The 137,838-nt window shown below is 52.4% G+C and overlaps 2 protein-coding genes across 5 annotated transcripts; one reads left to right on the forward strand and one right to left on the reverse strand.

Moving 5' to 3' along the window:
- The first annotated feature begins 2,028 nt into the window (after window positions 1-2,028).
- On the forward strand, window positions 2,029-12,663 carry AMN (amnion associated transmembrane protein). Its single transcript, XM_027521698.1, has 12 exons — window positions 2,029-2,114; window positions 2,830-2,948; window positions 3,049-3,093; window positions 10,397-10,484; window positions 10,580-10,797; window positions 10,930-11,067; window positions 11,250-11,358; window positions 11,479-11,561; window positions 11,741-11,918; window positions 12,014-12,200; window positions 12,285-12,378; window positions 12,450-12,663. The coding sequence occupies exons 1-12, from the start codon at window positions 2,072-2,074 to the stop codon at window positions 12,534-12,536; spliced, it is 1,389 nt and encodes a 462-aa protein (XP_027377499.1). The 5' UTR covers window positions 2,029-2,071; the 3' UTR covers window positions 12,537-12,663.
- A 1,687-nt stretch (window positions 12,664-14,350) lies between these two features.
- CDC42BPB (CDC42 binding protein kinase beta) lies at window positions 14,351-112,708 on the reverse strand. 4 transcript variants are annotated; one of them, XM_027521723.1, is made up of 37 exons: window positions 112,534-112,708; window positions 69,575-69,666; window positions 63,904-63,987; window positions 61,077-61,172; window positions 58,571-58,719; window positions 52,944-53,037; window positions 50,929-51,129; window positions 49,045-49,293; window positions 47,573-47,652; window positions 45,170-45,336; window positions 44,975-45,094; window positions 44,129-44,262; window positions 43,523-43,765; window positions 41,343-41,453; window positions 40,093-40,337; window positions 39,913-40,018; window positions 39,414-39,538; window positions 38,930-39,035; window positions 35,261-35,409; window positions 33,940-34,034; window positions 32,013-32,092; window positions 28,937-29,026; window positions 28,582-28,659; window positions 27,209-27,314; window positions 26,563-26,699; window positions 25,900-26,039; window positions 24,678-24,759; window positions 23,356-23,572; window positions 23,180-23,242; window positions 21,660-22,256; window positions 19,222-19,319; window positions 19,062-19,146; window positions 18,861-18,978; window positions 18,669-18,786; window positions 18,213-18,318; window positions 18,049-18,119; window positions 14,351-15,558 (listed from the first exon to the last, which is right to left on the reverse strand). In XM_027521723.1, exons 1-37 carry the CDS (start codon window positions 112,706-112,708, stop codon window positions 15,427-15,429), a joined length of 5,139 nt encoding a protein of 1,712 aa, XP_027377524.1. In that variant the 3' UTR covers window positions 14,351-15,426. The 4 variants fall into 4 exon arrangements, 3 of the variants coding, with proteins under 3 accessions (XP_027377524.1, XP_027377523.1, XP_027377525.1); XM_027521722.1 differs by having other exon boundaries at window positions 19,062-19,319; XR_003507509.1 differs by lacking the exon at window positions 14,351-15,558 and having other exon boundaries at window positions 18,043-18,119; window positions 21,844-22,256.
- Between the last annotated feature and the right edge of the window lie 25,130 nt (window positions 112,709-137,838).

Genomic DNA, 137,838 nt, shown 5'->3' on the forward strand with positions numbered 1-137,838 from the left:
GGACACGACTGTAGTGACTTAGCAGCAAAGCCTTTGACTGTGTGGATCACAGCAGACTATGGAGAATTCTTAAAGATATGTGAATACCAGACCACCTGACCTGTCTCTTGAAAAACCTGTATGCAGGTCAAGAAGTAACAGTTAGAACTGGACATGGAACAACAGACTGGTTCTGAATCGGGAAAGGAGTATGTCATGGCTGTATATTGTCACCCTGCTTATTTAACTTATATGCAGAGTACATCATGAGAAATGCTGGACTGGCAGAAGCACAAGCTGGAATCAAGATTTCCGGGAGAAATATCTATAACCTCAGATATGCAGATGACATCACCTTTATGGCAGAAAGTGAAGAGGAACTCAAAAGCCTCTTGATGAAAATGAAAGAGGAGAGTGAAAAAGTTGGCTTAAAGCTCAACATTCAGAAAACTAAGATCATGGCATCTGGTCCCATCACTTCGTGGCAAATAAATGGGGAAACACTGGAAGCAGTGAGAGACTTTATTTTTCTGGGCTCCAAGATCATTGCAGATGGTGACTGCAGCCATGAAATTAAAAGACGCTTGCTCCTTGGAAAGAAAGTTATGACCAACCTAGTCAGCTTATTAAAAAGCAGAGACCTTAACTTTGCCAACAAAGGCCCATCTAGTCAAAGCTATGGTTTTTCCAATAGTCATGTATGGATGTGAGAGTTGGGCCATAAAGAAAGCTGCTGCTAAGCTGCTAAGTCACTTCAGTTCAGTTCAGTCGCTCAGTCGTGTCCGACTCTTTGCAACCCCATGAATCACAGCACGCCAGGCCTCCCTGTCCATCACCAACTCCCGGAGTTCACCCAGACTCACGTCCATCGAGTCAGTGATGCCATCCAGCCATCTCATCCTCTGTCGTCCCCTTCTCCTCCTGCCCCCAATCCCTCCCAGCATCAGACTCTTTTCCAATGAGTCAACTCTTCGCATGAGGTGGCCAAAGTACTGGAGTTTCAGCTTCAGCATCATTCCTTCCAAAGAAATCCCAGGGCTCATCTCCTTCAGAATGGACTGGTTGGATCTCCTTGCAGTCCAAGGGACTCTCAAGAGTCTTCTCCAACACCATAGTTCAAAAGCATCAATTCTTCGGCGTTCAGCCTTCTTCACAGTCCAACTCTCACATCCATACATGACTACTGGAAAAACCATAGCCTTGACTAGACGAACCTTTGTTGGCAAAGTAATGTCTCTGTGTCCAACTCTGTGCGACCCCATAGACAGCAGCCCACCAGGCACCCTCGTCCCTGGGATTCTCCAGGCAAGAACACTGGAGTGGGTTGCCATTTCCTTATCCAAAAGAAACCTGAGCGCCAAAGAATTGATGCTTTTGAACACTGGTGTTGAAGAAGACTCTTGAGAGTCCCTTAGACTGCAAGGAGATCAAACCAGTCCATCCTAAAGAAAACAGTCCTGAATATTCATTGGAAGGACTGATGTTGAAGCTGAAACTCCAATACTCTGGCCACCTGATGCCAAGAACTGACTCATCCGAAAAGACCCTGATGCTGGGAAAGATTGAGGGCAGGAGGAGAAGAGGACAACAGAGGATGAGATAGTTGGATGGCATCACCAACTCAATGGACATGAGTTTGAGTAAATTCTAGGAGTTGGTGATGGACAGGGAGGCCTGTACCTTCCCACCATCCTCCACACACCAGACACCAGGTGCCACCCGTCTGCCACCATCCACAGTCCACCAGCCTAGGAGGCAGGAGGGCCTGCCTGGACCCGGCCCCTGGACAAGCCAACACACGGCCCCAAAATGCAGGCAGCTGAGTGCAGTCCGAGCTGCATCTGGGGCAGAGAGGCGCCCCGCCCGCAACGCACCGTTTCCTTGGGAAGTGGTGCCCTCAAGCTTCCTTTATGAGCGCCCAAGGTCTTCAGGTCCTGGAGCTGGGTATGTGGGAGGGGCCAAGGAGTCGCTGCGGGCGGGTCGGAGGTGAATGTGTAACCCTCCCGGCCGCCCCCACCCCCCCCGACCCCGCCCGGTCACGTGGGCCCCGCAGGGCAAAGTCTCAGGGTCCCAGACGCCGAAGTCCGGCGGGATGGGCGCACCGGGCCTGGTGCTGCTGTGGCTGCAGCTGTGCGGTAAGGGAATTTGGGGGTGCGCCGGAGGCCCGAGGCACCCGGAGACCCATGTCCCCGGGGGGCGCGCCGCGGGAGCGCGAGGGGCTGCGAAACCCGGCCAGCCGTCGGGCTCCTCCTGGCGCAGCGCCCGCGGGGCCGAGCGGGAGGCTCCCCGGAGCCCCCGGGCCAGACCGACGGCCGGCCGCGCCCGCCCTCCGCCCCTACCCCGCCCGAAGCTGGTCCCCCACCCCGCCCCCGCCCCCAACCCCCGGGCCCAGGGCGCCTCTGACCACCGCGTGGCGCCTAGGCGGGGGCGTGTGCTCGGGGCGGCCCCCTACGCCCGGGAGCTGTGAGAACTGCAGCCCTTCCCGGTTCCCCTCTCTGAGCCCTGGGCAGATCCGGTCTGCCGGCCGCCCCCCGCCCGGTCCCCCAGTTTCTTCCCCTGGGCCGAGGCCTCCCTGCCCCGATGGCCTCAGTCCTGTGGTTGCCGCCGTTCTGGCAGGGCGAACTGGGGGCCTGCGAGGAGGTGATCTTGGGGCGGGGAGACCCTGAGGAAGGCACGTTTGAACGGGCTCTGCAAATTCAGAAGAAGTTGGGGAGCCTCGGGGCCAGGCTGCCACAGGGTCTGGTCCCACGCCTGGACCCTCTAGCTCCAGGTCTCTCTGGGCGAGGTCATCCTTCCTGGGCACTGGGGGCTCTGGGCAGGAACGCCAGTGCTCAGCCGTCCTCTCCCCAGCCCTGACGCCGGCCGCCTACAAAGTCTGGGTCCCCAACACCAACTTTGACGATGCCACCAACTGGAGCCAGAACCGGCCCCCGTGTGCGGGCGCTGCTGTGGAGTTCCCCGCGGACAAGGTGCCTGACCCCACTCCTGGGGCCGTGGGGGGTCCCGGCGTGGTCCAGGCCCATGGAGCCCAGTGAGGGGGGCACTTGCTGACGTCCTTTCTGCCTGCAGACGCTGTCAGTCCTGGTACGAGAAGGTCACAGCATCTCAGACATGGTGAGCAGGGCTGGGAATGGCCCCCAAGTCAGAAGGGGGCCCACAGGTCCCGCCCTGGTCAACTCGAGGCCTCTTCCTGACTGGCCTCCACCTGGGGGGCAGACCCTTCAATCCACTGGCCCTTAGCCTGTGGAGGGGTTTCTGGAAGGGTGGGGAGCCACAGGGGAGGGGACCCCGGTCGTACAGTCGCAGCCCAGGCTGTGCCCAGCTTCGGAGCAGGTGGGGGCGCCTCCTGTCCCTCCTGCCCCTGCCTCTGGGTCCTGTCGCCCAGGAGTCCGTCCTCTCTAGGTCTGCCCCAGGGAAGTCCCCTCCCTGCCCCACCAAAGCCTTTCCCTGTCCTGTGCCTCGGAACTCCATCAGGGGGCCTTTTTCTCAAACCGCTTCACAGTGAGTTCCAGGGCGGGGTCCTCACCCAGAGGCCACTGGACTTTGTCGGTGAGGGGGGGCTGCTGGTGGCCTAGGAGGCCTGGGCACCACTCACTCGGCTGCCCAGATGCAGGGTCTGGGTACCCCTTATTTCCACCTGGAGGCAGCTCAGTTAATTGATGGTTTTCGAAAGCGGCATCAATTCTGGGAGTCTGGCCCCACAGGGGACAGGGCAGGGGGCGTTAGAGACCCCAGCCCTCACCTGCAGCCTGGGAAGGGGCCTCGGGCGGGATGTGCCAGTTCCTGTAGATCCCGGGTCCAGACGCCCTTCCCACGCGTCCAACCCAAAGACTCAGGTGTGGAGGGGGCAGTGAGGGGGACGAGGAAGTGGCAGAGCCAGGGGGGAACCGTGGCTACACTCAGGAGCCCCCACAGCCCTGGCGACCGTGGCAACCAGACAGGGGCCTGGAGAGGACAGGGGGCGCCTGGAACTGGCAGGAACCCGCGTATAGAGGAGTCAGTTGAAGATGGGGGTGCTGGGACCTGGGGGTCCCTTCTGGCCGTCTTAGTTGCCTGGACGATCTCCTTGGGGAGTTCTGTTCAGTTCAGTTCAGTCCAGTCACTCAGTCGTGTCCAACTCTTTGCGACCCCATGAATCGCAACACGCCAGGCCTCCCTGTCCATCACCAACTCCTGGAGTTCACTCAAACCCATGTACATCAAGTCGTGATGCCATCCAGCCATCTCATCCTCTGTCGTCCTCTTCTCTTCCTGCCCTCAATCTTTCCCAGCATCAGGGTCTTTTCACATGAGTCAGCTCTTCGCATCAGGTGGCCAAAGTATTGGAGTTTCAGCTTCAGCATCAGTCCTTCCAATGAATATTCAGGACTGATTTTCTTTAGGATGGACTGGTTTGATCTTGCAGTCCAAGGGACTCTCAAGAGTCTTCTTCAACACCAGAGTTCAAAAGCATCAATTCTTCGGCGCTCAGCTTTCTTTATAGTCCAGCTCTCGCATCCATACATGACCACTGGAAAAACCATAGCCTTGACTAGATGGACCTTTGTTGGCAAGGTAATGTCTCTGTCCCTTCTGGCCCTTAGTTGCCTGGATGATCTCCTTGGGGCGTGCTTGGGGATCTCAAAAGAGACAACAGTCATGCATTCATTCATTCTTCACTCCCTCTCTCTGCTCTGTCCCCGCCCTGGCCCAGCCAGCCCTCCTCTTTGTCCCGCATGTCTGTACCCCTTGCATGGTCCCTTGGGGTGCCCCCCTCACTTCCCCTGCTTATGCTCTGCCCAGAGAGGTCAGCTCCCAGAGGTCCTGGGTGGAGACAGCCCAGGGGCACAGAGACGGGGGGCCGAAAGGACCCAGTGCTGTCTGAGGGCCTTCCTCCAGCCCTACCCGTGGGGCCCCAGTGTGGTCCAGCTGCTGAGATGTCGCCTGTAACGAGGCACAGCAACTCAGTGATTTAATTTGCATTTCTCTTGGTTTGGAACGTGGGCTTCCCAGGTGGCTCCGATGGTAAAGAATCTGCCTGCAATCCAAGAGACCTGGGTTCAATCCCTGGGTCAGGATGATCCACTGGAGGAGGAAATGGCAACCCACTCCAGTATTCTTGCCTGGAGAATCCCATGGACAGAGGAGCCTGGCGGGCTACAGTCCATGGGGTCTCAAAGAGTCAGACACGACTTAGCAACTAACACTTTCACTTTTCACTTTGGTTTGGAACTTCTCTCCCTGGGATTTTTCTCTTTCTGAACACCTCCCCTCCCATTTCTGGGCAGATTGCCTAGGAATCTATTATTTTCTACCCATTAATTGTTGAGTTACTCCAAATGTCTTCTCACTATGGATTCTGCCTGTGTTTCCCTTTGCTGATAAGAAACCCCTGTTATTAATCTATCAGATGCAAGATCGGTTGCTTTAAACCTGTGTTTTCAGTGTTTTGTTTAAGCGTCTCTTCGCCTTTTCTCGGTCACAACCATAATCAGCCATATATTATGTCTCTCGGGTCATGGTTTTCCCATCAGGGGCACATGTCTGAGTCAGACGCTAACTAGGAAACCAGCTGTATTCTTCTCCTTGGATTAAGCCCAGTTTCTCATGTCCTCCTCCAGCCACCAGCCTTGCCCCTTGCTTTTCGGCACTGGGGTCACTGCTCGCCAGCTGCCCAAGGTGTGGTGGGGGTTCTCCTCGAGCTTTGCCTGTAGTTCCTTTGATCTTTCTGCCTGTTCTCCTGCCAGCACCACAGTGTCCCCACTCAGGCTCTGTGAGTTGTCTTAAAATCCACTGGGTCAATTTCCCCCGCCTCTCCCCCACTCTGAGAGGCCAACCCTCAGAGGACCCAGGTGGAAACCGGCCCCCCTGCGCCACCTTCACCCTTCTGTTTCAAGGTTGACTAGTTCTTTGTGGATCTGACTGTTGGAGAGAAATCATAGCGTAGGTTTATCAGGTAACACCAGTTCAGTTCAGTTCAGTTCAGTCGCTCAGTCGTCTCCGACTCTTTGCAACCCCATGAATCACAGCACGCCAGGCCTCCCTGTCCATCACCAACTCCCGGAGTTCACTCAAACTCACGTCCATCGAGTCAGTGATGCCATCCAGCCATCTCATCCTCTGTCGTCCCCTTCTCCTCCTGCCTCCAATCCCTCCCAGCATCAGACTCTTTTCCAATGAGTCCACTCTTCACATGAGGTGGCCAAAGTACTGGAGTTTCAGCTTCAGCATCATTCCTTCCAAAGAACACCCAGGACTGATCTCCTTTAGAATGGACTGATTGGATCTCCTTGCAGTCCAAGGGGCTCTCAAGAGTCTTCTCCAACACCACAGTTCAAAAGCATCAATTCTTCGGTGCTCAGCTTTCTTCACAGTCCAACTCTCACATTCATACATGACCACAGGAAAAACCATAGCCTTGACTAGACGGACCTTTGTTGGCAAAGTAATGTCTCTGCTGTTGAATATGCTGTCTAGGTTGGACATAACTTTCCTTCCAAGGAGTAAGCGTCTTTTAATTTCATGTCTGCAATCACCATCTGCAGTGATTTTGGCCACCCAAACCCTGGAATTTGATTGGGAATGAATGACAACTTTATATATGCAAGTCATCCACTTGAGAGCATGGATTTTCTCTTCAAATATTTCAGGTCGATGGCTATAAAACTCTTTACTAGAGTCTTAAAATGGTGCATGTAGAGGTTTTGTGTAGTAGTGGCTAATTTATAAATCCTTTATATAATTTGGTTCCTGTTGTGAATGGTGCCCTATTTTTAAGAATGATATCGTCTATGTGGTTATCTTTGTAAACAATGACCATTGTTGCTCTTCCTTTCCAGTCCAGACTCCTTTTATTTCCTTTTCTTTCCTTATATCGCTGTCCAGGATCTCTACCCCTATGTTAAACAAAAGTGACGAAAATAGGCCTTCTTGTCTTGTTCCAGCACAAAAGAGAAGACATGTCGAGGTTCTCCGCTGTGTGATGTTTGCTGTAGTATTTTGTAGATAACTTTATTTAATTGTGGAACTTCTGATCTATTTCTAGTTTGCTGGCAGCTTTTTGAAAAATCATAGATGGGTTGCTGAACTTCCCAGTTTTTTTCCCTGCATTGACTGAGATGTAACTCCCCTCCCCCGGTAGCCTGTTAATGGGGTTTTCTGAGGCGGAACCGTCCTTGTGAGCCGGACGCCTTCCTGGCACCTTCCTTCGGGTACAGGTTGAAGTGCGCCTCTTCCAGACACTTGCCTTCCCTGTCACACTGATTTTGGTGGCACAAGACTCTCCACTGCCATCTGCTGGGACACCGTTGCACACGCTGCAGAGAACTTGGGATGGGGGCCTTTCTTATCCCTTCCTTCCTGCGTTCTTGGGACGTGATACATTATTGGATCCAATCAGCTAATAGTTTATTTAGAATCTTCACATTTCTGTTTGTAAGTCAGCTGGGCCTGTAAGTTTTCTCCTTTTGTCGTTCATTTCGTTTTGGTTTATTTATTGTTGGTTGCAGTGGGTCTTTGCTCCTGAGGGGACTTTCTCTTGTTGCGGGGGGCTGCTCCTCTTTCTGGGGCATGGCTTCTTGTCGCAGTGGCTTCTCTTGCGGAGCGCAGGCTCCAGGGTGCACAGGCTTCAGTAGTTGCAGTGCATGGGCTTAGTGGCTCCGTGGCATGTGGAATCTCCCCCAACCAGGAATCGAACCTGTGTCCCCTGCATTGGCAGGTGGATTCTTACCCACTGTACCACCAGGAAGTGCCTTTATTTGGTTTTGGAATGAAGGTTACAGTGGCCTCATGAAATGGACTGGTGATTTTTCACTCTTTTTCTGTTTTCCAGAACAACTTTGGGAAGAAGAAATTAAATTTTCCTTGAAGGTTTAGCAGAGCTCACCTGTAAAACCCTTGGTTGGACTGGGAATTTGGGGAATAGGAGGTCTTTGACTGACATTTAAAATTCTTTAATGCTTACTTGTCAGTTCAAATTCCCTATTGCCTCTTGCATCAATTTTTATATTTTAAACTTTCCTAGAAATTGGTATATTTCATCTAGGTTTTTGGCAGTCTTACTGATTTCTTAACCTTTTCAGTATCTGTATTTTCCCTTGAACAAGTGAGGTCTTTACTGTATGTCCATGACCTTTTGGTCTCTCCCTCCCCCATCACATTTTAGTCCTTGATTTAAACATTTATTAAGAGACAGCAATAAGTATTTTTGTTATTTCATCACGAAAGTATGTCACAAAAGTATTTCATCACGCTGCTTCCCATATCTCTTCTTAGCTTCTGTCCTTACTTCCTCCGAGCATGTTTTCAGCGTAGGTTTGTCTGCGGCAATCCTTCTGAAGTGTTTGTCTGCGGCAATCCTTCTAAAGTCTTTCAGGCTTTCAGATCAGATCAGTTCAGTCGCTCAGTCATGTCTGACTCTTCGCGACCCCAGGAATCGCAGCACGCCAGGCCTCCCTGTCCATCACCAACTCCCGGAGTTCACTCAGACTCACGTCCATCGAGTCGGTGATGCCATCCAGCCATCTCATCCTCTGGCGTCCCCTTCTCCTCCTGCCCCCAATCCCTCCCAGCATCAGAGTCTCTTCCAATGAGTCAACTCTTCGCATGAGGTGGCCAAAGTACTGGAGTTTCAGCTTTAGCATCATTCCTTCCAAAGAAATCCCAGGGCTGATCTTCAGAATGGACTGGTTGGATCTCCTTGCAGTCCAAGGGACTCTCAAGAGTCTTCTCCAACACCACAGTTCAAAAGCATCAATTCTTCGGTGCTCAGCTCAGCCTTCTTCACAGTCCAACTCTCACATCCATACATGACCACTGGAAAAACCATAGCCTTGACTAGACTATTACTTTGTTGGCAAAATAATGTCTCTGCTTTTGAATATGCTATCTAGGTTGGACATAAGTTTCCTTCCAAGGAGTAAGCGTCTTTTAATTTCATGGCTGCAGTCACCATCTGAAGTGATTTTGGAGCCCAAAAAAATAAAGTCTGACAGTGTGGATCACAATAAACTGTGGGAAATTCTTTCAGGCTTAGAGATTGTTTTATTATCCTTTAATATATGACACACTATTCTGGAGGGCAGAGCCATGTCCAGGGCAGTGTCTGCTCTACGGACTTGGGACGTCTTCAGGCAGCCTGTTCCGCTGTCTGCGTGCATCGTTGCTGAGAAACCCAATCCCTGAATGTTTTTCCTTCCTGGGTGATTTCTTTCCCTCTGCCGCTTTTACAGCGTCCTCTTTGTCTTTGATATTCATAAACAGAGCGTTCTGTGATTTTCCTTATTTGGCATTCAATGAGACCTTTCCTTTTTAAAGTATTTTTTCTTTTTTACATACATGGTTGGTGGTGCTGTGTGGGATGTTAGTTCCTTGACCAGGGACTGTACCGGAGCCCCTACACTGGGAGCAGGTTTAACCACTGGCCTGCCAGGGAAGTCCCCAGTGAGAGCTTGCAGGCGGTTTCCCAGCTTTCCTCGGATGCGGAGAATTCCTCTTCCCGGTTTCTTCAGACGCACCCTGCCGTCGTATCCGAACGCTGGCGCTGGTGTCGAGCTCCCACCTCTCCTGGTTTCTCTCTCTCGGCCCTTTCCTACTGTCTTCCAACTATGGCATTCATCGTGTATTATTCACACTCCCCCTCTTTGGCTCGGTTGAAAACCAAGTTCTTGTTGGAGCCTCACACTGCGGACACCCACCGCCCCTCCCGATGCGCCTGCGCCCCTCGGTCCCCAGGGCTCGGCCCTGGCACCTGCAGGGGTGGGGGGCGGGGGGTCTGCCTGGCTGGCACGGGACTGCACCCCCAGCCGCGGACGAGGCTGGCCCGTGACCTTCACTCTGCCCGGTGTCAGCCTGCCGGTCAGGCCCAGTGCCTGGGGGGCTGAAGAGCAGACCCTGCGGAGCAGGCTGGAGCCTCTCCCCAGAGGTGTTAAGCGTCGGGGACCCCCACACCGAGCAGCCCCCCGGTCCCGCCCTCACTTCCGCCCCGACCCCACGGTGGGGTGGGGTCCCCCGCTCCCGGCCTTCGCGCGGCCTCTGACACCGAGGCCTGGGCGTCTGTGAAGGAGCTGCCCGCGCCCGAAGGGGGCGCGCGGCCCCGCGGCCCCACCACCCCAGTTCCCTCCTCCCCAGCCGCCCCGCTGCCCTTCCTCACGGTGAGGGCTGCTCCAGGGGCGCCGGCGGCTTGGCTTCGTGGAGCCGACGGGCCCTTGAATTGTAGTTTCTCAGGGGGCCGGCCGCCCTGACGGGAGCCACGCTGCCGCAAACTCCCCGCTCCCTCGGCCCGGCGGACCCTCAGCCCGGGCGAAGTGCCCCCCGGCCCCGACCTCAGCGGCCCAGTCGGCGGCCTAGACTCTCCCGCCCACGGGGACGGGGCTCGGGGCTGGGCGCACAGCCGGACCCTCCGGCGCCCACGCGCCGCCTCAACCCGTGCCTCCTGCAGCTCCTGCCGCTGGACGGGGAATTCGTCCTGGCCTCGGGAGCTGGATTCGGCGCCGCGGACGCCGGCTCGCGCCCGGACTGCGGCCCAGGTGAGGGGGGCGCGGGGCCAGCGGGGCGCGGCCGCGGGAAGGGCCGGCCTGGAGGGCGCGTTCCCGGCGCAGCTCAGGGTCGCGCGCCCGCCCAGGAGCCCGCGCGCGCTTCCTCGACCCCGACCGCTTCCTGTGGCTCGATCCGCGCCTGTGGCGCCCCGGGGACGCGGGGCGCGGCCTCTTCTCCGTGGACGCCGAGCGCGTGCCCTGCCGCCACGACGACGTCGTCTTCCCGGCCGACGCCTCCTTCCGCGTGGGCCTGGGCCCGGGCGCCGGCACCGTGCGCGTCCGCAGCGTCCAGGCGCTGGGCCAGGTGGGCCGGGCGCGCGCGGGGCGGGCGGGGGTCTCCCAGGAGCGCCTCCCACCCTGCTAGCCTGGTGGGTTCCGGGCGCTCAGGCGCGGTCTCTGCTCCGGCCGGCTCCCGGGCTCACCCGGCCACCTGCAGACGTTCGCGCGCGACGAGGACCTGACGGCTTTCCTGGCGTCCCGCGCGGGCCGCCTGCGCTTCCACGGGCCGGGCGCTCTAAGCGTGGACCCCGAGGCCTGCGCGGACCCGTCGGGCTGCGTCTGCGGCAACGCCGAGGTGAGGGCGGCCCGCCGCGGGGCGGCCGGAGTGGCGCGCGGCCGGGCCCGGCGCTGGGCGGGAGGTCGGGGCTCTGCCGCCGCGCCCCGCCGTCTCCCGCTCGCTCTCTCCCAGGGCGCGCGGCGCTCTCTCCCGGTCTGGCCCTCGCTCTCTCCACGCTGACCCCCGCTCCCCGTTTGCAGGCGCAGCCGTGGATCTGCGCCGCACTGCTCCAACCCCTGGGTGGCGGCTGCCCCCAGGCCGCCTGCCTGGAGCCCCTCCGGCCCGAAGGGCAGTGCTGCGACCTCTGCGGTGAGCGCCCCGCCGCGCCCCTCAGAGCTGGGGCGGCGCGGCCACCCTGGCTCGCCCCAGCCTGCTTCCCTGCTGGGCTCGGACCTACGGGGCTGACCCTTCCTTCCCTTCCTGCTGCAGGAGCTGTCGTGTCGCTGACCCACGGCCCTGCCTTTGACCTGCAGCAGTACCGGGCGCGGCTGCTGCACGCCTTCCTGGCTCTGGTACTGAGGCCGCGCCCCCAGCCCAGCCCCCACCCTTCTGCCGCCGGGGTCTGGGAGCACCCCCTCCGCCGCCTCCCTGATGCATCCGCTTTCCGCCTGCAAAGCTCTTGTCCCTGCCCCCTTTGTCCCCACAGGTCCGAGGGACGGAGTCCCCGGACCAACTCTGTTTCCCTCTCCAGCCCCAGTACCAGGGGCTGCAAGTGGCCGTGTCCAAGGTCCCGCGCCCGCCCGGGCTCCGCGAAGCCTCAGACGCGAAGGCGGACACGGAGATCCAGGTGGTGCTGGTAGAGGCCGGGCCCGAGACCGGCGGCGCGGGGCGCCTGGCCCGGGCCCTCCTGGCGGACATCGCGGAGCACGGTAACCGCGGCGCCCCTTTCCCAGTCCCCCCCCCCCCCCGCCCCGCCCCGGTCCCGCCCCGTCCCGGGATTCTGAGCCGGCGCCCTGCGTTGCAGGCGAGGCCCTCGGAATCCTCTCGGCGACCGCTCGAGAGTCGGGCGCGCCCGTCTGGGGTGGCTCGGCGGCGGGGTTGAACGCGCCGGCGCGCGCGGGGCTGGCGGGCGGCTTGGCGGCCGCGGGGCTGCTGGTGCTAACGGCGCTGCTGGCGGGGGCGCTGCTGCTGCGCCGCGAGGGGAGGCTCAGGTACGCGGGGCGCGGGGGCTCGGGGACGCGGGGCGGGGGTTCGGGGCTCGAGTGTGTCGGGCTCACACGTGTCTTCGCCTCCAGGTGGAGGAGGCGCGACGAGGCGGCCCCCGCTCGGGCCGGGGCGCCGCTGGGCTTCCACAACCCGGTGTTCTACGCGGCGGACTCCGCGGAGGCGGTGAGGGGCGCCCGGGGTCGGGGCTGCGGGACCTCCCTGCGGCCGGGCTCCCTGACTCTGCGCTCCCGCAGCTCCCGGCCCCGAAGTCGGACCAAAGGAGCTCCAGCCGCAGCTACTTCCTTAATCCGCTGTTCGGCGAAGCGGAGGCCGAGGCCTGAGCGGCCACGTGACCGGCCCGTCGCACCGCGACCCCAGCCCCATCCAGCGGGCCCCGCGGGATCCCCCACTCTCTGCTGGCCTAGGATGGGGGTGTCCTGGCCAAATAAAGCGATTTCTTGCACCTGCTGTCAGCGTGGACTCCCCGCGCCTGTCCCGCGCCCGTCTGGCCCTGCCTGGTCGGAGCTGGGAGGGCCAGGTCAAATGGTGAGGGGTGGTCCTCAGAGCCCGTGCCCGCTGACGCCTAGCCACCCAGGGCAGTCCTGGGTGCTGCCTGTCGGCTGGGGCGGCCCAAGGTTCCGGCCTGAGAAGGTGTTCCCAGAACTAGGACGGGCCTGCTGTGTCCCGGAGGAGCCCAGGAAGAAGCCCTTACTGGGGGCGTGTGGGGGGGGGGAGTCGGGAGCGGAACCGAAGAGGGTGGCAGAGCCGGCTCCCAGCTGCTCAGGCCCAGGTTGCGTGGGCTGTGCTGGGGCCAGACAGTTTGGCCTGGACTTCCAACGGGCTGGGCACTGGCCTGCCCAGCAGGCTGGCCCAGCAGCACAGTGGGTCTGTCCCCTCTGCGGGCGGGGGCAGAGCTGCCCGCTCACCGTGGTCACAGGCGTTGGTGCGCTGGTGTGTGTCCTGCTGGGTGGGGGCTCTTTGGTGTCGGAGGCCAGGCCTGGCCCGTGCCCCGCTCCTGCGGGCGGCTGTGAGGTCCGCGGTGGGTGAGAGCTGAGCCACTCTGACTTGGTAGGTAATGACAGACCGGCGTGGGATGGATGGTGGGGTGTGGGTGTGTGTGTGTGTGTGTGTGTACGGATGCGTGCCAGCTTGAACTGTCAGGGAGACACCTGTGTGACCAACATTGGGCACACCTGCCCGCCCCCCCCCCCCCACCCCGAGGGTGACCACCCGTGACCTTCTGACGGTGAATTCGCTTTAAAGCTCCCGTGGCTCTGTGCTCTGCGGCCAGTACCTTTTGAAGCTCGCCCACATTGTGGGCGGTGGTTACTTACAATAGCTAGTATTTCATTTAAAGACGGCTCACACTTGAGCACCTGTGTTTCAGGCCGATAACAGGTGCTCCTGTGGGGCAGATGTCCGGGTGGGTGGGGCGGGGTGGGGGCAATGCGCCGTGCCCTCTGACCCGGCTGCCCACCGCCTGCTGCTGTGGCCTGCACTCGCGTCTGGTTTTCCAGGTGCTGGACGTCGCCTCGGGGGCGTCTGCCTGTGCCTTGTGTGGGGACAGGGGGAGGCAGCTCGTGGTGCCTCTGCCCCAGCGGGGGCGGTGGCGGGCCCGCTGGCCGAGCTGACTGGCAGAGCTGCAGGGGGCCCGGGACGCCGCTCCCCAGGGACAGCGCACCAGCTCTCTGTGTCCTGTCCATCCTCAGCGCCCCCTGCCCGAGTGTCACCAAGAGCTGACTGCGGGTCAGAGCAAACAGTGTACCCAGCCAGCCACAGGCTCCTGGGCCCCAGACCCCCGCCCAGTGCCATGTACCCACCCCTGCCTCCCCATGAGCACCCCCTCCAGGGGGTGGTCGGCCCATCCTGTTTTCTCTCTCTGAAGCCTAGCAGGGACACTGGCCAGACAGCCCCCTTCCTCCAGCCAGAAGCCCACCCCAACCCTGCCTACACACCACGCAGGGCATCCCCGGAGGCCCCCTGGGATCTGCACAGGCGAGAGGTCCCGGCCCTGGAGGCCGGCTCCTGCCACATGGACTCCGTCCCCCGCCGCTCCAAGGCAAGAGGGTTCTTTCCAGCACAGGGTGGGCCTTCCAGTGCTGGGGTACCAGGCACCAGCTGACTGCACATGCCATTGAGACAAACCACCCAGAACTTTAAAACTGCCGTCTTCTGCTTTATTGACAGGTAAATTGTTCAAAAATGTTCTCACAATTCAATAATTACAAAGACTCAGACTTACATTAAAAAAGTAAAAACCAGAACCCCCAGCAGGTGCCAGCCCCAGCGGAAGGCCCGGGGGGCAGGCAGGCTGTGGTGCCCATGTTGCTCAGTGCCGACTCATGGAAAATGCGCGTCTTCCACAGCGTCACGAGGACGTCGGCTGGCAGAGGGCAGAGGGAAGCCTGCCGGTGGCTCCCGGCGAGCTTTCAGAGGCCGCCCCGGGCCCTGGCGCTGGGAGGGGAGGCAGAAGCGCGTGGGGTGGAGTGTGGCGGTGTCTACACCATCCAGTAGAGGGCACGAATCATGGGGCTCCATGCGGGGCGGGGCGCCCCCGGGCGCGGCCTCTCGGCCCGTGGGCACAGGGCCCAGCTACCCGCCACCCACTGGTTTCAGGGCAGGAGGCTGAGCGGTGGAAGCGAGCAGGACAGAGCACAGCTGACTTCACAGTAGTAGAGACTGGTGACACGTGTGGCTGTGACTGGGAATGGACTGACTCCAGAGGCCTCTGTCCACAGCTACAAAGTCGGCAGGAGGACTCCCGCCTCTTGACTATGTACGGGCTAAATGAACAAAAAGGCCACAACCTCACCTCCACGTTTCCTGTCTTCAAGACTCTAGTGACACTGGGAATGATACACAACTTCCTATGATGCTCCTAAGCGCCTAGGAAACAGTTTCAGGGAACGGGCCGGACGCGGCACTGAGGCTGTCCTGAGCTGCCTGCGTCCCGCGGGGGCCGCGGCTGGCCCTGGGTGGGCGGGAGAGGCCGGGGGCGTCCTTCATGTGCAAACGGAGCTGCGTTGCCTCACAGCTGCGCAGAGGGTGATCTGGTCTACCGCCAGACAGTGCAGCACGGAACTGGTCACTGTTATAATAAAGCGTTTTCTTCATCTCCATATCTACATGTCGACTCTACGTTTCCTGGGACGACACTGGAGGCTCAGCTCAGTCTTGGCGCTGGCGCTGGAGGCCGCCTGGGCCCCGGCCCTGTGGCGGGAGCCGGTGGCTTCAGGCGTCGCGGGACGGCTGCTCCAGGCTCTCGAGGGGCAGCTGGCTCCTGTGGGGGGAGTTGGGGCTCGGCGGGCCGCTGGGGTTGGAGCTGTTGGATGGAGTCGAATGTTTGGTGGAATCTGAATCAGGCTGTGAAGACAGAACGGGGCCAGCGTGAGAGCCGTCGCCTGGGCCTGAGAGTGCAGCTGCCTGGGCAGGGGCGGCCCCGCTGTCTCCTTCCGAGATACGAGGACACACCCTCTCCAGACTTTTCATGTGGCCCCTGCAGGAGAGATCACAGACCAAGGCCCACCACCACCGACAACTCGTGCAACTGTCACAAAAAGGAGCAACCTGCCGTGAGGAAACCAGGCGGTGTGGCAGCCACGTGGTCCAAGGCCACAGACGTAAGGCTCTTCCATGGTAAAAGCACAGGGGATAGAGAGGGACTTTCTCCACATGACAGAGGTGTCAGGGAGCAGCCCTCTGACTGCACGCCCTGTGGCGAGAGGCAAAGCTCCCATTCAGAGCAGGAGCGAGGCCAGGCTGCTGCCGTCATGCTGCTCAATACCGGCTACAAGGTCCAGCCACCGGGCAAGTAAAGACGGCGTCCACGAGGGACAGTAGAAGGAAAAGCATCTCTGCTCACAGCTGACCAGACTCTGTAGGGATATAAACGCTAAAGACCTTAACGAGTTCAGTAAAGCTGCAGGATGCAAGGTCAACACAAAAATCAGTTCTGCTTCTATGGAATCTGAAAAGGAAACTAAGAAAACAATTCCATTTACAATAGCATCCAAAAGGATAAAATATATCTAAGAATAAATTTAACCAGAGGTGAAAGATCTGTATACTAAGACTATAAACACTGCTGAAAACATTTTAAAAAGACCCCGTGAATAAATCAAAGGCACCCCGTGTTCTTGGATCAGAAGACTACTGTTAAGATGGCAACATTTCCCACGTGATCAACCTACAGATTCAATGCAGTCCTTACCAAAATCCTAAAGGACTTTTTGGGGGAGGCATAGAACTGGAAAAGCCAATCCTCAAATTCACATAGAATTGCAGAGGACCCAGAAAAGTCAAAAGAAAACTGCGTAAGAAAAAGCTGGAGGACTCACACTTCCCAAACTTACTACTTCAAAATGTACTATTGGTACATCCCTGGCGGTCCAGAGGCTAAGAGCTCGCCCGCCAATTCAGGGGACATGCGTTCGATGCCTGGTTGGGAAACAAAGATCTCACACGCCACGGGCCAACTAAGCCCATGCTCCACAGCAGAAGCCACCGCGATGAGAAGCCTGTGCGCGACTGGAGAGCCGCCCCCGCGCACTGTAGCTAGAGAAAGCCGGGCAGCCACCAGTAAATAAAGCTGAGCGAGAGGCTGAGCAACTCCTGAAAATGGGGGATGAACAGGTGCGTTGTGCTAGCTCTCAGGTTACAGGTGCTGCAGCAGAGGCTCCGGGAATAGAAACATGTAAACAGAAGAATTTACTAAAGGGTAACCCCACAAGACAGAGGGAAGTAAGTGGTGCCACGTGCTCTAGAGGGAAGGCGGCGCAGATCCTCACCACACACGCAAAGACACACTTACACACTCTCACTCCCTCAGACACTTTCACCACACAGGGACGAAGGAAAAGCCTGCCAAGTTCTCAGAGTAAAAGAGAATCTACCTTAATTGAAAAAGACAGACTAGACTGTATAAGAACTAAACATTTCTATGTGTTAAATTTCTACATGACAGCACCTTTACAATTAAAGACAAAATTAAGATGTCAGTGATACTGGGAAAAGTACTTGCAACAGGTAATACCCACAATCCATGAAGAATTTCTGTGAACGAGGAGGAGGACACAGTCCCTCAAGAGCAGCCAGGTGAAGGGTGCAGAGCTGGACCTGGAGGAGCGAGCGGCCGCCCCACACACCCCGAGTTCCGGGCGTGCCAGGAAGGTGAGGGACTCATGCAGCGGAGCCCTATTTCTACCGTCAGCTCAGCAGCCCTGCACCCCTGGCCTCCTGTCACGGAAGTGCCGCCGGGGCCCAGCCCTCAGGCCACCCTGCCTCCTGCTCTCCTCCCCCACCACACAGGGGGACTGAGGACACTGCCGTCTGCAGTGGGACCGCCCGACAGCACTGTGTTGACCCTCCACACTCCGATCCCACGGGGCTGTTGGAGGAGGAGAGAGAGCAAGACGCACAGGCCACCTGTGCGCCTTCTGGCGTTCCAGCCGTATGTGCAAGACCACCCAGAAAAGTCTAGACGGGAGCAGCCTCCCTGCATGCTCCAAGCACGCGGACGCCCACCCAGTCAGTGCCCGGGAGGAGAGATGGGCCCCAGCATCTCAGGGGCCCTTGGCTGCACCCTCCTCAGCTAGGCCAGGGGGCCAAGCCACGGGGCACCCGGGCCTGGAGGCGGCCTTGGTCTCCTGAGGCCACGACGAGGAGGGGAGAACTCTCATCTTTCTCCCGAAAGACTCACGGCAGCGGAGCCCGTGTCCTCCCCTCTGGGTGCAGCCTGAGCAGTCCAGAGAAGGCGGTTCTGGGGGGCTGGGGACCACGGAGGCCCGAGGTGGCCACTCCAGGGCAGACAGAGCCTCAGACCCCAGGCCTCCGCCTTCGCCAGGCGAACCTCACCTCTTTGTCAAAGTCCTGGTCAGGGTCAGACATACTCCTTAGCGGCACAGCCACTCCGGGTTCAGATCCCCCTACAAAACAAAGACGGCCATCACCCTGGGGAAACAGTTGAGAGCAGAACCGCAAGCCCAGCCCCGTTTCCAGGTCCCCCTCTGGGCCCCTACCTGACGAGGGCCACGAGACGTAGGGCTTGTTCCTGGGCGGAGGTGGGCGGGACAGGCTGGCGGGGGCAGGGCCCGGCCTCTCCTCCTGGGCGGGGGGCACGGCGCTCTGCGCAGAGAGCAGTTCGTCAGCTCGGGAGCACGCACCGGCTGCCGGAAGCGGGCAGCCAGGCCCCGGGCAGAGCGTGCAGGCCACGTGTGGAGCCTGCGGCAGCAGCAGGCGGAGGCCCTGGGCCTCCGTGGGGAAACAGGCTGGGAAAGCCCTCTGGACAGCTGCTTTGGGCCAGCTGTGGGCTAAGAACTGGCAGTGAGTGAGGGCAGTACGCCACCTGCCCTTACTGCGCTGTTCCAGCTGTCATTTCTGACAGCGATTTCCTCAGGACACCGTAAGAAGCGGTGAAGGCCGCAGACCCTTAGGGAGCCGCGGGGAGGGGTGTGGCGGGGGCGGCCGGGGCTCACCAGAGGCAGGTCCATGAGCACCTGCATGCCGTCGCCCGGGCCCATGTGGGCCACGTGGTTGAAGTTGGTGGGGTTGGAGATCATCTTGGACCGCAGCTCCGGGTCTCTCAGCATCTCTCTGCGGAGGAAGGGGCATGAGGCCCCGTCCCACCCCTACCCCCCACGGCCCCGTCCCACTCCCGCGGCTCCTACCGCCGCTGCTGCAGCCGCTCCTCCTCCGGGACCTTGAAGACGAAGCGCCTCTTGCTCCGGGTCCGCAGCATCTGCTTCCGGCTGTTGTCCGAGGTGTCGGGCACGTTGAGCACGGTTCCTGCGGGCCAGGGAAGGGTCGCACAGCTGCTGACTCCTGGGAAGCACCCCCCACCCCCTCCATCCTCTGCAAGAAGGGCTCACCCGAGGCCTTGCTCTTGAAATAGATCAGGCGGGGAGGCTCGCAGTTGAGGAGGTTGAGGCTGCCTTCCAAGTTCAGGGGCCGGATCTGTGTTGGGAACCAGATGGGTAGGTGGCTGCCCTGCGTGGGCGGCGGGCACCGTGCACGCACCCCGAGCCTTACCCTGCGCAAGCCGACCGTCTGCACCCACTCCATGGTGCGCACGTCGAAGACGTCCACGCCGTACTCGCTATACACCGTGACGTGCGTGGGGCTGCAACCTGGCGCACACGGAGCAGAGGGGTGAGCCCGGGCCGCCCGGTGCCAGAGGCCACCAACCCGCACGGGCGTGCCTTGGCCCAGGCCCCGGGGCCCCCACTGCGGAGGGAACCTCCGCTCCTGACATCTGACAGCGTTAAATACCACTGCACATTGAGCACTGACGACGACCTACTCAAAACTTCGTTTTTCATTTAGCTTGCTTATTATACAGTTCCAGCAGAAGCTTATTACTGTTCAGGCTGAATGCATCGCAAATCCAGACAGGGACCTAACGTTTTTTCCTTAAGGCAAACAACTCCTTTGAGATTCCAGGAGTCAGACTTCTGAGTAAACAGTTAAAATCTCCCCCAAACTATCGCTGTGCTCTGAGTGAGGTGCTGGCCTTCCCTGAAGCTGTCTGCAGGCCGCCCTCCTACAGTCAGTCTGAACATACACGATGACAATCACTCTCCTGCATGGGCTGGGGGCCTGCTGCTCTCCCCCTCCCGCCACAGGTCTGGACGGAAAACCCTCCTGGGGCAGGACTAGGAGACGGAGGCCTGCTGGCCCGCGGCACCTGCGGTCCATGGGGACTTTCCCACTGCTAGGACAGCGGGGCAGACGTGAGCCGGCCCAGAGAGCATCCTGGAGGGCGCAGCTGTCATGCCAAGCAGGCAGGGGGCTCGGGCTCAGCCTAGGTTCCTGTCCTCCTACGTCCCAGGGCTGAAAGTCACTCCTCGCCACATCACACTTAACTGAATTTCTAAAAAGCTTCTGCTATGTTGATATTAGATTCCAAACGGGCCGCCTGATCACACCTGTTCTTTGGAGCACAACAAAGAAAATACAACAGGGTTTAGGGAACAGAAGACGCTAAACTAGTCGCCAAACCGTCCTGGTGGTGACATTTCAGACAAACCGTGAGGCCTGCTGAGTGCCACACCTGACGAAGATGGCCAGAGGGCCCTGAGAGACCTCAGAGACCTCGCCCATGCGGGGGCTCCGGGAGCTGCTCCCCTCACACCGGAGCACGTGGGGCTCCATCTGCAGACAGTTTACTGACAGACTGATACACTCAGCTGCCCAGTTAAAAAAAAAGTAACCGGTTAAATCAGCAGGAAGGCCCCTGCTGTTGGTGGGCAGGTCACTGCCCTGTGTGGCTCCCGGAAGGATGGGGCTCCTGTGACCGGGGTGGGGTGGTGTCTGTGTGTGAGGACATGCGCGTGCTCACGTGGGGCTCGTGATGAGCAGGAAGCAGGGCTAGGTCTCCACCCTGAGAGCTCCTGAATGAGTCCTGCAGCTCTAGAACTGGCTGGCGTCTGTACTGTGCACAGATGAACCGAGCACAGAGGAGGGGAGAGGGCTGGACTCGGAAGAGAATGCAGCAACCTCACGGCCGAGATCAGAATGCGCGGCTCCCAGCGACCTGTATCCTGCTGGAGTTACCAGGTGGCCACGAGCCCATTCTTGCACTGGCCACCCACAAGGACAAGGGGCACGGCGGGGGAGACCAGGAGGGGAGATGCTGAGGCCACAGCTGCCTGCATCATGCCCGGGCCCCGGCCAAAGGCGAACAAGGCCGAGAAAGAGCCAGCTCCCCTTGGCCCCTGGCTCCTGGTCCCAGTGCCCGTGGGTGTTCTGCCAGTTTGGTGAGGCCAGCGACAAGGCAGACCCAAGAAGTACTTCTAGGGAATCAGGGAAAAACAGAACACCTCCTCCTACCCTGCCAGCTTGAAATAGACGTGTGACCCGCGGGTGACCACGCAGACCACCTGCTACGCCCTGTATTGAGTGGGTGGGATCTGAGGTCAGGCTTTTTGACACAAGAGCAGACGGCAGGCCAGCAGGGCGTGGAGCACAGACTCCAGTCGCCGGCGCCATCATCCTGGCAGAAGGACACTCGGTTGACCACCCAGAGTGGCTCCTGCCTGCAGCACGGCGTCTGTCCCGAGAGGACCCCGGCCCAGAGGTCAGGGCCGTGTACTTTCTGCCCAAGGAAACCTTTAGCTTATTGTCATGACTGTGTAAAGTTTACACGTCATCAAGAACGTCTTTTAAAAAGTGAAACAACGCAGGTCCTTCTCCCATTCGCCTTGCTTTCCCCCTGGCGAGGCCAGCCGGCTGCTTGGCTCCTCAGCTGAGGGCCCCCCGAGGGAGGGGTGGGCAAGCCCCGCTGACCGGCCAGGGAATGGCCCAGGCCCACCCTGTCCTCCGCAGCAAGCTGGGGAGTCCGCCTCTCCTGCTGCCCACCCTGAGCACTCGGCTGAGGGGCAGGAGGACAGACCAAGGCAGAGAGGACACGTGCTGACCGGCGGGGCGGCAGCGGCGACGGGGTATGGCAACAGAAAACATATACATACTACAGGCAACGGGCGCCGCAGGCCACATGAGCTCCTGAGCGCGTGACCTCCGACCTTGTGGGTCCACGTACAGTCCCATGTGGCTGAAGCAAAGCAGGTACTCCTCACTTTTGAGCTCCACAGCACAAAGGGCATCAAAAGACTGTTGTGAGAGGAACGTAAGCGAGGGGTCATTGGGATTTACCAGGTTTAGAGCCTGCCCATCTCCCTGGGTGCTCAACAGAGAGAACCCGGAAGGGTAGCCAACACAGAGCCTGTCCTTGACTGCGGCCATCCACTGCACATTGCCAGGGGCCACAAGCTCGCTGAGCTTCCTGTGCAAAGGCTTAGTTCTCTGGATCTCATAGCAAAGGACCAGCCGCTTCACTGCCACAAACAGGCAGGTGGGGCCGCTCTTCTTCAGCGTCCCAGTCGCTATGAGCTGGCAGCCTTTTGTCTCCGGAAGCTTGATGTCCATGTTGCTCTCGGCCCCATCGAAGGAGGACCACGGACAGAGGTGGACGTGGTGGTTCCGGCCGCAGAGGAGGACGGCGACTCTCTCTTTGGGGGCGAGCTCGATCTGGTACACCTTCTTGTAGTCAGCCACACGGACGATCACTGTGGACGGGGCGGGAGCATGAGGCCAGGGTTCTGCGGACGCCCCCCGGAAGGCCTCCCGGTTCACGCCCTGCTGTCTCGTCTTTCTTGTACCCCCGGCCCAGACCCCTGGCTGGGAGGTGCTGAGTGCAGGGAGGCTCTGAGGGTGCACCCTGGATTCCCCTCATCCCTGAACCCAAGACCCTGCATCTGGAAAACAAAGGGCTGTCACCAGCTTCACTGGACCCTTAGATATACTCAGAGGATGTAGCCACCTCCTCCTGGGGACCCCAGACCAACCCAGGACCCTCGACACCCTCCCTGGGTCAGGACCTCCACTGGGGTTTCAGTCAGAGCCCTGGGTCTGGATCCTGATGGGGAACAGCTCCGCAAGAGCAGCCACCACCCCAGAGCCACACATGCTCCCCACTCTTCCCTGGGGCAGGAGTGCCGACACCCCAGGCTCCCGGGGAAGGGGCCACTGCCCTCTCAGGGAAGCCCCCTGTTCACCAGGGAGATCCCTGGAGCCAGGCCCGGGCAGACTTGGGGATACTCCTGCTTTTTCTTCTGGGAGGAATGAAAAGTCAAAACGTGAAGCGAAGGAAGGAGCATTTTGTCTGATAAGGCCTCCGTGTGCCCGGGAATTAAGGACCCGTCTCCCCTCGCCCCGTTCTTCCCAGGAGGACTCTCAAGACCGCTCTCGGCATCTCACTGGACCAGGCGGGCCCTGGGGCAGGTGGACAAGCGCCAGACAGCTGTCCACCGTCGGTCTCATTTGTGGCCTATTCCTCTCCTCAGCCGCTGGCCAATCTCCTTCTCTGTGAAGCTCTCTGATGCGGAGACTGAACTCCGCCATCCAGGGAACCCACCTTAATGCCCACGCGTCCCCACCGCTGACCCCTGCCTGCGGCACAGAGCGGACGGCCCAAGTGCCACACACTCACCATCCCGGGTCACCTCTATGACGTAGAGCCCTTCCTCGAGGCCAATGGCGATCCGGTCCCCGTCTGTGAACGACGCAACGGAAGTCACGATCCTCTGTCTCCGGAGTAACTACGAGTCCCCACGCTGCCCACCCGCCCTGGCCCCCTGCGTGGGCACCGCAGCGCGGGACACGCACCCAGGATGGCGGCCGTGAGCACGGCCTTGATGAGGGGCAGCGAGCTGTCGTAGGCCTCCTGGGGCACGTGCACCGCCTGGCTCTGCAGGCGGTTCTTCTGGAGGATGGCCTGCAGGCCCTCCAAGATCCCCACCCATTTCCGCTTCTCATTTTCGTTCTCTGTCAGGATGAGCAGCGAGCTGGTCTTAGAAGGGGCACCTAAGAGAGAGGCCGTCACCTTCAGGACAGAAAACAAGACAAACGATTCATAAGACAACGGCACACGGAGCCAGTGCCAGGCAGCCTAGAGGGGCCAGCACAAGGCCACTGCCTGGAGCGCTCCCTCTGGGGGCCGCTGGGATCCGGTCCAGCCGCCCGCAGGGGCCGTGCGCAGCCTGATCTCTGAGTGCAGGGCACTCCACTCTCACCAAAACCGGCTAACTGTTCGCTCTAACTGCTCGTCACAGCCAGGAAACCCACTCTCAGAATGCGTCCAGCTAGAGTGGGAGTTCCCTGGCAGTCCAGTGGTCAGGATGCCACACTCTCACTGCCAAGGGCCCAGGTTCAACCCCAGGTCAGGAAACTGAGATCCCAAAAGCTGTACGGTGCAGCCAAAGCGAAGAAAAAAGACAAAAAGAAAGGGGAAAAACAACACAAAACAACATCCAGGGACAAGGCACTCTCACACACCCACCTCCCTGGGGGCTCCCCAAACACCAGGCACCGCGAGCGACCCTCGCTGCCACAGAATCATCCGGGCACAGTGATGGCGACTCTCTGTACCACATACAGAGGCAGGTTCTGAATAGAGACGCGATTTAACAGAAAATGACCCGTGGTCTTGGTTTTGTGGTCAACCAGATTTTACTGTAGCTGTGAAAATTCCCAGTGGAGGGGGAACTCAGTCTTCTGGAAGCTTCCTGAAGCCACAGCACCCACCACCAGCCCAGCAGGGTGCGCCCCACCTCCGCCAACAAGACTGCTGACAGCAGCATCTACCGATTTCTTTCCTGCTTTGCTCAGGTTAATGGCCAGTGAGTCCTGGGAGGGAGGCTGAAGGGCCCGTTTCCCTACAGCCAACCCGTGAGGCACTTCAGTGTCCAGTGCCCTGGACGGAGGGGCCAGGACAGACTGCAGATGAGGATGGAGCTGGAAGGCCTGGCACTGGGGGGCTTGTGGCTGGATGAGCCGAGGCCAGCAGTCTAGAGAAACAGGAGGTCCCTTCATGTGGGCCCCTTGCTACCACACTAGGAAATGCTCAGTAACGTTACCCTTTCATTTTAGCCACATGCACTTCTTTAACGATTAATGAAACACGTTGAAAAACCAGGAAGAAAACGTACCCTGAATATACATGGAATATCTCGGCGTGAGGCATGTATGACGTCTGAAGCCAGGACGGAGCTCACAGAGAACTCTTCATCTCTGTAAGAAATAACACGTTCAGAACACAGGGCCTGTCCTCCACCCATGGGACCACGATGAGAGAGGACACCTCTGGGAAAACCTCCCTGCCTCCACCCGGATATGAAACACTGATACTGACAAAGCCAGCCTACAAAGGGTGAGACTCTTACACACACTTCGGTGGTGGGGGGCGTCGGGGACTTAACCCCTCCCCAAGCCACACTGCTCTGGCCGTGCCAGGCCGCGCGGCAGGCACACACCACGTCTTTGCTGTGTCCTCTGCTTGGCCGTAAACAGGGGAATGAAGTCTGCTGTGGCAGCCGGGGAATCCCAGCCACTCTCGACCCTGGGCTGTGAGCAGCAGATGCCCGGGACGCCCAGTGCATCCTCAGCACGGCTGGGCTGGGCACATCTGTGTGTGTGTGTGTGTGTGTGTGTGTGTGTGCACGCGCGTGTGCGTGCGTGTGGGGGGGATGGGCAGGACCACCTGGGGACGTTTCCAAACCGCAGGTGCCCCCGGTCACCCCTGCCCCACGGGCCCCCAGGTACCAATGCTGCCGAGGCAGCTGCAGGGCAGGTGGCACAGCAGGTGGCTGGGGCAGGTGGCACAGGGGCAGGCTCTCCACGTGGGGGATGTGGCCGCCGTGGCAGCTGCACCCCCAAGCTCCAAGCTAAGCTTGCCCTGTTTCTTAACTGGCTTAGCCTTCCCACAGCCCCAGGCCTCAGAGTGCTGCTATTCTGCCCATTCCAGGGACTGAGGTGTTAATGGGGGCTCTGCGCTTTCCTGTGCTGATGGCAGGAGGGAGCTGACGAGGCACGAGGGGGTTACGAGAGGCGCCGCTGAGTTGGAGTGGCGGCCCCAGGGAGTCAGGGCTCCCAGAGGCAGAGCACACAGGCCGCCCCAGCTGCGCGCTGCCTGGGCTGGATTCTCTCTGTTCCGGGGTGCATAATTTTCTCATTAGATGCCTACTTGGCACATCTTTCAGGGCAAAAACATCCACAGCAGGAAGGTTTCTAGCGGGCCCCTGTTTCAGAGTGGCACAACGACTAAGGATGTGAAGGAAGGAACAAGGTTAAAGCGACCAAGCAGTGAACCCCCGCTGTAAGATGCGCAGGTCAGGCGACAGGCCCAGGACAGGGCGGGCCACACACACTGACCTGAGGTCCAGGACTTGGCTGGCCAGGACGCCGGGCTGGGCGGACTTGCCCTCGGGCAGGTCGTACAGGAAGAGCCTGCAGTCACAGACCACCGCGAAGGCTCGCTGCCACCCCTTCTTCACCCCGGTTGGTTTGGGGATCTGCAGATCAAAGTGACCGTGTTCCCCAGGGCCAGGGCGCCAGCCGCAGGCAGTGGAAAGGCAGGCCCGGGAGACTTCTTGGAGGCGGCTGCCGTGCCAGGGTCCTCCCCCGCTGCTGCTTGGCCGGCTGAGGCTGGGAGCAGAGCTGCGTCTGGGCCCAGGAAAGCTCGGGACGCTGCTGGGGAGGAGCCCCCCATCACCGAAGGGATTGCAGGAGACAAGGTGGGTGGCTCAGTGCATGGGCGTGCTCATAGCAGACGTGGCGTGCTGTGACACGTGGCATGTCATGGAGTGCTGGGCCCGGCGCAGCCCCTTCAGATGGCACTGGGCTTAAAGCCCATCAGCCCAGGAGGTGGGACAAGAGGCCTTGGATGAGTGTTTCTGCGGGGTCCGAAGGACCCAGGAGGACAGGGCACCCAGAACTGGCACGTGGGGCAAAAGGATGGATTTCCAGTGCAGCCGGGCGTGGCTATGGTCAGCAGGCTGGCCGCGCACCTGAGCATGGCCGTGGGTCACGTCCTACCTTCACGTAGCCCTTGTAGGCTGTTCCGATGCCTCTCTGCACGTCCACACCTAGAGGCCGCTTGGACTGCTCGGGGGGGATGGGGCACACTTGGGGGGCGCGGTCTCTGCAGGACACGTGGCAGGCAAACGAGCACACTGCAAAGGCACAGGGGGCGCCGTGAGACCCGCGCCCCCGAAGCGGCGGTCACAGGGGACACGTGGCACCCCCAAAAGGGACAGTTCCCACAGACACTCGGGGACACGGGTGTCAATTAACTTCTCTGCACACTCATTGGCCCTGGCACAGGGCAGGCACACGACTCGGAGGCGTGAAATGCTAGTAACGACAGACCCGGAAGAACAGGCCACACGGCGGTGCTTCTCCAGATGACTTGGTAGTGAAATATTTTAAAGCTCTTTTTACTCTGCTTTCCCTTACTTTGGAAAACAGATGTGGATGTTAATTTTACAGCAAACAAGGACGAGCAGGCACCCTGGCCACCCCGGAGCAGCGCACTGTCCGCTGCAGCAGGACTTCAGCCTTGGCTGGGCCCGGCTCAGCCAGCGGAGGAGCCTCCGGTGCCCCCTCCTGGTTGGGCCACCCCGGGCTCCAGGCCTTCACCACCCCTTCACCCCGGGCCCTCGCGGCGGGCGGGCGCACTCACCGTCGCAGGCGTAGCCCTGGCGGATCAGCCCCACCATCAGGGAGGTGCAGTGGCTGCATTGCGTGGGGCTGGAGAAGGACTTGATGCTCAGCTGGTGTGCCTTTGGCTGCAGGAAGGACGTCGAGGGTGAGACAGGGAGGTGGGGATGGGGCCACCTGCTCGTGAGCAAACGTTTCAACCTCCAGGGCGCGACCTCGAGAGGCTGAATCACGTGCTTTCACCATGAGGTACATGGCTCCCAGGGGTGCCATCCACGGAGAGGCTGACCCAGAGAACGAGCCCACATGCGCCTCCCACAGTGAGCACCCTCTCTGCCCACGCCAGTGAGACTGGTGGGCCGGGGCGCCGCAGAGACACCGCTGAAAACACACTGGCGCGAGCCCCTTGCCTGCAGGGGCTCCAGGGCTGGCCTGGGCCACATTTTGGGGTGCACAGCCCCCCCACTGCAGTTCATTCCTCCCAGGAAGAGTCTGGAAAACCCCAACACTCCTCACTGGGAACCGCGGCGCTGGTGAAGCTTAAGGCAGCAAAGAGGAGGGATCAGCGCCCTTCAGGGCACAGAAGACATGGAGCCGTTTGTCAGAATGAGGGCTCAAGCAGCGCAAAACCCAGAGCCCGGTCTGCTCTCTGCCTCCCTGAGAGCCGCAAACCCACAGCCTGGCTGTCGGCTAGACTCAAGTGAAACCAAGCCCCGTCTCTAGCAGGCACGGCTGTCTGCAGCTTCAGCCTTAAGAGAGGCCGTGCCTACGTTAAAGAAGAAAAGCACCCAGCACGTGAGGCCAGATGCCTGCTCAGCTGGGAACCTAGGGCCTCATCACACCCTCAACGTCGGGCTCAGCTCTCCAAGATACACTGACGAGCACGACAAGTTAGGAAGCGGCACGTTCAGCAGCTTTCCATTTACGTGGGGGGAATATTGCCTCCCAAAAACCACGTGGTTCTCTAGGGCTCCAAGCGCAACCAGATACATGGGAATATGTGTGAAACAGGGACTGAACGACACGTAACGGAGAGCGGCACACTACCGGGGGCGAGACGTGGTCTGGGGAGAGGGAAGAGGACCGGGGAGACCAGACTCTGAAATTTTCCAATTAAAATGCGCTCATGTGTCACTGGTTTAATTAAGAAAACACAGGGTCCTGACACTTTATGGCTCAACACGCTACTCAGAAGAAAACCTTACTCTGTAAACGGAAACATTAAGCTCAGCGTGTTCACACAAAGCCCCGCTGCCCCGGGAAGAGCGAGCAGGGTCCTGACACTTTATGGCTCAACACACTACTCAGAAGAAAACACTACTCTGTAAACGAAAACATTAGGCTCAGCGTGTTCACACAAAGCCCCGCTGCCCCGCGAAGAGCGAGCAGGCCTACCTTTGGTCCCGCCAGAGCGAGGGTCTGTGCGCTGGGCAGCGGTACAGCGGGCAGCCTCGGAGGGGCCCGGGCCACGTCCTGGGGATAAGCGGGGACAGGTGAGCAGCGTCCAGCTCAGCGCACGCCTCACTCGGCAGCACCGATGAGCAGGAACCGTTCTGCAGTCTCAATCTACTGTGCTGTCGGGACAGCCGTGGAGCCGCCCTCAGCAGGCTGAGGCCCCACCGGGAATTCTCAAACGAGGCTGCCTCAGAGGGACAAGCTGTCAGGGCAGCGCCTGTGAGGGTCTGCGAGGCGCGCAGACATGGGGAGGGGTCAGAGCCCGGCTCTCGGGGGTCGACGGGGCGATGCTCACCTCCGGCTGCTCTGCGCCCGCGGCCACAGAGACCCCTAAGGACGCCTCTGGCTTTGGAGCTTGGGTTTCTTGCTCACTAGTGGAGCTGGTCTGAAAACAAAGGCAGAGAAACACTGTGGGGATACGGGAACTCATCCTGTGGAAGTCAGAGGCTAACTGCACGTTCTTCATTTAAAAAGCACGTTTCACTCGGGACTTGGGGTCCCAGCCCAGACTCAGTCCCACCACGGACCCCACCTCACTCACAACTGTCTTGCCTTCCCGAGACCACTGCCCTCAGAGTCCTGGGGTGGGGGCGACTGTGAGGGAGGGTTACCGCTGAGGCCTCACCCTCCAACCGCAGCCTGGTCCGCCCGCCCTCTGAGCTCGCAGGCCGTGACTCACTCTACACCCGGGAGCCCTAAGCTGAAGTGGCCACATGCTCCAGAACCTCATTTCTGGGACCGAGAATAAATTCTAACATTGAAAAGGGCTGTGGACCTATGACCAGAAGGAGGAATTTCCCTTTAAGTTCCATGACACAGGGAAGCAATGCTTGGTTCTAAGAATTCAAGACTCTCAAATTACTTTTACAAGCTGAAGCTAAAGCCACATTCTAAAACCACCTACAGATAACCTCAGGAGTGCTCCCGACTTGAACACTCCCTCGTCACCAGCAACTGTGTTTTACAAACACACACAATTGACATAGCATTGTCAACAGGTGACCCAGGGTAGCTGGGCAGGTAGTTCCACACCGAACTCCCATCGAACCACATCAGAGAAACACTTTCCACTGGCTCGAACTAACCAGGCTGCTGCCTAAGGAGCCAAACTCACAGGGAAGGCAGGAGGCACACAGAGACACACGCACGACTATGTGCTGCGGTGTGTAAATCCTAAGCACACTCGTCAGGGAAAGGCCAGATCCATTAGGCACAGGTATAAGCAACCTTCCCCCATAAACGAGGTATACAAATGAGTTTTTAGATAAATGCATTTTTAGATAAACGAAGGGCAAAAGAACAGTTCGTAATTTAACTGCAGCCAAGGAACAGCCCCGCTAGTTTCATTTGGCCGGACAATTAACCGAAAGGGTGCAGACGGGATGGGGAGGGGTCCGCACTCGGAGGCGATGAGCACGGGCCCCGCGCCGGCAGTGACTGCCTTCTTCCCAAGAGGCTGGCAGAGAGGACACGCGGGAGGAGACGGAGCCCTTGCTTGTGACAGACGGGAGGAACGAAAACCAGCATTCCCACCCGATATAAACCTCCAGGAAAACCTACTGATTCAGTGCTGTGGCCAGCATTTTAGTGTAAACCACAGCTTCGCACGGGGAAGGCAGACCAGGAGCTTCTATCAGAAGATTCTCAGGTCTGCAAACCCTCCTAACACACCCGACTCTGACCAAGGAGTTTTTCATCAGTAACTGTTCTTCCTACTTAAGTCACGGGCTAGCGAGGGATGAAAATTAAACGTGAAAAACAGCAGGAGTGCTAGCTACAGGGGCCGGGGTCTCAGATCACGCACAGCCTGCCCCTCCGGCCGCCCCCTGTGACAGAAGGGACGCGCTAGAGGCCACCTGGCCCGTGGCCTGCCGCCGTCCACGAGCTCTAGAGAAAAGCCACCCCATCCTGGCCACAACCCGAGTCTCAGCCTCTCGGGAGTCTGTGTCTGGCCCTGCAGTGCTGGGAGGAGGCACGGGGCTGACCAGCAGCCTGTGTCTGGAAGAGCCGCCAGCGTGAACAGTTACATGTATTTGCTTCTTAAAAACTGAGGACTTAAGGGAAGGCAGCATCACACACTCGATAAAAACCCCTCTTGACAGGTGCATGTAAATAGGTGGGTGCCCAGAACACTGAGAGCAACACAGATCTGCTGTGGTTTTGTAACAACTGGTCTAGGCTAGGATCACGGTGGTCCGCTAACCTGCAGATGACCACTGGTGCCTCCTGAGTCCCTCTGGGGCAGGTCCGCAGACACCACCTCCACCTGAGGGCCAAGAAGCTTAGCATCCCCAGTGCTGAGCCAAGTGGCCTCCACTCGCAGGAAGAACACACCATCTCCGGTATAGAGTTCACGTCAAAACTTCCAACCCATGTCTAATCGAGAGGAAAAGTGGAGGACAATCTACAAGACAACCGGTTTGGACACTACAAAAATATCAGGTTATAAAGAGGGGGTGGGGGGCGCGACTCCAGGTGGAAGGACACCAGAGAGGCGCTGGCTCCTGGGCAGAGGGGGCGGCCTGTGCTCAGTGACCTCAGCAAAGAAGCACCGGGCACTTTGGTGTCTGGGGGTCCCGAAGCTCGTGCTCAAAAAGCTCCGTGTGTACAGAGAGAGGGAGAAAGCAAGGGGCAGATCGCCAGGCGGGAGGCACGTGTGTGTTCACCGTGCTGCCTTCAGCCTTCCTGCAGGTGTACAGTGTTCTGGTAAAAAGGAAACAAAAGCAACGACAAACACATCGGGGGCCCGTTAGTGAGACCTGCCGTCACGATGTTCACCGGCTTGTCTCAGGGGTGGCCAGGAGGGGTCCACCCTGCAGTTTGGAGGAAGGAGGACCAACTGCCCCGCCTCCAAGGGGTGCCGTGAAGAGCCTCAGCGGCCGAGAAGGACCGGCCCAGCCGCTCCCAGGAGCTGCTTCCCGCGTCACGGGGGCTCTGGCTGCCTCCGGTGCGGTCACCCCGAGCGGAGGCGCTGAGCTGCACCACCAGGACCCCAACAGGGGGCCCAGAGCCGGGCTGTTCTTCCATACCACCCACCCCACCCATCGGCGAGTCTGCACAGAAGCCCCTGAAGGGGTAACGTGACCAGCTGCAGGGGGAGAATGTGTGTTTTAAAAACTGTCTGAAACACTCACTGCCCAGGCGGAGGCTGGCGGGGGTCTCTTTCCTGAAGGTGCCAAGCACTTCCTTCACCCCATGTGATTTGAGGAAGTGGGAACGCTTCTCTGGGTGCACTTCACGTACCTTAACTGTCTCAAACTGTCACATGTTAACTTACTGGTATGTTTGTGGTCACAGGTAGCCAAACCAAATTAAACTATTAATATTTCTAATTTATCATAAATTCATTTGTCACTTAAAAAAATACTTACTCTAAATGTCAGATCATGTGCAAGAGGTGCAGTGTTGAAATACTCAAAAATAGAATCCTGAAAATCTGGAAGTTTGAGTCCTGTAAGAATAAAACGAGACTTGTCAAGGTACAAAATTTAAGACTGTTTCTTAAGCTTTATGGGAAGAATCAGTATCATCAAAATAGCAATGCTCTGTAAGTGAACTGACAAATCTGATGCGATTACAGTAAAAATACCATTAAACTTGCCCCAGAGCTGGACATCTGGAATAACCAAGGAAGACTACCTGGCAAAAAGGTGGTAGGAAGACTACCTACCACCCCTCTAAAAATTAGGGGGTGGTAGGGGAGGAGACCTACCAAATACTGACGCAGATTCACTGAAGCACATGTTCTAATTAGAAGCATGGGTCCTGCCCGTGGACAATGAACAAGGTAGAAACCCAGAAACAGCCCTCAGCCCCCATGGCAACTCATCTCATCTACGGTGAGACTGACATCTGAAGTCAGCATCGAGAGGAACTTTTTAATGACTGGCATCAGACAGCTAACAAGCCTCAGAAAAAAAGACAGAATGGGTCCTCCTCAAACTGTATGTCACAGTAACTTCCCAATGGGTCAGTAATCTAAATTTTAAAAATGAAGTCACAGAAGTATCTGAAGAAAACATGGGTGAATTACTTGAACAACTGGGGATTTGGGGAATATTTCCCTATGACTTAAAATAGGGAAAAAAACTAACAAATCTGACACATAAAAATTAAAATAGCAAAACAAAATGAAAACGATAACAAAAAAACACCTAATGCTTGGCAAAAAAAAAAAAAAATCGGGCTTCCCTGGTGGCTCAGTGGTAAACAATCTGCCTGCAGACGCAAGACGCACGGGTGTGATCCCTGATCCAGGAAGATCCCACTGGCCGAGGGGCAGTTAAGTCTGTGCGCCACGACTACTGAGCTCTGTGCTCTAGAGCCCAAGGACCGCAGCAAGGGAAGGCCACACGCCCCAGAACCCGCGCTCTGCCGTGAGAGAGGCCACAGCGACGAGAAGCCCACCGCAGGGGCTCCTGCAGCAACGAAGACCCAGCACAGCCAAGGATAGATAAAATAAAAAAAAAAATAAGCCAAGGAAAAAGACAAAAAGACAAACTAAGATTATTTGCAACTTTTGTCAAACAAAAGACTCTAGCCCTCAACATATAAACAGCTTCTAAGAATTAAGAAAAAGCCACAGTCTGAACTTTTACAAATGAGTAGAAAATACCAATCTATAAACCACAGAGTGAGGTACAAACTGCCCTCAAACACATGAAAAGATGCTCAACCTTGCTCGTAAGAAATGTGAATGTGGTGCCACTTCTCACCCGCTCCAAGCGAGGTCACCCCTGGTGGGTGAGGCTGCAGGGCAGGGACCCCCGCCTGCCCTGTGCCGGGGACATAAACCCACAGCCCAGGAGCAGAACCCAGAGCCGGCACGGCTGAGCCTGATTGTGCGCACGCTCCCCCTCCACCAGCAGCCCTGCAGCAAATGTCGCACGCACGCGGCACGCCCCGCCGCAGGGGACTGGAGCAGCAGGACTCCCAGCGGGTACTGTGCCGAGCCGGCTGCACGAAGACCCGGGCCGCCAGCCAAGGGTCGTGGCCTCGCCCGAGCACAGGTCAGGGCAGGCCAGGCCTCTGTGAGGCCTAATGATACAGACACAGGCACCTGCTTTATATTTTCAAGATGGAACAAAGGGAAGAATACACCGAAAACTGTGGCTGCCTTTTTGGGAAGGCATCTTTGGACATACCCTATTTCAAAATTTGGGCTTTGGGATTAGGGTAAGCGCTTTCCTTATAGAACTAAAAACCATTAAAATTAAAAGAAATTAAATCTAAAATAAAACCATTTCATTAAAAAAGGTTTATATGTAAACAATTCAGAAGCTTATGATACTAATTTACCAGTATCTGCTCTAAACTTTTCTTCCATCTTCTTCTTCAAAATTTCCATTTCTTCTAGTAGTTCTCTATTTTTGGCTTCAGAATCCTTTAGTTTGCTAAAATACAAAATAAAAGGCTTTAAGTGCCCTGAGCTCAGGTCATCTCTGTGCTGGTTCAGAGTGTCAAAGTAGGCAGGTTGGTAGGAAGGGGGTGTGTGTGTGTGTTGGGGGGGTTGCTTCTCCCAGGCGTCTGGGAAAGCACCCAGACCCAATGGACAGACACTCAAGCCCACTCTCAGCATCAGCTGCTGCTCACTGCGTCATGGATCATACACGAGCTTCACTTAAAAAGTCACAGTTTACAAAGTGTATCTCATGAGGCCCTAATGGAGTCCCCAACGGCCCCACCTCTGAGGACGCACGGCTCAGCTGTCCTCAGTCACTCAGCTGTCAGGCCCCAGGCGTCTTCCCTGGAATGAGCGCAACAGTGGGCCGCACAGAAGAGCCGCACCACTGCATGCACAGTGGGGCCTCTGCTCCCAGCGGGGCGAGGACGGGCCAGCACCGGGCCCAGCGGACCCTGGCGGGGAGGCAGGCAGCAAGCCTCGCTCAGAGCCCTGTGGTGATCATGGTGACGCCAGGGGAACCGGTCACCGCCCGCCCCTCACCCCGCTCTGTGAGGCCTCACAGGGATGCTGGAAGGGTCATGTGTTTTCACAGTAACGGTCTCACAGCAGCCCCAAGCAGAGGCAGTATATTTAAACAGCAGCTGTTACCACCATCAGTTTTTCAGCCCCAAACTGACACGATTTCCTGTCAGTGACACCATCACTTCCAGGTCCCCCCCATGAAGACGTGTCAGGGCTTGGCCAACCACGTGGACAGGTCCACCGCAGGCAGGTCGGCCCAGCTTTCTTAAGGCTGCAGCTCATTACAGACCCTGAGGGAACAGAACAGAACCCACAGACGGCAGGCTCTCATCAAACGTCTGCTGAACTCACTGCCTTGTCAAACAGTGTTTTCTATGACTGCTTGAAGGTGGGGAAAAATTCTGAATATTTTAGTGTGTTGATTTTAGCTTTTAAAGAAAAAAACGCTAAGCTGAAGAGGTGGACAGGAAGGCCAGAGAGGTGTCCATGGATATGTGGGTCCTGTCACCCAGCTCAGGGCGGCAAGCACCCTGTTCACACTCAGAAAGAGACACAGACACTTCAAAACTGCAGACTCACACACGCTCATTCTGTCCTGAAAACCCTGCACATGCTCATCCATGCCCCAGGCCTGAGCACCGAGCGCCAGGAACAGCACTCTGCTCGTCCCAACAGCCCCGGGTTGGCAGGCACCTTTCAAAGGAGAGGTTCACGTCCTTGACCTTCCTCAGCTCCTCCTGCACAAGCTGCTTGGCCCGGATCTCCGCTTCCAGGGCCGACTGCAGTTCCAGCCGTGCAGACATGTCCAGCTTCTGACTGCGGCGAACTTTCCAGAGCGGGTCCTGCAGAGGTGGTTTCAGATGTTAAAACACATTCTGAACCAACTCACTCCTTTAACAACATTAACGCTAACAGGCAATTTATCTTCTTTGAATCTTAAGACTTTATTATATTTAAATATTAACTCTCGGATGTTATTAAATTCCATGGGACCCAATTTTAGTTTTGGTATTTTGTAAGTGCTTTCTTAGAGATCTTCTAAAGAATAAAATTTACTTTCTTAAAAATAAAACTGAGCTGATAGGGTAATTTCTCTACATGGTCCCAGTACACTCTTTTACCAATTTAAGCTATATTCTAGGATCAGAGTTATTCTTATTTTTCTACCTCTTGAAACATCGTGCCCTGTTATCATCTTAGTAATTACATCATTAAAAGACTAAAATAATAAGAGAAAGGAAGCGCGATGGGATGAACTGAAGGATGAAGCTACAGGGAAATAAACCAGTTGAGGACAGCTTCTTTCTTATTGAGACTCCAGATGTATTCCACTGACTTTCAAGAGTATAAGAGAAATCTGGAGAGACTGTCTTGGTAGGCTTTTATTTACGTTTTCACTGAAAACAGTTAAGAATTTTTCATTTTTCCTCCGTAGGAGTAAAGAGGAGACGGGGGTGTGGGGAGCACGTGGGGCGCCACCTACTGGCAACAAAGGGACCAGCCACAGGGAGGCTCAGGTGAGCAGACCCAGGAGGAAGCAGGTAACACTTCCAAGGATGGAGCATCGAGCTGCGCGGCGCTGGAGCGGCGAGCGGCCGAGAGGAGATACCCCACGTCCAAGGTCACAGAAACCCCAGTAATATGGTAGGGCGCTAAGAGGGCATCAGAGGGCAGATAGAAACCACAATCACAGAGAACTAACCAATCTGATCACATGGACCACAGCCTTGTCTAACTCAATGAAACTATGAGCCATGCCATGTAGGGCCACCCAAGAAGGATGGGTCATGGTGGAGAGATCTGACAGACTGTGGTCCACCAGAGAAGGGAACGGCAAACCACTTCAGTATTCTTGCCTTGAGAACCCCATGAACAGTATGAAAAGGCAAAAAGATAGGACACTGAAAGATGAACTCCCCAGGTCAGCAGGTGCCCAAATGCTACTGGAGATCAGTGGAGAAATAACTCCAGTAAAAATGAAAAGACGGAGCCAAAGCAAAAACAACACCCAGTTGTGGATGTGACTGGTGACGGAAGCAAGGTCTGATGCTGTAAAGAGCAATATTGCATAGGAACCTGGAATGTCAGGTCCATGAATCCAGGCAAATTGGAAGTGGTCAAACAGGAGACAACAAGAGTGAATGTCGACATTTTAGGAAGCAGCGAAATAAAATGGACTGGAATGGGTGACTTTTACTCAGAAGACCATCATATCTACTACTGCGGGCAGGAATCCCTCAGAATAAATGGAGTAGGCATCATAGTCAACAAGAGAGTCCGAAATGCAGTACTTGGATGTAATCTCAAAAACAACACCACCCTTATGGCAGAAAGCAAAGAACTAAAGAGCCTCTTGATGAAAGTGAAAGAGGAGAGTGAAAAAGTTGACTTAAAGCTCAACAGTCGGAAAACTAAGATCATGGCATCTGGTCCCATCACTTCATGTGAAATAGATGGGGAAACAGTGATAACAGTGTCAGACTTTATTTTTTGGGGCTCCAAAATCACTGCAGATGGTGACTGCAGCCATGAAATTAAAAGATGCTTACTCCTTGGAAGGAGAGTTATGACCAACCTAGACAGCATATTAAAAAGCAGAAACATTACTTTGCCAACAAAGGTCAGTCTAGTCAAGGCTATGGTTTTTCCAATAGTCATGTATGGATGTGAGAGTTGGACTATAAAGAAAGCTGAGTGTCGAAGAATTGATGCTTTTGAACTGTGGTGTTGGAGACGACTCTTGAGAGTCTCTTGGACTGCAAGGAGATCCAACCAGTCCATCCTAAAGGAGATCAGCCCTGGGATTTCTTTGGAAGGAATGATGCTAAAGCTGAAACTCCAGTACTTTGGCCACCTCATGCAAAGAGTTGACTCATTGGAAAAGACCCTGATGCTGGGAGGGATTGGGGGCAGGAGGAGAAGGGGACGAGTGGATGAGATGGCTGGATGGCATCACCGACTCGATGGACATGAGTTTGGGTGAACTCCGGGAGTTGGTGATGGACAGGGAGGCCTGGTGTGCTGCGATTCATGGGGTCGCAAAGAGTTGGACACGACTGAGCGACTGAACTGAACTGAATTTGTAAACATGATGGCAAGAAAAAAGTAGAAATGAGGAACATAAACTGCTTATTCTAATCGGTGTTTATAAATGTAAATACGAAAATGCTTCCAATCACAAAGAACACAGCTGTTTTTTTCCTTCAATAAGATCATGAACCGTCAATGTTTTCCAAAGTATTGTGTTTTGATGATGGAAGCGTGAGAAGAGTGAGAGGTGAGGATGCGCTGGAACCCGTCTGGGAGGGACTCCCAAGGTTCTGGGTCTACAGGCCGGGTGTGCTGCGGGTTCTGTGTGCTGGGACAGGCAGCTCGGTCTCCCTGGCCCCCGCCTCAAACCAGAACATGGAATAAACCTGTGGGTCCACAAAGTTTAATTCTAGCTGGAATTCTAATGAGGTTGTTCCTCTTTCCCTGCACTCTTACTCTGCGATTCTCACACGCGCATGTTTAACAAGGGGGACAGAGGAGAGGGACCAGCACCAGCAGCCTGGCGCTGGTCACACTCTGGGCTCACAGAGTCACATGGGCCACCGGACACCGGATCATCACACTGACGAAGCACCCGATACAAGGGCGCTGCTGCTGCTGAGTCGCTTCAGTCGTGTCCGACTCTGTGCGACCCCATAGACAGCAGCCCACCAGGCTCCCCCGTCCCTGGGATTCTCCAGGCAAGAACACTGGAGTGGGTTGCCATTTCCTTCTCCAATGTATGAAAGTGAAAAGTGAAAGTGAAGTCGCTCAGTCGTGTCCGACTCTTAGCGACCCCATGGACTGCAGCCCACCAGGCTCTGTCCATGGGATTTGCCAGGCAAAATACTGGAGTGGGGTGCCATTGCCTTCTCCATACAAGGGCAAAGTCCCATGCTAACTTAAGCCTGCTAACTCAACAGGGATTTGCTAGACAAATGGATGGTGGGGAAGCAATCTGTGATCCCCTGACAACTGACAAGGTGCTGGCTGCAGGCAGTAACGAATCCGCCTGCCAACGCAGGGGACATGGCTTTGACCCCCGGTCTGGGAAGACCCCACCTGCCGCAGAGCAGCTACGCCTGTGCACCACCACTACTGAAGCCTGTGTGCTCGCAGCCCGTGCTCCACAGGAGACCTGCCCAGCGAGAGGCCACGCACCGCAACTAGAGAGCAGCCCGTGCCGCCACTAAGACCCCACACAGCCATCGATTCCTAAATTAGAAAAGACGCAGGCCTCACAGGAGCCTCTGATGTCACTGAACTCACACTAAGGTGGAGCCACTGACAGCCACAAAGCAACACAGACGCGGCTTCCAGACCCAGACCTACCAGCGTCCTCGATCCCAGACTGGAGCTCCGCAGCGTCTCGAGCTCTTCGGTCATCTTAGAGGCCAGGGCCTGGAGGTAACCCCGGGCGTCCTTCTCGTCGCTGACCCTAGAGGGGAAAGGGCCGTCCTGTGAGCGAGCACTGCCTGCTGTCCCTCCTCAAGACATGGAGGCTCAGCACCTCACCACCCAGGCACCGTGACCGCTGACCCCTGGTCAGGACAGTCCCAGCTCACTCTCTGGGCTCCTGGAAGCTCTGCTCCATCGCCACATGTGGGGCCAGCCCGACCCACACCGTGGGCCACGTGGGGTGCTGCCTCCCACTTGCAGTCCCACGTCACGGTCACAGGACTGAACTCCTGCCCCCGGATGTTACCGATTTGGGGGAGACGAGGTGAACTGGGTACCGAGCCCGCAGAGGAGCAGCGTGAGGTGTGGAGGCGGGGGAGGTGGCTGGGGAACCGTGACCAGGCCCGCGGGCACGTACCACTGGATGATTTCTGCAATCTGGGCCTCCCAGTGGGCGACCGACTCCTTCTTGGCTGCCAGATCCTGCAGCTCATCCTCCAGCTGCCTATTCTGAGCCGTGAGCTTGTCCACAAAGGAGCAGAGCTGGCGGGAAACGGTCAGGACACACGATTCATTACTCGTTTACACATGACGTCAGCACCGCAAAACTGCAGGCTCTTTTGAAAGGTCTTCACATTTTCATTCACCATTATGAGGGTTTGCCAACCTAACTTCGAATGTGGGGTTCCTGGCCATATGTAACTTAAGCCCTGCTTCAACAGAAATGTGAGTGTCAAAGTGATCAGAGCTAGTGGTTACAGATAATCAGCAGCTTGTAACTAAATGAAGACATCCCACTTTGAAGACTAAACATATTCCATCATTTAGAAATTAAGTTACTTAAAACCCCAACTTCTAAGACTCAAGAGTGAAAAGAATGGCAGCTTCCACAGAGCGACACTCAGCCCTTCGATCACCTTCTCGTTCTCGGCAGTCAGCTTCTTGTTCTCCTCGAACAGCATCGCCCTCTCCCGCTCGTACTTATCCCTGATGGTGCCCACGGCCTCCTCCATCTCGCTGTGCCTGAGGACGCAGGACAGGCGTCAGGGCCCCCGGCCGCGGCGCGCCCCCGGCCCTGCCCCCACACGCGCACTCACCGCTCTCGCCGGGACTTCTCCAGCTTGTCCTTCAGCACCATCACCTCTTTCTGCAGGGCCAGCTGCTGGCTTTCGGAGTCGTGCACCTCCTTCTTCACGTTCTTCACCTCCAGCACGTGGGAGGCCTCGCGTCTCACCAGCTCCTCTTCATAAAACAGGACTTTCTTCTCGAGCTCAGATTTTATCTTGGAAATCTCCTGCTGATGTTCTAGGGCGGCACCTGGCCCACGGCCCCCCTGCTTCATCTGAGGACAAAGGTTGGGACAGATCAGAAATCTCTGCATCCTCCTCGAGGGCCCCGCCTCACCCCGCCCACAGCAGACACAGTAAGGGCTCCCGACGGCACGCACTGATCCTTCCCACGGCTGCAGGGCAGGCTTTGAGGGGGTGGGGGGTTCTGCCCTGGAAAGGTTGAGTCCAGATTTGCCTGGGACCCCAAGGCCCTGCTCACACTCTGATGTGAGTGGCCCTCAAGGTCTCCTCATGTGGTCTGTTCATTCACACCAGAGGATTCTCTGGAGGGCCCTGAGTCAGGCACCTCCTGCTGACAGGGTCACACAGGGTTTCTGCTGTCATGGGTGGTGACGTGGGCACTGAGCTGTCAGGCTAGGAGGGTCGTAGGGGTGAGGGGGTGAGGAGAGCGGGGTGGGGGGCGAGCTGCACGAGGCTGGACAACAGGAGGGCGTCGGGGAGGCTGGAAGGTGGGGTCGGGGTTATTCGAGAGCGCAGGAAGCCATCAGCGGCCAGTAGAGGCGTGACGGGCTCTGACTCTGGAGTGACACGCTGCCTGGAGAGGACAGACTACAGAGGTGAAGAGAGGGACCGGGAGACGCAGTCACGGCACCAAGTCTAGGCGAAGGGCCAGCTATGAGAGGGAGGAGACTGCTGTCTCCATCGCACAGATGAGGAGAAAGGCTCAGAAAGTGGAGGCCCGTATCTGAGGTCTCTCAGCTAACAGGGAGCTCCTACAGCCCCACCCCACCTCAGCCCCCTGCGGACAACCAGCAGGACATGGGCTGTGAGGAGCCCTTCCAGAATGACCTGCACTGAATTCACAGACCAAGACACAGAGAAAGCAAGAGGTGTCAGTGTACGAGGGCTGGTTCTAGGAGGTCAAGTGAAGGATCTGGTTCTGAAAAGCGAAAAGCTCCCACGAGCTTCCACGTCGGGATCCCGGGACTCCCACCCACTGGCTGCCAAGGACCACGGCCTGCCCCGCTCCCTCGGTGAGGAGAGACTCGCAGCGCTACCTTGAGGGCCTCGAGCTCGCTCTCCACTTGCTTGGAAAAGTTCTCACTGTGCTCCCGCAGCTTTCGCTCCTTGGAGGCCTCGGCCACCGCATCCTCGAGCTGCACCTCCAGCTGAGGAGGGAGAGAGCGCTGCTTACCGCAACCCGCCAGGCCCACCGTGGCTGGAGCCCTCCTGGGGAGGCAGTCCCAGGGAACCGAGTCTCCAGAAAGCTTCCTGATTCTTCACGCTCCCTCAGATTCCATCACAAGTTAATGGCTGAGAAATACACGTTGGGACTTAACTAGAATGGCTGGTTAGCTTAAATTCTAATTTAAACGGATACACTGAAACTGAATTTCAAGAAAAGATACAAGTTTGTGAAAACAAGGATTTCTGATGCCTGCAGAACACAGATTCATTGTCCAAAGGGGAGATTCCAAACACACACCAGCGTGGAGAGGGTAAGGAGGTCTGTGTACCATGACCCTGCCTCAAGCTGAGCACCCCGGGCCCAGCTGCTTTGGCTGCAGGGCTACCCCCAGAACCAGAAGGGCTGTGCCCAACCAGGGGTTCACTGAAGAGAGCTGTGGTTGGCTGTAATTATTAACACAAGTGTCCTGGGGTTCCACAACCAACTGTCTAAGAAGAAAGCACAGCCATCTTGAGGCCAAAGGACAAAGAGCCCTGAACATGAATGGAACAGAACAGGTATTTCCAGGCCCTCCTGGCAGTGTACTGAGGGAACCCCAACAAATTTATAGGTAGGGCTGCAGGAAATATGCTGCCTGTTAAGAGCAGAACATATCGAACCTTCTAGGATAGCAGTTTTCAAAGTGGGGTCCTGAGGCCCTTGAGGACCTGCAAGGCCTTCCTCCTCTAATTCCCTATCTTAGGAGCTAGGTTTTCTTCATGTAAATTATACAGCAAAGGTTATCACTACAGACAACACAGAAACACAAATGAGAATCTGGGTGCTTTCTACTAAATCAGACATTAAAGAAATGCACAAAAATGATCATGGCATCCAGTCCCATCACTTCATGGCAAATAGATGGGGAAACAATGGAAACAGTGAGAGACTTTTATTTTCTTGGGCTCCAAAAATCACTGCAGATGATGACTGCAGCCATGAAGTTAAAAGATGCTTGCTCCTTGGGAAAAAAGCTATTAAGAACCTAGACAGCATATTAAAAAGCAGAGACATTCTTTTGTCGACAAAGGTCTGTCTAGTCAAAGCTGTGGTTTTTCCAGTGGTCGTGTATGGATGTGAGCTGGACCATAAAGAAAGCTGAGCACTGAAGAATTGATGCTTTTGTGGTGTTGGAGACTATCGAGAGTCCCATGGACTGCAAGGAGATCCAACCAGTCAGTCCTAAAGATCAGTCCTGAACATTCACTGCAAAGACTGATGCTGAAGCTGAAACTCCAATACTTTGGCCACCTGATGCGAAGTACTGACTTCTTGGAAAAGACCCTGATGCTGGGAAAGATTAAAGGCAGGAGGAGAAGGAGATAACAGAGGATGAGATGGTTGAATGGTATCACCGATGGACATGAGTTTAAGCAAGTTCCTGGAGTTAGTGATGGACAGGGAAGTCTGGTGTGCTGCAGTCCATGGGGTTGCAAAGAGTCAGATACGACTGAGCGACTGAAATGAACTGAACTGAATCCGTCTGTGGTTATGTGAACATTTTTCAGTTTTAACTTCTAAGTTGTTAAACATTAAGGCCTGTAACCAAATACACATAAGCTCCCTGGGGCCTTGGTGACCTTCTGAGTGTCGAGGGTCCCAGAGTCAGTCTCGGTCCCTGGGCTGAGATGGGCCCTCCACCCGCTTCTAGCCTTCAGTTCATGGAAGCCATGCCACATCACGTCACGGCATGTTTCTATGGTACTTCTGGGGCACAAAGCCCTCTACTTTAAAACTTTACTACTACAGAGACCTGTTTTAATAATTTCACAAATGTATGTATGTATCTTGTACTACAGAGACCAGTTTTAATAATTTCACAAATGTATGTATGTATCTTGTACTACTACAAGATAAACACTTGGCAGAGAAACTTACTTGGCTTCACATGAAATTTAAGATCCATTTTACTTCCCAGTGATTTACGGGATGCAGCCCGAGCTCTCAAAGCCACCTTACCGGGACCCTCCAGACACCCCATCAACACAGCCCGACGCCGCGAGACGCTACCTCCTTCCGGCCCTTGTCGGCCCTGCGGACCTCCTGCCGCAGTGCGTCGATCTTCTGCATGGCCGCCTCCACCTCCTCCTCTCGGTCCCGCAGCTGCCGTGACACCTTCTGCTTCTGGGAGCGCAGCTCAGCCATGCGTTCGTTGAGCTCCGAGAACTCCTGCAGGGCCAGCTTCCGCTGCTGGTGGGCATCTTTCAGCTCTCGGGCCTGGGACTTTAACCGCTCGGAAGCCTCGATCAATTGCTGAACACAAGGAGTTACAGGCTGTTTACATTTGCCTAACAAAGACCGGAAGGTGAGAAGCATCACCTGTTGCTGTGTCAAGGGTTTGAAGTGACAGCAAATGCTGGTGAAAAGCTGCAGCCTCAGCCTCGAAAACTGAGCTCCCCGGGAAGGCCCTCTGTCGGCCCCAGCACAGCCTGAAGGCCACCAGGGCCCAGGGAGCCCACGAGGTGCCCAAGCTTGCCTGGCTCAGGAATCCCGACCTCTCCCGTGTCATCACACCATCACAGAGGTGGATGAAGGCCTGCAAGTCTCCGACGTTTCCATGAACGCAACTGCACACTCCGCGAAGCCATGCACTTTCCCACAGACGGGCCCGCCTACCTTGTGGAGGTCCTCCTTCTCCTGCCGCACCACGCGGTACTGCTTCTCCAGGCCCTTCAGCCGCTGCGCGGAATCCTCGTGCTCCTGGCGGAGAGTCACCGTGTCCTCGAGCTGCCGTTCCAGCCGACTGGAGTCTGAGCGAAACAGGAAACAAGCCGGGATCCCTTACACGCGCGTGGCCGCCAGCACATCTGACAGACCCCCCAGACTTGGCTCTGACGTGTGTCCACACCCTCTCCCTGGGGACGTGAGCCCCGGGGCGCCTGCGGCCCGTCTGGCCCTCGCTCCCGTGTAACAGACAAGCACAGCTGGGCAGTGTGGGAGGGTCTCGGTGAGTAAGGCACTCAATGGCAGCCTTTTCTCGGATCAGGAAGGTGGGTCCCAGAAGGAAGCAGAGAGACGGCCACTGACTCGGGGTTGATTTGAGATGAGTCAGGTGTAGCGCCGACCCACATGTCAGGCTAAGGGCTGGGACTTAACGGTGCCTTGAGTCTTCAGGAAGCTCTGATAACTGGGAGCCACAAAACATGACTCTGGTGACACCAGATCTAGCACTTTAACATTGAAGAGGAAGCCCAGCTGTGGGAGAGAGCTCCAGAAAGAGAGAGTTATGGCTGTTCTGTCTCATATATATAAAGCATTAATTCTAACAGCTCAAATCATTTCCTATAGTGTTAAGGTTAGGCACGTTAAAGAAATCATTTAAAATAAACTGACAAAACTTTGCTAAACTTTAACTTTTTTTCCCTGCTTTTCCATCCAATGGAAAGGACTCCGAGAATGTTCTTTGCAGAAAGGAAGATCTGAGAACAGAGAGTCTAAGCAGGGTGACCTTAGAACACTCACCTGCTATCTTATTCTTCAAACGTTCGATCTCTTCGTTCAGCCGTTTGATCTCTTTGTCCCGGGCTGCACCGCCCAGGGTCCGGGCTGAGCCATGGAGGGACTGGACGGTCTGTGTGGACTCTGGGGAGGAGACGCATGTGAGCACGGGCCGTGGGGGGCAGAGGGCGGTCCCCGAGCAGAGGCCCCACCCCTCACCCTGCAGCTTCCGGCTCAGCTCCAGCCTCTCCTGCTCCAGCCTCCGGATGCGTCTCTCGTAGGCCTCCACCTGCAGGCTGGCCTCCAGATCGCGCTGCACGCCCTCATCTCTGGTCAGTGTGCTGGACTGCAGGATGCTCTTCAGAGAGCCCCGGTCAGAGAAGCAGCTGCAGATAAAGCAACAGCGTGTTCTCACCCACGGAGACTTTACAGGGACTTCATTAATGTTTAGAAACTTCCTGGGGTAAAAGATAAGCCTTTTCAAACTGGCAAACAAAATCACCTGTGAAAAGACTATTGTTTATGGAGCCAAAACCAGACAAGAGTCTTCCTTGCCCCAAACCACTGGGTGGCAATGGGTAGTGAGAGGGCTGGTTAGACAGAGCACCTCTGCAGGGCTGGGAAGTATAATTCTCTTTCTTTCTTTTATTGAAGTACAGTTGATTCTGGAGAAAGCAATAGCAACCCACTCCAGTATTCTTGCCTGGGAAATCCCACGGAGAGAGGAGGCTGGTGAGCTATAGCCCGTGGGGTTGCAGGAGTTGGGCGTGACTTAGTCACTGAACAGACGATGTGGATTCACTTCACTGTGATGGCGCCGAGTGTAATCTCTAAGTCACCATGCACACCTAACCATGAACTGAGGGAGAAGGCCTCCTGCACGAGGGCCTGGGCTGGCAGGGCCTGGGGGGCTGTGGGCAGAGGCGCCCTGATGCTCAGTGGCGGCTGCAGCATGATGAGGGGCGAGGGCACGCTGGCTCTGCCCTCACCGGGACCGTCCCCTCAGCCTCTGGGGCTTGTCGTCTCCCGCATACTGTTAGCACCCTGCACGGCTCCTTCCAGTCCAGCCCCTGGACCAGCACAGCCCAGGTCCTCACCAACCAGCAGCGACTCACGACGCGCCTCTGCACGAGCGCACTCTGATACACAGATTCGGGCTGAGGAAGGTTCTCTCCGTCAGAGCTGAACTTGGGGACAAGCCACTTAGCTCCTCTTGCTTTTAACGTGATGACAATGTCAGGGGCGTTTCTGAGTTCTACACAGTGAGGGAGTGTGCACATACACATACACAGAAGGACAGTCAGGGACGCTTTTCTGAGTTCTACAGTGACTGTGCGTGCACGCGCACACACACACACACACTCTCCCTCACAGAAGGGCGTAGCTGGTGTTTCTCAAAGGTGGTCTGTTTCAGGAAGAGGTCCCTGGGTTAACCTGCCAAACCTGGAGCCTCCCTGGGGGCCAAAGGTCCGCAGGTGTGACAGGCACCCAGTGAGCTGAACGAGGTGGAAGGGCCTAGAGCCTCTGCAGAGGGGCTAACAAGTCAACACGTCCAGCACACCCAGAATGCCGCCACTGGGCTGGAAGGCATCTGCCGTCACTCTGGTCTAAGCACTACTAACTCCAGCATCACACCTGAAGAGAGCTTTCACAAGCTAGGGCAGAAGTAGGCCGCTTCCGCGGAGAAGGCAATGGCAACCCACTCCAGTACTCTTGCCTGGAAAATCCCATGGATGGAGGAGCCTGGTAGGCTGCAGTCCATGGGGTCGCTAAGAGTCGGACACGACTGAGCGACTTCACTTTCACTTTTCACTTTCATGCATTGGAGAAGGAAATGGCAACCCGCTCCAGTGTTCTTGCCTGGAGAATCCCAGGGACAGCGGGGCCTGGTGAGCTGCCGTCTATGGAGTTGCACAGAGTCGGTCACAACTGAAGCGACTTAGCAGCAGCAGCAGGCCACTTCCGTAGAAATTTATACCAATTTAGGCACCCGCGGCTGGAGGCAGCCAGGAACCAAGCTCAGTGACCTCGCTCCAGGCGCCGAGGCAGCCCCATTTGTCTTATTTTACTGCCTTTCTTCCTCAGCCCCCTTTGCTTGGCCCAGTGTCCTTTTAAAATCGAGTTAGAGCACCATGAGCGCCACAACTCTGCGGAAGCCCCTGGAGACAGGCCACACACACGACCCCCAGCCAGGGCTCCCGCGGGTGTGCTCACAGGCGGGGTTCAGCTCTCATCTACAGCCCCTCCCCGTGCCCCCGGGAACCCCAGGGCTGCAGCAAAAACCCCCACGAAAGCCAGCAGAGCCCAGATGAAGGGGACGCTTAGCAGGGGTGACCAGACAACCTGCTGCCGGCCAGGGCCCCCGGTGTCCCACCTGCGCAAACCCCGTTTGGCTGAGTGGCCAGCAGAGGTCGTGGCCAGCAAACTAGGGCCTGCAGGCTGAACCCCCTCAAGTCTGAGGTAAAAACGGCTTTTCCACTTTTAATGGGTTGTTAAAAGAGAAGCTCCCTCAAGCACAGAACACGTCCAAGTCCCTGGCTCTGACGGGGCTCTGCCCCACATGGAGGCTCCTCCACCCCACGGGAAGACCCCCACCTTCGGGGAAGGCAGACGAAGACGCACCTTTCCGTGGTGAACGTGAACCCGATGAACGGCAAGTGCAATCCAGAGAAGCCCGTGTGAGAACCAGGAGGTAACACTTCCTGCAGGAGAACACAGCCGACGTGAACAAAACCATGTTCAAACCAACAGAGAACAGGAGGGGAGAGCGTTCCAGGGGAGTCACGGTGCAGCGGGGAGCCCCACAGGGCCTCCCAGAACGCTGCCCACTCGGGGCTGGGTGCCAGCCGGTTCCCGCTTCATTCCCAGCTTGAGCCAAAGCACGAGGCTGTGAAGGGGATAAACACACTGCTTCTGAGACAGCGATGCTCAGGCTGAAGTGGGATCAGGTAACTGCAAACCTTGTAAAGCGGCAGGAGCCGCTGCTCACCGTGACCCTGAGCAGGGGGGACACGGGGCGGAGGCAGGGGTGCTGGGTTCCTGCCCTGAAACAGGCCAGAAGCGGGGTCTGGAACCCAAGGGGAGACTGTTTTACATGGGTTTACTGCTATTTTTCAGTTTGAGGATCCTTCTCTATTAAAAATAAAAGCAAAGTTATTTACCTGGGAAATTTCAGTGTGGAAATACGTTTATCTGAAGTTCAGGAAAAATCCTTTCAAAAATAATATTAATACTTTCCTCGGTCTTTTCTCACATCATCTAAAGTTCCACTCTTATTTTACTAAGAAAGAGCCTCTAAAGCCTCTAATCAAACACAGTTTTCTTTTCCCTGGTTAAACCTCAGTTTCTCTATCCCCAACACTCATGTTAAAGGGCTTAAAGTAACACATACTGAATGTTGAGTCTGATGAGACCAAAATAATTTCACAACACGTGAGCAAAACTCTCCGGGCCCAAAAAGTACAATGAAGAGCTCCTCAGCGGCCCTGTGAGACCAGGTCAGATACCAGGTGGGCCCCACGGCCAGCACCCAACGTGGAGAACCACAATCTGAGACATACACTAGGTGGGCCCCACGGCCAGCACCCAATGTGGAGAACCCAGGACCTGAGACATCAGCGCCTCAAAATCGGCCTCTCATCCCTGTTGCTCCCGACCTCCGGCCATGCAAGCAAACAGTCACGCACATGCTGAACACACATGTCGGCAGAAGAGCGGACATGTCCTCGAGCACAGGGACAGTGAGGAGGAGCGGAGACCCAGAGACCCATGCCACCGTGGGGCCACGGGCAGGCCCCTGGCAGGGGGACAAGGCAGAAGGGACACTCTGATGCAACAGAGAACATGACACTGTTCACAAAGGCACAAAAGCATCAAATAATTCTGATGAATCCTAAAACAGAACAGCTATTTAAAACTGAGTAAGCCATCTCTTTAAGGACCAAGCTGAAGGCTAGAATGAGAGGTGCATTCCTTGAGGCAACCGCCACAGTTTCGGAAGTTGGCACAGTTCTCAGATTCGCCACCTTGATGAGCAAGCCGTGTGCACGCAGACCTGAGACACGGCATGGAGGGCAGGGTGCCGCCACACTTACGATGTTCCGAAGCACGTCGTCGTCCACGTCGAAGTTGGACGTGTCGGAAGGACTGCTCACATCCGGGATGTAGGGCGCCTCCAGGTTCCGGATGTTCTCCCAGTTCAGCCCTTGGAAGAAGGCATGCTTCTTGAAGTCCTCCACCCCGTTCTGCCCCAGCCGGCGCTCCCGGCTGCAGATCAGCCTCTGGATGAGGTCTCTGGCCTCCTCGGACACGTCTGTGACGTGGGACGGGAACTGAAACCGCTCCTGGGGGGGCAGGGGGGCAGTCAGGGGACTCGAGGCACGCAGGCATCACGGGGAACAGAGCAGAGGCGCAGCTGCAGCGCTACAGTCCCTTTCTGCGTCCCAGTGGCCAAGCGCAGCCGAAGCTGATGGAGCTTCATTCCAGAAAACCCTCAGTCTCGCTGGTTAGTCACGGTGGACTTGTCATCACCCTGCACGTGAACTAAAACGGTGATAAATGCCCACCTATCAAGGTAGCAAAGAACACCAACAGCAGGTTGCAGGTGGGCGAGAAACGGGCACACCTTCAGTACGAGTTTTGCCCACAGCATCAATGAGAACACACGACATGCTCGTGACGCCATTCTGCTCTGACCAAGGAAATTGAAAAGTACCTCAAAGCTCATCACAGAGGGACTTGCTAAAACGAGATACACTGCACACATACACACGGTAAGTAAGGTCTGCCTCTGAGCACTGAGGAGAAAGACGAGCGGAACCCTGGCCACATGTGACCGAGATCCCATTTATTTAAACAGTCCCCACCTCCCACATGCTAGGAGGTTCACAAGGCCACACACGCACCAGGGCACCATGGGCCTGTGTGCTGAGCCACCCCTGCGGTTCAGGCCTCACCTGTAATCTCTAGAAGGGACGGCAGCGCTGCCTCACGGGGCTGCAGCGGAGACGGAATAAATGATCAGAGACCACCGGGGTGGGGGTGGGGGTGCCCACAGGCGGCAGGCGCTCAGGGAGACAGCAGGCCTTAGAATGCAAGCAAGTCCCACTTATTCCCTTCACCACGCTTACCACCAGAAGTTCACAGGGTGCCTTTCATCAACTTACTGCATGCACTTCGGCATGTCTGAAGTTTTTAATAGTATATATTAATTTATAAATAAAAATACATTCCTACTTTGAAAACAAATTTTTTAAGGAATAACTTTTCTTGAGTTAAGAGAAAGATGCTTTAGGACTTTAATGTTAATCTGCTCCTTATCTGAGCAAATACTGGGAGACCAGGCTGGGAGGAGAGAGCAGACAAGTGAGCACCTGTCTGGGTGAGTGACTGAGCAGGTGGGGAAGGGTGCTGTGAGCCAACCGGCAGAGAGGCTGACCCTGGAGTCAGAAGGACGTGGGGAAAGGTGTAAAAAGAAAAAACACAGATGACAAAAATCTTAGAAGGAAGAAGAAATAATAAACAGAAAATGAAGGAAATAGAAGTGAAAAATGAGTACCTGGGAAAAGGGGGGAAAGCAGGAGGAAAAGAAACAGGCTCAAGAAAGGACTAAGAGCACTACTGTGCTGAGACGTGTGATCCACTCCTGACGACTTCGGGGCAAACAGGCTGGAGGGGCAGAGCTGACGCCTAAGGAAGGGCGGGCACACAGGCGGCAGGGGCCCGAGAGCCCCCTTGGGCAGTTCCCGCCCACCTGGCCCCGCACGGACCTGTGTCTAGCTCCCGAAGCCCACATCTCCTGCAGGGGTTCTGGCCCAACGGACCCACCACCCTCCACCAGGGAACGGGAGCGTCCCCCTCCGCTCTCGTCTCCCGGGTCAGCAGCCCACTCGGACACCCGTCTGGCCGCCCAGCCTGCTCCACCCATCCCTCTTCCCCAGGGACTCGAACACACACGGGGTGGAAGTGCGACAGCTTACTTCATGGTTCATGATCTTCCCGTAGGTCTCCACGAGGGACTCGGCGTAGAACGGGGTCTCTCCATACAGCATCTCGTACATGCAGACGCCCAGAGACCACCAGTCGCACTCGGGGCCGTACTTGCCCATGCCGTCCTCCATCGCCTGCAGGATCTCTGGGGAGATGTAGTCCGGGGTGCCCACGGCCACGGAGGACTGCACCTTAGGGGAGAGGGCGGGCAAGGTGAAGGGAAACCTGAGGACGTCTCTAGGAGACAGTGGATGAAGAAACAATCACAGGATAAACCTGGCACATGGTCATGATTTAAAAACCTCATAATGAAAAATTCAATGCAAATAAATGTTCCTATAGCACTAAACCAGGGCTTCCCGCGTAGCTCTGTCAGTAAAGCATCTGCCTGCAATGTGGGAGACCTGAGTTCAATTCCTGGATCGGGAAGTTCCCCTGGAGAAGGAAATGGCAGCCCACTCCAGTACTCTTGCCTGAAGAATTCCATGGACAGAGGAGCCTGGTGGGCTACAGTTCATGGGATCGCAAGAGTCAGAGACAACTTAGAGCTATTTTTACAGCATTAAACATCGGACAGTTTCCAGAATGCACCAGACTCTCCTGCCCGCCGGGTTTTTCAATCCCTAGATGCCCACCCAGCCCCACACAGCACTGGAGCCCCACATTCCCCATCGCGGCTCAAAGTGCAGTCCAGGCACCCCGTGCGTCCAGGCCAGGCCGCCTCAGACTTGTACGTGCATGGACACCACACGCTTGCGAGAGAGATTCTAAGATCCTGCCTTTCTGACATGCTCCCAGGGGAAGCTCGGGCTGATCACCCACACCCTACCCTCGAGCTCCAAACTGGAACATCTGGAAGTAGGTCCAGGGACCCGCTGGGTGCTGGACACGCCCTCCGTGGGGAGCTGCAACCATCATGGAGACAACGTGGGGGCTGGGTGTGCTGAGAGGCCACAGACCGGCCTCAGAGCATGTGGAGTCCAAAGGACTGGGGTCAGCAAGACGCGACGACACAGCCAAGAAGGCCTGTCCTCGAAAAGACCAGCCTCTCCCTGGTCACAGCCCAGGGCCCGGTGGCAGGACTCAGCGGGGAGTCCTCAGGAGTCGGACAGGGCAGCAGGGGACAGCTACCGGGAGGTGAGGTGGGTGAGCCCCCGGGGAAAGGTGCCCAGCACGCGGGCTCAGACCAAGGCCAGAGCTCCCTCGTTAGAAGACTGGCTTTGGGGACAGCACCAATAGACCCATCACATTAGAAATAAGAGACTGGCTTTGTGGAGAGAGTTAACCGACTCGCTCTTTTTAAAACACTGTCACGTGCTGCCAGCTTTATGTTCTTTTACTGCTGCTTGAAAACCTACAGCAAGGGGTGGTGCTCTCTCTGGAGAAGCAGTTACAGTAGACTTTATGACTCGTGTGGGTTTTTAAAAGACTCCCAAAACACCTAAAACCCAAACTTCGACGGGGGCCACCGGGAAGGATGCAGACGAGTCCCTGACGCAGTGGAGCTGCGTGCTGGAGCCAGCCGAGGGAGGCGGGGGGCCCACCGAGGCCACCTGGCCATCGGGCTCGGGATGGCCACTCCGGGGGTGTCCTCCCGCTCTGCAGAGGGAGCGTCCGCTGGCCCTTGGGAGGGGGGTACCCCCATTCAGGAAGTCCTGCCCCAGACAGAAACGAGAAGGCACCAACACCCAGCTCAGGTCTGCCCACTGGCCGGCTGCCCCTCTCTCACCGTGGGGTTGGCGCCCGGGAGTGGCCCCGGGGATCTGAGGACACCTGAACTCCTCTCTGCAGAAGGCACACAGATCACTTTCTCGAACACAGGAAGCAATCAAGATGTTTTAACCGTAAATAGAAAATTTCAACTGTTTTCTAAATGGACTTGTCTTAATTTACGTTAATAAACTTGGTTTCTTAATTGTATCTCAAATTGAAAATGCAAACAAGCCCCTTCTAACTGCAAGCAAAACACAAAACCAAATGGAAAAGTTTCAACAAAAATACCTACAGTTCCATCGTCATTCATCTTCAAACAGGATCCAAAGTCGGCCAGGCGGATATGACCATTTACATCCAGAAGGACATTGTCAGGTTTAATGTCTCTGTTAGTAAAATAAATACACAGGTGAACTGTTTCCATGCAACACTCAGGTAGGTCACAGCCCTTCACTAGTAGAGAATCACCACAGGAAGCGCTAGTTCGTCACGACAGGACCTAGGAGAGCACCCCTGGGGCGGTGTGGTTGGCGTGCAGCAGTTAATGGTGAACCCCCATTAACCGCTGGGACTGGTCACGGACCCCCCCCTGCCCCCCCGCCAGCCCAGGCCTCCCGCATGCTGGGCGCTGCTCTCGACCGGGCCCACAGCAGGGGCTGGACAGCACTTCCTGCCTTCAGGAAGCCTCCCTCCGGCCAGGATGTCAAGACATGAACACGCCAGGCACAGCCGCACAGGGCCTCGGCATCACAAGGCACAAGCCGTGTGGCAACTGCTACGAAGAGACACAAGCGAACAGAGGAGGCAGAGGGACAGCGTGCAAAGGGGGCCAAGTGGCCGAGGCCACCGAGGAGACGCCTGGGCGGGACCTGATGCATATCGGGTCGCATGAGGAGCCGGGGCAGGACGGTGTCGCACGTGTATCCCGGAGCACCACGGGCCCCTCCCCAAGTGTATGTTATAGACGATGACAGGTAAGCTCAGAGCGCAGCAGTCTGCCAGTCACCCCGCACAGGAAAGGGAAGTCTCTCACTCAAGCCGTCATCCTACCGACCGTCCTGTGTACTGGCCAACACCGGGCGGGGAGTGGGGGGCGGTGCGGTGGACTTCAAGGGACTAGTCCTCCTTCCTGGCAGAATAAGTCTGTGTGACCAGACAGCATGACAAGGAACACAAACTTTACAAGGAAGGTGTTCACCAAGAAGACCGCAAGGATGCTCCCAGCAGCACAGCTGGTAACAGCCGCCAAGAGGGGCTGTGACAAGGCCCACCTTCTGCAAGGGGGCTTGAGCATGGACCACCTCAAGTCCCCCTGCAGAAGGGACACAGAAGCCGGGCCACTCTGGCCTGACACAATGCTACACCCTGATGCAAACACACAAAAGCCCCTGCTACTCCCACAACACAGAAAGTCTCACAAACACATGTGAGCAAAAGATGATTAATCCAAAAAAAGTAAAGCAAAAAAAAACAAACCCAAAATCCCTCTAGCCAAGCACTCCAGACTGAAATAAATCTTAAATAAATACTCAGGAGTACGAAAGAGAAAACAACCATTTGTAAAAAAACATTCCAGATAATTCCGTAGTTCTGAAGCAGCAGTCTAATCCCTTTCTCACTTTTGGAAGGTACATTTCAGCTTAATGCATATTGCCTTCTCCAGAGAGAAAGAGAAAAGGCTTGGGCCTGCCTTACTGAGAGCCTAGCAGTCCAGAGAAAGGCTCCATTTGGGGAAACCTCATTGCCCTGTAAAAAGTACCTGCCAAACCAGAAAGATGATTACAGGAGGAGTTAGCCAAAAAAAAAAAAAAGTGCTGTTCAGGTTTTCAGCTTTACAGTATCTCTGGACAACCTTTTCTTTCTTTTTTCATCAGAAGCGACCAAACAATTAAGATGGTGAAACCTCTGAGACCAAATCCTTGTCCCAGCTCTACCCTGTTCCCAACTGCTCACAGAATGGATCATGTGCCCCTTATGCTGAAGTGGCCACTTATTTGCTCTCCTGCCTCCTTGAAAGAAAGGAAAGAAAATTATGTTTTGCCACTGATTTAGCCATATGAAACTCATCTCATCACCCTTTTCTGGGTCTGAAGCTGCTGTCTCTAAAAGTGCCATCTCATTGTGCTTTGTATCGGTTAGTGCTGGAGAAATCTTGAAAAGCATATGTACAAAACTTTTAAATTTTATATTATTTTGGAACTTTGCTTCTTTGGGGTTGAGGCACACTGGTCACCCCTCTGCCTGTAAGAGCTCTCTACAGTCTGTGGGCTAGCAGTGTGCTGATCTTTTAAAGTTTCTTTCCCTACCCAATCCCCCTTTTTTGATGAGGTTTCAGTGAGGTCTGTTAGGTGTGCATCCTGCAGCTTAATTGGCTTAAAATGTTCTCTCCTTTGGTGTCTCTTTGGGGACCAACTGGGAGAAAAAAAAAACCAATAGTGTAACCGTTTTGATACTGAAAATTGATAAATGTCTTTTTGAAATAAAGAACCAGTTCCTCCAAAAAAAAAAAAAAAGAATCCCTTGATGACTCAGAAAAATAAAAACTACTTTCCTGTTCTAGTGGTTAAAACTGAGCTTCCACTGCAGGGGGCAAAGGTTTGATGCCCAGTCAGGGAACTAAGATCCCACCTGTGACAAGTCATGGCAAAACCGAAGAACAGAACTAGACAAAAATAAGGAGAAGAGAAAAGAGATTTGATTTAACCCAGGGGAGAAATAGAAGAAAAAGATGATCTTAACAGAAATGAAAACTAAAGTGTAAGATGCCACAGAAGAATCAATGTAAATAAAAATCTAGGGCTGCTCTGGCGGCTCAGTGGTAAAGAATCCTCCCACCAATGCAGAAGACACAGGTTCAATCCCTGATGTGGGAAGAGCCCATGTGCCTCAGAGCAACGCAGCCCGTGTGCACGCCACAGCTCCTGAAGCCCCGCGCCCTAGAGCCCGCGCTCCGTGGCGAGAGAAGATAGCCTGATGAGGTCCACCCGCGCGCTCTGCAACCAGAGAAAAGCCTGTGCAGCAACCAAAACCCAGCATAGCCAAAAATAAACAAAAAATTTAAAAAAAAATCAAATGAAAGGCAGTGAAGAAACAGAGGAAAGGATCTGAAAAAGTAAAAATGGGACAAATAATTAAAAAGGGTCAGGGACAAAGCAGCTGGAGACTGAAATGGAAGACAGGTAAAGAAGGCACAACATATTCATAACAAGAGTCCCTGAAGAATCAAAACAATAAAACATCATATCTGAACCTGAAACCCAAGACAACTTTCCAGACATTAAAAAAAAAAAAAAAAAAAAAGACCTGAATCTACAGACTGAAAGGCTCATCAAATTTAAAAATAAGTAAGTGTCCTGCTTTTTTTGGAGCCAGACCAGTTGATATTGAAAGCTGATATGGAACAACCAACATGTAAGAACAGCTAGGAAAACACTGAAAAGAAAGAGGTGTGATGGGAGACTTGGGCCCATGGAATTTCAAGCCTCCAAGATGTGGTCCCAGAGCAGAGACAGAAAGACAATGGAACAGAATAACATATCCAGAAGAGACCAAACTCAGAGAAACTGAGCGTATCATGGAGATGCTGCTTCAGATCAGTGGGCAAAGACATCTAAGTTCATGCTGGGACAACCGAAGAGCCTTTTAATTAGAGATAAAATCAGATCCATTCTTTATATAAGAATAAACTCCAAATGGAGTTTATGTAAAAAATAAAACCATTAGAAGAAAACAACCAATAAATTTAATACATTACAAAACCTGCCTGTGGGACTTCCCTGGAGTGGCTGAGACTCTGGGCCCCCAGTGCAGGGGGCCTGAGGTCAATCCCTGATCAGGGAACTAGATCCCTCGTGTCACAAGTAAGACCCGGCACAGCCAAATAAACAATTTTTTTTTAAAACAAAGAGTTGAATGGAAATGTTAAAATTAAAAACAAAACCCTGCCAGGCTGCAATCCCTGGGAGCCTGTGCCTCTTGGGTCTCTGCTCTGCTGGTTTCTGAGGCTGACCTCCTAGGAACGGTGGTGCCCACTGGCGTGCTCGGCCAGGTCGGAGGTCACTGCTGCTTCCTGCAGTGAGCCTCGAAGGGGTCCAGCTGCCAAAGGCGGGGCGCAGCCGCTCTGTCTGCAGGAGCCCGGCTCGGGGGCAGTGGGCACTGCCCTAAGAAGTCGCCATGGCCCACATCCTCCCATGAGAAAGGGGCCCAAAGCTATGGTCTGAACCCGCCGTTATGAACCTCCCGTCATTCTGATGGGAGTCACTCACCTCCGGCCCCACCACAGGCAGCCTTAACTTACTCAGGCACACCCCTGAGACAGGGGTAGGACTGACTTCCTGTTCTATCTAACTCTGCGAACTGTGTTGTTAGACTAGGTCATTCAAGCACTTGGTCTGAATACTGCGTTGACTTTAAGAATGTCAAATTATGCATTTTAATGTTTCCTACTATGCCCTGAAGTTAAAAGATAGAGCAAAGTTTCTACACAACCAATTAAGAAAATCAACAGAAAGCCTTCTACTTAGGGAAAAACAGGAAAGAATAAACTGTTCAAAAGGCAGTCAAATTAATTTCCCTGGAGATCTGTGACAACTACAAAGACATTCATCTCTCCGTAGTGAATTAAGCAAAATTCCATCAAGAAGAGTATAAAATCTGATGTTGAAAACAGAAACAGTGACTGTTATAAAAGCAAGCATAGTGACATTACAGGACACAGGAGAGGGAAGAGCACCTCTGGCCCAGACCTCGGTGCCCTGAAAGCACCACCCGCTAGGGGGCAGTACCCCGGGCTCCCCGTGGCACAGAGACCAGTGCCCAGGCAGGACCGCGTGGCCCCTGGAAAGCTGCCCCCTCCCAGGGCAACACGGTCACACTCATGGCAGGGCTTGAAGGGCTGTTCCTTTGACACTGGGCACCATCGCCACCCTAGAAGCACGAGCTGCATCTGGTTAGGAAAATCCCTGAGAGGCTCAGAGGCGTGGAAAGTACTTAGTGAAAGAAGCCGGTGTAGAATCTGCGACCCGTGCAGTTCACACTCAGTTCACACTCACGGTGTTCGAGGGGGAACCGCATGACACTAACTGGGCCCAGGCGGGAAGGAGGGATGAGAGAGATGTACCTACTTATGTAAAAGAGTCAAACCTCCACTTAAACAGATGTGCTCTGAGACCCCCGCCCTCACCCCACAAAATGCAGCAGCAATAGAAACACATTTCTGTTAGTTGGAAATATGCAGGCAAATACCAGAAGAAACAACTATAAATTGACGATAGTTACCTATGGCAGGGGCGTCAGGGTGGAGCAGGACTGAACACTCATTTTTGTTATAAGCCCTGTACAACTATTTGAATTTCTAAAACTACCGCCATGAAACATTTTGATGAAAAGAAGTAAAACAGAACCAACAACCCCTGCCCCTACCACCACCCAACCCCGCAGGACTGAATCCCTGTCTTAAACAGCAGACTGAGACGGACACAGAGGTGCAGGCTGGGCAACGACTAAGGCCGCGGTCCTGGCGGCGGGGGCCGTGCGGCGAGCAGCAGGGGGCCTGTCCCACGCTGCCACCCCCGTCTGCCACGCAGGAGCAGTTACACTCGTTCGAGTCCTTTATACTGCTGTGATGGGAGCCCCCTCAACTCAACCCCCCTAATGTTCTGTGCGTGATCGGGAACGAGCTCTGGGGGGGCGGGCAGGGCAGAGCACGAGCCAATGGCAGGCAGACACCAAAGGACAAGGTGACCTTAGCTGACAGCAGCTGCCACAGAGCAGTGACCCGGGAAGGCACCCCACATCGTGGCAGCCAAAGGGAGGACCCCAACCTCCCAAATTCTCCGCAGAGCCTGGCGATGGGGCTCTAAAAGGAATGCTTCAACACGTTAATGGTGGTTTCCATAAAACACCTAACAAGGTGATTACCTGTGTACGTAATGAAGCTGATGGATGGAATCGATCGCCAACACCATTTCACCAATGTAGAATCTTGCCATATCTTCCGGAAGCTTGTCCTCAAATTTACTGAGCAGGGTCAGTAAATCGCCACCCACGTAGTAATCCATGACCAAGTACTGCAAATAAGCAGGGAAGACAGCATCCATCACCACCAGACCTCGTGATCAGAGGCCACGCTCCTGCCGCAGAGCTTCTGGACCCGCGGAGTCTGGAGGGAGGCACCCAAGTGGCTCCTGTTGCCCAGGACGCGCCCCCGGAATGTGGACCTTGAGGCACTCTGGGTGTGAAGTGACGCATCCACCAGGGAACAGAGCTCAGTAAATATCTATTCTTGTCAATAAAATTTCTGCCTGCACAACATAACCAGATGGTATCAATACAGAAACCACACTCAATTTACAAATTGATCAGAGGACTGTTGATTTAACCCTAACCCTGGACCCAGAAACTGTTCATACAATGGTGAAAAACCATGGATGCCTAACTCGCCCAGCCACTGGGAAGACTGACTGATAACCAACAGGCTGTGCCCAATAAACCCCAGCTGTCCCCCCTCAAAACAAACATGTATTTTTTCAAATCTAAACAGTCTAACACACCATGTTACCTAGTCCTGGCCTACTGAATCTAATGGATTTCTCTGAGGTCTGAAAGAGATTATTTTAAGATAAATGCAAGAAATTCTACATGACTCCACTTCCTGGAAGCACATGGAGTCCACCGCTCACAGTGAATTCACATGTCACCTGAGGCCCTGCCCTGCAAGTCCCGTGCGGCCACGGCTGGGGAAACGTGCCGGCCGCTCCCCAGGCGGAGGAGCTGGGCTAAGACCAGTTTCCCCGAGGTCCGTGCAGACTCCGTCCACTCAGAGCTCCATGGCGTGGACATTTCCAGGTTCAGGCAAACCTGGCAAGTCCTTCTCAGAGTTAAAAGTCCTAACAAAGCCATCATGAGTCATTCGGGGCCCAAGCCAAAGGTCTGATTTACCTTTCACTCCAAACTGGTTGTCCTGCACCTGTTCGCTTTTTTAATTAATTTATTATAATTGGAGGCTAATTACTTTACAATGTTGTGGTGGTTTTTCCCATATATCGACATGAATCAGCCACAGGCGTACGTGTGCCCCCTATCTCAAACCCCCTCCCCACCTCCCTCCCCATCCCCTCCCTCTGGGTGGTTCCAGTGCACCGGCTGTGAGTGCCGTGTTTCCATCAAACCTGAACTGGTCATCTATTTCACATATGGTAATATGCATGTTTCAGTGCCATTCTCTCAAATCATCCCACCTTGCCTTCTCCCACAGAGTCCAAAAGTCTGTTCTTTATATCTATGTCTCTCTTGGTATCTCACATATAGGATTGTCGTTATCATCTTTCTAAATTCCACATACACGTTAATATACTGTATTGGTGTTTTTCTTTCTGACTTACTTCACTCTATATAATAGGCTCCAGTTTCATTCATCTCATTAGTACTGATTCAAATGTGTTCTTTTTAATGGCTGAATAATACTCCCTTGTGTATACGTACCACAGCTTTCTTATCCATTCGTCTGCCGATGGGCATCTAGGGTGCTTCCACGTCCTAGCTATTGTAAACAGTGCTGCGATGAACACTGGGGTACACGTGTCTCTTTCAATTCTGGTTTCCTCAGTGTGTATGCCTAGCAGTGGGATTGCTGGATCATACGGCAGTTCTATTTCCAGTTTTTTAAGGAATCTCCACACTGTTCTCCATAGTGGCTGTACTAGTTTGCATTCCCACCAAGAGTGTAAGAGGTTCCCTTTTCTCTGCACCCTCTCCAGCGTTTACTGTTTGTAGACTTATTGATAGCAGCTGTTGTGAGCGGTGTGAGACGGTATATCGTTGTGGTTTTGATTTGCATTTCTCTGATAACGAATGATGCTGAGCATCTTTTCACGTGTCTGTTAGTCATCTGTGTGTCTTCTGCACCTGTTCTCTTACACGTCCAAGCTCATGCTACCCACACGCACGAGTCACAAAGTGATGAGCTGACACTGCAAGTAAGCCCCAGCTCCAGTCGGAACAAACAGCTGACAAGAACACGGGGACCAAGAGTCACCCCCAAACCTATGTCAGCAGCCCCAGTGGGCAGGGCTGCAAACCAGCATTTGTTGTTCGACGCGCCCGCCAGGGAAACTCGATGGAAAAGCCACTCAGGTCAAGGCGCCAACGTTCTGAATTCCCAGTTTCTTACTCTTACATATAATTCAAGACAGAAAACCCCCATTTCATAATAAACCAAGTGAAGAAAATAAGCACGCTATCTAATGATCAGAGGGAAGAAGTTCACCTGCATGATCACACTGCAACCAACCCTCGGTTTTATCGTCAGATGCACGTTTGGGCAGTGACAGTCCCAGAGAGCCTTGCTCATTCTCAGTGCTGGCACACAAGAGTCAGAACCCCTGGCATGACGTCACGGGCCGGGGCCCTCGGGGCCCACACTTACCAGGTAGTTCTCGTCCTGGAAGGCGTAGTGCAGTGTGGTGATCCACTGACAGTCCCCGTTCACCAGCACGTCTCGCTCTTCCCGGAAACAGGCCGTCTGTGAAGTGGGGAGAAAGCCAGGCTGTGTCCACTGGGATGGCGCCTGCAGGGCGCAGCCCCGAGCAAACGCAGGCTCCGAGGCCACGGCCCCCGCCCTGCAGTGGACAGAGGCTCTGAGCAGATGCAGGCTCTAAGTGGACAGAGGCTCTGAGCAGACGCAGGCTCTGAGGCCACGGCCTCCACCCTCCAGGCCTGCAGTGGACGGAGGCTCTGAGTGGACGCTGGCTCCGAGGCCACAGCCCCCGCCCTGCAGTGGACGGAGGCTCTGAGCGGATGCAGGCTGAGTGGACAGAGGCTCTGAGCAGACGCAGGCTCTGAGGCCACGGCCCCCGCCCTCCAGGCCTGCAGTGGACGGAGGCTCTGGGCAGATGCTGGCTCCGAGGCTATGGCCCCTGCCCTCCACGCCTGCAGTGGACGGAGGCTTTGAGTGGACGCTGGCTCTGAGGCCACGGCCCCCGCCCTCCAGGCCTGCAGTGGACGGAGGCTCTGAGTGGACGCTGGCTCCGAGACCACGGCCCCACCCCCGCCCCCCAGGACGCAGGGACCAGGCGCATGGCGTCTCCCCGTGAGGGCTCCCACAGCAGCAGCGGGATCTCTGCTCTCTCCTGCCCCCGTGGCCCCACCCCGAGCGTGTTGGGGCTGCTGAGAAGTCACCTCCCCGCAGGGGGCTCGCACCCACCCCTCCACACGCCCCTTCCAGGGCCAACACGTGAGATTCAGCCCAGCTCACACTTGGACTTGGTGCACAGCATGCCAATTACAGGTTCTGTGTAACCAGGTTTAAATTTAGAAAGCAACATTCAACTCTTTAAATGTGCTCACGCACCATGACTAGTGTGATAAGGTGAGTCATCTACGCCTAAAGCTTTTATAATTTTTAATGTTTACCTTACACATACGTCACTAGAGATTAACGTAACAAGTTACATTACATGTGGCCCAACTAGCTTCTTTCATAAGTCAATCCCTTCCGTAAAAATTTAAACTTCAATAGAATTTGCTACTAGTATTTCTTTCCCCGAGTACTTTATTCAGTCCCCAAACTTTCATGTAACAGTATCTTTTCCCCTGAGAAATGCTCCAGTGACTTTCCTGTGTTCACTGACCTGCCAGCGATGACAGGAAGAAGGGCTGCTGGGGCCGTTGGTGATGGATAAAGACGGAGAGGGGAGACACGCAGTGGACGGGGCGGGGCTGGGGGAAGGACGTGGAGTGGACGGGGCGGGGCCGGGAGGGGAGGGGGGGACGAGGAGTGGACAGGGTAGGGCCAGGGAGTGGGGGGGGGACGAGGAGTGGACGGGGTGGGGCCGGGGCGGGGGGGACGTGGAGCGGACAGGGTGGGGCCGGGGGGGAGGACGCAGAGTGGACAGGGTGGGGCCAGGGAGGGGGGGGACGCAGAGTGGACAGGGTGGGGCCAGGGAGGGGGGGGACGCAGAGTGGACAGGGTGGGGCCAGGGAGGGGGGGGACGAAGAGTGGACAGGGTGGGGCCAGGGAGGGGGGGGACGCAGAGTGGACAGGGTGGGGCTGGGGGGGGACGCAGAGCGGACAGGGTGGGGCCGGGGGGGGGGACGAGGAGTGGACAGGGTGGGGCCGGGGGCGGGGGACACGGAGTGGACAGGGTGGGGCCGGGGGGGGGACGAGGAGTGGACAGGGTGGGGCCGGGGGCGGGGGACACGGAGTGGACAGGGTGGGGCCAAGAAGGGGACAGAGAAGGCCGAGTCACGGGACGCCTGCATTTCGAGTCGGGTGACCCTGACACTGGTGACAACACACGTTTGAACAATGACACGTGTAAGGCCGTGTGACGGGTCCAGCTGCAGATGGAAAGAGGACACGAGTGTGGACAGGGGAGGGGAGAAGCAGCATGTGGTTTAAAAGGACAGAGCTGGGTGGCCAGCAGGGAGCTGAGGCGGGAGCACTGGTGAGGGAGGAGGGACGGCCTGCGCTCAGGAGAGCCTCGTGTGTACTGTCCACACGGCGTGGCCACTAGCATCAGCAGGTAAACATCCATGAAAACAGCAAAGGGGCCACCTGGAGTTACCAGGAGGCGTCAGAGTGACGGGATGAGAAGGAATTTCCAGAGGAGGAGGGGGTGGTTCTGGAGGGGAGTGCCCGGGGCAGACAAAGGGCAGCAGCGGCCTGGGGGGGAATGGGGGCGGGGCGGGGAGAGCGAGGCCAGGGGCATGAAACAGCCGCCACCCAGGTGGACAAGGAAAAGAAACAGGCTGCCCTGCAGTGGTCACCTACTTTTATTTATAACCTTCCCTCCTCTAGAGGAGGGAGGGCAAAACATTCCCAGATTCAAGAATCCTTCTGCACCGGTAGCAGAACTGAGATAAGATGCCTGAGGGTTTTTTCCTGGCTGCATCAGGCCCGTGACATCTCAGCTCCCTGACAGGGGCTGAACCCACGCTCCGTGCAGTGGAAGCTTGGGAGTCCTAACCACTGGACCGCTGCCCCCGCAGACACACCCAAGGGGGCTCTCAAGAGAGAGGCACCTGGCCGGAGCCGACACCGAGAGGGATGGGTGGGAGAGGCTGAGGGCCTGCTGACAGAAAGCAGCAGCTCTTGTCAAGAAGGGAAGGACGGACAGACAGAAGGAAGGACAGACAGAAGGAAGGAAGGTCCAGATGTGCAAGGACTGTGGTTCTCACCAGCTGGGCTCCGTGAGACCTTTCCTGACATAGAAACTGCCTGTTTATGGATTTATTTAAGGCGCCTCACTTACCTCTGCTCTTTTCAGCATTTCCCACTTGTTAAGGATTTTCATGGCGTATATTCGTTCAGTGTTCTTCATTTTGACAACAGCAACCTGTCATACAAATGTGAGTTCAACAAAAATTCAGTTAACGAAGCACAAAAGGTCAGCAGCACATTTCATTAATTACAGAGAAAACTTAACTGCCTGGAAACCCTGGAAAATGAGCTGTTAAGGAAAGTAAAATTTTCTATTTAGGTAAAGATTTGCCCTTTTAAGCATCAAAACTCGATTCTAGGACTTCCCTGGTGACACAACGGGTAAGACCCCACCTGCCAACGCCGGGGACAATCCCCAGCCTGGGAAGGCTGCATGTGCCTCGGGGCAACTAAAGCCCGATGCGAAACCCCAGAGCCCACGCCCCGTGCTCGGCCACAGGGGAGGCCACCGCAGAAGTCTGAGCACCACACCCAAGACAGCCCCTGTTCTCTCGCAGCTAGAGAAAGCCCGAGCAGCAAAAAAGGTCCAGTGTAAACAAAAATAAATTGATTAAAAAGAAAGTCGGTTCTAGCCACATGCGGCCTGAATGACCTCCGTCGCCGGCTCAGCCCCCATCACTTCGGAGCTGAAGCACCAGAGCACGCGGTCTGCTAGCCTCTCTCTGGGGTCTGCACATTTACACAGCGATGGCTTTGCATTCTGTCAGGGGCTCCCAAGCTCCCCTCCTGCATTCTGGGGCTTCATCTCCCGGCACACCCACCCCCCTCCACCTCTCAGTCCTATGGCCAGCCCTGCACGTGCCAGGACTTGCCTCTGGGATTTTTTCTTCACAAGAGCAGTGAGTAACTGGGGTAGGGGATGTCTTCCTATATCTCACTGTTCACTGAACCCAGTGTGGGCAAGACGCACTGGGCAGAGCAGCTGGTGCTCTCTCTGGGCTGGTGCAGCAGCCCTACCGCAGACCATCATGTAGCTCCAAGGGCTTTTCAGGTGGAGCTTATACACGTTTACAGAACAAAAGTGGCCCATGGGGTATGTCGAGACACGCACGTGCGGTGCTGTATGTGGTCTCAGCTGTTACATAACCATGTATTTACAAAACGAGGGTGAGAGGCTGTGGGACAAGATAGCCTGAGCACCACCGTCTCGGCTAATTTGCTCTTTCCCTACAGGGAGCTCCAAAGTGTAAGCTGGGCAGATTCACTTCTTTGTGCCTCAGTTTCTACAACTAGGAAATGGACAACAGCAGGACTGTCCTAAGCCTGCCGTGTGAATCAAGACTCGACACGCTCAACACGGCTCAGGGTGGTTTAGGAACATAGGTATTAGCCCTCAACATGCTGGCTGTCAGCCATATTCGTCAAGGTACAACTCAAATGCCACCTCGTCCAGGAAGTCCTCTTGGACTGCTGCTGCTGCTGCTGCTGCTAAGTCGCTTCAGTCATGTCCGACTCTGTGCGACCCCAGAGACGGCAGCCCACCAGGCTCCCCCGTCCCTGGGATTCTCCAGGCAAGAACACTGGAGTGGGTTGCCATTTCCTTCTCCAACACATGAAAGTGAAAAGTGAAAGTGAAGTCGCTCAGTCATGTCCGACTCCTAGCGACCCCATGGACCGCAGTCCACCATGCTCCTCCGTCCATGGGATTTTCCAGGCAAGAGTACTGGAGTGGGGTGCCAGTGCCTTCTCCTGGTCCCCATCAAATCTAAAATGAATTCTTCCATTGCTGCACATGAGATGTGATGTCTGCACCATCGTATGGCACCTCCTACCCTATATAAATAAATCACTCACTCGTTGCCCTAAGTCCCCATCACAAAACTGACCCAGGCACCTGGGCTCTGCTGCCAAGGACTGCCACACACAGGGATAGGACAGAGAGTTACAAAAGCGAACCACTTATTCCCCTGCTTTCTAATCACCACCACACAGCAACATCATCGCAGCGGCCACAGGGGTGACATGCACAGAACACCGCCTGTGCCTGGGCTGTGCGGAGCAGCAGACCCTCTCCCTCAGCTCGCCCTCTCCAGTCCTAGATGGTGGCTCCTTCTAATACCGTCACAGGTGTGCCATCTGAGGTGCAGAGCCTCATTCCCACAGGTGAGTGCTGGGAAGGACTGTCTTAGCACAATGGTCACAATTAGATATAATCCTCCCAGAGCCTGCAGAGGGTCGGAGGTACGTGCCCTGCACGGCTGGGCTCCCAGCCAGGGTCCCCTCCGCATGAGTGCCCACGACCACCCTCTGGCCCTCACCCCCCTTCACCTCGTCACCGCCACTCCAAGGGCCGCTCCCCTCACACCACACCTAAGCGGCTGTCTGTCCGCTGCCGATTCAGAAATCACTGACCAAACTCACTACAATTCTGAATAAATTAAGAACAACAACAAATGAACATTTAGTGGGCTCTCCAACACGTCTAAGGACAGGAACTCTGAGCACACGCTGTCATCATCTGAGGAGTGTCTATTTCTTCCTGGGAATCAGCTATAATCTGGGTGGGTAAGATATTAAGTGGAGGAAAAAAACCTGCTAGTACTTAGTACAGAAACGGTCTAACCTGGTAAGCAAGGCAGAGCTGCTGACCTTTGAGAAAAAGAACGCGATTCTGAAAACGACAAGCATCAGTGACGACCCAGACCTTACCGGGAACGACACGCAGACCACAAGAGAGCTCGGCTCTCGAGAGGAGCCCTGCCGGGGCACAGAAAGCTTTCAGAGAGCACCCAGGACGGTTCTGATAAAGTACACGCGCACAGAGGCAGGGGAGGAGGGGGAGGGAGCGCAGGCGAGAGCAGCACAGCTATGCCACGATCAAGAAAATGAGATGAAACGCCAACAAAACGGTATCTGAGTAAAGGGCTGGACCGGTCTCTGAACCGCTCTATGCACACAGCTGTTCTCTTAATTTGAACCTGTTTCTAAACAAAGCTTTCACAGCTCTGCTTCTTTAAGTCATCCTAAGAACAAGGGGCAGCAGCGCAGGGTGGCTGGACATGCGGGCTTTGCGTCAGGCACAGGGGTCAGCGCTGCCCCCCACCGCCCACCTGCGGCCAGGCCCCCGCTCTGCGACTCAGCCTCGCACCTTCTTCATGTCCATGAAAGCATGTGAGGCCTGTGGTGCCCAGCACACGGTCACCCTCAGGGACCTGCCGTCACGTCCAAAGCCACGGCCCTGGGCACCGCACCGCGGAAGCCGGGGAGTAAGCCCCCACTGCAGTACAGGGTCGGAAGAACCTCCCGGGCCACTTCTCCACACTGAGGGGAGGACAGAGACTTGTTCAAAGCTCAGCAACAAGCCAACACCCTGAGACTCCAAGCCCTGGCTGAATAATAACCTAGAAATTTCACTGAGCTCTGCTACAATTTTGAGATAAGAGGGACATACTCCACTCCAAGCGGACTCTCCAAGTTCTTTCTACAGGCAGGGCTCTTGAACAGTGCCGTCATAGTGTCAGAGGCACAGGTGCACACACCTGTCTACGCACGGTACACACACCTGTGTACAGCTGCACACACAAGGCGGATCTGCACACAGACTCTCCCCCATCCCTGGCTTGTCACGAGGAAGCAATCATTCAATTAGAACCACGTGTGAAGAACACTCAGGACACAACAATGATTAGGGTATTCCCATTCCCACTATCCGCTGGGTGCTCTGGAGACAGAGGAGCTGAAACGGGGCCACATTTCAGGCACGTGATGACAAGACCACTCCTGGGAGGAACGTCGGTGATGGGAAGGGGAGCCGCAGAGCCCAGAACTCCAGCTGCGCTGGTGAGGGCGGCGCCCGTGTGCAGGCGGGCCAACCGACACAGGACGCCTGGCCGGGGGAGCTGGGTGAGGAGGGCTGGTGTGGGGGCCCAGGCCACAGAGCCCAGGAGGGCTGACGATGTACCTCTCACAGAGAAGCTGCTAAACCTGGAGAGGGAGCCAAGGCTGGACTCCAAGGATGCATCTCTCTTGATCCGGGAGGAACTGAAAAGTGATCAACGTTATCTTCTATGAAAATCGGAAACTGACTTTTGCATTAAGTTCTTTGGCAAAAAAGAGCACTGAAGATAACTGTCAAGTCTTCTGGCACAACAACGTCCCCCCTGGTGCTTTTGTTTTCTCCTCCCGAAGGCCATCCCTGTCCTGCCCTGGGGTCTCCTCCTGCCCCCCACCCTGACACCCTACAGGGCTTGCTGTCAGTGTGGAGCTCTGCGTGGCCAGCGCTGTGCCCAGCAGACCACCCCGCTCCTGGCACAGGGGAGACAGTCGGTGGAAGGGTATACTGAACTGAGCTGGGTTTCAGTTTGAAGAGAGATCTGCTGTTTCTCCGTGTAGCTCTCTTTTTCCCTGCTGGGGGAGGGCAGGGCTCCCAGGAGGTGGGGGCTCCGGGGAGAAAGGGGAAGGACTTCTCCAGGAACAGGATGCTCCATACTGACTGGGGAGCTGATTGCAGAGGAGCAGATGACTGTCGTAACTAGAACCGTTCACCCAGATCTATGCATCTCATGGGGAGGTACACCTCAGTATCTGAAAGCAACAGCCAACGTCCCCGTCCCGCCCCAGCCTATAGCCGGTCTGGGGTCGCCCCGGGTCAGAGCTGCCCTCAGTGGCAGGCCTCCCCCTCCCTCTGCAGCCTGGAGAGATCTGCTCTCAGGTCTTCGGGGGGAGAGGAAGGTATGAGGACGACAGGTCCCCCACAGAGCGTGGGCCGGGGCCTGACGTGAGGCCAGGGGTTTCCACGGAAGAAAAAGAGCGCGACACACAGCCACCCACGTGTATGCCAGCAGGCCAGGCTTTCTCACGCAGGTACTCTGAAGGCGTTTTCATCGCAGCTGTCTCCTTCTGTGTATTCTACTCAAGCCCTGCAGATACAGCAGGGCTGTCCTCAGGTGCTGGCAGCGCAAGAATCGTCAAAAATGCTGAGATGTTTTCTAAAACAGATGCCAGTCCGCAGCAGTCATGAGAAGCTCCAGGGCAAAGAAGCCATCTCATTAAACCCTGCTCTGCTTCCTTCCGCGTGTAGTGTGAAGTGTACGCCGTGCACGCAGAGTCACTGGCGAGCAGAGCACACGCGTGGCTGGGACGTGACAGGGCGCTTGGCTCACCAACACACACAGCTCCCGGCCCAGGAGCACTGAAGCAAATCTGAAGGAGCGGCATTACTGCCGTTCAGTGAAGGGCCCCCTGCGAACGCACCGGATCCCGGCCCGCTGCTGGGCGCTGAGACAGGAGGTCAGCGGCTCTGGCCCGGGTGCACAGGCTGCTCCCATCTGTACCCACCCCCACACACACAGGCCTGGACTCAACCCCACAAGGACAGACGGGCGGCGGGCAGGCTACCAACAGTGAGCACCGCCGAGACGATCGTTCCTTTTTTCTAAAATGGCTGCCAAGACTTTTTTCAGCTGACAAATGGATAATTTTAAAAACTTACTCTGTCAGAAAGAACTATTCTGGTCCAGACAATATTTAGGGTAATTCACCAGTCACCACCTTTTGTTTTTTTTTTTTCTCCTTTTTGTTTTTTTTTTTCTCCTTAATTCTATCTTTCAGATTTTATCCACCAAGAACTCTCCAGATGATACCAATAAATTACCTCATCTCAAAAATCAACGTACAGGACCCTAGAAACGCTAGATAACAGTTGATAGGCAAAACTGAAGGATGGGAGGGAAGGGAAGAGGGAGGGAAGAAGTCTACCTTACCTCACCAAAAGCACCTCTTCCAATCACTTTAATGATCTCAAAGTCTTCTCGATGAAGCTGCATTTCCTTCACCAGTTGTGTAAACGGTTTTGCTACAAACGAAAAGAAGTCAAATTAACAATTTACTCTAATAAGTTGATAACAGATAAAAATTTTATAATTGGGGCATTCTAAGAAGTTATATTTTACTTAGAAGCAGTTTACTTTGTAAATGAATACTTTTTAAAACATGTAATATATCTGTAAGGATTCCCTTGGCAACTCAGTGGTAAAGAATCCACCTGCCAACGTAGGAGAAGTGGGCTCAATCCCTAAAGAAGGAAATGGCAGCCCACTCCAGTATGCTTGCCTGGGAAATGCCATGGACAGCCTGTGGGGTTGCAAAGAGTCAGACACAACGTGGTGCCTAACACCAACACTTGAGAAGTCATGGACAGCCGGAAAGTCGGCGTGTACACCAGACTAAGGTGGGCATCCGTACTGGACACGCACTTCAGCATGTGTCATAACAAACACCATCACAACAACGGCCCCCTGGGAAACTCGGGGCAGTGGGGCTCTCCCCCCGAGCAAGCTGTGGACGCTCAACTCTCCCACAGGGCAGCACAGGCCATCGGACCAGGTCCGTGACCTCTGGGTGCCAAGAATCAGCCTGCGGGACTCCCGGTAACCGCCTTGAGTTGCTGGAGCCCCTGGCGGTGCCGGGGGCAGGCTGGGAGCACTGCACCCCGACACGGGCCGCACGCCATTCTCAAGGTTCACTGTGTGATCACCCACGCTTCAGGGAGAAGAAAACGGAGCCAGGTTTCTGTGCAACGTGGACTGGGTCAGATAGTGTCTCCCCAACAACCTGTGGATGTGATCTGACTTGGAAGTGCGGTCTCTGCAGATGTCATCAAGCTAAGAGAAGGTCCCAAACAGGAACGGGGTGGGCCCTAAACCCAGCATGACTGGCGCATACAAAAAACCTAAACCAGAGAGATGATGAGGGGAGTCACGTGAAGATGGAGGCACAGAGCCCAGGGGTTCAGCGACAAGCAAGGGGCGCCCCCAACTGCTGCTGCTGCCAGTCGTTGGGAGAGGGAGGGACAGGCTTTCCCCAAGGGCCTGCAGAAGGAGCACGGCCCTGCTGACCCCGACTTGGGACTTCTGGCCCCAGAGCTGTGGGAGAACAGGAACTCTCTTGCTCCTCTGGGGCCCCCAGCTGGTGGTGAGCTGTCAGAGCAGCCCCAGGGCCGGGAGCCCACCGACGCAGGACGCAGCGTGACCGCCGTCCGCCCCGCCCTCGCCTGGCCTGTCACAGTGCTCACACCCTCAGGCCTACAGCCCTGTGTCCGGCCGACCTGGACTTGTTCTCCACAGCTCTCTTTCAGGTCCTCCACGATGACAGCTTCACGAGCACTGCCCTGGGGGGACATGGGCACACGTATGAAGGTTCTCTCTGGGTTGTCTATTGTAACTGCATGTGCACCTACATTATCTACCCCCAAATCCTGCAAATCTCATCTCTTCTGGACTTCCAATTGAGCTCCACATTCTTAATCTAACTCAATTATTTTCTCCTTAAGTAGCTGCTTAGTCCACCAAGGTTTGACAAGCAAGGTTTGCTGATCCAAGGAACAAAGAGCAGCAGAAGGTTCTTGGCTCCTGCTGGTAGTAAATTACCACCGCCGCCACTGTAAACACCCATCAGCACTGAGATTAGGGAACAGAACACACCAGGTCTGAATTACGTAGGGCAAAAAGCAAGGCTAAAGAAAACCCCTGAGCTAGAGCTTAAAAGGTCCCCATGGCGCCTCATGATTTATTTCAAACATCACCCAAAACATCCATTCCCAGGAATCCTCATGGAAATGCAGACTTTCAACAGCCACTGAAGACCATCACCTCTCTCGGCATCTTCTGGGGGAACCACATGGTACCTTCGTTTTACCGTGAAGAAGACACTCCCGGCAAAGCTGACGTGCCCAGCACGTCCTCCCCCAGCAGGAGAGCAAGCCTGGGAAGGCGATGCTGCGGCGCTCCTGGGAAGGAGCTGAGCCTCGCGCATGCGGCGTGTGCCCGGCAGACACTCCTCCTGGCAGGGCGCGCGGCACTCTGCTGCAAAAACCCCGAAGACTCACGCAGCCTGCTGGCCGCTGTCATAAACGCGCAGGTCCAAAGGCAGTGTTCATGGAGGTCAAAGGCAACTCCACCCCTCACTGTGCTGCAAATCCTTGTAACTTCCCGTTCCCATTCCCGCCCTGATTGTAGACACAGTAAGTGTTCATATAGCTATTTTTCATATTTTGCCTTCAATTTCTCACATTTTTCATGTTTCTAAACCACTCAACTATCATTTTAACAGTTGCATAACATTTTAGTAAGCTGACACACCCACAACTTAAAATTGTGTCTACTTAATGCAGAGGTTAAAGGTTTAATTCTTTAAAATTATTTCCTTATGATGAATAAATTTGCAATAAACTTTTCATACACACAGATTTTTCTTTCTTTTTTTTTTTTTTTAACTATTTTAAGTTAATTTTTAGGATGAAATTCCAGGACTCTCCTCTGGGTGCTAACATTTTATCCGGTTCCTAACCTGCCTTTCACCCCACAATGATGCCTCGTCTCCCTTTGAAATTAAGATTCTTTGACGCCTGGTGAGGTAATGTTCTCCCATATCTGGCTGTATGCCCTGGGATGTTAACTATCCATTTATGACATCTGCTCATTGATCTCATGACATCTGCTTCACCCTTTTGAATCAACTGTACTCCAGCACTCTACTTTGGCTTTGTCAGATGTACAACCGTAAACGCCAGGCCTCCACTCTGCTGCCTCTTTTCATCTGAATTGTGCTATTTTTATTTTATAGCAATTATTACTTTTAATAAAACCAACTTCACGTTCCCTGTAATCCTATTATTAGGGCTTAGAAAGTTGTAACTCTTTAATAAAGATCTGATAGTCAACCCTACTTTTGGCTAGACGGTTTCTTACAACAGTCAACCCACCATTCATCTGCCGTTCAGAGCACTCCGGAACCTGGTGTGAAGTGTCTGTCTTGATTGCCAGGGGTGACTATCTATAAGCACGTAAACGGTCCAGGGAAACATCCCGAGTTCTGGGAAACATCACTCCTCCCGAATGGGCAGGAGGTGGCCACGCGGCTGCAGGGACCAGGGAAAGTCCTGGTTTCCTTCCATTCAGGGGAGTCAAGTTCAAAGTGGGACACTGGTAGCCCTGCTACCTTAGAAAAGGCATCTGCTCCTCTGACTAAATTTTCCATAAAACAGGCAAAAAGCCCCTCCTCCTCAGGGACCCATCCGCAGCGAGGGCTGAGGCAGGGGCGCAGGAGGCCCTTGTGGCAGAGGAGCCCCGGCTGGCTTTCTCGGCGTCTCTTCTTTCCGCATCAGCGGTCCTACCTGATGTTCCCCAAGGTGTCCTCTTACTCTCTTGATGGAACCATTTTACTGCTTATGCATTCTACACAGCTCTGAACAACTTCCCTGAGATGCATGAACACGGACTTACAAGGTCCAGCCTGATAAACAGGGGAAGAAACACGGAAACACCCCAAATGAAAGCTTGAAAAGAAAAAGGAAGTAAAACTCAAGCAATAGGAAATTAACTAGGTAAAAAATCTAATTTTTAAAATAAAGAGCACTAAAAAGAATCCAAAAGAAAAGTGTCATCTCTGAAGAATCCTAAATATTTTCAAACAGTTCTGAAGACACAGTAAAAATATTACAGTGCTAGGTTAAAAAAACAACCATTGAGACTGCATTAGCTGGAGCCTGAACAGAGAATCACACCAGAGCAGCAGACCCCTGAAACCACAGCAGCACTGAGGCCAGAAACTGCTCTGGCGGGACAGGACCGAGGAAGACAAGGAAAGGGGAAAGAGCCACCTTTCCAACAGGGCGCCAGTGTCAGCGGAGAGACCAGGGGACCCTGCCGTCCGGACCGGGCAGCGTCTAGGGACAGAGCCCACGGGGGTGTTTGAGGAAAACGTAACAGACAAGGCTGGTGGCTAGGTAACCAAAAAGACGGAAGCGCATGGGATTATCATGAAACAGCAGGAGCAGGAAGCAGCCGATACACCCGGGGACCAGGAGACCCACGGGGAGAAGCAGGACTGGTGAGGCCGGGCACAGGGCTCCACACTCGGGACTCGGAGGGTGGGCGGCGGCTGGGGCTGGCTGCCAGCGTCTCTGAGCACAAAGGCAGGTTGTAGGGGCTGGAGGCCCGCAAGCTGAGAGGGACACTGGCCAGCTGCTGCTGAGGTCTCTGCAAGCGTGGGAAAACACCCAAACCGGGGCCGCGGCCCACGACCGGAAGACACTTCCTGCCAGGAGGAAGTTGGGGGCCAGGTGTCCCCTGCAGAGGTGAGCCCAGATTCAACTCTGAAACTCGGGAAGGAGTCTCAGCTGTGCGGAGCATTCTGCCCAGGGTTCACAAATGCCCCTGGAAGGAAGAGGAGCCGGCAGGAAGCTGCCAGGCCATTCTCCCTCCTCCAGCCCTCTCTGTCTCCCTCCGGTGCGCCCTGGGCAGAGCCCAACAAGGAGCAGGTTTAGAGCCCAAACTGGGTGATACTGGGGTGAGGAAGACATCCGTGCGGGGGACATGGTAACAGCAGGGACAGGGGGCTTGTTACACACGGAAAGCCTCATGCCCTCAGTGACCAGCCCCAGGACAATGGGAGCCAGGGTCACGACTGTCAGAAAAGGGAGAACAAAGGCCCTGCAGTACTGGATTAGCAGTGGAGGCAGCACGGAGAACTCATGGCTTTCAATGTGTGGACGTAATGGCTGTACACACACACCCACCCCCACCCCCCCCACACACCCCCCCCACCCCCCCCCCACACACACCCCCCCGCTCTGTCTCCATGGAGGGCCAGGAGGCAGCATCACCTCAACAAGAAGCATCATTAGGGAAAGATCTTGGTTTCTAAACACCATTCTCCAGCTAAGGAACCTCCAGCTAAGGGCTCCTCCGTCGATTCCAGAGCTGGGTCAGGCAAGCACAGGTGAGCCTGGAGCCCCCTGTTGTGCCCAAAAGTAAGCAAGCACTCGAATGAGAGTGAGTGGAAACAGTCACAGATCATCCCGCCCATTAAATAAAACAAGGTTAGGAATACACACGGATAATAAATTCATCAAGAAGTTTTAAAATCTGATGAGAAATGGGATATTTACAGTTTTAAAGTACATCCAAAAAAAATAAATAAATAAAATAAAGTACATCCAAACGGATACTAATGGATCAAACAGAGAAACAGTGACCTCACAGTGCAGCCTGGCCGACACGCCGCTGACCCGGGGATCGGAGTGAGACTGCGCCACCCAGGGGACACAACGAGAATCACCGAGTTCTGTACCCTGAATTCAATCGCGAGGACACAGGACGGAAGCCTAAGCTGTGGAGACAGTCCAGGAAATGACTGGCTTACAGAGGGCTCAGCTGTGACAGTTAGGCGAGGCCAGGCACATCCCCAGCGACGGAGGGACAGGACGGAAGCGCAGGGCTGGGATCTCAGCCCCTCTGCTGCGGGAGAAGGCGGGACGGCGGGCCTGGGGGAGTGCAGTGCTACAGTCCTGATCTGGGGGTGCAGACTATGGGGTCCAGGGAACACACACTCAACTCAACCTTCGGGGGGGGTTATGTAAGCAACTCACCCTCAAGTTGTTGAGGGAATTCTTTATACCGCTATCTGCAGCTTTTCTGTAAGTTTGAGACTGTTTCCAAAAAATTTAACCTCTTTTTAAAGATCATCAGCTGGTATCTGGAAAGCGGGTGCGGCTGTGGGGCAGGCGGGGGTGGGGGGGCCGCCTCCCACCAGACGGAGCACAGTTGAGGCTGACGATGCTGCACCGAGTCATGCTGCACCGGGTCACGCTCTGGAAGAGCACTGCCTGCGACGTGGGCGGAGCAGGGGAGACTCCAGGGCGAGTGGGGGGGGGGGCAGTGATGGACTCTGCTGCAGAGTCGGAGACAGAGACGAGACCAAACGCACTGTTCTCACAAGAGTCTACTGCTGTTTCATGTTTTCAAACAAGAGTCTCACTTCAGAGCAGCCAGCTGACCCCAGGGTGGCTTCCTATTGGGAGGAAACTGGAGCTCACTGGGAGGGAGCCGGGCAGCAGCATTTTGAAGGCTGCTCCACTGACTGACTACACCTAGAGCTCCGCTGCTCCTCAGAATACAAGACCAGGATTCTATGAGCTGTGCCCAATGGGGAGCAAGCAGCTTGTCATGACACTCTTAAAACAGACAGGTTGCAAAGCAAAATCACAGCAACCAAAACACCATTAGGGATTCATTTTAAACATAATTTATATTAAGATTCTCTCCAAAGTCAGATATTATGGGTAGCTTGAAGAAAACAGATTCATTATAATGCTTAAGATAACATTTGCTTTTTCACAGTAATAATGAACCCGTAGATTCTGAAGTAAAACAACACAAATACTCCAAACCTTAGAAAGAGTAAGGTGACCTCTCCTCTCATGCCAGCAACCGGCAAACACAGGAGGGCCCCTGCACTGAGGCAGTGCCGCGGGCACAGGCTGCCCGGCCCGTGGGGACCCTCGCTCAGCGACTGCTGGGGTGGGCACCACTCGGAGCCCCACCCCACACGCATGGTGACCTGCAGCTGCGGCCTGAGACGCCCCCAAGAGCCCACCCCATCAGGCAGTGACAAAGCCACCACCCCGCCCTCCGGTGCTGGCCTGCATGCACCCTCCAGCCCCCAGCACCATCTTCTCCCAAACCAGCACCGTCCCAGCACTTCCCTGCTGCAGACTCTTGAACATCCGTCAACAGAGCTTGCCGCCGCCCCTCCCCCACAACACCCCGCGCGCCCCTCCCCCTCAGTTCCACGACACCCACCTTTCAGTGCCTCGGGCCTGAATGTGGTGTTCCGAAGCAGGGCCCTGTGAGGGGTACCCCGCCCCCCACAAGTGGAACACAAGGGAACCAGCAAACACAGCTGCCTCAGCAACCAGTCTTCAGGAAAGGTGACCATCTCCACTGGGAGCGCCTTTATTTTTTTTCTAAGAATACATTCAACAACTTGGGATATTTTCCAGCAAAAAAGACAGAATAAAGCTTAGCCCTTAGACAGCTAAACCTTGATTAGGAAAAAAATTTTCCTATTCTCTTCATTCTACAATCTAAGACTCTTTCACAGAACTTCTCATGATTCTAAAGGGCAATGAATCAATCAACCAAGCAACGACAACCACTGGCAAATGTGAGGTCCCAACTGCAAGGGAAAACGGGGATTCCCGTGTTCCCTCTAAACAGAGACTGGCTTTACCAGGAAGGACTGGGGCAGAGGGAGACACTTTAGCTGAAATTGACTCAAAATGTGAAATGAGAAACTGATGCCCCACCCTCTGGTTTGTTTATCTAGAGAGGAAAGAGCAGACCAACTGGAAGGGGTGCCTGGAGGGGCGGCCTGGTGCCGCAGGGTGGGGCATGCTGGGCCCCACCCCCGGGCCCGGCCTGAGCCCCGTGGCACTCACACCCGGGGAACTGGCAAGGGCCTCTCAGATCACCCAGTCCAAACAGTACACGTACTGGGGAGGAAACACGAGCCCAAGGGCCAGGAGACACGCAGAGGATGCAAGGGGCAGCTCTGCTTCCTTTGCGAACAGTCAGCCCCAATCCTGGGGAGGTCCGTTGGCTCCGGGGAGCTCATGCTTCCCAGACGGAGTGAAGTCTGTCCCCACAGCACAGATCCGACACCCCAATGGGAGTCACACCTGTCCCAGAGTTTGTGGAAAATGTGCTTACGTTACATTAAATGGACTTTACTTGTTGTAGCAACGATGATCTTTTGTTAAATGACAGAATACTATACTTCATAAGAAGCTGAGAAAGTGGAAGCTTCCAAGAAACCCTGTTAACTCCCAAATAAAAGTTCTCCAACCATGAACTCTTCAGATAAGCTGATAATCAGGGACTACAATACTGTGAAGTGAACACACATTAATTTTAACCTAAAGCAGTGTAAGATTTTAGAGGACTGAGAAGGAAGTCCTTTAATGCTCTGACTCAGAAGACAAGTAAGGTTCAGACTGAGTCAGTGAAAATCTGAGAAGCAGGGGTGGGGAAGGGGTGGGGAGGCCACAGTGAGTCAACAGAAAACCAGGAAAAATCTCATTCCAACTGCCTGCTGTCATGTGAAGGCGGCGAGCCTTCCCAGACTGACCCTGGGGTCAGTCACGTGACCCTGCATCCTTGCCTCCACTCCAGAGTTGATGGACTGCTTTCCTCAATTCCTCTTCATGTGGTCCCTCTTGCTTTGACATCACTGCAATAAAATCCTGCTGCCTCACTGACAGGCATCACTCAGAACTGCCTGCCTTCCTGCTTGCAGCTCCCAGTCAAGGAGGCCGTGACTCTGAGACTACCAAGTCTTCCCCGCGAGCGGCCATGGCCCTGTCCTTTAGGGTTCCTTTGTCAAAGCAAAGACCTGTGTAAAGTGAGTGACCTTCACAACACACATCTCTTTTCTAAAGCCAGATCCCTTGAGGATGTGAATACAAATATATGTTTTGTTAAAAAAAAAAAAAAAAAATCCCAGTGTACAATGCCACGTTATGAAAAAGCCAACTGTCATACACAGGTTCCCCCCTACCCAAAAGAGAGTGCTCCCAGGAAATCTTCCCTGGGGCTTCCCCGATGGCTCAGATGGTAAAGAATTTGCCTGCCATGCAGGACACTGGGCTCAATCCCTGGGTGGGGAAGATCCCCTTGGAGAAGGGAATGGAAATCTTTCCTAAGCTGAGATGCCATCGCCTCAGGACACGTCTGCTAAGTGATCCACAGAGACGATGCAGAGACACTCACAGACACTGCAGAGCTGGGGGGCTCCTGAGGAGGGAGCCTGGCGGGGCCCCCTCACTGCTGGGGGTGCTGCCTCAATAAACGGTGCTCTGCAACATAAACACTTCAGTATTTTCACTTTCTGACTTTTTTTCCTAAGCATGAAAACTGTCCTAGAATTTCTCTTCGTTACCAAGAACAGGTACTAATGTAGGTCCTGCACAAAAACCTAATTTTTGACGAGCAGGGAACACTTGTGCACATGTTGCAAAAATGTGACCTAAGAACAAGAGACGACTGCACGATGCTTCGATGGGTGGACCATGCAGACTGTGCACGTCCAGGCCCTTCCATCTGAGCCATAGTCATCCTGGCCACCTACCTGCTAAATTTAAGAAAAAGAAAATTCAGGACTACAGAATGAATAGTGGGTAACCAGCTGGTGGGGGAGGGGGAAGCTCGCTGAAGATCACTCTCCCGTCACTCAGTGGAATGCACACCCATGTGGCCAGGCCAACTCCAACCACTGTGGGTCCAGGGGCGAAGCCCCAACAGCACAGGCCGCTGCAGGAGCCTGGCAGACTCACAAGGCATCCCCGAGCTTGTCTCCTCCCCTGCAGACCGAGAGTAAGAGTGCGCACCCAAGGAGTTACAGGAGCGTGAGACCCGATCCACCCACAAAGCTGGCAGCACCGGGCCAGCACACGGCGCATTCTCACTGCTCGGGAGCTCTGCCATTACTACTGGGTGACACGTCTCTTTTTGTTTTTGTTTATATGTCATATTTACCAACAGGTCCCCTGGACTGCAAGGGGATCAAACCAGCCAATCCTAAAGGAAATCAATCCTGAATATTCAACTGGAAGAACTGATGCTGAAGCTCCAATACTTTGGCCGCCCAATGCAAAGAGCCGACTCATTGGAAAAGACCCTGATGCTGGGAAAGACTGAAGGCACAAGGAGAAGAGGGCAACAGAGGATGAGATGGTTGGATGGTAACACCGACTCGATGGACATGAGTTTGAGCAAGCTCTGGGAGACACTGAGGACAGAGGAGCCTGGCGTGCTGCAGTCCATGGGGTCATACAGAGCTGGACATGGCTTAGTAACTGAACAACTACAACCAGCAAATCAACAAATGATGCCATCGCCTACATTATCCTAGAATCCAGCTATATTACCAACCAAGAAGGTACACGCATTATGAACAAGCTCTACCAGGCAGGTTACATGTAGAAGACTCCTGGGTAGCACTCAGTAACTGCCACTGAGCAGCCCTGCAAACCAAGTACTCCAAGAGGGCCCTACACAGCCCTGGAGGATGGTCTCCAGGAGAAGGGTGTGATGCGACTCACAGGCACGCCTTACCCAGCAGTGCTGCCATGGAGCGGAGCTGCCACGTTAGTGGAGGGAGGGCAACTTCACCCGCAAGGTCCAGACCACCGACAGCGCCCTTCTGCCTCCCCCACCCCCAGGGAACTAGCGTCGCTGACCCCCCACTTTAATCAGCTTTTCTATTGCCCGCCCTGGTCACAGCACAGCAGCTCTGACTCGTGGGAGGCGTGGCAGAACCTTCTGACTGTAATGACCTTCACATCTCCACACACGTGACTTACTTTCCTTCAGTTTAAGAATCTATTTCTAAACCTAAAACACAAAGGGTCACTAAAGTAAAACTTCTGCCTGAGGCAGAGACCGATAGGCCCCTGGGTCAGGGCTTTCAGCCGCTGTCAGCTTCCCAGACCTGCTCAAAGGCTCAGCATTAATCACAGTATGGTGACCAGCAAAACGCAGGTGCTGCAGACAGGCCTGAAGGAGCACAGCGGGTACGTCGCCCTTCTGCTTTATGGGGAAAATGGGACAAAAACCTTTCAAGAGATTTGTATTTTTTTCTGCAGTAAATAGAATTTCTGATATAAAAGTTTTAGCTCTCTTTCTGTTCTGTTTGACCTCATTTTGGTAAGACAGGTAGAGGGCAGAGAAGAGGGCGAAGTCTACAGGAAGCGTCACTGTGAAACAGGACCCCACCAACTCAGACTTTCCTAGCATGTCCTCGGCTGAGCCAGCGGCCAAATGGCCACTGAACGGCAGCCCTGAGTGGGCGCCAGACCTGGGCAGGTACGGGCTGAGCCCCACGCCCGCCGCCCCACAAGCCTGGCAGCCTCACCGCGTCCTATGAGCGAGAGGAGTGTGGATCTGCACCCTCACCCGAGAGCTTCTCGAAGCCAAAGCCGGCGCAGTGCCTCAGGCCTGGGTCTTCTCAGGGCCCTGCGGTCAGGTTTCCAGGGCTGGCGGGAGCGCTGTCTCGCCCTTCTGTGTCGTAGATAATCCAGCGGAAGAAAAACGAGGCGCCAGCTAGAAGCTTAGGAGGTGCTAGGGCCGAATCAGGAGGGTCAGTTCTAGTAATCTTCCCCAAGAGACCACCCAAGCTACCTTCTGGCTTTGGGGGATACACTGGAAAAACAGATATAAATGGAGAAAAGCTTTAGGTTTTGTTACCCTTTAATGTACCCCATTCCAGAATTTAACTCAAAAAGTTTTCACAATTTAACAGAATCAGGGAAACAGAGAATAGACTGTGGTTGCCAAGGGGGAAGGGGCTGGGAGAGGGCTGGCCTGGGAGCTTGGGATCAACAAATGCAAACTATTCCGTACAGGATGGACAGACAGTGAGGTCCTCCTGTACAGCACAGGGAACTAGACTCACCATCCTGGGACAAGCCGTAACGGAAAAGAAGGTGGGTGATTAATAAATATCTATTTAATGGACTCTGATTTTTCGACGTGTAAACAAAGCCCTTTGGGTTCTTACTGGTTAGGTGGTAGCCACTGTATCACCAGAGCAGGGACAACAGCCTTTACACAGGACTGCGCCCACTACTTGCAGAGAACGACACTAAGTGGCGTGAATACACCTGTGAACAAAAATCCCTAACGTCATCAAGCTTACATTTTAGTGGAATAAGACAGAAAAGAAAAAACACATATAAGGAACAAGTAGATGATACAGAAAATAGTAAACCCTTTGGATTTAAAAAAAAAAAAAAAGGCAGGGAAAATGGGAGTGTGGTGGGGCAGGGAGATTCACATACAGCTCGCAGGGTGACAGTGGTCTCAACAGTCGGATCCTGGTTGTATTCTGAAGGTAGACCCGACAGGATTTCCTGCTGGACTAGATGTCCGGGAGAATTATCCAAGGCGTGGCCTAAGCAAGCGGGAGGAGGGAGCTGCCTCGGATGAGGCGGGGCCGACCGGCGCTCAAACCACGGGGTGAGCTGCTGTGTCCAGCGGGCGCTCCGAGGTGGCCGCTGCAAGTGTGGATTCTGGAGAGACCAGGCTGGGGGTGGGAACTGGGGTCTTGGGACCCAACTGCATCAGGGTCAGGAGCCTGGACGAGGCCCCGGGGAGTCAGTGGGGCAAAGGAGGAGAGCAAGGACGGAGCCCAGGGAGCTCTGGGAGGAGGAGGACAGGCCAAGAGAAGGAAGCAGCGGGAGCCTGGGGGAGCGGCCAGCATGGGCGCAGGAAGCCAGGACTCCAACCTGAGGCTGAGAACTAAGGGCCACCGGCGGCCCTGACTAAGGTCTGAGGGGGCAGCAGTCTGATTAAACTGAGGCTGCGAATGGGGAAGCGGGAGTGAAGATACAGAACAGACAACTCCACAGAGCTTGCTGTTTTAAAGAAAAAAAACAGGGGGAGGGGAGCCTAGTTTAAATGTCTGACTTCATTTTCACCAAATGTTTTGTTAAGGAACGAGGGGAGCTCCCTGTGGTCCAGTGGTTAGGACTCTGTGCTCTCACTGCCAAGGCCAGGGGTCCAGTTCCTGGTGGGGATCCTAAGATCCCTCAGGCCATATCCCCACTCATCTTGGAGTGGGGGGAAAGTCCGTCTACTCCAAACCCGTGCTGGCATCACAATGACCACCTAGCCCACCAGCATGGGGCTGGGGTGAGTATTACTGACGTATGAGAGGTTGTAAACAAAAAGTTCATTTTCACTGGCTTGGCATGACTCTAGGTTACAAAGATCAATGTCTCAAGCTCCCACCATAGCAACCCACAGAACACAGCGATTTCTTTAAAACGAACTCAACGGCCCAGGATGCGTCTCTGGCTAGCGCCAGAGCCTGGCAGTGCCCTTCCCGGATAGGCCTGCTAGCCTGCATCAGGCTCCTGCCCAGGCACCCTCCCGAGCGCCTTGGGGGAGAAACGAGTGATTTTACAAATTGTTTTTCTTCAGTTTTTCCTGTTCGATCTCCGGGTCGGGAAGATCCCCTAGAGAAGGAAATGGCAACCCACTCCAGTATTCTTGCCTGGAAAAATCCCATGGACAGAGAAGTCTGGGCTACAGTCCACGGGGTCACAGAGTCGTGTGGGAACCACGACTGAGCTATTACCACCACCCACGGAGACAGAAGGCAGCACCCAGTGCACCCTGTGGTGACAGATGACGCCCTGCAGGTCACCTGGTCAGGAGGCGGAACACGCCCAGGATGAGACGCCCTCCAAGGGCGAGGCCGTCACCAGGAAGAGGGATCAGGAAATGAGCTGAGTGCTGTGCGGAGCAGGAAGAGAAATCCCTGATTCCTCACCCTTTCCCAGCACAAAGCCAGACCCGCCGCCCTCCCACGCACTGACAACTGGGCGGCGACCCGCGGGCAGGAAGAAGGCGTGAGCAGGACAAGGAGGGGGGTGTCTGCAGCTCTTCCTCCCAGGATGCGTCGGATTCACAAAGCCCGCCAGACAGAGACAGGAGGACACAGGAGCTCAAAGCTCCCACCCCCAGAACCCTGTACCAGAGCGAGTCCTCATTCGCTCTTCCTGGCCCCCAACTCCCAGCCTTGCTGGCACATTCCTAGAAGACACTGCTCTTTAACAAAGGACATTGATAAAAATACTATCTGGGAAAAAAAGGGCAACTAAGAAGGAGTGGGAAGAGTGAAATAATAAGTTTGCAAATCACCAGCAAATTGATACACTGAAAAGAAGGCAACTTATTTTCAGTAATCAGTCATTTGGGGGAACTTTTAGCAACCAAAAATATCCACTGGCATTCCGTTATGATTATATCAAACTTACGGCATGGTTCAATTTAAGAAACCTAAGAACATAAAATCTTGACTTAATACTTTAAATTTGTCTTTCACTCTCTCTTGCACCCCAAATAGTTTATAAAATCATCACCATTTTCTGAACATCTACATACGTTTCAAGAATTTCATAAAATAGTCTCTAAAACCTGCAGGACAGATACCATCTGCTTCTGATTAAAAAAAAAAAAACTGAAAACACAAAGCCCAAGTTCATATAAATATACAGCATTTTTATCCCCTTGTTATTTATCTTTATTTCCCACATAAGTGACTCTTCATGTTTCATAAACATTAAAAATTTTCAATTTTAAAAATCAAAGGAAAAAATTAACTCCACTATTTTTGCTGTTCTTAACTTAATCATTGAGTAGGTAGTATTTTATCAAAATTTTGTGTACTATTGCTGGCAATTCAGAAAAGCCTGGTTTTCTTTCTGTACAGGAAAGCAATAGCTGCTTCTAATTTCGTGATTAGTAAAGCTTCTGAGGAACTAACAGTCAATGGTAGCCAGTATCATCTTAGGTGAAAGCGAACTGTCTCATTCAAATTCTTTGAAAACTGGTAATCCAAGTAAACAATTCTTTCACTATCCTCTAAACAGAGTATTTGATTTATTGTCCTTCCATTCCCCCATTTGTGTATCTCTTAAGTTAACATACCCTATGACCTAGTTAGTTATATCTACCAAAAAGATACAAGAATTTCCACAGCAGCTTTATTTATAACCCTCAAAAACTGAAAGCAACCCAGATGTCCGCTAACAGGGGAATGGAGAATAATCTGTGATAACAGGTTGTTACTATAATAATAATGATTTAACAATATTATATTATTTATAATATATAATATACAATAATCCTATTCCTGCAGTGGGATACTTCTCATCAAGAAGAAAGAGTGACCCGCTGTGGCACACAGCACTGATATACCTCCAAGGCAGAGCGGGACGCTCAAGAAATCAGACACAGGGCTTCCCTGGTGGCTCATTGGTAAAAAAAAAAAACCCACTTGTCAATGCAGGAGACACGGGTTTGATCCCCGCCTTGGGAAGATCCCACATGTCACGCAGCAGCTGAGCCAGTGCGCCATGACTCCTGAGCCTGGGCTCTAGAGCCCGGGAGCCGCAGCTACCCAAGCCTGCACACCTAGAGCCCGTGCTCCACGGTGAGAAGTCACTGCCAGGAGCCCAGGGGCCGCCACTGGGGAGCAGCCCCCCCGCCCCACTCCAACCAGAGAAGGCCTGAGAGCGTCAAGGAAGACCCAGCACAGCCAAAAATAAAGCACACACTATGATTTTTAAAAAAAGACACACGTCAGACACAAAATACTCAATTTCATTGTATGAAGCTCAAAACAGACACAACTTCAAGAAAACTCAAAGGGTTGAAAGAAGTCTCTTCAACCAATGGTGCGGGACAGTGGACAACCACACGCAGGAAAACAACTGTACTCCTACCTCAGACCAAAGACGAAAACCAACTAAGGATGCTAAGAGTGGGTCAAAAACCTACAGTAAGAGCTAAAACTATCAACCTCTTAGGGAAAAAATGCTATAAACCTCTGTGACCTTGGATTAGGCAATGAATTTTTGAAAGCACAAGTGAGAAAATATTTTAAAATTTTAATTAGGCTTCATCAAAACTAAAAATGTATGCTTCCAGTCATAAGATGAATAAGTACTCTGGTGCAATGTACAACATTATAAATATAACTAACATTGCTGTACATTATATATGCAAGATGTTAAGAGTAAATCCTTTTTTAAAATCTTTTCAAGTTTAAGGTGCAGAGAGTAATGATCGGACTTACATACAGTGTGAAATGATGACTGTAACAGGTTTAGTAAATATCCATCATCTCATGGACATCTCAGTGACAGACTTTCTTTTCTTGGGCTCCAAAATCACTGCAGATGGTAACTGCAGCCATGAAGTTAAAAGACACTTGCTCCTTGGAAGGAAAATTATGATAAACCTAGACAGTGTATTAAACCGCTGAGACATCACTTTGCTGACAAAGGTCCTTAAAGCTATGTTTTTTCCAATAGTTACGTATGGATGTGAGAGTTAGACCATAAAGAAGGCTGAGCGCCGAAGAAGTGATGCTTTTGAACTGTGGTGTTGGAGCAGACTCCTGAGAGTCCCGTGCACTGAAAGGAGATCAAACCAGTCAATCCTAAAGGAAATCAGTCCTGAATATTGGAAGGACTGATGCTGAAGCTGAAGCTCCAGTACTTTGGCCACCTGATGCGAAGAACTGAGTCATTGGAGAAGATCCTGATGCTGGGAAAGATTGAAGGCAGGAGGAGAAGGGAATGACAGAGGATGAGATGGTTGGATGGCATTACCAACTCAAGGACATGAATCTGAGCAAACTACGGGAAACAGTAGAGAGAGGAGCCTGGCATGCTGCAGTCTAGGGGTTTGAAAAGAGTAGGACATGACTTAACAGGTGAGTGACAACAATCATCTCATACAGACAGGACATTAAACAAATTTTTTAAAATGTACTTTTCCCTGTGATGAGAACTCTTAGGATACACACTGCTGCTAAGTCGCTTCAGTCGTATCCGACTCTGTGCGACCCCATAGACGGCAGTCCACCAGGCTCCCCCGTCCCTGGGATTCTCCAGGCAAGAACACTGGAGTGGGTTGCCATTTCCTTCTCCAATGCATGAAAGTGAAACGTGAAAGTGAAGTTGCTCAGTCGTGTCCGACTCTTAGCGACCCCATGGACTGCAGCCTACCAGGCTCCTCCATCCATGGGATTTTCCAGGCAAGAGTACTGGAGTGGGGTGCCACTGCCTTCTCTGCTTAGAATACATAACTACACATAATTACTGACTATATTTCCCATACTGTTCATTTCATACCCGTGACTCATTTATTTTGCAACTGAAAGTTTGTGCCTCTTTATCATATTATGAGGAAAATTTCTTTCTGTTTCTTTAATTGGATAAATGTGGTCTGTCCATACAACGGAATATTAGTAAGCCATAAAAAAGAAATGTTGATATACACTACAACATTGATGACTCCTACAAATGTTATGCTAAGTGAAAGAAGCCAGTTTCAAAAACCACGTGTTTTATGATTCCATTTATATGAAATGCCTGGAACAGGCAAACCCATGGAGACAGAAAGTAGACTACTAGCTGCCAAGGGCCAGGGGCAGGGGGATGGGGAGTGACTACTGATGGGTATAGCGTTTCTCTGTGGGGTGATGAAAATGTTCTAGAATTAGGCAGTGGTGATGGTTGTACAACTCTGTGAATATAAAAAAAAGAAAAAAGCACCAAATTGTATACACATGAAAAAAATAAACTTTAAAAAAAAACCCGGGCATTAACTAACGTGTGATGCAGGTCACGCAGTGCTCCCCACTCTGGGGAAGAGTCGTACACTGAGGGGTGAAGAGGGCACGGCAGAGCCTGTGTGAGTCCCTGACTCATTCATTCATTTATTCACAAGGTATTAGGGATATTTAAGGAAACTACTGGGATTTCCCTAGTTAAGGATCTACCTTCCAGTGCAGGGGACGTGGATTCAGTCCTGGGTTGGGGAACTAAGATCCCACGTGCCGAGGGGAAACTGAGCCACTGCCTGCCGTGACCAGAGAGCTTGTGCACTGCAACAAAGACCCAGTGCAGCCAAAAAAAAAAAATTACTGAGATGAAGCAGACAGTGACTGACAGCATGCACTTGAGCTAAGACTTAGCTGCCCCGCTGGTGTTGCAGGATGTGTGATCCGAGCCCCGGCTTCCTCAATGGCAAATTAGGGATAATGCAGGACTGAGGATTATCAGGAGAATTACGAGAGCCATGGACGGAGACCATGAGCTCAGTGTCTCCAGACTCGGGTCCCTATACTCGTGTGTGATCGCAGGCTCACCAGAGAAGACTCACTGTGCCCCCCACCTCGACTCTCCTCCCAGGGTGAGCCCACGCCCAGGCAGGTGTCCTGGGCCCCGCCTGCCTTGCTGCATCAAGCCCCGCCCGGCCCCACGGCACTGCCTGCGCTGCTCTGCTCTGCTAAGGGCCACTCCCTGCCCGGCCCTGAGGAAGAGCCCCTGAGCGCTGACCCAGGCTGAATAAAGCAGAATCTACTGCTTCCAAGAAGGCTTTCCCAACACCACCGTGTAACCCTCTTTATACTCTGTACTGGTGATTTGTGCATATGGCGTGGACTCTCCTGTCTGGGCGCAAGTGTGTGGAATTCTTGGTTAACAGGAGTGTTATTTACTCTTAAACTCATACAACTGAAAACAACAGAAAAACAAATTTATGTCACGGTTCTAAAAAAAAATTTCTAGCACACGTCCTGAGACCAACAGGACATGTTATTTAAGCTCCTAAACTTTCTCCACCTAAACAACATCAGTGTTCATAACAACTGTACAGAGCTGAATACTAAATGATCCAAGTCCAATCTGACAAAGTCTCTGAGTTGCAAGGAGTACTGTGGTGTTAAAAAAAAAAAAAAAAAAGTTAAATCTTTTCACAGGTAATCTTCTCTTATCCAAAATTCGTTTGAGCTGTTTACCACACTTAGTGACTAGTTTTGTATATTTTTACACAAGGAATAACTATCTCTGGAAGGAAAATAAGTGTTTTTACCAAAAATTATATGCATCTTCCAGAACAGAATCCTATGTCAGACACCTCAGGAGACAAAAATACGGTAGCCTGAAGCCCCCCGTGGCCAGACATGAAGAACAAAAACATTCAAAACAGCAATGGTAACTTGCCCAGCAACTGCAGTCCTTAACCTACTCTCAAGGCAACTGCTTCTGAACCAGAGGAAGAACCAAGCAAGCAGCCCTCGGAGCAACGAACTCACTTCCCTTCCCACAGCGGGAAATGAGGAGCGGCCGGCCCCTCCGCCTGCCCCGGCGGCTTTGACCTCTCACCGGCTGTCACCCACCTCAGTCCCACACAGGCCTGTGCTTCTGGGTGCTCAAGGCAGTTTCAACACCTTTGCCCTGCAAGGTTAAGATGGAAACCGTGCATTTTCAAAATGCTCATGAATGTACAGAAGAACCAAGTTGTGTGATTTTTTTTTTTTTTTTTAAGAAGCTTGTTTAAGGAGAAGTTGTATTTTACATGTGACAAAAATAGCTTCACTCATGTTCAGTGCTGTTCATTTGAACATCAACAATTAGATGTGTCCACGACTGGACGCCACACTATCTGCACTGAATTATCTGATGAACCTATGCATTTGAGGCACTTTTTATTTATTTTTTTTTAATTTTTATTTTTTAACTTTACAATATTGTATTAGTTTTGCCGAATATCGAAATGAATCTGCCACAGGTATACATGTGTTCCCCATCCTGAACCCTCCTCCCTCCTCCCTCCTCCCTCCCCATACCCTACCTCTGGGTCGTCCCAGTGCACCAGCCCCAAGCATCCAGTATCATGCATCGAACCTGGACTGGCGACTCGTTTCATACATGATATTATACATGTTTCAATGCCATTCTCCCAAATCTTCCCACCCTCTCCCTCTGCAACAGAGTCCATAAGACTGATCTATACATCAGTGTCTCTTTTGCTGTCTCGTACACAGGGTTATTGTTACCATATTTCTAAATTCCATATATATGCGTTAGTATACTGTATTGGTGTTTTTCTTTCTGGCTTACTTCACTCTGTATAATAGGTTCCAGTTTCATCCATCTCATTAAAACTGATTCAAATGCATTCTTTTTAATGGCTGAGTAATACTCCATTGTGTGTATGTACCACAGCTTGCTTATCCATTCATCTGCTAATGGGCATCTAGGTTGCTTCCATGTCCTGGCTATTATAAACAGTGCTGTGATGAACATTGGGGTACACGTGTCTCTTTCGATTCTGGTTTCCTCAGTGTGTATGCCCAGCAGTGGGATTTCTGGATCATAAGGCAAACGTAAGATCAGAAACTATAAAACTTCTAGAGGAGCACATAGGCAAAACACTCTCCGACATACATCACAGCAGGATCCTCTATGACCCACCTCCCAGAATATTGGAAATAAAAGCAAAAATAAACAAATGGGGCCTAATTAAACTTAAAAGCTTCTGCACAACAAAGGAAACTATTAGTAAGGTGAAAAGGCAGCCTTCAGAATGGGAGAAAATAATAGCAAATGAAGCAACGGACAAACAACTAATCTCAAAAATATACAAGCAACTCCTACAGCTCAACTCCAGAAAAATAAATGACCCAATCAAAAAATGGGCCAAAGAACTACATAGACATTTCTCCAAAAAAGACATACAGATGGCTAACAAACACATGAAAAGATGTTCAACATCACTCATTATCAGAGAAATGCAAATCAAAACCACTATGAGGTACCATTTCACGCCAGTCAGAATGGCTGCGATCCAAAAGTCTACAAATAATAAATGCTGGAGAGGGTGTGGAGAAAAGGGAACCCTCTTACACTGTTGGTGGGAATGCAAACTAGTACAGCCACTATGGAGAACAGTGTGGAGATTCCTTAAAAATCTGAGGCACTTTTTAAAAAATAAGCAAACAAGCCCCCTGCTTGATATTTTTTAATAAAAAAATGTCAGCATAAAGAGAATGAAACACAAAGGAAAATAATCAAGCCACGAAGTAGAGAAAGAGGATAAATGCCTTCCTTTGTCTTTTATCTTTAGCTCACCATCACAAAATATATGAGTTAGTATGTAGGAAGAAAGCTGTTCTGTACATAAGACTTTTTAAAGTGTCACTCTGGTTTTATCCAGCCATTGGTAAGCTGGTCATCTTCCCACTAGACGGCCAGAGATGAGACACACTGAAAATTAGCAAATGACAAAAACTTCCCATAAATCAACAGAATTTTACTGAAAGGTGGGCACATTTAACATTTCAAAAAAAGAACACTTAGCTTTGTGCAGCCTACATTTGCATGCTCTAAGAACCAATCAAAAAACAGCCTTCTTCTTAAACAATCCTTCGTTAAAAATGAAAGATTTATATTACAAGTGTTAGTCGATTTTTTGTTGTTGTTTAGAAACATGCTTTCCCAGGATGTCTGGTGATTGAGTGAACTGACTTTGCACACACACTCCTACTTAGTTCTTCCCCTGAATGTTCTCAGCAGGAAGCTGCCCGGCTGTCCTAGTATTTCCAGAGCACAGTATTTGTCCGGCCTGTTGACTTCTCAGAGCTGGATTAAAGAAAAAGTAAGACCTGGATGCACTGCAGGGTACAGCACCACTGTCAGACACCGACAAGTAGGAAACGCTTTTTCGGAAGTCAGATTAAAAAGACAAAACCTTAAGATGTTTTAAAAACTGAGAAGTCACAATGTTAATTCCAAAGTGTCTCCAGCAAACAACTGTTATGTTCCGTGTAAGACCTGTCTTGTATTAAAAAAATATCTGATGCTATGAGCCCAGGGTGTCTCTCAGAGCTCCCTGCCGGTCACCCAAGCTGAACAAGCATCTGAAAGGGCAGCGCGGGAATTTCTGACACGAAGGACCCGGGGGAAGCGACACCGCACCTCTCGCTTCTCACGCTGCGGCTTGGTCTCAGGACGCCATCCCAGTCCCCATGGGGAGGTGCAGATGACACGCTCAACCTCCCAACCGGCCTCACGGACTCGTCCCATCCTGACCCTGACCATCCGAGCCCCAGTGTGAGAGGAGAGCCTGAGAGTCACTGTGACTTCCCCGTGGGACAAGCCCCCGCACGCCCAGAGGCCCTGGACCTCTGCAGCGGGTCGGGGAATGGAGCACCCGACCGACACAGGACGCTGAGCGGCGGGGTGGGCAGGCGGCACAGAGGGACCCCGAGCCCCGTCTACCGCCGCCTCCGGCTGGGCTCCGGTCTGCCCTGCATCCCACGCAGCCCTCCAGAAGCCTAGAGGAAGACGGAGAGGAAGACGGGCGGAGAGGGCACCCCCAGGTGCAGACCCGAGTAGAGGGGCCACACTGGCGTGAGCGGGCTGGCAGTTAGAACTGGCCGAGGGGAGTCTGGAGTCGGGTGAGGGGGTGTGCGGTGCCACCTCCTCTCCCATCACCCCAGGGCCCCTCAGGGAGCGACTGCCGGGGGACGGCAGGTGGGATGACCTGGGGCTGGCCTGGCTGCCACACGCGGGGGCCTGAGGCAGGCAGTGGCTTCCAGACCTGTCTACACCTCCTTCCGCTCCCAAAGTGGCTGCCGCCCTGTGAGGACTGCTCTCGCTCCTCCGTCTGCCCTGACCCACCTTCCTTGCCTCCCAGGCTGTACCTCCACGAACCTCTTTGGCACCTTACAGTCACCCCCGCCACCCCGCTCCCCACCACCCAGCAAAACTCCATCTTCCCCTGGGACTAGCTCACCTCAGCGAGGCCTCTCCTCCAGATGGAGGAAGCTGCTAAGGGAGCTGGTGACAGGGCCTAGCCTACCCACCATCCGGCACGGAAAAGGAGCGGGGCACACCTGGCACAGAAGTGGGGGAACCCACCACAGGAAGTGGGGCATCTGACACAGGAAGTGGGGACGCCACCACAGGAAGCGGGGATTGTGACACAGGAAGTGGAGGAACCCACCACAGGAAGCGCGGGCATGTGACACAGGAAGTGGGTGAACCTACCACAGGAAGTGGGGCATCTAATACAGGAAGTTGGGAAGCCACCACAGGAAGCAGGGCATCTGACACAGGAAGTGCGGGAACCCACCATAGGAAGTGGGGGAACCCACCACAGGAAGCGAGGCATGTGACAGAGAACTGGGGGAACCCACCACAGGAAGTGGGGCATCTGACACAAAAGTGGGAGAACCCACCACAGGACGTGGGGCATCTGACACAGGAAGTGGGAGCATACGGCACAGGAAGGGGCCAGAACGGGAAACGTCAGACCCTGGCACCCTCCACTTCAACTTGCAGTATTAAAACTAAGAACAAAACACCAATAAGTGTTGACAAAAACCAAAGGAAAACTATCAAGTACAAAATACAGAAAAGAGGCTAGGCTAGGCTAATTCCTCTAATATAACAGGGACATATTAGGGAATATTAGAACATAAACAGAGAAGGCAGTGGCACCCCACTCCAGTACTCTTGCCTGGAAAATCCCATGGGCGGAGGAGCCTGGTAGGCTGCAGTCCATGGGGTCGGGAAAAGTCGGATACGACTGAGCGACTTCCCTTTCACTTTTCACTTTCATGCATTGGAGAAGGAAATGGCAACCCACTCCAGTGTTCTTGCCTGGAGAATCCCAGGGACGGGGGAGCCTGGTGGGCTGCCGTCTATGGGGTCGCACAGAGTTGGACACGACTGAAGCGACTTAGTAGTAGTAGTAGTAGTAGTAGTAGTAGTAGTGGTAGAACATAAAGTTTTAAGAAATTTCTAGCAACACTCCAATATGAAGTGTGGAGAAAGGGGAAGGATGTCAGCTAGACACTAGTCAAGTCTTCAAATAGTCACACAGTGTTCATTGGGGGAGAGGGGCAAGGGGACAGAAGGGGCAAATCAGACACGTGGGCTCCAGAGAAAGGCAGGTGCCCACTGCCAAATTGGTGCCTCCACGTCTCCATAGGGACTGAGGGGAAGGGAGGCAATAACTGCCCCAGCCCCCACCAAGCCCCTGCACCACCACCCAGAGTGCCAACCACTGACCTCTGGCACAGCACCCTCGGGCACCCAGCCCACACTCAGGATCTTAGGCCAAGTCAGGTACTGACTGCAATACTCCTCACAAAAGGGGGATTTCAAACGAAGTATCTTATTTTTTTACATCAGTTTGGTCCCCTAATAGCTCTATTTTCCACAAAATATACAGGGCCAATAGTATAGAAATGATTTGCCAAAAGCCAAATTTGTCCAGCTAGAAATAAATTCGAATGGTAGGAGTATAACAAGACAAGTGGCCTGGTTGCTTCAACAAATAAACTGCAACTGGGGAGAAGACGGAGAGGGGGCCTATAGATTAAAGGAGAACCGGGAGGCGGGCAATCCAAACGCCCCGAGTGACTTTCTTTTGGCTGCTACAGAACAAATTAACTGAAAACAGCAGCAAAAAAGGAGAAATTTAAACCCTGACTGCGTACTTGATGGTACTGAGGACTTATGGTCATGTTTTCAGTGACGTGACACTACTACGTTTCTGTGTTATGTTATGTGTATATGGCTAAGGCCTAATCTTCCTGAGGCACAGAGGGAAATACTCACAAATGAGGCGGCACATGTCTAGGATTTGCCTCAAAATCACTCTTTTTGGGGGAAAAGGGTATCAAAATGGAGACGGGGTGACTTAACAACTGTTGAAGGGAGTGACTGAAACAAAGGGTTCATTAGTCAACTATCTCTACTTTTTAACTTGTATGCAGAGTACATCATGAGAAACGCTGGACTGGAAGAAACACAAGCTGGAATCAAGATTGCCGGGAGAAATATCAATCACCTCAGATATGCAGATGACACCACCCTTATGACAGAAAGTGAGGAGGAACTCAAAAGCCTCTTGATGAAAGTGAAAGTGGAGAGTGAAAAGTTGGCTTAAAGCTCAACATTCAGAAAACGAAGATCATGGCATCCGGTCCCACCACTTCATGGGAAATAGATGGGGAAACAGTGAAAACAGTGGCAGACTTTATTTTTCTGGGCTCCAAAATCACTGCAGATGGTGACTGCAGCCATGAAATTAAAAGATGCTTACTCCTTGGAAGAAAAGTTATGACCAACCTAGATAGCATATTCAAAAGCAGAGACATTACTTTGCCAACAAAGGTCCGTGTAGTCAAGGCTATGGTTTTTCCTGTGGTCATGTATGGATATGAGAGTTGGACTGTGAAGAAGGCTGGGCGCTGAAGAATTGATGCTTTTGAACTGTGGTGTTGGAGAAGACTCTTGAGAGTCCCTTGGACTGCAAGGAGATCCAACCAGTCCATTCTGAAGGAGATCAGCCCTGGGATTTCTTTGGAAGGAATGATGCTAAAGCTGAAACTCCGATACTTTGACCACCTCATGCAAAGAGTTGACTCATTGGAAAAGACTGATGCTGGGAAGGCTTGGGGGCAGGAGGAGAAGGGGACGACAGAGGATGAGATGGCTGGATGGCATCACTGACTCGATGGACGTGAGTCTGAGTGAACTCCGGGAGTTGGTGATGGACAGGGAGGCCTGGCGTGCTGCGATTCATGGGGTCGCAAAGAGTCAGACACGACTGAGCGACTGATCTGATCTGATCTACTTTTTAACATGTTCAAGATTCCTATAATAATTTTTTTTTTGGTTGCACTGGGTATTTGTTGCTGTGCAAGGCTTTCTCCAGTTATGGTGAGCGGGGGCTACTCTTCCTGGTGCCGCACAGGCTTCTCACTGTGGTGGCTTCTGTCGCGGAGCAAGGGTTCTACAGCACATGCTCAACAGCTGCGTCACATGGGCTTGGTTGCCCCATGGCGGGTGGGATCTTCCCGAACCGGGGACAGAACCTGTGGCTCCTGCATTGGCGGGTGGATTCTTATCCACTGTACCACCAGGGAAGTCCCTATAATAAAAACTTTAAATGGAATTATAATTAATAGCTATCACTTTTATTAACACTAATTATAAAAACAGAGTATCAATATATGAAAAATTCAAGCCCCTCCAAAAAGGAACAACGACGTTTTCAAACATGGTGTCCTTGACTATTTCATATCTAAATGGAGGACAGTTGAAGGCATGACAAGGGATATTAGGTTACAAGTTTTTGAAAAATTAGTTTCCTTTTACAAATACTCAAACCAATTGAATTCCAAACAGAATGAATCCAGATCACCAGAGCTCTTCTCTTGTCACAAACCACACAGCAGTTTTCCTCACTGGAAGCGTATCTGGGCACGAAAATCAACTACATGCTCAGGTTATTTGTTATGAGTTCGTTTGCTTTATTGCTGGAATTCCTTCTGGGTCATAAAACAGTTTTATGAGCTGGTAAACATTTCATACGAACTCTGAAAAGCTGCCATGACTAACAGCTTCAGTATTCGGTGTAACAAATCTCTCCCCTGACCTGACTGATGCTAGCTGAGCACTGAGTCTTCTAGACTCCACTTTCAGAAGGGCCAGGTGATGCTCTGACTGCTCAATGTTTACCTAAGGATCCCCTTCACTGTGGAGAAATGAGAATGCTATGGGAAAAGTGGGGAAAACAGTTAAATTTCTCCACTCCAAACTTCATTTTAAAAAACATTTAAAATTCATTTTATTGCCAGATATTTTTCTCAGATAATAAATGTAATATTTTAAGCATCATTAAACTTACAATACAATCCAAAATAATTACTATAGTAGGGAAAAAAATAAGTCATAAGATACACGCGTGGTACTGCGAAATGGACATTAAGAATGGCATGAATTTTTTTTTATTCTTATGAAGTTTTATCTACATTACAAACTAGAGTTGTTACAAAAATGCTATCAGAGAAGAAAAACTATCAAACCTGATGGACTAAGGATCTAGAAGTACTCAAAAACATCACCCCTCAACAGGGACAACTAGTAATTCTCTATTATTTTTAGGGAAGCTTTCTAAATACTACAGGCAAAAAGACCAACCAAGGATTATCAGTAATTGAAGGAAAATCATTAAGAGGAAAAGTTCCAAGGTGAACAAAGAACTGACTCCAGAGAAAACAGATAAATCGGGAAGAAGAAAACTTTAAAAAATTCTAATTAATGGACTTCCCTGGTGGTCCAGTGGCTAAGAATATGCCTGTCAATGCAGGGGACATGAGTTCAATCCCTGGTCTGGGAAGATTTCACGTGCGTGGAGCAACTAAACCCATGGGCCGGGATTACTGAGCCTGCACTCTAGAGCCCATGCACAACTGCTGAAGCCCATGCACCTAGAACCCACACTCTACAACCCAAGAGAAGCCCGCAACTAGAGAGTAGCCCCCATTCACTAGAGAAAGCCCGCCTGCAGCAACAAAGACCCAGTGCAGCCAAAAAAAAAAAAAAAAATCTGATTAATATTCTCAGAAAGAGGAGAGATTCTAGCCTCCTACCACCCCGCACCTCACCACAATCATAGAGCAGCGTCTTCTCCAAGAGGGAGACATTCTGACCCCAGCGTTCCATTCTCAGTCAAACACACACCACTAAAATGAGGGTAAGGGAAGACATTTTTAGAAATGCAGTAACTTGGAAAGATTACCACCCTTGATCCTACATGGGGGGAAATGCTATATACACTTATGTGTGTGTGTATGTGTAACATATACATATCTCCCCCTCCCCCCAACAACCATGAAAGGCTTCCCAGGTGGCGCTAGTGGTGAAGAATCCGCCTGCCAATGCAGGAGAACTAAGAGAATGTGGGTTCGATCCCTGGGTGGGGAAGATCCCCTGGAGGAGGAAATGGCAACCCACTCCAGTATTCTTGCCCGGAGAATGCCATGGTCAGAGGAACCTGGCACACTACGTACGGTCCATGGGGTCACAAAGAGTCGGACACGACTGAAGCAACTCAGCATTAGTCCACCAGGAAAAGGCTCTAGCCAATCATCAAAATGAAAGAATCCAAGAAAGTGACGTGAGCATAAGAAACAGAGGCAGCTGTGTATGACCCAGAAGCAGCAAAGGAAGTTAGGAAGGAAGTCCAGGGACTCTTCAACACCAGCACCTAGATGACTCTCCCACTCAAGACACAGGACGGGTGCCTTCTCTCTGGGTCCAGTCACACAGCTGGGTTTTACGGTGGATAACAGTTACATACCTATGCTGCTAAGTCACTTCAGTCATATCTGACTCCGTGCGACCCCACAGACAGCAGCCCATGAGGCTCCCCTGTCCCTGGGATTCTCCAGGCAAGAACACTGGAGTGGGTTGCCATTTCCTTCTCCGATGCGTGAAAGTGAAAAGTGGAAGTGAAGTCGCTCAGACGTGTCCGACTCTTAGCGACTCCATGGACTACAGCCCACCAGGCCCCCCGTCCATGGGATTTTCTAGGGAAGAGTACTGGAGTGGGGTGCCATTGCATATTTTAAATTCTATTTATTAGTTTCCAAATCGTACAACCAACTTAGACAAAACAAAAAAGACTTCTCTAAGTCACAACATAACATAAATGCTATAAACTCTGACAACATAAAATTGGTGAAAGTGAAAGTCGCTCAGTCATGTCCAGTTCTTTGCGACCCCATGGACTATATACAGTCCATGGAATTCTCCAGGCCAGAATACTGGAGTGGGTAGCCTTTCCCTTCTCTAGGGGATCTTCCCAACCCAGGGATCAAACCCAGGTCTCCCACATTGTAGGTGGATTCTTTACCAGCTGAGCTACAAGGGAAGCCATATTCCAACATTAATTTCTTATGAAAAATTTTAAATAAATATAAACAAATTTGATGTTAAAAAAAACTTTCAAGTCAATATTTAATTTTAATGGAAACTCTAGATTATGCTCTAAAATCTAAAAAGAAGTTAAAACATTTGTAACACAACTGGAGGGAAGAAGACTCTTTACTGTGACATACCCTTTATACTGCTTGAATTCACTAAAAGCATGAGCATGCGTTATTTTTTATAATTTTAACACTATTAAAATAAAAACTGTACTGGCCAAATACAATTTCTGTGATACAGGTGCTGACATTTTTAATACTCGGTACAAAGGACAATCCTAAATGACAAAGAACTGTGACTTGAACCGTCTGTGTCCACCCTCCACAAACAATAACAGAATTCAACATTAAGGGAAACAGGCAGTGGATTTAGAAAAATCATTCATTCTCTCTGGAGAATTTTAAAAGCCAAAACAATTTCTGGGAGTATCACTCTTCATTAATAGCCCCAAGCTGGATAGCTGAGATGTACCGTGAATGCATGGATAAACTGTGGGGAAGGAATTCAGTGGAATACAGCAACCAGAAAGAACTAGCTGTTGTTACTTACACTCAATAACATGGATGGATTTCAATTACTTTTACTTGCAATTACTTTTTGTTAGGGTAAAAGATATATAACATAAAAGTTGCCATTTTAATCTTTTTTAAAAAATAAAAAAGAGACTCAAATGTCTAAAACTGAAAGAGGGACATTCCTGCAGATCTTACAGAGATAAAAGGATTAAGAAATACGACAAACAACTGTATGCCAACAAACTACGTGAACGAAACGAACAGATTCCTAAAAAGACAAAACCTACCAACTGACTCAAGAAGGAACAGAAAACGTGAACAGATCTAAAAGTACAGAGACGGAGTTAGTAATCAAAAGACTGATCACAAAGCAAGCCCAGCTGGCTTCATAGCTGATTTTTATCAAACACAGAAAAAAGCACACTTAATGGTGGAATAAGCATGCCCATGCTTGCCACTTCTATTCCACACTGTCCTAGAGGTTTTAGTCAGGACAAATAGGCAACAAAAATAAGCAAAGGGCACCCAAACTTTTGGAAGGGAAGGAATAAAACAACCTGTATTCACAGGTGACATGAATTTGTATATAAAATGAATTTGTATATAAAAATACTAAAAAATCCACTAGAACTAATAAAAAAAGTTAAGCAATTTTGCAGTATACAGAATCACTTTTTTTTTTAATTGTACTTATATAAATTTACAACAAACAATCCAAAAATGCAATTAAGAAAACAATTCTGCTTATAATAGAATTTTTAAAAAGACATTTGGGAATAATTTAACAAAATACGTACAAATCTTACATGTTGCATTGCAAAATGAAATTAATGCAACTAAATGAACACTTAAAAAGGCAAATTTTGTATCATATATATTTTACCACAGTAAAAAAGTAAAAAAAAGTTAAACTCTGAAAACTACAAAAAATATATATATATATACACATTTCAATTTGGAGATGTAATTAAGCGGAAAGTTATGTCATGTTCATGCACAGGAAAAGCTAATACTGTAAGACGGCAATACTCCCCAAAGTGATCTAGAGATTCAACGTGATCCCTCTCAAAATGCCAGATGGCTTCCTTATAGAAACTGACACACTGATCCTAAAATGCATATGGAAAGTCAAGGAACCCAGAATAGTGAAACACTCTTAACAAAGAACAAAGTTGGAGAACTCAAACTCCCTGATTCCAACACTTAGCAGAAAGCAACAGTAATCATGAGAGTGTGGTAGTATATTGTACAAAGACAGGCATATACATCAACAGAACAGAACTAAGAGCCCAGAAATAAGACCACACATTTATGGTCAAGGGGGCCAACACTATTCAATGGGGGGAAAAAGTCTCTTCAACAAATGCTGCTGGGAGATCAGGACAGCTACATGAAAAAGAATGAATTAGAACTTCCCATCTCACACCTTATTTCTAAGAAAAAAATCGAAACAGATTAAACACCTAAATGTGAAAGCTAAAACTATAAAACTATCAAACTCTTAGAAGAAAACACAGGTATAAAATCCTTGTGACCTTGGATTTAGCAACGGATTCTTAGATATGACACCAAACACAGCAAAAGTTAAATAGGATTTCATCAAAATTAGTAACTTGGGCCTCAGAGGAAACCTGTAAGAAAGTGAAATGACAACCTACAGGAGGAAATATCTGCCAATCACGTCTGATGTAGGATCTGTATCCAGAAGGTACATAACTTACAAAACAGACAACACAATTAAATAATGAGCAAAGAAACGGAACAGACATTTCTCCAAAGAACATATACAAATGGCCAATAACAAAACAATACCCAAGATACTCAACATCACTGGCCTTTAGGCAAAAAGCAAAACAAAACCGCAATGAAACACCACTTCACACACACACCAGGATGGCTAGAAGGAGAAAGACAAATAACGCAAGCGTCTGTGAGGATGAGGAGAAGCTGCCGGTGAGAACGTAAACTGGGACAGCTGCTGTGGAAATCCACCCGCAGGTCTTCAAAGTGCTAAGCATAGTCTTACCAGAGGACCTATCAACTCCACTTCCAGACACACACTCAAGGGAAAGGAAAACGTGTCGCGTAAAAACTGGCGCGTTAACGTGCACGGCAGCGTTATTCACAACAGCTCCAAGATAGAAAGGGCCCAAATGCCCATCAACTGAGGAATGAATGCGCAAGCAAAATGTGCACAGCCATACGACGGAACATTATTCGGCAATAAAAAGGAACCAAACACAGATATACCCTTGAAAACACTACACTAAGTGAAAAGAATGCCATCACAAAACACCACGTATTGAATGACTCCATTTGTAGGAAATGGCCAGAATGTGCAAATATGTAATAAAACTAGATGTGTGGCTGCCTGGGGGTGGTGAGAGAAAGGAGGAGTTAGGACTGATAGCTAAAGGGTTTAGGATTTCTTTTTAAGGTGATGAAAATATTTGGAAATAAATAACAGAGATAGCTACCCAATTCTGTGAAATACTAAAACTACTGAACTCTACAATTTAAATAGGTAATTTGCATGTGGATTGTATCTCAATAAAACTGTTACAAACAAAAGAAATCATTTGGTAACTGTAAATGGCAGAGAAATCTTCTTTTCACTAAAATAATCAGTTAGCTGTACAGTTCAATTCAAGCTTCATATCGTCGACAGACTTCTTGTTTCTGTTCAGTAACCTTAACATATCATTTCACAAGGATTATCAAAACTTCTTCATGAACACAAATCTTGCTTTTTTAAAAAAAAATTATATATTTGTAGAAGAAAATTTATCCAGGCTTATCACTTTGATTACATAAAACCACAATAATGCCTGACGTTTTGAGAACATTTTTTATGTCCTAATACAGTCTAATATAAATGCTACCCTTGACAGCTTAATTGGTGAAACTGGCATAGAGCATTCTCAATAATTTCCCAATCTGCTGCCAATTAGACAATATATCCTACATATTTGAAAGCAATACTTCATCAGCATTCTCCCAGCTTCATCTGAAAGATGATTTGTTAATATACTTAAAGATGTTTCAACAATCTGACTTCAAATAGAGTTTAAAAAGAAACAAATCTGAGCTGCAAAATTATTTAAGAATTGCTGCAAACCCATTAATTATAAAATCAACACCTTTCTCAACAAAGAATCAATACAAATGCTATTTCACCTTAAAAATAGTAAGTTAAAAAATTAATTTGGCCCCCTAATTTAAATTTTTTAAACAAAGAAAGAGAGTAACTCAGTGTTTCCAAATGAATTATTTCGTATGAATGAGTAAAGCACAAGAGAACAACAGTCTCAAAATGCAGTTTGGGTGTCATGGTTAAGGGAGGCCTGTCTACCTTTGGATTTCATTTATTTATGGTTTTAGAAAATCATGACTGGCAAGAGCATTTATTCTATTTTTTGTTTTAAATTAGTGATTTCTTCCTACGTACCAAAAGCCTTGGAGTTAAACAGAACCAGTCTGTATCACTTCAAGAAAGATCAAGTTCACACACAGGGTCCCTGAGGCACAAGCGGCCAATTCAGACACCACCCCTGCCTCGGCCCCAGCCCACCCAGGGCGCCGCCCCAGCGTCCCTCCAGCCACTTTCCAGCTTTCAAAACATCCAAGTCCCCTGTCTTCACATCGTTTTACTCTTTCTCCTTTCTTTTTCTTCCAATGCTGTGCAATTACCGGAAAAAATGTTGCCCTCCCATATTTGCATTTCTCCCTTCTACTTAGAGGGGAAGCTTTCTAATAAATGAGTCAATGTACCAGAAACACAATCTGGCCAATAAAACTAAAATGGAAACTATACACCCTGACTTCATTTAGAGATGAAAACCAGGGTGCCTTTCAGTTACCTCTAGTGTACAGAACAGCCGTATCTCTGCACCATCTGGAGGCCCGACTAAAATGATCGCATGGATTACAATGGGACGTAGCCTCAAGGATAACATGGGCTGCAGAGAACAGGAATTCTGTTCATCACTGCGGTGCCTGGGCACTCCTTAAGTCCTAAAGAGTACTTGCTGAAAAAATGACAGAAGATGACGTAACTTTTCTAGAAGACTAGAAAAGTCAACACAGTTTTGCACAAAAGAAATGGACAAGCAGCATCTAATTCAGCAAAGATAGAAAAGTGGAAGTTAACCATGTGAAGGAGGGGTAAGAAACAGCAATCACCCACAGCACCAGTATTTTGCAGACTAAACAGAGATGAGCGTCACCAGGCAGCACAGCGGTGAAGAACCCCCCTGCCGACTCAGGAGACACCGGAGACGTGGGTTCAATTCCTGGATGGGGAAGATCCCCTGGGGAAGGCAATGGCTACCCACTCCAGTATTCTTACCTGGAGAATTCCATGGACAGAGGAGCCTCGCGGGCTACAGTGGGTCAAACAGGGCTGAGTGACTGAACACACAAACAGTAAGCGACAGGGCACAGAACGGGCTGTCAGTCTGCAGGAGGAGCAGTTACACTCCAGATATGTCCCACCCCCAACCTACTGCCCCCCATCCCCAGCTCGCCCTACTTTCCCAGAATGCTGGCAGCTGGGCCTGTACCACACTCGCCACCATCTAGGCTGGAGACCAGAAGCCCTGCTCTGGGAAAACCAACAGGCCCAGAGAAGGAACTACTCTAGCAACTCTGCTAGTGCCCCTCAGATGGGCCAGGTCCCCGTCCCATTTCCTAATGGTGAGGCTCACATTTACAGTTTATGCACAGAGAGTTTCCAATCAGTCCGCTCATAATTGTGGAAGACAGCCAATAATCACCAGGCATTTGAAGAGCTTCTGACATCAAAGACAAAGACCAAAGTAGGAAACCGGATAAAAAGGACTCAGAAGAAACAGAGACAACGTAGGGAACAAAAGGAAACATCTACATAACTCAAGTGTGTGCACATGCAGAGCACATCATGCGAAACGCTGGGCTGGATGAATCTCAAGTTGGAATCAAGACTGCCAGGATAGATATCAACATCCTCAGATATGCAGATGACATCACTTTAACAGCAGAAAGTGAAGAGAAACTAAAGAGCCTCTTGATGAAAGGAAAAGAATGAAAAAGCTGACTTAAAACTCAACATGAAAAAAACGAGTATCATGGCATCCGGTCCCATCACTTCAAGGCAAACAGATGGGGGAACAATGGAAACAGGGACAGACTTTATTTTCTTGGGCTCCAAATTCACCGTGGATGGTGACTGCAGCCACAAAATTAAAAGATGCCTGCTCCTTGGAAGAATAGCTATGACCAACCTAGACAGCATATTAAAAAGTAGAGATACCACTTTGCCGACAAAGGTCCATCTAGTTAAAGCTGTGATTTTTCCAGTAGTCGTATAAGTATGTGAGAGTTGGACTATAAAGAAAGCTGGGTGCCGAAGAATTGATGTTTTTGAACTGGGGTGCTGAAGAAGACTCTTGCGAGTCCCTTGGACAGCAAGGAGATCAAACCAGTCAATCCCCAAGGAAATCAGTCCTGAATATTCACTGTAAGGACTGCTGCTGAAGCTGAAGCTCCAATACTTTGGTCACCTGATGGAAAGAACTGACTCATTAGAAAAGACCCTGATGCTGGGAAAGATTGAAGACAGGAAGAGAAGGGGACGACAGAGGATGAGAGGGTTGGATGGCATCACTGATACAATGGACATGAGTCTGAGCAAACTCTGGGAGATACTGAAGGACAGGGAGGCCTGGCATGCTGCAGGCCATGGGCTTGCAAAGAGTCAGACACAACCTAGCGAATGAACAACAAAGAGAAATGGTTTTTAAGATGACTGCCTTCATGAAACAGAAACAAGATGTTATAAAAAGGAATACTAGGGACAAAAACATTTAGAAATGAAAGATATGATGATGCAGAAATAAAACTGCAATGTAAGGACTAGAAGATAAAGTCGAAGCTCTCTCCCAGAAAAAGAAGGATAAAAGGTCAACAGCTAGAAAAAAGTAGGAGAAAGGAAATTAACAGAAAACTCAGAAGATCTGACATATGAGTAACAGGCGATCAAAAAGGCTAGAATGAAGAAATCAGAGCTCATAGAGAATACAGGAAAGTTTTAGAGAGCTGAAGGACCCAAGTGGCCCAGCCCCCCCCAGAAAGACCCCCAAGGAACACTAGGGATGAACAAATCTCACCAAGGCGTGGGGATCACAACGGTCTCAGGCCTCCCCTTGTAACAAGAGCCAGCAGACACCTGAGTCAGGCCTTCAAAGTTCTGCGGGAAAATGACTTTTAACCTAGAATTCAGTATGCAGGTAAACTGCCATTCAAATACAAAGGAAGAAAAGGCATCTTCAGACAGTTTAGTTCTCCAAAAAATTTCTCTCTGATGGACTCTTTCCAGGGAAGCCACCACAACATAAGACATTCAGTTCAGTTCAGTTCAGTTGCTCAGTCGTGTCCGACTCTTTTCGACCCCATGAATTGCAGCACGCCAGGCCTCCCTGTCCATCACCAACTCCCAGAATTCACCCAAACCCATGTCCATCGAGTCGGTGATGCCATCCAGCCATCTCATCCGCTGTCGTCCCCTTTTCCTCCTAACATAAGACATGGGGTCCTGGAATTCCCATTCAACAGAGGAGAGGCACAGAAAGAATTCCCATAAAGAATGAAGAGAAACCCCAAGATGGCAGCGAAGCAGCAGGCCTAGAGAAGACACAGCCTCAAGTGGAACAGGAAAATGAAAGGCTCTCCAAGGGCTGAAAAGTGAGAGATCACTCGAGGTGGCTGACTGCTCTGGGGAGTTCTAGTTAAAACCTGCACTGAATTCATGACTATACATTTGCATCCACACTAAGGGAGAGAAAAAGTAATTCATCCCAATTAACACAAAAATAATTCCTTGTCTTAGTAGACTGGGAATTAACTGCATCCTATGTGGCTTAGCCATTAAGATGTTTACCCAGTGGTAACAAACACTGAATATCAATTTAAACAGTAATTATTATCTAGCCAGATTTGGAAAAACAAAGAGGAAGGAAGGGTCTGTGTGTCTCGGCAATGCAGGGGAGGAGACACCTAAAATTCTATGGCCTTCTCTTCCACAGGAGAAGTTAACAGATAGCATATGAAATGGAAAATCAGAAATAAGCAACATAAGCATGCTACAGAGACGCACGAAATTTGAGGCAGGAATTGCTAAATAAGTAACCATCACTGCCAAAGATCTGATGCTTCCAAATTGTGGTGCTAAAGAAGACTTTTCAGAGTCCCTTGGACAGCAAGATCAAACCAGTCAATCCTAAAGAAAATCAACCCTGAATACTCACTGGAAGGACTGATGCTGAAGCTTCAATACTTCAGCCATCTGATTCGAAGCGCTGACTCACCGGAAAAGACCCTGATGCTGGGAAAGAGGGCAGGAGGAGAAGGGGACAAGAGAGGATGAGATGGTTGGATGGCATCACCGACTCGATGGACATGAACTTGGGCAAAAACCAGGAGATAGTGAGGGACAGGGAAGCCTGGTGTACGGCAGTCCATGGGGTTGCAAAGAGTCGGAAACGACTTAGCGACTCAACAACCCCCACCATTAGCATCCAAGGCTCTTCCCCCATCCACCTAATAACACCTTCACCCTCTGCCTGACCTAATAACACCTTCACCCTCTGCGTGGAATGTAGGTCGGAGGGTCACCCTCAGACCAGACAGTGGACTGAGCAGGAAAGGGCAGGTCCCTGAAGACTTCTTGGAATGAGGCTGTCAAACCAGCCATGGACTGCTCACAAGCTGCATGAAAGGCAAATCAACCTTGATTTTGTTTGAAGTGAAGTGAAACTTGCTCAGTCATGTCCAACTCTTTGCAACTCCATGGACTATTCAGTCCATGGAATTCTCCAGGCCAGAATACTGGGGTGGGTAGCCTTTCCCTTCTCCAGGGCATGTTCCCAACCCAGGGATCAAACCCAGGTCTCCCGCATTGCGGGTGGATTCCTTACCAGCTGAGACACAAGGGAAGCCCAAGAATACTGGAGTGGGTAGCCTATCCCTTCTCCAGCAGATCTTCCCAACCCAGGAATCAAACTGGGGTCTCCTGCATTGCAGGTGGATTCTTTACCAACTGAGCCATCAGGGAAGCCCTGATTTTGTTTAGGTCACTGTTATCTGGTTCTCTGTCACTGGCAGCCTAAGACAGTTGATTATAAGGAGAAATAGAATGGTTAAAACTGGTTGCTTCTGAGAAGTGAGAACCCAGAGCAGGCCGGCTGGTAAAGGGACTTTTGTCTTTCATCCTAACTCTGTAGAACTACTTCACTTTTAAAACTGAGTAAATGCATTACTTTGATAAAAGTAAAATTACATTTAAAGAAAATCACTCCACAGGGTATGGTCAGATGTGCCGTTCATCTCAACGTCTAAAACTAGGATTAGCTGTATCTCTTTAGGTCTTTATTCTTCTCTCTTCTTTTTCTGTTGTGCTGTGCGGTGTGCAGGATCTTGGCTTCTCAACCAGGAATGGAACCCATGCCCTGCTCTGGGAGTGCAGTGTCTTCATCACTGGACCAGGGAAGTCTCTCAGGTCAATTTTATTTATTTACTTTGAAAGAGTAATGTTCATTCATCCATTTTTGTGTGTGTGGCTGCAGCAGGTATTAGCTGCAACACGCAGGGTCGTCGTTGAGTCTGCAGGATATTCTGCTGCGGCTCCCGGGCTCTGGGTTGGGGTGTGCAGGCTCAGCAGTTATGGCCCACAGGCTAAGCCACCCCACAACATGAGGGATCTCGGTTCCCTGAGCAGGGATAGAATGCAAAGGCCTTGGCGTTGCAAAGTGGATTCTTAATCTCTGGACGACCAGGGAAGTCCCCTTTAGTTCAATTTTAAATTCCAACGTTGGACTGCAGATTTCAGATCTGATTTTTCTCAAGGCAACAGAATCCACAGTTATAGCAGAAGTTTTGAAAAGGCGAGGGATGAAATGCAAGGCAGTGTTGAAGACTAATCAAGCAGAGATACTGAAATCTTCAAGGGAGAAAGGCTTTCATTTAGGTCTTAAGACCTTCAGCTAGGCCAGTGAGGATGGGAATGAAGGGAAAAAAAAGGTTAAAATAAAACAGAGATATTACATAGCAGGTGCCGGCAAGGCAACCCACGGCTGACCAGGAGCCCATGCAGGAGAGAAACCCTGGCTGGAGGGCGAGCTGCTCAGAAATGTTCAGGGGAAAAGTCCAGAGCCTGGTTTACCCAACAGAGAGGGGAGATGTGGGTGGTGGACAGACCAGGCCATCTCTCAAATTCCCAACAGTTTTCAAACCCATAGCTTGGAAGCGACAGGAAGCATCATCACATCAGTAATGTCAGTGGTGCCCTTAGAAGAGTAAATCTCATATGTCTTCAAAGATGCTCCAGTAAAAGCAGTTAGCCTCCAATTAAAATAAATAAATTTATATTAAAAAAAGAAATTATATTAATTCAAATTTTTCTTCAAATCTAATTCAAATTTTTCTTCAAATCTCTAATTCTTTCCTAAAGATAACAAAATATCCAAAGTCTCCTATTATATTACATACTGATCCTTTTCACAAAGTTTTAATCTGAAAACAATTTTGTTGGCAGTTACCTACCACTTAATAACACTGACCAAATACCTAATATGAAACACATTTAAAATCACGTGTGACCCTCATCTCATACATAGTATCTGTCTTATTGACTTAATAAGGAGAAGGCAATGGCACCCCACTCCAGTACTCTTGCCTGGAAAATCCCATGGACGGAGAAGCCTGGTAGGCTGCAGTCCATGGGGTCGCTAAGAGTCGGACACAACTGAGCGACTTCACTTTCATGCATTGGAGAAGGAAATGGCAACCCACTCCAGTGTTCTTGCCTGGAGAATCCCAGGGACGGGGGAGTCTGGTGGGCTGCCATCTATGGGGTCACAGAGTCGGACACGACTGAAGTGACTTAGCTTCTATTGACTTAATAAAATTTCTCCAATAGATTTTAAACCTAAATAAACCCTTCAAAAATTACCATACAAAGTTTATGTTGGCCAAACACTCATGATTTTGTTAATTAAAAAAAAAAATTTTGGCCACACCCTCAAGGTCCATGGGACTTCAGTTCCGAAACCAGGGGTGGAACTCCGTCCCCTGCAATGGAAGGTTGAGTCTTAACCACTGGACCTCCAGGGAAGTCCCCAAATACTTATGATTTTAAATCTAAGGAAAGTGTATTTTCCTCTCATGCATTTTCATTAGCAAGAGAGCTTCTCACACAAATTTCAGGTAACACTAACATACTGTCATTTGGAACTTAAGAATCAAATTCAGGATAGGGACTAAAAGATGTCATATTATGGGGGCTGGGGTGAGGGAATTACAGGGAATTTTGTCTTTTTAATTCTTTCAAAATCTTCTTTACTTGCATTTTATCACCTTTTTGATGGGGGAAAAAAAAGGGTAAAAATATGTATTTGGTTTCTTCCAGCATGATCCTTTCACTTTATTACTCTCAAAAAAATACGTTTTGCCTCTTTACCAAGAAAAGAGTCTAACAGTTTTGTTGTACTTAATCTAGTTTGGAATTAACAGTCCTGTTTGCTCGCATGTTTATCCGGCATCACTGACGTCAGCACAGACAGGACGAGGCTTCAAGGGCAGCAGGTGCTACAGCAGCAGGTAGGGCAAGGCCACACTGCACTGTGTTGGGAGTTTCTGCCTGACGTGCATTTGCAATTGAAGAGCAATGCACCGCACCTCCCAAGCTCTTCCAGGCAGTGGTATCTTCAAGTGAGGGCAACTCACTCCAACTCCAGTTTCATTTACCGCAGGTCTAGACTTAACAGAGACACTGCTAAAGTCCAACTGTCAGTGGAGGAGGTTTCAAGAGAGAAAAGGTAAGGCTGGCTGGTTAATGTTTAACGGTTTCAGCTGTTCCGTCACAGTGCCATAGTCAATATCGTTCTGTACTTCAAATAGCTATTTACAATCCAAATTGTGTTAACCTAATTTTTATTACACAATCCCAGTATTCCTCTACTAAGCTACATCTTATTATTCAAAAAATGTTTCTCAATATCTGTTACTTTAAAAAATAAAGTGTTCCCATGTCATGCAAAAATTCTATCTCGAGAAGCCACTTAGATTGAAATGTATGTTGAGATATTTAGCACCATCAGTTAAGCCCTGAACACATTCAATTTGGTAGAGACATCCCACTCACACTAGGTGCTGAGCATCCCCATGCCAAAAGCTACAGGAATTCACACAGATGAGAGAGAACTCCGACAAGGTAATGCTTCATTCATAAGAAAAATCACCAATGAGGAAATTAAACAGAGGGCTACAGAGATGAATTCTACCCCTTCCAGAGGAAGTATGGTGGCACAGAGCGAGAAGAGGGCCTGGACTGGGCATCGGGGAACCAGGCTGAGGCCTGCCTCCGGCCTGGTCTGCAAGCCACATGGGGGCCGGGGCAGAGGACCACCATGGTCCATCCAACGCCAATCGGCCGGAACTTCCAACATCGGCTCTGTCCAAACATAATAGCCGGCATTATTTTTTTAAGTCAGGGAAAAAAATTTTAACACATGTACAAGTATTTTTATATAACGAAGATGAAAGACAACTTCACCTCATCTAGTCGTCCATATTTGTCGCTGTTTACTTGTGGAAATTTCAAAGTGTTTCACATGCTCTGCTTCAAACGGTATCAAATTTGCATTTGAAAAATAGCTTAAAGAAATACACATGCAAAGCAGGGTACTTCCAACTTTTAATTAAGGTCCAGGATTTCATAGAGGAAACTAATCAAACTATAAACATAATCAAGGGAAAATTAAAGGCAAAACCTACAGTGAAGGCTAGGATGAGTCTAGTCCCATGCAACCACTGCAGAAAATTCTCTTTTAAAACTTTATTACTTATACCTTCCAAATTTCCTCAAAAATCCCCAATAATTCTCAAATCTGGGCTGAATCGGGTATTTTTCTTCACTGAGCTTCCAGACTTCTACATAACTGTCAGCAGATACCTACCAAGGTTGGTCCTCTGCATGCCAGCACTCGATACAGTAGAGGTCGCAAACATTATGCAGGTGTAAATCAACAACTCGCAGGGTGACAGCCTATATATATGTTTCTTGAGTAGAGTAGAAGTAATTCCACTAGGAAGTCAGAGTACCTAATAATGCTCCACAAACAATTCCATTTGAAAGACCACTCTTTGCTTTCCAACGCAATAACTGGGCGTCCCGAGCAACACTAAATACTGACCGCCCACATCCTAACGAGTGATACACACTGTGGAGTTACAATGGTGCATATGGTAACACACATGACATTAAATGCTGCTTCTTAAATGTATTACTATTCCATGAAAAATGCCACCTAAAATAGAGTCCATTCCTCTTCTCTGTAATTTAAAGCTCAATGCAGACCGAATTCTTAGAAGATAATGTCATTTATTTGTAATCATAATTTCCAAAGAGTCAAAATATTTCTATACTACACCACACAGCTTCTATTTAGACTTGGGAAAATTCAAACCTCATAAAATAAGACCTCCTCACATGCTGAGAGCTTCCTCCAATGAAACCCACCAGTTCACAGTGGCTGGGCTGCACGGCAACCACTGGCTCAGCCTTCAGGATAAGGAAGCCCCTCCTAGGCACTGCAGGTTCCCAGGCCAGAGGATTTTGGGACCACACCTCACCTGCTAACTCAAGCTTCCATCTGCTTCCTCCTTTCAGTCACACATTGACTCACATGCCAAGCACTGAGTTGAACCTGATTGTGAAACTGTCTGGATTCCAAGATCAAATGCTCAGCAAGGAAGAGCAAACAGGATCCTCAGAAGGCTGGGATGTAAGAGGCCCCAAAGACTTCACTTTCAAAGCAACTGTGAAGTCAAGTTCATTATTCAACTGGCGGTCACATCACTAATGAAGGACGCCAGAAAACGAATAGTACTTTCATTTTATTGATACTGTATGTAACCAGGAAGGGTGGTCAGCACCAAAACGAAGCCCAAAGCAAAGCCAAGCAGGCTGTCCTGGGGCTGTGGGCCTCCTTTTCCTGCTGCTCTCAAAAAATTTCAAAATTTCACTAAAGAGGGAAGAAGAGAATGCTCTCTAAAAATGTAACAACTTAAGTTTTATTTGGTAAACAAAATCCCAAATTCCAATTACCATTTTGGCAGACCAGGGGTCCTAACTACAGAACACATTCATTTCTTTATGTAAAAAAGTCAGCTTTATCAGCCCCAAAGGTTAGAAATTACTGGTCCAAACGGCACAGTCTGAGCCCAACGAGGCAAACGACCCAAGGCTAAGATTTTCATAGCTTTGACCTGAACCCTGAACAGAAGCATGTCATCTTCCTTCTAGGCAGTTTTAAACGAGGCTGAGGGTCTTGACAAGACGCCCAAGTTAGAGAGAGAGAAAGATAAGATGTCGCTTTACACGTGTAGTTGTTTCTGGGGTTCTAACCATTACACAGCTTAATCAAATTTCTGTCCTAGTAGAACATAATAATTTAGCTGACCAATTATTAAAAAGCACGCAGAGGTCTGGTGAAGAAAGTTTTACAGTGCCTTCCATAGAGTAACAGTTCCAGCTGCCCTCCCCGCCCCAAGCATTACCAGGGTCTGGCAAAATTACAATGAAAAAAATCAACCGACTCTCCCATGGCGTTTCAAAACAAGGCTTTCAACTTTAAAATTCCCTTGGAGGTGGTACACTAAAATGGATGTTCAGGCCCTGGACACCAAGGGATGCGGACAGGCTGTCACCTAGGAGGGGCTCCCAGGAGACGCGCGGGGGTGGGGAGGCGGATGCAGAAGGCACGCGCCGCTGCCCATACGACCCAGGAGGGCGAGTGGCGTGAGGGGAGCGAATAACTCGACGCGGACTCGGGACCCCAAAGGCGGGGGCCGGGGACGGATATCCCGGGGAGGGCTGCAGGAAACGATATCCAGGCTCGTGGAGGGTGGATCTAGGAAGCGGCCGGGGCGCGGGCCCGGCGGGGCGGTGGGGGCGGGGGTGGGAACGGAGGATGTGGCTCCGAGGGGCAGGATGAGGGGGCGGGACGGCCCAGCGCGGACGTGCGAAGGCCGGGGAGGAGGGCAGGGACGGGCCGAGAGCCGCCAAGGGCGCGAGCAGCGGCCGGGCGGGCCTGGGAGCGGTGACGAGGCGGGACGGGCGGCCGCCCGTGGACCGGGAGGGCGCGTCCGGGCAGGGGTCGCAGGGCCGCCGGTCACTTACCCCACTCGAGGAACTCGGCCACGTACTTGTCGCGGCGCAGGGCCGAGTGGCTGCACTCGGTGTACAGGCAGACGAGCACGTCGAGCAGCGTCTCCACGCTCAGGGCGCTCTCGTTGCGCCAGGGCCCGTCCAGGAGCAGCTGCTCCAGCTTCTTGAGCCGCACCTTGGCCGACATGGTGCCGCGCGGCCCGCTCCCAACACGCCGGGCCTCTTGCCGGCCCGCTCGGCCGGTCCGTCAGGGCGCGCCCGCGGGGGCCCGGCGGCCGCGAGCCCCGGCAGCCGCGGCGCCTCGCCGCCGCCCCGTCCGCGTCGTCGCGCCCCGGCCTAGGCCGACCTCCTGGGCTCGGGCCCGGCGGCGCAGCGTCTGGGGCGCCGGGCCCCGCGGGTCCATGGGCCGCTCCCCTCCCCTCGCCGCCGCCGCCCGCCCCGCCCGGCGCCGCTCGCCTCGCCCCCGCCGCGCGCCCCGCGGCCCCACCCGCGGCCGCGCCCTCCCCGCCGCCCGCCGCCGCAGCTCGCCGTCGGCCTGGAGCAGCGCGGAGGCCAGCACTGCTGCGCAAAGCCCGGCCGGCGCCCGAGCCTCGACCCCAGGCCCCGACCTGGCGGCCCAGCCCCGCGGCCCGCAGCCAACCAGGGCGCGGCCAGCTCGGGCGCAGCCAACCACGGCGGGGCCGGCCGCCGCCGCCGCGCTGACCTCAGCGCGCCGCCCCGCCCCGCTCTCCCGGCTCCCGGCTCCCGGCGGGGCCGGACCTCGCCGCTTGCCGTAGCGGGGCCGGGATGCTGGGAAGGCCGGACGGGCGGGGTTGGAGGGCAGCACCGCCTGGTGGGGGCGGGCCGAGCGAGCGGCCAGCGAGCCGCCGAGATTGCGGGGCCGGCACGCGCGCAGGGGGCGGCCGGGCGGCGCGCGCGAGCGCGTGGTGCGGGATCCGGCGCCTGTGTGCGGGGCCCGCGCTCCCGCCGCGCGCGCGCGCGCCGCGGCTCCAGGAGGGGCCCCCGAGGCGCGCGAGGCGACGCCCGCGGGCTCTGGCCTGCCTGGGGGCTTCGGGGTTGGTGCACTGAGGCGAGCGTCAAGGCTGCCCCGCTCCCGCAGTGCTGGCGACTTCGACCTCACGACGGGGTGTTTTAAAGCCGGGCCACCTCTGAGCTGGGAGCGGCCTTTGGGAAAAGGCGGGCCCTGCTCCTACTTGACGGGCGGGAGACTGAGGCCCGGGCTGGGTGGGGTTGCCGTAGAGGGGCCACCCAGCGCCCCATGAATTCGTGATGCACCCGCTTCAAACTCTACTGCCCACCGTCCCCCCCTTGCAGATAGATGCCTTGGGGTGGCAGTTTGGTAGGAAGCGGCCTGCCGTTCCCTCTGGGCTGGTACTCAGATTGCGTGTGTCTGGGGAAGGAGGGTGATGGTGAATATCTGCACCCAGAGAAACCCTTGGCATCGGAAGAGGAGGGGCAGCCTAGAACTCGTGGGGGATCACAGTGAGGAACCCTACTGAGGATATAGGGTTCAGTTCCGTTCAGTCGCTCAGTCGTGTCCGACTCCGACCCCATGGATTGCAGCACGCCAGGCTTCCCTGTTCATCACCATCTCTTGGAGCTTACTCAAACTCATGTCCATCGAGTCGGTGATGCCATCCAGCCATCTCATCCTCTGTCGTTCCCTTCTCCTGCCTTCAATCTTTCCCAGCATAGGGTCTTTTCCAATGGCGTCGGAAGTTCAGTTCAGTTCAGTTCAGTCGCTCAGTCGTGTCCGACTCTTTGCGGCCCCATGAATTGCAGCACGCCAGGCCTCCCTGTCCATCACCAACTCCCGGAGTTCACCCAAACTTAGGGGATCCCTGAAATGGGAGGAGGGGCGAGCGGGCAGCTTCAAGAGGAGCCGGGCCAACCAGGCGGACCAGACGAGGTTGAAGACGGCGCACTAAAGAAGCCTGTGAGGAAACTAACCTACGGACATAAAATAGCGGCTACCTTTGTTGGGGAGGCACTGAGGGCCATGGGTAGCAGCGAGCCTTGTGGGCTTCTAGGAATGTTCTGTAATTTGACTTGGATGGTGGTTATGCAGGACTCCATATAAAGAACAGTCTTCAACTGTACACTTGAGTAGTGCACGTCACTGCTATTATACCTTAATTTTTAAAAAGCAGGCATAAACAATCTTTGGTGTTAGAGGTCAGAGTAGTGGATACGTCAGGGGAAATATGTGCTGCAGGACTAGGAACATTCTGTATCTTGATCCATCTTGCTATATGGGTCTATACATACATAAAGTTTAATCAAGAAAAAGGAAAAAAAAATTTTTTTAGAAGTCACTTAGTCCTGTCCGACCCATTGTGACCCTATGGACTGTAGCCTACCAGGCTCCTCTGTCCGTGAAATTCTCCAGGCAGGAATACGGGAGCGGGCTGCCATTTCATTCTCCAGGGGATCTTCCTGACCCGGGGATCGAATCCAGGTCTCCCTTGCTGTGGGCAGAGTCTTTACCGACTGAGCCACCAGGGTACAAAACAAAGCAATGACCATGCTCTTAAATATTGTACTCTCGTGTGTGTTATGGAGCTTCCCCAGGTGGCTCAGTGGTCAGGAATCCACCCGCCAATGCAGGCGATGCGTATTCAATCCCTGGGCCAGGAAGACCTCCTGGAAGAGGGCACGGCAACCCACTCCAGGATTCTTGCCTGGAGAATCCCGGGGACAGAAAAGCCTGTCAGGCTACAGTCCACAGGGTCACAAAGAGTTGGACATGACTGAAGCAACTCATCACACAAACACATGTATTATACCTCAATTAAAAAAAAAAAGGCCGAGCCAGCAAAAGGCCCAAAACCGAAGACGCCCCACTGGTTTTGGGTGAAGACCAAACTCTTCACCTTACCTGGTTTTGTTTGTTTGTTGGAGTAGAGTTGGTTTAAAATGCCGTGTTAGTTTCTGCTGCACACCTTACGTTTTAAGTGATCAAATGTCTGAATTTATCTGGGACAGTCCCAATTTTTTGCCATTGTCCCAGCGTACATATAACAATGTCCTTCCTTCCCGCCATGCCCCCATTTATACAGTATGCTCTCTCATCCCCAGACACAGCACGGGTGGCCTGGGCCTGCTCAGTCCTCTGCTGCTGCTAAGTCACTTCATTCATATTCGACTCTGTGCGACCCCATAGACGGCAGCCCACAGCCTCTAGCCCTGTCCTTCTCTCTTCTCTTGGGTCTCTGACTCCAGTCTCACTGCCTGCTTGCTGTTCCTCTGCCGTTTCTGCTCCCTGCTGCCTCGGGGCCTTTGCACTTGCCAAGCCCTTCAGCTTGGGTGCCCCTCTCTGGCCATTTTCACTTTGTCTGCTCAGAGCAAATCTGTTTCAGAATTGTCCTTTCAGGGCTGCCTTGCCTAACTCCCCAGGCACCACTCCACAGTTTTCCTTAGCACTTGGCAAAGTGGGTACCCGTGAGTCTTGCCCATTAGTCAGGATACTAGAAATCTTCCCGTGCCTCAGTTTCTTCAAAGATAAGAAAGAGAATGATAATAGGACCTACTCCAGTGTTTCAGTAAGTTTCTGGAAGAACTAAATTAATACCCCAAGAGCACCTTGAACTGCCTTTTGGCTCACATGCTCACACACTGATAGCTGGTGTCATGCACTAGAATTGTTATATCTAAAACCAGGGGCAGGGGCTCTGTGACCAGCTTATGGGTGGAGTGTCTTGGGTTCCCCAAAGCAGGGAATCCCAGTGTCCTCAGGCATCCATCCTTGAGGTTCCTCTGTGTCTCTTAATCACTTTGGGCTGCTATAACAAAGCACCATTGGCTGGGTGCCTTATAAACAACAGAAGTTTATTTCTTACAGTTCTGGAGGCTGGAAGTCCAAGATCAGGATGCCAGTGTGGTCTGGTTCTGGGTGACTGCACTGTCCCTGGTTACAGAAGGCTGTATTTCTGTGCTCTCACATGATGGCAAAGGGTAGCTCTGGCCTCTTATAATAAACAGGCACTAATCCATTCACAAGGTCTCCAGCCTCATGACCTAATCATTTACCAAAGCCCCACCTCCTAAATATCACACTAAGCCTAGCCTTATCCCTAGGCCCTGAAACATGCACAACATACAGTAATCAAGCCACAACACAGTTTCACCTAATGAGTGTAACAACAGGTCAGCACTCACAGAACACTCTCGCCTGACCTCTCTTCTTACACAGCTCTGAAACTGCAGGGAAACTTGTTTTTGTGAACCTGAGAAAGGGGGCCCGATTCCAAAAGCAGTGTTTCCCCCGTGAAAGCTGGATAGTTGCAACCTCACTCCTTCCAGAAAAACACACAGGTTCATTTTTCTCTTCTTTCAACAACAACTTTTTCAAGTATTTGAGTTTTCTGAAACAGCCTACGTGCCATTTCTTGCCGGGAAGTCTTCCAGTAGTACTGCTGCTGCTGCTGCTGAGTCGCTTCAGTCGTGTCCGACTCTGTGCGACCCCATAGACGGCAGCCCACCAGGCTCCCCCGTCCCTGGGGTTCTCCAGGCAAGAACACTGGAGTGGGTTGCCGTTTCCTTCTCCAATGCATGAAAGTGAAAAGTGGAAGTGAAGTCGCTCAGTCGTGTCCGACTCTAGCGACCCCATGGACTGTAGCCCACCAGGCTCCTCCGTCCAATAGTACAGTTTCGCCTAATAAAGGTAACGACAGGTATGGCAGTCAACACTCACGGAACACTCTCCCCCAACTTCTTTTCTCATGGAATTGAACAGTGTGTCTTAAGAGCATCTTTACACAGCTCTGAAACTGCAAGGAAACCTGTTTTGAGATGAGGAAGCAGAGCTGAAAGTCTGGCAAGTAGAAGACTCGGGACAGAGTACCCAAGAGGAGTGAACTGCACTGAGAGAGACCCCTGGAGATCTGCAGGGGGTCCCCCAGGTTTCCAGCAGCATACCGACCAGTGCTTGTGCAGAAGGAAACTATCAAAGGCTGGGGAAAGGAGCACTCAAAGGGCTGCAGCAGGTAGCGCCTGGTACTCACATATACTGGAGCTAGTGTTGGTTTTCAGCAGCCAGACTAGAAAAGCTCGATAATTCAGTACTGGGCAGAATTCCCTAGAAGTTTGTGCTTTGGGTGTGCAAACTAGCCTGGGACTGAGGATTGCTCCAGATCTGCCTACTAACAAATCATAAAAACAAGACCCCAAAGTATCAAACTGTTTCCGGGTAATTTAACCGAATCCCAGAACCAAATTCCAGAAAATTTATAAGAACACAAAAACTATCCAGCACCCAAAAAAGATCAAATCACAATGTCTGGCATCTATTCAAAGACTTCTAGGCAAACAGTCAGGGAAACTCAACCCATAATGAAGAGAATTATCAAATAATCAAAACTAACCCAGAACTTCCACATGTGTTAGAATCAGCAGAGAACGACACTAAAGCAGTTGTTATAGCTGTATTCCACATGTTCAAAACGTTAGTAGAATCATAAAAGACATTTTCTAAAAAAACCTAATAGAATTTTTAGAGATTAAAACTATACTTTCTGAGATGAAAAACATACTGTATGGGATTAATGCCACATTAGACATTGTGTAAGAAAATATTATTGCATTTGAAGGTATAGCAGTAGAGCTTATCCAAAAAAATTAAAAAGTGAGGAAAAAAAAAATAAGGGACTTCCCTGGTGGTCCAGTGGTTGGGAGTCTGCCTTCTAGAGCAGGAGATGTGGGTTTTATCTCTGGTGGGGAAACTGAGCCACCACTGCCCCACAAGTGGGGCAGCTAAGCTTCTGCACAGCAACTACTGAGCCCAGGCCGCAGCTCATGAGCCTGTGTGCCACAAGGAAGACCCTGAACAGCCAAAAAAAAATCTTTAATTAAAAAAAATGAACATCATTGAACTGTGGGACAATATCAAGTGATCCAATATATGGATTGGGGTTCCAAAGGAGAAGAACAAGAAAGAGAAGGGACAGAAAAAAAAAAAATCTGAAGAAGTAATGGCTGAAAAATTTCCAAACTCGATCAAACCCATAAATAACAAATCCAACAGGTTCAGTGATCACAAGCACAAGAAACATAAGAAAAAACAATAAAACCCCCCAAACAAACAAGTAATACTAAAGCACATCATGATCAAATTGCTCAGAACCTGTTGATAAAGAGAAAAAAAAAATCAGCCAGAGGGGAGAAAAGACACATTATATGCAGAGGAATAAAGATGACATCAAATTTCTCATTGGAAATTGTGTAAATGAGAAGACGTCTCATTGGAGTGGCATCTTTAAAGTACCAAAATAAAAGCAAAATAACTGCCACCCCCAGAATTCTATACCCAGCAAAAATATCTTTCAAAAAATGAAGGTGGAAATAAAGACATTTTCAAATATATGAAGGCCCACCAAGAAGGCAGAGGAACAGTACCTGATTGCCTTCTTTGGCTTTTCTAGATATGTTTACCACTTGGGTAAGCTTCTCTGATTCATTTGCTGGGTACCCATGAAGACTGTCAATTTTGAGGGAAGCCCAGAGAAAAAGTGGATTCAGAACAATGCAGGTCCAGGCTTTGGTGCAAACTGCCCTGCCACATAAGCAGTTAAGCCCCAAGACCCAACAGACCCTGGGTTTGTTTGCTTGTCTGTGGGGAGAGTGCTGTGCTGGGTCTTTGCTGCTGCACGCAGGGCTTTTCTTGCTGTGGAGCACAGGCTCTAAGGTGTGGGGGTTTCAGTCATTGTGGCACGTGGGCTCAGCCGTTGTGCTGCACAGACTTAGTTGCCCCACAGCATGTGGACTCCTCCAGGACCAGGGATCGAACCTGGGTCCCCTGCGTCGGCAGGTCGATTCTTAACCACTGGACCACCAGGGAAGCCGCAGACCATGTCTTCTTCTGCCAACAACTCTTCTCCATTTCAAGGTCTGTTCCTGGCTTGCTGTTGGGTCTAGATGGAGACTTAATGCCTAACCATGGATAACCAAGAAACTATGACTCAAGATGTCCATCATAAAATAGATATTGTCTTACCTACTAAATCTTAAATGTAGATATGTACATAGCATTCCATTGTAAAATGAAACTGATCCCAAACAGACTTGGAAGGAACAAGTAAACTTCATGAATAGGTGACTTAGACTCCATGGTATCTGTTTTACCAACTCTTAAAAACCCCACAGCTATGCTCCCATGGGAAGTGTTGTGATCAGTCAATGGAGGATGAAAACATGCATGTCCGATTTAAAGATTGGTCTGCCTGGTGTGGTGACTGCCACAAAAGATGGATGGCTGTGGCTTTACAGACACACTCAGGAGAAGCCCTGAAAGACTATGGTGAAGAGCAATTCTTCCAGAAGGCAAATATGTTGATTCTAAAGACTAGATATCTCTTCAAGAAAATTAGAGATACCAAGCAAATATTTCATGAAAAGATGGGCTCAATAAAGGATGGAAATGGTATGGACCTAACAGAAGCAGAAGACATTAAGAAAAGGTGGCAAGAATACACAGAAGAACTATACAAAAAAGATCTTCACAACCCAGATAATCAGGATAGTATGATCATTCACCTAGAGCCAGACATCCTGGAATGTGAAGTCAAGTGGGCCTTAGGAAGCATCACTACAAACAAAGCTAGTGGAGGTGATGGAATTCCAGTTGAGCTATTTCAAATCCTAAAAGACGATGCTGTGAAAGTGCTGCATTCAATATGTCAGCAAATTTGGAAAACTCAGCAGTGGCCACGGGACTGGAAAAGGTCAGTTTTCATTCCAATCCCAAAGAAAGGCAATGCCAAAGAATGTTCAAACTACCGCACAATTGCACTCATCTCACACACTAGTAATGCTCAAAATTCTCCAAACCAGGATTCAACAGTACGTGAACCATGAACTTCCAGAGGTTCAAGCTGGTTTTAGAAAAGGCAGAGGAACCAGAAATCAAATTGCCAACATCTGTTGGATCATTGAAAAAGCAAGAGTTCCAGAAAAACATATATTTCTGCTTTATTGACTATGCCAAAGCCTTTGACTGTGTGGATCACAACAAACTGTGGAAAATTCTGAAAGAGATGGGAATACCAGACCACCTGACCTGCCTCTTGAGAAATCTGTATGCAGGTCAGGAAGCAACGGTTAGAACCGGACATGGAACAACAGACTGGTTCCAAATTGAGAAAGGAGCACATCAAGGCTGTATATTGTCACCCTGCTTATTTAAATTATATGCAGAGTACATCATGAGAAACGCTGGGCTGGAAGAAGCACAAGCTGGAATCAAGATTGCCGGGAGAAATATCAATAACCTCAGATATGCAGATAACACCCCCCTTATGGCAGAAAGCAAAGAGGAACTGAAGAGCCTCTTGATGAAAGTGAAAGAGGAGAGTGAAAAAGTTGGCTTAAAACTCAACATTCAGGAAACTAACATCATGGCATCCGGTCCCATCAGTTCATGGAAAATAGATGGGGAAACCCTGGAAACAGTGACAGAGTTTATTTTGCGTGGCTCCAAAATCACTGCAGATGGTGACTGCAGCCACAAAATTAAAAGATGCTTACTCCTTGTGAGAAAAGTTATGACCAACCTGGACAGCATGTTAAAAAGCACAGACATTACTTTGCCAACAAATGTCTGTCTAGTCAAGGCTATGGTTTATCCAGTAGTCACATATGGATGTGAGAGTTGGACTATAAAGAAAGCTGAGTGCCAAAGAATGGATGCTTTTGAACTGTGATGTTGGAGAAGACTCTTGAGAGTCCCTTGGACAGCAAGGAGATCCAACCAGTCCATCCTAAAGGAAATCAGTCCTGAATATTCATTGGAAGGACTGCTGCTGAAGCTGAAACTCCAATACTTTGGCCACCTGATGCAAAGAACTGACTCATTGGAAAAGATCCCGATGCTGGGAGAGATTGAGAGCAGGAGGAGAAGGGGATGACAGAGGATGAGATGGTTGGATGGCATCACCGACTCAATGGACATGAGTTTGAGTAAGCTCCAGGAGTTGGTGATGGACAGGGAGGCCTGGCGTGCTGCAGTCCATGGGGCTGCAAAGAGTCGGACACGACTGAGCGACTGAACTGAACTGATGTGGACTCATGGGCAGTGGTTAACAGGTTGGCCAGCTGATTAGAGACTTGGAAAGAATAAACTTTTCCTTGGAGATCTGGGGGAAAGGCACACAGATGGAACTGTCAGAAAGGGCACAAAGCGAGAATGAATACACACCAAAGGACATCTGCCAGGGAGGAACTCCTCAAGTGTCGAGTGAACAAGGCGATCTGTTTCTGAGGACGTCAGCCTCTCCCCTCCCCTGCCCCAGTGCTTGCTCATCAGGTACATGTACAAGTGACCAAGAGGGCAGAAATGGAGTCTATGCAGGGACTCGGCCGTATGAACTGCCCTCACCCTGGCTGACTTGGCTTCCATTATGGCTGCGTGCCCACTTTGTCACCAGCGGGGACCCACACTGAGTTCCTAATGTGGTACCATTTCCCAGAGGGACAAGCCTGGTGCCTGGTGGTCAGCTTGATGACATAGGACTCCTTTCATCATGGAAAGGGCAGCAAATTGCCCTTGGGAATTTCAGGTGAGGCCTTTCCAGTCACATTTCTTCTACCGGCAGCACCATTTGCGGACTGGGAGAATGCTTTATTTATCCATCACCATGGCAACCCAGGCAACATTGCCTCGGGCTGAAGGACTCACTTTCTGATGAAGAGAGTGAGGCAGAGAGCTCCTGCCCAAGAAATTCCCTGGACTTACCCCATGCCCCATCCTCCAGAAGCAGCTGGCTTGGGAGAACGGTGGGACGGTCTGCAGAGGCTACTTACCATGCTGGGTGAGAGACAACATCCTGCAAGATCTAAGTGCTGCTCTCCAGGGTGTGGGGTACGCCTTGACCCACCAGGCATTGCAGGGCGCCCTTCCCCCACAGCCCAAACGCCTGGCTCCAGGAATCCAGCAGTGGAGGTGGGAGTCGTCCCTCCCACAATTACACCAAAGAACACACTGGAGGAATTTTTGCTTTCCTTCCTGTGACCTTGGACTAGTGTCCAAGAAAGGAATGTCTCCATCAGGAAATGCATCCATGCTTCGGATGAATTAAAGCTGAGGCTGTCTCCTCCCCCAGCCGGGTACTTCTGGTTCCTCATGCCACTGAACCAGCAGGCAGAGAAGGGCATATTGATTCCAGTCATCAGAGGGGATCTGATCTGAGCTACATGTTGGGGCCAGGTGGACTACATGTGGCACCCTGGGATTTCACTGTGGCGCTCAATGCTTTTTACTGGGCAAAAGGAAGGGCGCTCCTTAAAGATAGGCTCGGAAAGCACTCAGGTCCCGAGGGAACAAAAGTTTGGGTCATCCCACCAAGGCTAAAAAATAAGCGCTGCTGGCCTTCCCTGTTGGGTCAGTGGATAAGGATCCACCCGCCAATGCATGGGATTCGGGTTCGATCCCTGGTCCGGGAAAATTCCACATGCCACAGAGCAACTAAGCCCATGCCCCAAAACTACTGAGCCGGTGAGCTGCAGCTACTGAAGCCCGTACACTTAGAGCCCGTGCTCCACAGCTAGAGAAGCCACCGCGATGAGAAGCCCACGCACCGCAACTGGAGAGTAGCCCCACTCACTGCAACTAGAGAAAAGCCCTCGAAGCAACGAAACCCAATACAGCCAATAAATAAATAAAGCTGCAAAAAAAAAAAAGTGCCACTGAAGGCCTGACCCAGGGCTCAGCGGCTGCAGAGCATGTCAGAAGCAGGCTCTGTCCCAGCAAGCACCCCCCGGGGAGGGGTGGGGGGTGGCTGTGTTCTTCCCAGCTGTCCGGTTCCACCCCCTGAGACCTTATTGGGGGGGGGGTGCCTCCAGCTTCAGGCCGGCCCCCTTCCTGGTTGTTATCACCCAAGGTGATCAGAGGCTGGTGCAGCCCGTGTGTCCTGAGTGTTGAGGACACGTGTCCCCCAGGGAACAGGGGTGGATGCTGAAGGCTGTGGGCTGGGTGCCCCTCCAGGGCCACTCTCCGCCCTTCTCTGCCTGTTCTGTGTTCCAGACGGGCCATACCCGTGGGAGGGGGAGCTCAGGAGAGGAAGACTGGGATCTTGTCCCCACCATCCCCCGTCCCATGGCTGCAGCCACAGCCTGCCCCGGGCCCCTCTTTGACACACCTGCCCCCAGGTTCCAGCCACCCCTCCCTCCACGGCCCCTCCCCACCTACCTGTCACCGCCTTCGGAGCCGCCGTCCCTCCCCGAGTGTCTGGGATCCTGCTCAGACCCCAGTAAATAAACCCACTTTTATGCTTTCCTGGATTCGCCCGCTTCCGTGGGCCTCTGCTGGGACTCTGATCAGTGCAGTCCTACGTACAGTAACACTCATGACCCGGTTACTTACAATTAAAAGAATGAAAACTAAAGTGTCCTTCAGTAGATAAATAGGTACATAATGGTACCTCCAAAGTATGAAATTCCATGGAGCCACCAAAAAAATGAAACAGGGACTTCCCTGGCAGTCCAGTGGTTGAGACTCCATGCTCCCAATGCCGGGGGCGAGGGTTCGATCCCTGTTGAGATGCCACACGCTGAAGATATGGCAAGAGCCAAGACTGTCACCAGAGCGTCCTCTCTGGTCCAGGGACAGATTACAGAGCAGCGCACAGAGGAGTCGAAAGAGAGCATCTCAGAGAGTGAGGGCTTGGGAGGACGTGCTCACGGTGATGAGACGGGGGTAGGGGGGTTGCCTTGCAGATGGGGGCGACTCCTGCCACCAGGACACTGTCACTGAGATGCGAATGGAAAGGAAGCAGAAGCAGCCCCGTGAGGCTTCCCCGGCTCAGAGCAGGAACCGAAGGCGGCCCAGGTGGCCCAGCAGAGAGGCAGGCAGGCCTGCATGTGCATGGCGGGTCTCGGCTGGTAGGCCCAGCGACTCCCGCTTCCCTGCCAGCCGCCACCTGGGTCCCTTGGCCACGGCGACCCCGCCAGGGGTTCCTGAGGTTTCCTGCTGCCTGGCTCACTAGGCCACAGCTCTTCCTGAAGGGTGTTTCTCTTCCTCTTCCTCAGCCTCCCAGCTGACGACGTGGAGGACTTCGAAGGTCAGGGGCATGAACAAGTCCTCTGCCAAGGGTGGACCCGAAAAAAGTGCCCCCTGGATGTGTGTGCAGGAAGCAATGGGGTGGGGAGTGGGGGCGCGGGGTGGGGCGGGGCAGTGACCCAGGCCTGGTTTGTGAGCCCCGCCCCACTGGTCCCCTCAGGCACAGCCTTGCAGGAAACGCCTGGAATGTTCTCTGCATCTAAAAGCACCCGTCCCCCCCAGCCATCCTCCGAAGCTGCCCACGCGGGATGCTCCACGGGCTGGGTGAGGGCACGAGACCCGGGCCAACTCTGGGAGCCCAGCTCCCTGTCTGAAAGGGGGCTGGAGACCCTGACTCGCAGTCACGGGTGCAGCCTGCTGCCACACTGGGCACCTGATGGCAGCTCGCCCGGTCACACGACCAGGCCAGAGCTAACGACAGTGATGCTGGTGGAAGACGAGACGGAGGTGGCCCCCTCTCCCCCTGCTCCCACCACTGGGGCCAGGAGTCCCCCACCCGCCACTGGCTGCCACGCATATCTTCCCGAAGGTGGGCTCTGACCACAGCTCTCTCTTGCTTCCGTGGCTCCCCACTCCCTCAAGGATAAGGGTGCCCTCTTGAGCCTTTAATCTAGGAGCTTCCCTGGTGGCTCAGTCGGTAAAGACTCCGCCTGCAATGCAAGAGACCTGGGCTCCATCCCTGGGTCAGGAAGATCCCCCTGGAGAATGAAATGGCAACCCACTCAGTATTCTTGCCTGGGAAATCCCATGGACAAAGGAGCCTGGTGGGCTAGAGTCCATGGGGTCGCACAGAGTCGGACACGTCTGAGCAACTCAACCACCCCCTCCCAGGGCCTACAGCACTGCCCTGCCAGAGGCTGGTGTGGAGGGCCGACCAGGAAGTGAGGGAGAAGGCGTGGGGCGGGGTGGGGTGAGGGTGGAGGGGCTTCGGGGGGGACTTCAAGGTGTCACAGCAAAGACTACAAGCACTCTACGCGCCCGATGCACAGCTCTTTACAGACTAACCTGCTAAGAACCCAATGAAGCAGGGGCAGGAGTCACCCCATTTTCCAGAGGTGCAAACTGAGGCTGGGTGAGGTGAAGTAACTGCTGGGACATGGCAGGGCCTGCTTCAGAGCCCAGACACCCTGGCCCACTGCTGTGCTGCCTTCCCTGCCTCCTTCTAGCCCAGGCTGGGGGTGAGGAACGCTAGCCCCAGTGCCATCTGCGTGCCAGCACTTTCCACAGGGCCTCGCACTTATCTGCACACAGCATGTCCTCTTCCCCACTGCAGACAAGGAGATCTTGGCTCAGAGTGGGTGAGAGGCCTGTGTGGGGGCACACGGAGTGGATGGAGGGGCCAGGGCTCCGTCTAACCCCTGGGAACTTGCTACCAATGCATCCCAGACCTGAGGACCCAGAACCACCAGGCCAGGGGCCGCCATGCCATTCTGTTCCATGATCAAGCCTGGGGACTGCCAGGACCTGTTTTCCTCCCAGGGCCTCTGCCCTGGGCCCTGGTGGGCACTCACCTCCCGCCTACCCCCCTCAGTCCCCCAGAGCTGAGTGAGAAGGAGAGGGGGAAGCCCCGGTGACCTCTGGGGGGACATCTAGTTTGGACACGGCCCAGCCAGTCCCCACTTCACTTGATTGAGTCCGAGGGATGATCACACCTGACAGCCAATCCCTCTTCCCTGCTGCACGTCCCCACCTCCCAAAGTTGTGAGGAGTAAGGGAGGTAATGGGTGGAGTGGGCACAAAGGACTCCTCCTAAACCACCTCTCCATCACCATTGTTGGTGTTGCTCAGTCACTCAGTCGTGTTCGACTCTTTGTGACCCCGTGGACCGCAGCACGCCAGGCTTCCCTGTCCATCACCATCTCCCGGAGCTTGCTCAAATTCATGTCCATCGAGTCGGAGATGCCATCCAACCATCCCATCCTGTGTCGTCCCCTTCTCCTCCTGCCCTCAATCTTTCCTAGCATCAGGGTCTTTTCTAATAAGTCAGCTCTTGCATCAGGTGGCCAAAGTATTGGAGCTTCAGCTTCAGCATCAGTCCTTCCAATGAATACTCAGAACTGATTTCCTTTAGGATTGACTTGTTTTAGCTTCTTGCAGTTCCAGGGACTCTCAAAAGTCTTCTCCAACACCACAGTTCAAAAACATCAATTCTTCAGCATTCAGCCTTCTTTACAGTCCATCTCTCACATCCATGCAGCTTCCTCAGTTGGTAAAGAATCCACCTGCAATGCAGGAGACCCCGGTTCAATTCCTGGGTTGGGAAGATCCGCTGGAGAAGGGATAGGCTACCCACTCCAGTATTCTTGGGCTTCCCTTGTTTCTCAGCTGGTAAAGAATCTGCCTGCAATATGGGAGATCTGGGTTCAATCCCTGGGTTTGGAAGATACCCTGGAGAAGGGAAAGGCTACCAGTTCAGTATTATGGCCTGGAGAATTCCATGGACTGTATCATCCATGGGATCGTAAAAAGTCGGACACTTCTGAGGGACTTTCACACTTTCACATCCATACATGACTACTGCAAAAACCATAGCTTTGACTAGACAGACCTTTGTCAGTAAAGTAATGTCTCTGCTTTTTAGTACGCTGTCTAGGTTTGTCATAGCTTTTCTTCCAAGGAGCAAGTGTCTTTTAATTTCATGGCTGCAATCACCATCTGCAGAGATTTTGGAGCTCAAGAAAATAAAGTATATCGCTGTTTCCATTGTTTACCCATCTATTTGCCATGAAGTGATGGGACCAGGTGCCATGATCTTTGTTTTCTGAATGTTGAGTTTTAAGCCAACTTTTTCACTCTCCTCTTTCACCTTCATCAAGAGGCTCCTTAGCTCCTCGCTGCTTTCTGCCATTAGGGTGGTGTCGGCCGTATTACCTTTAAAATCGCTATTTTTACGGTGGAACTAACACCCGCACCCCCCACCTTCCGCGGCTGCTAGCAGAGCTCAGGGATAATCTCCCTACAGCAGCCTTCAGGACCCAGAGCCGGGCCCCCTGCTGACTCCCCTGAGTCTGGGGGTCTCAGCTCAGGGGACTTGCTGCCTGGTCACCCCTCCCAGCAGTTCTTCCGGCCTTCCCCCACCCTCCCGCCCAACTTGGGAAGGGCCAGGAGCGCAGGGTCCTGGGGCGCGGGATTAGGGGGCCTCTGCTCCCACTGGCGAGGTGCGCCCGGAGCAGCGGATGTCACCCTGGTTCTCGGTGAAGGAACGCAGGAGGAAACGGTGGCCCCGAGGCTGAAGGACCAGCGGGAGGTGGGCGTGGCGTTGGGAGCGGGGAGACTGGTGTCCGGGCCTGGGCTTGCAGCTCCGCCAGGCCTCCGGGCCTTGAACCCTGCTCCGCCCTACCGGCAGGCAGGGCTGGGTCCCAGAAAGGAGTCCGGCCCACGCCTGCTCTCCACCGGCGCCCACCTCGGTTTTGCTCGGGACTTGCTCCAGCAGTCAGTGCTTTGCCCCCAGGCGAGTAGCGGGGGCAGTCACTCCGGGGCTTTTTTTTTTTTTTTTTTTTAAATTTTAAATTTTCTGTCCGCGCACCTTGTGGGCTCTTAGCCCCCTATCAGGGATTGAATTCACATCCCCTGCAGCGGAAGCGGAGAGTCTTAACCACTGGCCTGCCAGGGACATCTCACTGTAGTCGCTTTTAGAGTCCAGCTCTGGAGAACCAGTAAACAGAGGAGAGGGAGCCGGGAGTGGGCAGTTTCCACAAGGTCAAGGACTTTACGTCCATCCTGTTAGCCGCAGTGACTGGTCACCCCTGGGGCAGGGATGGTGGGGGGAAGCGGGGGGACTCCAGGGTTCCCCTTGGAAGGCAGGAGGGGCTGGGAAGACTCAAGTCCCAGCTTGGGTTCTGTGCTGGGAGCCCTGGGGCAAGCCATTTCCCGCTCTGGTCTCTGGTCGCGGTGTCTGAGCCCCTCGATTCCAGGCTGCTGTGATATCTGGAGGACCCACCGGACTGGCTGGCCCCGACCAGCCTGTGGCCCGACAGTGTTAAATGGATGTGTGGGGAGAGGTGTGCCGCCTTGCCCTCTCGAGCCCCACACCCCAGGACAGCAGCCTAGCCCAGGGGTTTGCAGCAAGTCTCACGTGCCCACTCAAAGCAGAGCCCCGCCTCGCAGCTCTGTGACCCCGGGCAGGTTCCTCAGCCTCTCTGTGCCTGGTCTTTTCATGTGTAGGATGAGGTCATAAGATACCATCTCACAGGGTTTCCGAGATTACATGAGCTTGGCAAAGCACCAAACCGTGCCTTGTACACAGGAAGAGCCAAGCAGGCTCAGCTAGAATATCGCTGGACTTGCAGAACATTTCAATGCTGTACAAACATGTACATGCATAAAAGGGCACAGATTTTAAACTTTCTGTTTATTACACAAAGGGGCTCAGGACCGCAGGAGAGGCATGTTCGATCCCTGAGTCAGGAAGATCCCCTGGAGGAGGAATGGCAACCCACTCTTGCCTGAAGAATCCCATGAACAGAGGAGCCAGGCGGGCTACAATCCGTGGAGTCACAGAGTCAGACTGAGCTTAGGAACTAAGCACACACCAGGCTCAGGACAGTCACTGCTCATAGACCAGGGCGGCCGGGCTTCCCAGGCGGCACTAGCGGAACCCGCCTGGCGATGCAGGAGATACAAGAGACGCAGGTTGGACCCTTGGGTCGGGAAGATCCCCTGGAGGAGGGCATGGCAACCCATGCCAGTCCTCCTCCCTGGAAAAATCCCAAAGGAACCTGGTGGGCTACACAGAGTCGGACACACCTGAGCCAGGTGGAACACGCTCACCTGAAGAGCAATCTGCCCCCCGGACCTGTGAAGCAGAAACTGCGGCTGAGCTGGGGTGGCCACGTGGGGCAAGACCTGGAGCCTCCGGGGTGCAGGCCTGCTGCGTGCTGCCCTCTGTTCCTGGCCGTGGGCGAGCCCTTGGGAGGCTCTAGAGACTAAAACCCAGGACCAGGAGCCCTGCCCAACCCCATCCTCGCCCTGCGGACAGCGTGAAGAATTGTGGTGAGGCAGAAAGAGGGGCAGGCGCTAACACCGTCCCTTCTGCAGGCGGAGCACCGTGGCCGGGATGACCGGGTGGCCCCTGCGGCGGTGGCCTCGGTCAGCACCGCGGTGGCCCGGGCTCTGGACCCCCCGCAGCGTCCCTTCGCCCCCTGGCCCGCGCGGTGCCTTCCCCTTCTTGCGTGGCCTCTCTCGCTCCCATACCCGCTCCACCCCCTCCACGCCCCCCACCTCCCCGTCGCAGGTCACCTGTCCTCCGGGCGCGGCGGGTGGAGCCATACCCCAATCGCCCCCTCTCCTCCTGAGCGGAGCTCCCTGCGCGGGTCGGGGGTGGGGGGCGGGGGCGAGCAAGCACCCCAGGGCTCTGAAATAGGGAGCCAGCCCTTCCTCGGCCAGAGGGCGGGGTGTCAGGGCGCCGGGCCCTGGATCCCGTGCGGCTCCGCCTTGGGTTCCCAGGCGACCCGCGCTCCCCGAGCCTCTGTCTTTCCGGACGGGCCAGGGCTGCGGCGCTAAGAGAGGAAGGAAGGTCAGCCCGACCCCCGCTCTGGCTCCCGCAACCGGAATCCCCGCCCCGCCCCGTGGAGGGAAACGGGGGCCGGGACCCGCAGACAGACAGGGAGACAGACTCCGGGCCGCCCACGTCCAAGCCGAGAGCGCGTGTCCGGCGGCGCTGGGCGCTTTCTCCGCCGCCCGCCCCCACCGTCGGAGGCGGGCCAGGCCCCCAAGCCCACAAGCTGCCTGTCCCGAGTCTGGGCTCGCGGGTGCGAGCAGCCGGGGCCGCGCAGGGAGCCGGCTAGGAGCCCGCGCTCGAGAGAAGGCCCGCGGCCCCGAGGACCGCCCCGCCCGCACCCCAGAGCCTCGGGGCCGTCGGCCTGCTCGGCGGACGCGTGACTCAGGACCCCAAGATGCCCGGACCCCGCTCAGGCTCGGGGCAGCCGCAGTGCAGGTCAAGGAGGGCAGCTCGGGTCTGGGGGCAGGCCCGGGTCCCCCCCACCCATCCCCACTGCAGCTTCACTGGGAGGACAGGTTCCCCCAGCCCCCACTTGTCCTGGTGCGGCTCTCAGCCTGGGTGGACACGTCACAGGCCTCGAGGGGTGCTGTGATGGGACTGATGGCCACGTCGGCAGCTCCTGGGGACCTTGAGCCGCAGGGAAGGGCGCCGGTGCCTCCAGGGGCTGCCTCTATTGGTGTGATTCCCTTATTACTGCATTTAAAAGGCTGAAATCGGATTGTTTACGTTAAAGAGAAACGTCCAGAAACATTGTGCGGTCAGCCAGTCTAATTTAGGGGCTGGGGATTCAGTGTTGGAGCTAGACAGTTGGAAATCCCTCCTCAGGGCCCTTCCCTCCAGCTCCGGCCAGGAGCTGTCTCTTGCCTCTTTGTCAACCCATCCCCAGGGCCGGTCCACTCCTCCCTTGGGGTCATTACTTAGGACCCTCCGCCCAGCAGCCCACCAAGGGCAGAGGCGCTGCGTCCCAGCCCTGCCTCTCACAGAGGATCCGCACCTGAGGACAAAGTATAGGAACGAGGTGAGAGTGAAGTGTTCATCACTCCGTGGTATCTGACTCTTTGATCCCAGGGACTGTAGCCCGCCAGGCTTTTCCAGGCAAGAATACTGGAGTGGGTAGCCACTGCCCTACCCCCAGGGGATCTTCCCAACCCTGGTATCGAACTTGGGTCTCCTGCATTGCAGGCAGATTCTTCAGTCTGAACCACCAGGGAAGCCCTGGACCATGGTGCTCACTTGAAATTAACACCGGAATTTCCCTTTGCTCTTGTTTTGTGGTCTGGGGTGTTTTACACCAGAATTGACACAAGAGGGCGCCAAGAGCAAACCTCCCTGCCCCAGAGCCAGGCCTCCACCCACTCTGAGTGCCCCCAGCCGCGCGGTGCCATCACCTCCATTCAAGCTTTGGAGGGTGCGTGTAGGGGAGGGGACCGGTAGGAGAACTGCAGCCTCGCTGAGGCCAGGGAGCCTCAGGGATGGTTGGTCCTTACTCTTCATTTGGCACAACACTGTCTTACTGCATTGGCAGGAACACCACAGCCCAGAGCAGGCAGGGCCTCCCAAGGGCACACAGCGAAGGCAGGGCACCACCGGGACACACAGCTCCCTCCTCCAGATCTGTCTGTCCCTAGTGGAGAAGGGCCCACGGTGGAGGGCAGCAGGGAGGGGGAGAAGCAGAATTGGAGGCTGGAGGCAAAGACTGGCCCCAAAGATGGCCGCTGTGGGCTCAGCTCTGGGCCTCCAGGTCTGTCTTTAAAGAGGCTCCCTGTCCCCATTCCGCTGTTCCTCCACCAGGGCTTGGAGCCTCAGTGGCCCTGAGCACCTCCTGAGAGCCCTCTTAGGAGCCCTTGTCGGCTAACACCTTGGGTGAAAGGCAGCACCTTGGGTGACAGCTGACACCCTCGTTAACAAGGAGAGAGAGAAAATCCCGCCCAGGTGGAAAGGAAGTGACATGGCCTTTTGGGGGATGGGGTGGTGGTGGGGGCATGCCAGCAGGCACTCTCCTGACACAGGGTGCCAGGGTGTTGCGATGGTGTAGTTGCAGCCAGAGCCTGCCCCAGCATTGCTGCATGACCCTAGAACAGCACCCCACCATCCTTGAGGTTCAAGTTCTGTCCAGTGAGGAGGTGGATGTGTGTATGGGGGTCCTGTCTCAGCACATAGCTGACTGGAAGACCTGCCTGCCTAAAACCCTCCCAGAGCTCCCCGCTGTCATCAGGGACCAGTCCCTTGGCTGCTCCTCCCAGCATCGCATCGTATCTGCCGACCGCTTTTCGCACCTCACCTCTTTTCTCACCCACATCATCAGGCGGCCCCTGCTGCAGCCCCCTTGCCCAGATCAGGCCTCTGCTGATCCTGCCCTGACGCTGTCTCCCTGGGCCTCCTCTTTGGAAACTTGTGCAAAGAGCTATGGCGGCCACCCCATGGCCAGAGGGGGACACACCAAGATTCGGACACAATATACATTTTTACACTGATCATTCTCTGTCTGACCTGGTCCATTTAAAACAAAATTTTTATTTTATTGAAGTATAGTTGACTTACAATGTTGTGTTAATTTCTTCTGTAGAGCAAAGTGACCCAGATATCCAGATGAATATATATATATATATAGCATGGTAGGGTGGCGGAGAAGGCAGTGGCACCCCACTCCAGTACTCTTGCCTGGAAAATCCCATGGGCGGAGGAGCCTGGTGGGCTGCAGTCCATGGGGTCGCTAAGAGTCGGACACAACTGAGTGACTTTACTTTCACTTTTCACTTTTATGTATTGGAGTAGGAAATGGCAACCCACTCCAGTGTTCTTGCCTGGAGAATCCCAGAGACTGGGGAGCCTGGTGGGCTGCCGTCTCTGGGGTCGCACAGAGTCGGACACGACTGAAGTGACTTAGCAGCAGCAGGGTGGCTCAGACGGTAAAGCGTCTGCCTGCAATGCAGGAGACCCAGGTTCGATCCCTGAGTCGGGAAGATCCCCTGGGAAAGGAAATGGCATATATATATATTTTCACCATGGTCTGTCACAGAGCACTGACTGTAGTTCCCTGCGCTACATAGTATGGCCCTGTTTCTCCATCCCAGATGTAATAGTTGCCTCCGCTACTCCAAGTTCCCAGTCCCTTCCTCCCCACCCCCACAAACACAAGGCTGTTCTCTGTATCTGTGAGTGTAGTTTTGTTTCACACCTCTGTTGGTTTGTATCGTATTTTAGATTCCACAAATAGGTCGTATCATATGACGTTCCCCTTCCCTGTCTGACTTACTTCCCTTAGTATAACCTCTAGGTCTGTCCATGTCGCTGCAAATTACATTATTTCATTAGTTTTGATGGCTGAGTAGTGCCCCACAGTATATATATATGTTCTTCCAAGGTGGTGCTCGTGGTACAGAAACTGCCTGTCAATGCAGGAGATGTAAGAGACACGAGTTTGATCCCTGAGATGGGAAGAGCCCCTGGAGGAGGGCTTGGTCAACCCACTCCAGTACTCTTGCCTGGAGAATCCCATGACAGAGGAGCCTGGTGGGCTACACTCCGCAGGGTTGCACAGAGTTGGACACGACTGAAGCAACTTGGCACGTGCACACGTGGGTGTGTGTATGTGTGTGTATGTGTGTGTGTGTGTGTGTCTTCTTTATCCATTCCTCTGTTGATGGACATTTAGGTTCTTTCTATGTCTTGGCTATTGTAACATTTCCCTTTTTTTAACCATCAGACTGAATTCATCAGACTGAATATAGATGGGATCTGTTTCATCTTGATGATTCCAGAATCCCACACTAGCACTGAGTAATAAGTGTTTAATATTTATGTTTAATATTAACAGTTATTAATAAATAAATGCTTAGTTTATGAATGCATGGACAGAAGACGAGTGGATGGGTGAAGGGTGGAGATGGGTGGTGGAAAAAGAGAAGTGAGAAAGATTTACTCGTATTTATGTGTAGGGATAACACAAATATAATCTAAGGATGATAGATGAATGTGTGGCAGAGTGATAGATGGGTAAGTCACTCAGTGGATAGATGGCTGGTGGGGGATGAATGACCGGATGGGGAGGTGAACTAACAGATGGATGACGGAGGCAGAAAGTGTGTATGGGTGGGAGGCTGGTGTACAGATAATGGTTGGCTGGGTGCTGGAAGCATGGTAGATCCTGGTGCTGATGCTCAGAAGATGGTGGATGGTGGATGCATCTATAATGGTACTTAAGTGATGATGAGTGGATAGATTGATAGATGGAGGGCGCGTGAACTTGGACACTAAATTGGGACTGATTTATACTGAAATAATCCATAGATAGTGCATTATAGGCAATAAGTGGTGAGTGGTGGATGCTTGTTCAATAACTGAATCATGGAATTATGGATGGATGGAGGATAAATAGGGGATGCTGGTCAAGGATCTAAGCCACAGAGAATGGATGGCTAGATGGTATTAATAGATACATGTGAATGGATACATGATTGATGGATGGACCGTGAATGGTGGAGAAGTAAATGGTGGCTGAATGGTGCATGGATGGCAAATAAATCGATGGTTGCTGGGTCAGCAGATAATGGGTTGTGTGCTGTGGACATGTAGATGGAAGGTGGATAGTGGATAGAGAGATGTCAGTTAGGTGGTGAATGAATGATGGCTAAATGACAGATACATCTTGGAATATAGATGCATGAAAGGTGAATGGTGGATGGGAAGATGGTGGAGAGATTTCAGATGGATGGTAGGTGGTCAGCAGCATATTATAAATCAATGGTTTAATTTATAGAGGGAAGAAGATTGGTAGATGGCAAATGGATGGTGAATGGATGATAAATGAAGATGGTATTGAGTGAGTAGTGAATAATGAATGGGGGATGATGTGCAGATAATTACTGGGTGGTTTGTAATGGTGGATGGGTCTCAGTGCTGTCTCTCTGCTCTGTCCCCAGCATCTAAAATAATGCTTGGTGTACAGAGGGCACTCGATGAATTCTTCTAGAATGGATGAATACGGATAGATGGTAGATGATACATGAATGGGTTTTGAATGAATAATGAATTATGGCTGGATGATGTATGGATGGATAGATAGAGGATATTGTGAGATGGGCAATGAATGGATAGATGGGTGGTGAACAGAGATAAGAAGTGGGTGGATGGTAGATGGTGGCTCATAGACATATGAATGGGTTAGGGATGGGGCGTGACTGGTGACTGAATTGTGGATAGATGAATTGTGACTCAGTAACAAAGCATCCGCCTGCCAATGCCAGAGTTTGATCCCTGGGTCGGGACAATCCCCTGGAGAAGGAAATGGCAACCCACTCCAGAATTCTAGTCTGGGAAATCCCACGGAGAGAGGGGCCTAGCAGGCTATAGTTCATAGGTTCGAAAAAAGTCAGACAAGATTAGTGAGCAAACAACAACAAACTGTGACTGACCGGCCGGGGACTAATGGGTGAGTGGTGAATCAATTCAGGCAAATGGACAGCAGCCGTAGGTTAGTGACTGACAACCAGATACGTGGCGAACGAGTAAACCACCCGTAGATGGATAGACAGCTGTTAAACACTGATGGAAAGCTGTTAGGTAGTCAGTGATGGTGGATAGATGGATGGTGAATTATTTAGGACTGAAGGGTATTTTCCTGGTGTACTGACGCTTGTAAGTGGTGGGTGTGGTGGTGAATGGATGGATACATTTTGTTGTTGCTGACTCTGATCCCATGGACTGCAGCACGCCAGGCTCCCCTGTCCTTCACCATCTCCTGGAGCTTGCTCAAACTCATGTCTATTGAGTCAGTGATGCCATCCAACCATCTCATCCTCTGTCATCCCCTTCTCCTGCCTTCAATCTTTGCCAGCATCAGGGTCTTTTCACCCGAGTCAGTTCTTCCCATCAGGTGGCCAAAGTATTGGAGTTTCAGCTTTAGCATCAGTCCTTCCAGTGAATATTCAGGACTTATTTCCTTTAGGATTGACTTGTTTGATCTCCTTGGTGTCCAAGGGACTCCCAAGAGTCTTCTCCAACACTACAGTTCAAAAGCATCAATTCTTCAGCACTCAGCTTTTTTTATGGTCCAGCTCTCATATACATACATGACTACTGGAAAAAAACATAGCTTTGACCATATAGACCTTTGTCAGCAAGGTAATGCCTCTGTTTTTTAATACGCTGTCTATATGGCAGCCCACTCCAGTGTTCTTGCCTGGAGAATCCCAGGGACAGGGGAGCCTGGTGGGCTGCTGTCTATGGGGTCGCACAGAGTCAGACATAACTGACGCAACTTAGCAGCAGCAGCAGGTTCGTCATAGCTTCTCTTCCAAGGAGCAAGCGCCTTTTAATTTCACAGCTGCAGTTACCATCTGCAGTGATTGTGGAGCCCAAGAAAGTAAAGTCTATCACTGTTTCCATTGTTTCCCCATCTATTTGCCATGAAGTGATGGGACTGGATCCATGATCTTGGTTTTTTGAATGTTGAGTTTTAAACCAGCTTTTTCACTCTCTTTCACCTTCATCAAGAGACTCTTTAGTTTCTCTTTGCCATAACAGTGGTGTCATCTGCATATATGAGGTTATTGATATTTCTCCTGGCAATCTTGATTCCAGCTTGTGCTTCATCCAGCCCAGCATTTCACTTGATGTACTCGGCATATAAGTTAATTAACCAGGGTGACAATATACAGCCTTGATGTACTCCTTTCACAATTTTGAACCAGTCTGAACTAAAATGGACTGGAATGGGCAAATTTAATTCAGATGACCATTATATCTACTACCGTGAGCAGGAATCCCTTAGAAGAAATGGAGTAGCTCTCATAGTCAACAAAAGAGTCTGAAATGCGGTACTTGAGTGAAGTCTCAAAAAATGACAGAATGATCTTGTTTCGTTTCCAAGGCAAACCATTCAATACAAGTCTATGTACCAACCACAAATGCCAAAGAAGCTGAAGTTGAATGGTTCTATGAAGACCTATCAGAGAAGGCAATGGCACCCCACTCCAGTACTCTTGCCTGGAAAATCCCATGGACGGAGGAGCCTGATAGGCTGCAGTCCATGGGGTCGCTAAGAGTCGGACACGACTGAGCGACTTCACTTTCACTTTTCACTTTCATGCATTGGAGGTGGAAATGGCAACCCACTCCAGTGTTCTTGCCTGGAGAATCCCATGGACAGAGGAGCCTGGTGGGCTGCTGTCTATGGGGTCACACAGAGTCCGACAGGACTGAAGCGACTTAGCAGCAGAAGCATGAAGATCTATAAGACCTTCTAGAACTAACACCAAAAAAAGATGTCCTTTTCATCATAGAGGACTGGAATGCAAAAGTAGGAAGTCAAGAGATACCTGGAGTAACAGGCAAGTTTGGTCTTGGAGTACAAAATGAAGCAGGGCAAAGGCTAACAGAGTTTTGCCAAGAGAATGCACTGGTCATAACAAACATCCTCTTCCAACAGCACAAGAGAAGACTCTGCACATGGACATCACCAGATGGTCAGCACCGGAATCAGACTGATTATGTTCTTTGGAGCTGAACATGGAGAAGCTCTATACAGTCAGCAAAAACAAGACCAGGAGCTGACTGTGGCCCAGATCATGAACTCCTTATTGCAAAATTCAGACTTAAATTGAAGAAAGTAGGGAAAACCGCTAGGTCATTCAGGTATGACCTAAATCAAATCCCTTACAGTGAAAGTGACAAATAGATTCAAGGGATTAGATCTGATAGACAGAGTGCCTGAAGAACTATGGACGGAGGTTCATAACATTATACAGGAAGCAGTGATCAAAACTAT

Source organism: Bos indicus x Bos taurus, chromosome 21 (assembly GCF_003369695.1).
Source record: "Bos indicus x Bos taurus breed Angus x Brahman F1 hybrid chromosome 21, Bos_hybrid_MaternalHap_v2.0, whole genome shotgun sequence".
Lineage (NCBI taxonomy): Eukaryota > Metazoa > Chordata > Mammalia > Artiodactyla > Bovidae > Bos > Bos indicus x Bos taurus.

Coding starts and splice junctions, on each gene's coding strand:
- AMN (XM_027521698.1), top strand. CDS start 2,072: ATGGGCGCACCGGGCCTGGTGCTGCTGTGGCTGCAGCTGTGCG. Junction 3,094..10,396: donor GTCACAGCATCTCAGACATG/GTGAGCAGGGCT, acceptor TGCCTCCTGCAG/CTCCTGCCGCTGGACGGGGA. Junction 10,798..10,929: donor GCGTCCAGGCGCTGGGCCAG/GTGGGCCGGGCG, acceptor GGCCACCTGCAG/ACGTTCGCGCGCGACGAGGA.
- CDC42BPB (XM_027521722.1), bottom strand. CDS start 112,708: ATGTCGGCCAAGGTGCGGCTCAAGAAGCTGGAGCAGCTGCTCCTGGAC. Junction 69,667..112,533: donor GGCCGAGTTCCTCGAGTGGG/GTAAGTGACCGG, acceptor TTTCGTTTGTAG/CAAAACCGTTTACACAACTG. Junction 45,337..47,572: donor TTCACGTTCACCACGGAAAG/GTGCGTCTTCGT, acceptor CTTTATCTGCAG/CTGCTTCTCTGACCGGGGCT.